This window comes from Plecotus auritus, assembly GCF_963455305.1.
Source record: "Plecotus auritus genome assembly, chromosome: 6".
Classification (NCBI taxonomy): Eukaryota; Metazoa; Chordata; class Mammalia; order Chiroptera; family Vespertilionidae; genus Plecotus; species Plecotus auritus.
In genome coordinates, this window is record NC_137773.1 from 146,479,307 (window position 1) to 146,623,485 (window position 144,179).

Sequence of the window (144,179 nt, forward strand, 5' to 3'; positions counted from 1 at the left end):
CCAGCTCTTTGAGTTCACTACTTTGACATACCAGTTGCCATAAAATATTTTTTTTGTTTTAAACGTTGTATCTAAGCCTGACCCGGGAGCAACCTCATTGTGCTGGGTTCCTGTGTTCAGCTGACTTTAGAGAGAATGTTTCGTCCTACCCCAGGACAGACGGTCCCTCCAAAGACAACACGGAGGGCTGGTTCACTCGTCTTAATTACTCTTTAAAATCCAAATTGTTGGACTGAATACAACAGAAGTAACCAAATGTGTTCAACTTGTGTTTCCGCCCAGGGCAGCAGGCTGACTCTGCTGTCGAATGGAGCTGAAACCCAGAGACGAGAAGCTGGAAAGTTTGCCACCCTGTGGGGAAGTGAAATCCTCCTTCCATTTCAGACAACAAACGCCATTCTGACCTTTCCTTGCTGATTGCCAGCCTTTTGAGTGCAGAGCATTTCCTTTCGTTCTGATTTCCTGACAACTGTTTAATCACGTTCTGTTCATAGAGGTAACAATAGAATTCTCCTGTTTCCCACAAATCAAATAAGATAATGCATCAGGAAATCAAAGTTCTTGAAACAAATAGTTGAGTGGTAAGACTCCCACCACTAGTGAAATTCGAATGTGTCAAAGGCTAGATTCGTGGCTGAGGGAGGGTATTTATCTTTCCATAAACATTTCCAAATAAATTTGCCCTCCATCCAAGGCTCAATCATCAATAAAATGAAAAATCTAATTTTAGCTGCACAATGGAAAGACTTTGAAGAGGAAAACGGACATTTATTGAGTATCTATTACATATATTATTTTATCTGATCCCTACAATAACCCTATAATGCAGGTTCCACTAACTCCGTTTCATTGACAGAGAAACTGAGGCCAGTGAGGAGAAATAATTGCCTAAGATGGTCTGGCCAATAACTTGCTGGGCTATTACTCTTCATGGCCCCATTCTGCTTTCCAAAACAATTCATCTGCCACAAGTCCAGTGTCCCGACAGCTGCCTGTCCAGCTGGTCATCCGTAGCTTTATGTCTATCAGCTGCGCTAAGACATCCCAAGGGCTTGGGCTGCAGAACTGTCAGGAGGCCCAGCAAGGTGTTTGGCCTTTCATTGCAAAGCTCCTGGGACCTGGTTTCATTCCATCTGGTCTACCTCACCCCGGAGTACTTCAGGCACTTTGCAAGTCCACTGAGCTCAACAAAAGGCAAAGGGAGATACAAGTTTTTTGGATTTTGTTTTTAATGAAATCAATACATATACGATGTGGTGGTTTTTTTTTAAAAAGTCAACTCAATACAGAAAAGTGTGGAGAAGGGTGGAAATATTAGAATTCCCATCAAAAGACATGGGAGCCATTGCTAACTTCTTGAGAAAACACCTCTTCCAGAACTTTTATGAACAAAAGCATATAATCACAGGTAAGCAGATCAAACATCAAAAGGGTTTTCCTTTACAAGTTGCTCCATAACAATTATTTTTACTCAGAAATAGAAAATGCAGATTCCAATCTTCATTCTCAACACTGCATGGTATGCCAAGGTATGAATTTCTATTATCTACTCAACCAATTTCTGACTATATAAATCGTTTTGTTTACTATTGTAAGCAATAGTAGAACCAATATCCCTGAATATATATAATTTTTTTTTTGTTTGTTTGTTTGGGGCACTTCTTTGATTTTCTCCGTAAGCAGTAATTCTCAGAAGTGGAGAATTAATCAAAGATCCAAGGCTGATTCTTTTCTTTTTCTTTTATTGCTATAACAATCTGGAGAACAGCCAACTAAACAAAAACATCCTCAAAATGACTGGAGGGAATTTTCTTTTATTCTTTGGGTTTTCTTCTAGGCAGGGTTCTTCATCCATCCTTTATCTTCTACATATTGCTTGCTTTCATACTTGTGATATATTCATCTTTATTTTGCTCACTAGAATGTAGGTAGCTCTGAAAAAACTTTTCTTATGGACTCTTTCCTACTGTAACCTAAACACACTTGTCTTCTCCAAGCTCTGGAAGTTGGAGTAATGGAAGTCTTTCCGATTTTTTATATCCTGAGGGTGCAGAAGGGAGGAGAAGTATAAGTCATGTGAAGCCTGGAGGACTTTGGCTCTCTCCACTGGAATGTCATTAAAGCCACAGGCAGCTCCCATAGGTGTTAAAACAATGCCCACATTCAGAAAGGAGCCCAAGGAATGGTGAGTCCTATTGCCAATGAGACCTTGCTAGGGTAGTTAGAAGCTTCTGCTTGAGGCATTTTTGTTTTGTGTTTAAATTTAAAAAATATATATCTGCTTATTATCTTGGTCTAGTGTTGCCAGATTTAACAAAAACAGTAATAGAGTAAACCCTTGATTTTGCAGACCTCAATTTAATGGACTTTAGATTTAACAGACAAATTTTCCGATTGTATGTCATATGTGAAAATTAACACCTGCTAATTTAAAAATGCTTTTAACCAAGATTTGCTTATGATTAAACTAAAAGTTATTTTTGTTATTAATTCACTGTTATATTTAACAAATTTTAGCGAATAGGCCATAGGTTAGAAAAAACACTGTAGTTATTTCACCAACATAAATAAATATTACATATTAACAACTATAGTCTACATACTTAAATCCAAGAGTCAGCACTCCTAAACAATGTTCAGCAAATGATTAGCACGTGATCACACCGCATCTGGCGAGGTAATTGATTCTGTTGTCATGTGGTGTGACTTTCTTCAGTTGTTTTAACAGGGGCCGGACGATGTTCAATGTGCGCTAAAGCCACGTGCATTTGTTTACCCCCTGTGACTGGCAAATGCAAGAGTTTACTAGACCTCTTCAGTATACATTTAAAATTACAGTAATATATACATATAAACATTTTCTGTGACATTAAACTTTTCATACATAATTTTAATTACACTGAAGCAAAACAGGTAAACTTAACTAATTTGTCAATTTGTTAACATACTGATTCGGAATACCTACTATCCTATATAATAAAGAGCTAATATGCTAATTAGACCCCTCGGCAGAATGACCTTCCAGAACGACCTTCCAGAATGACCAGAGGGTGGGGCCCAGGGCTGCAAGGGCCTATCCTTACACGAATTTCATGCATCGGGCCTCTAGTATTACATAACAGACTTTCAGCTTTAATGGACACTCCCTCATCTGAATTAGTCCATATATCCAGGTTTTACTGTAATAATAATAATAATAATAAAAATACCAGGACTCCCACATATGTAAAACTTTAGACAATAATTAAAAAAAAAGAATTAGTTATTACTAGAAAAAAAATACCAGGACTCCCAGCTAAATTTGAATTTCAGATAAACAACAAGTAAATTTTAGCATAGATATTTCCAAATATTGCATGGGCATACACTAAAGAGGTATTCATTGTTCCTGAGAAAATTAATAGTTCTCTGGTGTCTAATATCCTGTCCAAATTCACATCTCCTTGACTGTCCCCAAAATGACTTTTATAACTTTTTAAAAAGCAGGATTCCCATCAAGGATCAACACATTGTATTTGGTTGTTATGTCCCTTTGGACTCTTTTAATCTACAAAACCCTCATCCCCTTCTTCAATGTTTTTACGACACTGACTTTGTAAAGTGTCCAAGCCAATTTTTTAAAAATATCTTTTTATTAATTTCAGAGAGGAAGGGAGAGGGAGAGAGATAGAAATATCAATGATGAGAGAGAATCATTGATCAGCTGCCTCCTGCACGCCTCCTACTAGAGATCGAGCCCGAAACCCGGGCATGTGCCCTTGACTGGAATCGAACCTGGGACCCTTTAGTCCGCAGGCTGACGCTCTGAGCCAAACAGCTAGGGCCAGGCCAATTTTCTTGTAAAGTCTTCCACACTATGGAGATGTCTTGATGTTTCCTAGTAATAGCCTTTCACTTATTCCTGTCTCTCTGTAGAAAAAAACATTTTCTGCATAAATGTTCGGGCTCTTTAAACAAGCCTCATCTGCTTTCAAACCATTACTGCGTGAGAAAGAAATAAGTTGAACATAGACTTTAAAAATTTTTTATTTATTTTAATCTATTTTTAATTACAGTTGACATACAGTATTATATTAGTTTCAGGTGTACAACAAAGTGATTAGACATTTATATATTTCGTGAAGTGATCACCCTGATAATTCTAGAAGCCATCTGACACCATCCATAGTTATTACAACATTATTGACTCTATTCCCTATGCTGTACTTTATATCTTCATGCCTATTTTTATAACTGGCAATTTGTACTTCTTAATCCCTTTCACCTCCACTTTTAAAAAAACAAAAACGGCCCTGGCTGAATACACTAGCTGAAAAGTGAGATGCTAACTTTGACAGTAGCATAATCACATCAGTAATAATAACCTAAAGATTTACCATCCCCGACTGCTTTCAGGGGGTTAGGGGAAGAGGTAAAGGGCTCCAGCAAAGCCCAGCCCTCCATGACAGTGGCTCTAGGAGCTGTTAGGCAGAATGGGGCCAGACCCTGCCCCCTGGCCTGCCAGCCAACCAGTGGCTGGCTGAGCCCTGAGGATCAGAGAGACGGGTGGGGTTATGTGAATTTCTTGGTAAACAAAGACTCTGAAGTGTGAAGAGGCAGCATGGTGCCTTAGCAGAGAGCAGACAGACATTCAGACAATTCTTAGCCCAACCACTCCTAACCACAGTGTGCCCCCTGAGCACCTATAGAGGGGGAGATGCTCAGGTGACCTCTTTGGTTACCAAAATGACCTTATGAGGCACATGACAAGGCACACAGCCAACTTGGCCAACACTGGAACAAATTGAGAAATAAAGTAAATATTGGATTATAATCCGTACAAATAATATAAAAATCCATGATTTTATACTGATATAAATTTTTACTTGCATAAACAAATGGGGAAGAAAGGACAGCTCTTCTTTACAGAAGAATTCCAATCAATAAATGTAGACAAAATGAGAAATATATTTTAAAAAAATCACCACTAGGCCAACACCACAGTAACAATTATTACAGGCAAAATCTACCGATGGATGCTCAAATTAGTATGAGAAGGTTTGAGGAGAAAGAGAATATTTGCCTAGTCTCAAAGTGTCTCCTTCAAGATATTCATTCATTATAAAGGGAAAAGAACACGGTTACAATAAAAAATCCCAGCCAACACCACCTTGAACAAGTGACCAAGGTTAATCATCACCAATAATAAGACATATTGACATCAAGTCCCCCCGGATACAGATGCTGAGAAGGTCACATCACTCTGTGGTATTCCTGCCAAAAACCCACAACTCAATCTAATAGTGAGGAACAGCCAACAAAACCCAGCAGACAGACATTCTACAAGGTATCTAACCGGGATTCTTTAAGGGTGGCAAGGTCACCAAAGATGAGGAAAGACTGAGGGAGTGTCACTGGCCGGAGGAGACTGAGGCAATCAACTGCAGCCTGGGTTCCACAGTAGTGGAAGAACTGGTAAAATTCAAATTAGGCCTGTAGCTTAATTCATTAATAGCATCAATAGTAACATCCATAGCATCCATGTTAATTTCACTGTTTGGATCACTATGAGTATGTCAGATGTTAACATGAACATCCAGGGAAGCTGAAAAATGGGCACCTTCTTGGCAACTTTTCTGTAAGTCAACATGCATTTCAAAAGAAAAAGTCTTTAGAAATACAGGTGCATGTGTAAGGGAAGTAGAAAGTCCCCTGGCACTGTGGTCTGAGGGACACAGGCGGGACACCCTGCCTTCAACATGTTCCTCTCCGGCCAGTCAAGATGTCTGAAATCCCACCATTCAAGATGCATTACTTTCAACTAAGGCTTTGTGCTCCTACTGGTCCAAATGGCATGCCACGGCTCTTTACTGAGCCCTTTTACGCTCAGGCACCTGCTAGGTATTGGGGATAAGTCGTGAAGAAGACCAACAAGAAGACTTCTGGCCCCTGGAACGTATGTTCAGCCATTAGCATCTTCATATGAGTTTGCTGGTTTTCTCCATTTCCTGCAGCAGCCACAAATCAGGGTACGAGAAGGGCAAATTTGAATAAGTAAAAGAAGGGAGGTTAGCATGGTGCAGATGCCATTTGGAGAAGGCAGGCCTGCATAGGGGCTTCTAGAAGTTCGAAAATCTGAGCGTGGCACTGAGACAACAGGATGGGGTTTGGGGAGGCAATACAGGCCCCTCTCTGGGTGTGAAGCCAGCTAAGAGTTGAAGACACATGAGGACTGAATTAACCTGAAATAATAATAATAGCCAACACCTGTATAACAGTGCGAGGCAGGTACAGGTATTTTATTGCGCTTCTCTGTATTACACTTCACAGGTGTTGTTGTTTTTTTACAAATTGAGAGCAACACCCTCCACCGTAAAAACAATCTCGACTCGAGGCTGTCTTTATTACAGTGCTCTGGAGCGGAACCTGCCGGATCTCCAAGGATGCCTGCACTGTTCTCATGAATTTATATGATGACTCAGTTGACCCTCACAACGCCCCTGTGAGGTAAGGTACTATTATTATTATTCTCTTTTACAGATGACGAGACTGAGGCATAGAAAGTTTCAGAAACTTGTCGAAGGTCTCACAGCTGGGATGTGGTGGAGCTGGGCCAGGGACCGGGGCAGTTGGGCTCCTGAGCCTGTGCCCCTAACACCCACCTCCCAGAGCGAAGGGAGAACACCTTGGCGCGGGGAAGAAGAAGAGTGCCACAGAGCCAGGACCAATGCCATCTCTGGCTCTAAAGGAGCAAAAAAAAAAAAAAAAAAAAAAAAAAAAAAATCCTTAGGCTTGTGCCTACTATGTGTTAGGCACAATACCCAGTGCTTTCCAAGTGTTAGACATGTAAAAGCCATACTTCCCAGGGACTGTTTCTCTCACTTTACAGATGAGGAGCCTGAGGCTTAGAGAGGTTAATTATTGTGCCCAAGGTAACATGATTCTGGCAAAGGTGAAGCCAGGATTGAGCTGACTTGTGGAAAGCTTTAGACTTGGCTCCTCAGTTTCACCCTTGGCCTAGCACTAGAGAAGGTCTCTCCCTCTCTCCCTTCCACCCTCTCTCCTTCTCCCGCAGTAAAGTTAAGGATTTAATATATAATATATGTCTTGAGTATGGCATTTTGCAGCACCAAGCTTTAAACAGTGCGCATTTAAATACATTTAGTCCAATGAATATCTCAAGGAAATTAATCTCCGCGGGGAAAGGGAAGGCTCAGGTTTCCCAGCACATCATAATACACGGGAATCAGGTGGGGAAATGATTTTCACACTCGGCTGTAGGTTGAGAAAGAACGATTCACTTAAAGGCTTTTAGAGCTGACTCCTGGTGCTAACCAGCAAAAATGCTGCCACTGAGAAGAACTAAGGCGCCGCCTAGTGGTTGAAGGTATTTATGCAAGGAGGGACTATGGCTGACAGCTATAGGAGGCAACATAACTGGCTGGGTTTTTTGGAGGGAGTGCCCTGTAAACGTGTGTTGAGCGTGCACTGTACATATATTTCTACAGAACCCAGGGAATGAGCTCTCTCACCTCTCCCTTTCCCTAGGAATCCTTTCCTAATTTCAGAATCTGGAAGCTTCCAGATGGCTTCATAGAGCAAGAGCTCAATCAAATCACATGAAAACACCAGACAGGTCTGTAATAAGGAACATTCACTAAAACAACTGATCTTTGGCAATGACAAGGTCATGAAAAGACAAGGAAAGACTAAGGAACAATTGGAGCCAGTCAGAGAACAGGGAGAAATCACAGCTAAATACAGTGTGGGATCCTGGAACAACAACAACAACAACAACAACAACAACAAAAAAAGAACATTAATGGAAAAACTGGTGACGTTTGAATGGGACGTTTGAATTTGGTGAATGGTATTACAACAATGTTAATTTCATGATTATGATAATTGTACTATGTTTATACAAGATATTTACAATCAGGAGCATATAGGTGAAGGATATATGGAAACTCCTATTCTGCAGTTTTTCTGTAAGTCTGAAAGTAGTTCAAAATTTAAAAAAAGTTAAGTAAAAAACTACTTGCTTAAACTTCTAGGACAGTAGTTCACAATGAATGCAAGTTGTTTTATACATTATTTGAACAAAATACTGATAATTTTAATTAAACCTTTTCTTTTAAGGTAACTGTAAATTCACATGCAGTTGTAAGAAAGAGTACAGAGATCTCATGAACCCTTTGCCAGTTTTTCTCAATGGTAACATCTTGTAAAACGACAATACAATGTCATAACTAGGAGATTAGCATTGATACAGTCAACATACAGAACTTTACCACAATGATCCCTAAGGGTGCCCCTTTTAGTCATACCCACATCCCTCTCACCCATGATCTCCCTAATCCCTGGCAACTACTAATCTGTTCTCCACTTGTAAAATCTTGTCATTTCATCCATAAGAATTGGCTTTTTTATTCACTCAGCAGCATTCTCTGGAGATTCGTCCAGGTTGTCACCCGTATCAATAGTTCATCCATTTTTTTTTTATTGCTGAACAGCATTCCATGGTGTGGATGTGCCACAGACTGTTTAACCACTCACCTGTTGAAGGACATCTGAATGGTTCCCAGTTTTTGGTTATTATAAACAAAACTGCTATAAACATTTGTATACAAGTCTTCGTGTGAACATACTTTGATTTCTCTGGGATAGAGCCTAGAAATACAAAGGCTAAGATGCATGGTAGATGCATGTATAGTTTTTTAAGAAACTACCAAGCTGTTTCCTGAGTGGCCTTCCTATTTGCTAATGTAGGCATTTAGTGCTTTAAATTTCCCGCCAGCACTCCTTTAGCTGAGACCCACATATTTTGATATGTTTTCTTTCCATTTTCATTCCATTCCATGTATTTTTTAAATTTCCCTTGAGACTTCCTCTATGACCTTTTGATTATTTATATGTATATTATTTAGTTTTCAAGTGTTTGGAAATTTCCTTCTTATTGATTTGTGGTTTGATGCCACTGTTGTCAGAGAATACATTCAGTATTATTTCAAATTCTTTTAAATTTTTTTCTTTAAAACTTTTGTCCTATGGCCTTTGGTAAATAACATGTGTTCTGGTATTGTTTCATGGAATAGTCTATATATTGACTAGATCCTGCTTGCTGGTAGTGGTGTTGACTTCACAGAGTTCTTCTGTGTCCTTGCTGATTTTGTCTGGTTGTTTTATCAACTGTTGGGAAAGTGGGAATGAAGTCTTCAGCTACAATTGTGGATTTGTCTAATTCTCCTTTCAGTTCTACCAGTTTTTGCTTCACACGGTTTGTGGCTCTGTTGTTTGGCACATACACATTTAGGATTGCTGTGTCTTTTTGATGGATTGATCCTATTATCATTATAGAATGTCCCTCTCTGCCTCTGGAAATTTTCTTTGCTCTAAAGTCTATTTTATCTGATATAATATAGCTGTTTCTGCCTTCTTTTGACTAATGTTTATATGATATATCTTATTTTATTCTCTTACTTTTAATCTGCTTATCCTATATAACCCTATATAATAAAAGCCTAATATGCTAAGTGTCTGGTAGACTGGTAGGCCGTTCAACCAATCAAAGCGTAATATGCTAATGATATGCTAAGGCCGCTCAACTGCTCGCTATGATGTGTACTGACGACCAGGGGGCCGACACTCTGACTGGTAGGTTAGTTTGCTGCTGGGGTCCAGCTGATTGAGACTGAGTGAGATGGGCTGGACAAGCCCTAGAGCCCTCCAGCGGTCCCTCCCCCACTGGCCAACCTCCCAAGTCCCTCTCCAGCCCTGATCGTGCACTGGTGGTGTCCATCAGCCTGGCCTGCACCCTCTCGTAATCCAAGACCCCTCGGGGGATATGGGAGAGCCAGTTTCGGCCCAATACCACAGGCCAGGCCGAGGACCCCACTGATGCATGAATTCCTGCACCAGGCCTCTAGTGTCATTATATTTGACATGAGTTTCTTGTTGATAGCATATAACTGGGCCAGTTTTTAATCCACTCTGCCAATCCTTGTCTTTTAATTAGTATATTTAGACAATTTATATTTAATGAAGTTATTGATCTATCAAAACGTAAGTTTGCCATATTATTTTTTGTTTTTGTTTTCTGTTCTGTTTTCAGTTCTGTCTCATTTTCCTGCCTTCCTGTTGGTTATCTCAACTTTTTAAATAATTTTATTATGATTTATCTATAGTCTATTTTAGTATATCTCTTTGTATAGCTTTTTAGTGGTTGGGTTAGGTATTACACTATATGTACATAACATCACAGTCTATTGATATCATTATTTTACCAGTTCAAAGGAAATATAGAAACCTTATCTCCCTTTACATATTGTTATCCTCTCCCACTTACAATATAATTGTCTTAAATATTTCCTCCACATTTAGAACCATATCAGACAGTGGTATAATTTTTACCTTAATTATCAAACATAATACAGAAAACTTAAGAGGAAAAGGAAAGTCTATTGTATTTACCCATAACTTTGCTTACCACATTCTTTTTTCTTTCCTAATGCTTCAAGTTTTCTTCTCTTGTCATTTTCTTTCTGCTTAGAAATGTGGAACAGCTAGTCAGTGTTCAAAGTAGATGACAATAAGGAGAAGAAGGTTGAGAATGGCTGTTGGGTCCACCACCCAGACCCACGACTGTTAACCAGGGGCCTCTTCCCTATATAGTCTGACCCAAATCTTCAGGAAATCTTCATTTTTATGAGGCATATTCAATATGCTTCCATATTTGGAAACTTTAACAATCAATAAGTTAATCATAAAGAAAATTAAACTTAACATCTACTTAATAGTTGGGAATCTGTGAAAGATGTAATATTCAATATATGGGATGAGAGATTTTTTCTGAATCCTCACTTGAGGATTTTTTTTTATTATTTTAGGGAGAGGAAGAGAGAGAGAAACATCAATGTGAGAGAGAAGCATCAATTGGTTGCCTCCTGTATATGTCCCAACCAGGGATCGAACCCACAACCTTTTGGTGTATGGGACAATATTCCAGTCAACTGAGCCATGAGGCCAGGGCAGAATGAATTTTTATATTTAAGCAAATGAATTTAAAAAAGTGTTGTTGTTTTTAATGTGATATCATGGACACATTAAGAGATAACACCTATATTAGTCAGGGTTTTTCATGAAACAAAACCATTATAAAGAGATTTGTTATGAGGAATTGGCTCATGTAATAACGGAGGCTGAGAAGTCTCATGACCTGCTGTCTGCAGGCTGGAGACCCAGGAAAGCCAGTGGTGTCATTCAATCCAAGTTCAAAGGCCTGAGAACCAGGGGAGCCGATGGTCTAAGTCTCACTCTAAGGGCAGGAGATCGATGTCCCAGCTCAAACAGTCAGGCAGAGAGCAAATTCTCCCTTCTTTCACCTTTTTTTTTTCTTCCTATTCAGGCCTTCACTAGATTAAATGATGCCCACCCACATTGGGGAGGGAAACTTGCTTTATTCAGTCCAATTCAAGTGCTAATCTCATCTGGAAACACCACACAAGCACCCCTAGAAACAACGTGTAGATAAAAAGCTAGGGGCACCCCATGACCCCATAAAATGGACAATCATAGTATCCAATACCCTGAAAATTACAGGAACTCTAACAGTCACATGCAAAGATGAACTGACCACATTCTTTGTTAACTTCAACTAATCTGTTGACAGGCCAGTGTGTTCTCTGGCCTGTGTAGAGTCAAGTTTCAGGTAGGGAGAAAGAGAGATACATGCCGCCAACCATGGCCATGGCTATGTGCCTTGTTTGGCTGTGTTTTCCTTCAGTCACCTGGCATCCAGAGTAGTCAAGCTCAAATAATTTGAAGAAGAAAAAAAAAAAACCTTCCACTCCACGTGGTTATTAATTGCTCAGGGAGTGAGGCACAGTAGAAATAGCAGACAGATGTGAAACTCCAAATGTTGGTGAAAACTGTATTTAACCTTTCCTAAAGGAACATTAAAGATGCTTTAATACTTTGATTGGGGGAACCCCAATGGGTGAAAAAAGAAACAGCAATTGCTGACAGAGTCACTTTCCACTGAAGGAACCGAGCCAGAATCAATTTCTAATAGGAGGGAAGGGTAATGAGAGTGCATTGTGGATTACAGTCACATTCTACATCACATTCTACATCTCTAAAAGCTTCTCCAGGCAGACTGTAAATTACCCTGACCTTAAAGAGATGTGCACACTAAGGCTTTGGTTTTTATGAACATTGCACCTGGACAATCTGACCTGGCTTTAGGTAAAATAAGAAATGAGCCAAGACATTAGCTGAGCCACACAGAGCCAAGGGTCAGGCCTTGTTTTATGATTCATTTTGACTGTTTTCTTACCACCCATGTATCCAGATAGAAAATAGTATTATTTCTATAAAGGACAACCAAACCCCAGGCCAAGCCAGGAATGGTTATTTGCTCTCCAAAACTTGCTTTGGCTATGATTAACATCAAGGTATCATTTGTGGATCTCCTTCAGGTTTCAAAATGACAGTTGAGAGTACCACACCACCTTTTGTTTGTGGGCAGGTTAGTGGATACTGTACTGGGCAGGGCTCTTGACTAAAAACAACAGACAGCACCTCCAGGGATGATCAGAAGCATATTGGCTGGGGAACAAGCCAGGCCCTGATCTTACACAGCATCACGGGCACTGCAGGCACCATGGGAATCACAGCCCCGGGACCCTCTCCGTTGGCACTGCTGCTCTCTGTGCCCTGGACATGCCCTCTGTGCTACTGGACTCCACTGCCGGTAATCACCAGCTGCCCTGCCTCTCGAGTTCAGTTCAAACAGCAGCACCTCACAGGTTGTATGGAGGCCACAGGGCCATGCGTAAACACAGCGGCCAGGGGATAGGGAGTTTTTTCTCATATAGGAAGGGTATACTGATATACTAGGCAGCCAAAACAATACCACCCACTGTAGATGAGTTAGAAAAAAAATTAGTTACTCCCATGGGTAGTGATATACAAATTTATATATGTGTGTGTGTACATGTATATGCACATATGTATATTCACACACTATATTATAGATACACTAGAGGCCCGGTGCATGAAATTCGTGCATGGGGAGGGGGGTGTCCCTCAGCCCAGCCTGCACCCTCTCCAATCTGGGACCCCTCTAGGGATGTCCGACTGCCCGTTTAGGCCCGATCCCGGCACCGATCGGGCCTAAACGGGCAGTCGGACATCCCTCTCACAATACAGGACTGCTGGCTCCCAACTGCTTGCCTGCCTGCCTTCCTGATTGCCCCTAACCGCTTCTGCCTGACAGCCTGATCATCCCCTAACCACTCCCCTGCCAGCCTGATGGATGCCTAACTGCTCCCCTGCCAGCCTGTCTGCCCCTAACTACCCTTCCCTGCAGGCCTGGTCACCCCCAACTTCCCTCCTCTGCTGGCCTGGTCACCCCTAACTGCCCTCCCCTGCAGGCTTGATCGCCCCCAACTGCCCTCCCTTGCAGGCCTGGTTCCTCCCAACTACCCTCCCCTGCTGGCCATCTTGTGGCGGCCATCTTGTGTCCATCTTTGACCACATGGGGGCAGCCATCTTGTGTGTTGGAGTGATGGTCAATTTGCATATTATTATTTTATTAGATAGGATTAGATAGGATAAAGGCCTGGTGCATGGGTGGGGACCAGCTTGTTTGCCCTGAAGGGTGTTCCGGGTCAGGCTGAGGGTTCCCTTGGGGCGTGGGGCGGCCTGGGTGAGGGGCCTGTGGTGGTTTACAGGCTGGCCATGCCCCCCGGCAACCCAAGCGGAGGCCCTGGTATCTGGGATTTATTTATCTTCTATAATTGAAACTTTGTAGCCTGGAGCAGAGCCAAGCCTCCTGCTCGCTCCGTGGAGGCAGCCATTTCTGTTGGGATTTATTTATCTTCTATAATTGAAACTTTGTAGCCTTGAGTGGAGGCCTGGGCCAGCCAGGGTATGCAGAAAGCTTGGCTTCCTCCATTGCCGGGGAAACCCAAGCCTCCTGCTCTCTCCATGGCTGCAGCCATCTTGGTTGGGTTAATTTGCATACTCGCTCCTGATTGGCTGGTGGGCGTGGCTTGTGGGTGTAGCGGAGGTATGGTCCATTTGCATATTACTCTTTTATTATATAGGATTAGTATGTGTATGTATACATATATTCGTATTTTATGAAAATCAATTAACAATAGGTTTGGGTGTCCTGATGAAGATCTTATTTTCAGCTCCTCAGTAATAGGAGACCAGCGACACATCTTTTCATGGGATCTGCACTGGCTCTTCTTCCAGACAGCCAGGCCACAGTGATTTCTTCAGCTCCCTGCCCTATACCCCTCCAAGCCCACTTCTTTCTGGCCCTTTTATTAAACATTTACTGCTGAGCGAGGCGCTCTAGTGAGGTGCAATATAGAAATAAGGGAAGGGAACTAACATTTATTGGGTGCTCATTGATTATTGGATCTTCTGGGAGCCTAGTTAACATTATCCTTATAACAGGCAGTGCTGTTACTTTACAACAGCCATCTGGGTCCGAGGCCCAGCTCTACCACATATTGTGACCTTGACCAAGTGACTTAACATTGGTGACCAGCAGATTTATCTTCTGTAAAATGGAGATACTTCAGGGTTGTTGGATGAAGCACCAAACTCTGTGACCATGGCCAACTGTTGTTACTATTGGCCTCATCTGAAATCCAGCCCACTCTAAGTGTTTCCTCCTCCAAGAAGCCTTCCTCAGTCTTCTAAAGGATGATGTCCCACCCTTCTCCTTTTTGTCTTTGGTTTTCAGCTTCTTCCTAGAGCTCAACACTGGCAGTATTGCAAAGCAGGCGTCTTCATTGTATCCCCAGAAACACCTAACAATTCCTTGCACACGGTAGTTCTTCTATAAAGTCACTGAATTGAAATAGCTAAATGGGATAACGACCCATTTAGCACCTTAGAATTGCTAGTTATTTGTCTAAATTGCCCTTTCTCAACAAAGAACACACTATTTTACATTTAAAATAGAGTCACCCAAGCAAGGTTTGGGTTATACATTTAACATATTACACAGAAATCATGACAAAATAAGCCTTAAAATATTCTTAAGGAAGGAGCCATGCTGGAGACTTTTATTACCTTTCAGTAAATCCAACACAGCCCCTTTCCCTTTAATTTTTGATTCCTGGGTTGATACTAGATGACACAGATGGATTGCACTTAGAGGCATGTGATAGGAAAATCACCTGTTTTTTAAACCCCAGAATCTCATTCAGTGAGGGAGCATGTTCTCATTATTGATGGCACAAAGGAAATGAGGTGTTCTGAAGGAACAGCAGATTCACTTCTTCTACTTTGTGTTCATTCATGAAAAGGAAAAAGGTACTTTTAATATTATTTAAACAATTTCTTTATTTCTGAGCTCAAATCACTGAATTTGTGTAAATTTAAATATATGATGTGATTCCACTATGCAGTCACAGGCTCACTGGTGAATCCCACCCAGGGTTGTGTCATACACACTAGCTTTTCGGCAAATTGTAAATGCGAGTGCTAAGGGATGAGACAAGGGGAACATATTTGATCTGTGGAAAATGCTCTAAAGAGGCATTAAGAGCCCTCTTCCCTGTAATCTTGACTATTGGAAGATTTGGCTAACTTTCTGGTCTTGCTGCCTTTTCCCCTAATGCCAAATGCAAGACTGATATTCCTCCTTACTCAGGGCTCTTAAATGGCGGTGTGCAGCTCGCATATCTCTATGGTATCCTGCAAATGCTTTCTTACTGCCATTGGCCCAGCTCCCCATGGGAACATGGCCTTCCATGTCCAGGGGAAGGGGCCTCTTGTATAAGCACTGCTGACACCTGTAGGGTGACCGCTGCACTGTGTCCCTCATTCTTCACTTTTGGCCATGTGACTATAGACCACTAAAATCTGTAGCGAGTCCCTGGCTCTTTTTGCTGCACTTGGAATTTGTAGTTCATCCAAACTTCTTGGGGGTTTTGGTGGTGGTGGCTTTTTATTTTTAAACATGCAAAATAATTTCATGCCCTAGCCAGTTTGGCTCAGTGGATAGCGTGTCAGCCTGTGGACCAAAGGGACCCGCGTTTGATTCCTGTCAAGGGCATGTACCTTGGATACAGGCTCCTCCCCAGCCCAGGCCCTGGTCGGAGCTCATGCAGAAGGCAACCAATAAATGGGTCTCTCTCACATCGATGTTTCTCTCTGTCATTCCCTCTCTTCTTCTACTCTCCCTAAAAATCAGTAGAAAAATATCCTCAGGCAAGAATTAAAAAGAAACAAAATACTTTCATAAAGTCTCTTCAAAGAGTAATCACTGTGGATATGTTTGTGAGGACAATGTTTTTTTATTATTATTATATTATCCCTAGAGGCCCAGTGCACAAATTTGTGCACCAGTGGGGTCCCTCAGCCTGTGGGATCTAGCTGAAACCGGCTCTCCAACATCCCCTGAGGGGTCCTGGATTGCGAGAGGGCACAGGCCAGCCTGAGGGACCCCACCTGTGCAGAATCGGAGCCGGGGAGGGACGCAGGAGGTTGGCCAGCCAGGGAGGGACTGCAGGAGGGCTCCAGGGCATGTCTGACCTGTCTCACTCAGTCCCGATCGGCTGGACCCCAGCAAGCTAACCTACTGGTTGGAGCATGTGCTTCCTGGTGGTCAGTGCACGTCATAGTGAGTGGTTGAGTGGCCTTAGCATATCATTAGCATATTATGCTTTGATTGGTTGACCGGATGACCAGACACAGCATATTAGGCTTTTATTATTTAAGATAACAAGCTCAGCACTTTTAGGATAGAAATAGTGTCTTTTTCTAGCTCTAGAAGTCTACATGATTCATAGCACATAATAGATCATCAGGAAATGTTAATGAACTTAATTGCATTGTCTACATCATAGGCTTGGTGCTTGGGTTTTTAACATGGGTTCCATGAAGTCTGAGAATTGTATGGAAAAGTATACACATATGTACCTTTTTTACCCTGGGGAAAAGATCCTGCTCTGATCTTGGAATACTGGTGACTGCTGTGAACCTTCCATCACATTCTGTCCCAGGTGAGAGAGGCAGCAGTGGTGGAGAGAATGGAGAGAGAACTTGAGACAGATGATTGGACAGAGGCTGTTGGGGAGTCAAGGCTGAGAGATGCTGGTACAAAGTAGGCATAGGAGAAAAATAGGAGAAAAATAGGTTGGGAAAATTCTTGCCAAATATGTCAAAATGTTATCCTACTATATCACCCATGGATAGGTTCAAGTTTCAGTCTCACCTCCTGTAAAAAAAAAAAAAATGTAGCTTTGGTGTGTGCACTGTTCTGTTGTGCAGCTCCTTGCCAATTTAGCCTAGACCTCTTTTTTTCCATTCTAAATCAGAATAACTCATCACCATGATTGTCTTTCATGCTCAGAGTGCCTTTACTAAGACCCAATTATAAACTCTCTACAGGCTTCTGGTTTCTGGTAACAGTAAGCTAGGCTATTCAAATCAACACACCTGTTACAAACAACAAAAAAATACTGGTAAAATAGATTTTCTAAAATCCCACTGCCTTAAGATGATCAAAGATCTGAAAGCACAATAAAGAATTTCCTGGTCGATATCTGGATGAGAGAGCCTGCTACCAAAATGGTAAGAAGACTGTTGGATGATCAAAACCCCAGGGGCATCTGTCAATACTGTGTGGCCACTAGGGGCTAATGGGCACCAGTCAAGGGGCCCACTGAAAATGACCTCTGATAGGACGTCTTCCCCAAGTTAATGCACATGCAGATTAATGATTACCCGGATCTAAATCTGCCTCCCTCACCCTTCAACCTCAGGGGACTGCAGGGAGGCCTGCCTTGGCAGTGAGCAAGGCAGGAGAATTAAAAAGTAAAGGAACAAAAGTCGTTGAGAAGTGTGGCCACAGACCCCACCCTTGTGGGTTTGTATTGTGGGTACACTCAGCCTGAATCAAGCTATGAATTTGGTGCAACAAGATCTCAGTTGTTATTGCTCCTAAGTTCCTGGCAAAACCCAAATAAAGCCTCTTTGGAGTGGGGCACATCCAAACTAGGCTTAGGAGTACCCCCATAAATTAAGAACAGTGACTAGTTCTCCCATCAAAGATAACCAAGTATTGAGGGAACAAGAATCGGCAAAACAGCAGAAACAGACCCATACGGTCTTCAGCTATTAGTCCCAAGTTCAAAAGTAATTATGCTTATATGTTTATGAAAATAAATGACAACCTTGAAAATAACTATAAGGAGGCTATAAAAAGCTACACGCCATATCTGAAAAAGAGCTAAACTAAAAATAAAGAAAAGATAATTGAGATTAAAAACAACAATCAGCCTTAGCTGGTTTGGCTCAGTGGATAGAGCGTCAGCCCTTGGAATGAAGGGTCCTGGGTTCGATTCTAGTCAAGGCATGTACTTTGGTTGCAGGCTTGATCCCCCAGCCCTGGTCAGAATGTGTGCGGGAGGCAACCAATCGATGTTTTTCTCTGTCTCTCCCCCTCCCTCCCTCCCTTCCTCTCTCTCTCTCTCTCTGTAAAAAAAAAAAAAAAAAAAAAAAAAAAAAAATCAATGGAAAAATATCCTAGGTGAAGAATAAAAACAAACAAACAAAAAAACCCCCTCAACAATCATATTTGTAACTATTGACACTATAAGGGAGAAATAATGAATTGGAAGGTGGAGGGTAGGGCGGAAGACCCTCTATAGAATGCAGTGCTAAGAGAAGAAAATGGGTAATACACAAAAGCATGCAGGAGATGTGGAGAATATGGTACAAAGTTCTAACATTGGAATGCCAGGAAGAGCTGAAAAAGAGAATAGGATAGAGAATTTTTTAGAACTGGTGGACACCTATTCACAGATTTAAGAGACTCAGTGGATTCCAAGCAGGATAGAATGAAACCCATGTGTAGACAACTCATAATGAAATTGCAGAAAACCAATACATAGAGGAACACTTAAAGCAGCCAGAGAAAAAAAGATTATTTTCAAAAGAGCAACCGACAATGGACTTTTAACAGCAAGTCAGGAAAGGGTAGACTGAGACAGCTTTAATGTGCTCAAAGAAAATCAGTGCTAACCTAGAATTCTATACATCACCCCCCCACACACACACACACACACACTCAAAAATGAATTTGGTTCCTTTTCTTAGACTGTGGTTCCCTATAAAACTCTAGGCACTCTGTGAGAGGCTTGAAACACCCATGTTGATGGATTGCACTTTAAAGTGATGGGCTATGTGATGAGTTCATCAGACTGATGTCTGAGAAAATTACAGAACAAGGCCCCTGTAAAAGCTCCAGAGTGATGGGAAAGCGGGAGGAAGTGCCCGAGAGGTTGGAATTGGCTGCCAAAGACCAACCAGTCCTACCTTATAAGCTGCCCTACCGTGAATATAGCTTGTTGGTGGAAAACACCTGCTTTCTCCTTCCACTGGTTCCTCATCTAGTGATGATGCATCGAGGACCTGTTCCTTATCCTTACCTTACGGGTTGATAGAATATTTAACAATGCTAAGGCACCTGCACTCATCAGTCAAAAAACATTCCCACCATCAGACTAGTTGCTGGCTATTGTACAAGATCAGGACCCTGGAGGGGCTCTGTGATATAAGTTGTTACCCCTTTCGTGGCTAGAATATGGACAAGCCCGGAAGAAGGACCTGATTGGCGTGGGTGGTAGAGACATTCCAGGCAGCAGCTATCTAACAATTGGTGTTTTAATACACGTTAGCAGAATTAATACATACCAGCGAAGATGAGCCCTGTCACAGCCCTCCCACAGGCTCCTTCCCCGTTTTCATTCTTCCTCTGCTCCCTGGTCACTGGTCACCTTTCTGAGACCCTTGAAAACTTAAACGTTCCAACAAAGCTATGACTTTGTCTAGTTCTGCCAGGAGAATGCCCTAACGAAATGCCACAGGACAACGTCCTATTTCAAACCCTGCCTCTGAGTTCCCTGGGAACACGCAGGCAGAGTGCATATTCTCTTTTGCATATTCGCTCCTGGAAATGACTATATCATTTTGTTGCACCTTAAATGGGCTTTATAAAATGAAAATCCAGATTTATGCAGAAAAAAAAAAGAGGCATTTCTTTGCTTTATAGTCAGATTCAAAATATGGCTTCCTTCAAATGACAAGCTCCTTTGCTACATTTTATAGTTATAAAATAATTTATTTTCTTTATTACACAGTATAAGTTGATAATAAAAAGCTAGAAAATATAAACAAAAGCACCTGTAATCTCCTTCCACTTCCCTCAGAGATAATTGACTTTACCTCTGTGTGTGTGTGTGTGTGTGTGTGTGTGTGTGTGTGTGTGTGTGATCCAATTAACTAACATTCACTTGATAGGGAAACCTTTTCAGGATAAAGTTACATGTTCTAAGATACAGCCATATTTAGCAAAAGAAACAAGTATTCTTCCTGGAGACAATACCTTTATTGGATTCTAGTGAATGGATCAAACACTATCAATGCAAAGTTTCTTTGACATCAAACAAAAACCAATCCTGTAGTAGTGCAACTCAATATGATTTGGATTATCATCTTCAGTTACAAAAACGTATCAGAAGTTCACAGCCCAAGGACTTCATTTTTAAACCTTGGGGCTTGAGCTACATTTGAATTCAAATTCAGTAATGCCCTTAGATCAACTTGAGCTGACAAATTCTTCAGAAGGAAGTGGAATAAGGCAATTGGATGGAAATTATACTGTGCAGTGCCCTGTCACTCCAGATATTTCACTTTTACATCAATTTTTTTCAATTAATTTGAAAAAAATAGCCAGATACACAGGCTATTTGTCATTATTATTCATTTATTTATATGCAGCACTGTCATTTGCAAGGACATAATTCTCGAGGGAACATAATTGCTCTAAACCTATCAACTTGCTTATGTTAAAACTTTGGAAAACACTTTCTCTAAAGAGAAAGTTACGCTTTGGTTATCAGAGAATGTTCACGAAGGACTCCTGCATAAAATGCACACTCGGGCCTCTCCTCTGATCTCTTCACACTCACCAGGCTCTTTGTCCCGAGGTCCAGGACGGTCAGGTTTATACAGTATTGTTCCAAGCATAATGAAGCCTCAACAAAAATGTGTTGGTTTAAGGTGGCTTCCAGAGAAAGGGAGCAATGCAGGCTGTGGAATACATGGGAAGAACAACTGTCAACACATGAACGAAGTAAAAGCAAATGCCTATTCATATATCCTGCAGCCACTCCCCTTGCCCACTTCATGTAACCAGAACATAGAATCACTCAAAATTCTAAAGCTTGGAGTAGAAAGGGATTTTAAAGTTATTTTATCCAACACTATTTTGTAGATCATGAGACCGAGACCCAGAGAGGTCATTCCACTAGACAACCCTGGGACGGAGAAGTCTCCAGAGCCTGCTGGTCATGATGTACCATGGGTGGTCTTAGCACCTCATGTGTGAAGAGCCAGGTATGGAATGTCTGGGTGTGTGGAACGCTATGGAGGTCACTCAATGACAAACTCCCCAAACTGTCCTGCCTTATTTACATGCCTCATAATGCCCATCTGTGAAATCACCTCCATTTCATTCAAAACTCACTTTACAAGATACCTCCTCTGAAAATGTTTATTAAAGCAACATGAACTTAGTACAATTTTTTAAAAGGTAAAATTATGCCCACACCAAAAACATGACTAAACACCTGGATTTTTATGCTTTCAGGTAAACAAAAGTGAGCATTCCCTCCACCCCAAATCCCACATCAAACTCAACCGAAGTAAATTTGTGTGGACAAATTTTAAATTCTCTGAAGGTAATCACATGTAGTGCACAGCACATTGTAGTTGATCAGTGCTTTTGCAATAAGTCAAAGCTTTTGCCTCTGTCAGGCAACCCTGAGCTTCATTCTTCTTGGATGACAGCTTAGTAGTTCTTCAGCTCAATTTAGTCTGCTGATGGTTGGTATGTCATTATGCGATCAGAATTCTCACTTTCATTCACTGTATGCAGAAACCTGGCTGATAGCGTTAACATTTCCTTTAATGGGAAAGTAACTGACGTGCAATGATGAATCTGTAATGGAGCATAAAGATTACCCGACTTCATTCTTCAGAGGCTCCCTAGAGCCTCAGGATAGAGTCCAGACTCCTTAAACTGACAACCCTGGACCCCCAGGATCTGAGCTTCATCTATCTTCCCAGTTCCATTTCTCAATCCTCCCCTTCCTACTCTCTGGCCCAGGCACACTAGATTACCTTTAGTTCTCTGAAAATATTGAACTCTCACTCTTCTCTCTACTCAGAATGCCCTGTATATACCCTCATGACATTTGTGTGCTTAGTTCCCATTCCCACTGTAAAAGTCCATTTAGTTGTATACACCCATTTGGAATGTTTCATAAAATCGTTAACGCATACTGTACCTAAATATGGGAACAATCAATCCACTTTCAGTGAGGCACCATTTGCCTTTTTATTACACATCTTTTGGTAAAATAGTTTCCCCTCACCACCTTTACTTCTTTATTATTTCAATCATTTCTTAATCCCTTGCAAACCTGCTTTCTCTAGTGTTAGTCAATTAATGTTTTAAAAACTACTGGTGTCTTCATAACGGTTTAATTTATTGGCAACAGGTGTTTGTTTGTTTTTTTCCATATACCAAGCCCCCTGAACTTCTCTAAAGCCATCTAGAATTCTACTCACCCCACAATATCCACCCTCCCTTTTCCTTCTGTGGCATACAGTTCTCCTAGCTGTCCTACTCTAATTGTTCCTTCTCTGTGTCATTTACTGGCTTCACTTCCTCTAATCCTATATAATAAAAGCATAATATGCTAAGTGTCTGGTCACGGTTGGCCGTTCAACCAATCAAAGTGTAATATGCTAATGATATGCTAAGGTGGCTCAACTGCTTGCTATGACATGCACTGACCACCAGGGGGCAGATGCTACAACTGGTAGGTGAGCTTGCTGCAAGGGTCCAGCTGATCAAGGACTGAGCAAGACAGCGGGACATGCCCTGGAGCCCTCCCGTGGTCCCTCCACAGCTGGCCAACCTCCCATGTCCCTCCCTGGCCCTGATTGTGCACCACTGGCGTCCCTCAGCCTGGCCTGTGTCCTCTTGCAATTCGGGACCCCTCAGGGGATGTCAGAGAGCTCGTTTCGGCCTGATCCCGCAGGCCAGGCTGAGGGACCCCACTGGTGCACGAATTCGTGCACTGGGCTTCTAGTTAAATATATTCTTCTGGGTTCAATAGAGTCAAAACATTAGCATTAGGATGCCTTCCAATCCCTTAACTCACAACAAATATTTGTGTATCCTGTTGATTCTAGCTTCTCAGTGAAAACAGAAGAAATAACATTCTAGTAAAAGAGCATTCATTTTAGAGATAGAATTGGGTTCAGATCTCAAGTCTGTCACTCATTCCTAAGCAGTGTGGCATGGAATGTATTACTTAATACACTTGGACCTTAGTTTTTGTATCTGTAAGTTGGAGAAAATGCCTATTTTTTGGTATTACTATATGAAGTGCAGCATGAAAAGTTCCGTTGGGTACCAAAGCTGGGTACATAGTAGGCATTCAATATAAGTTATTATTACTGTTATTTCCACACCTACTTCCCCAAAATTTATATAAAGTATTTCATTGTCCCAATCCATTTATTCATACACATCAACAATAAATATATCTTATAGGGCACAGATATGAACAGGTTTCTTTTCTGGCCTAATACTAGTAGTTCCCAATTACTTACCGAAGCAAAGCCCAATTCCTCCCTGGGTTAAAAATCTTCAGGACCTAGCCCCATCTTTCCTCTCCAGCCCTCTCCCTCACTGCCCTTCTCAATGAATACCATTCTCTAAACAAACTGGACTTTTTCTGGTCTTCAAACATATCACATATTCTTCACCCCAAGGTCCAGCTCAAGTTCTGTCTCCTTTATGAAAATTGTTACCTTCCAACCAGGTATTTTGTCCTATATTATTGGCCTCTCTCTCTCTCTCTCTCTCTCTCTCTCTCTCTCTCTCTCTCTCACTCTCACTGTATATTCTTTCTGGTATTCAGTTATTTGTGCAAAACTGACCATTCCTGTTTATAGAGTGTAACCTCTTCAAAAAGAGAAACTAGGTTCTTATGCTCTTTACATTTTGCTAAATGATGTGGCATGTATATATGTATTTTTCTTATTTTCTTTATTGATTTATGCATTCACTGGTTGATTCTTGTATGTGCCCTGACCAGTGATCGAACCCACAACCTTGGCATATCGGGACAATGCTCCAACCAACTGAGCTACCCAGCTAGGACTGTATATATGTATTTTTAAATACCAAGTAGACTTTTCCTTAGAAATTCTTTTCACCTTCTTAACTTTTTATGAAGAGGTGGAAATAGAATGAGGAGGGAAGGGTGTATATTAGGTACTGATATAAACACTGCTGGCTGCACTTCCACTTGGAATTCTCCCAGGAGCAGCGAAAAGGCAGGGTTGAAAGAGTCATCCTAGAAATTGATCAGTTAAGACTTTAAGATCTGTTGATCAATTGCAATCAACCTCTTGGGAAACCCTTTATCAATTTGTGAAGCTTGTCCATATTTTTTTTTCCCCCAGAGCTATTTTCCTAAACTTCCAGTTTCCTCTAAACCAAAGAATAATCAAAAGAGCTTATTTTAAACCCACAATTGAACACACAGGAATATACACACATATATGTAGTGCTATTTTATGTATTAGTTCATATTTGAGAATTTTATTTCTTTAAAATGGAATTTCTGCCGAAACCGGTTTGGCTCAGTGGATAGAGCGTCGGCCTGCGGACTGAAGGGTCCCGAGTTCAATTCCGGTCAAGGGCATGTACCTTGGTTGCGGGCACATCCCCAGTGGGAGGTGTGCAGGAGGCAACTGATTGATGTTTCTCTCTCATCGATGTTTCTAGCTCTCTATCCCTCTCCCTTCATCTCTGTAAAATATCAATAAAATATATTTTTTAAAAAAAATAAATAAATAAAATAAAATGGAATTTCTTTCAACCAACATTCAAGACTAGATTTTTATAGGTATAATTTTCAGGCAGCACCTAGCATAGTGCTTTGGATATAGTACAAATTCAGTATGTAATGGTTTAAAGAAGAATGATTTACAGTGCACAAGTGCAGAACTTAATGTTGGTTAACTGCAGTGGGGAAAAAGATACAAAGTGAGTGTGACACTTGGGGGCTCAGCCCCTCATCAATACCAGTTCCTTGAGAATAGAGGTGAGGTATTTTATTTTATTTTATACTAGAGGCCTGGTGTATGAATTCGTGTACAGGGGCCCATTGGGCCAGGCCGGCCTGGGAGGGAGGGGAAGGGGAAGGGGAAGAGACCGAGGCCAGTTGGTGGGCCGGCCCCACCTCCTGATCAAACTCCTCGTTAAACTCCCTGTGGAACTCCCTGTGGAGGGGACAATTTGCATATTAGTCTTTTATTATATAGGATTACTTGGTACAGTGCCAACTCCAAAGATACTTGTTCAAGTGAGAGTATCCAGGAATCGGAAATACTGGAAGCTTCATTATTCAAGCAAATTAGATATAGTTCATACTGTAAAATTTTCAGTTCTTGTGATCCACAATTAAGCTGAAACATAAGCAAACCATTCAATTATTAGTCTCAATTTACATTTCATAACATCACACCGCTGGCCCTAAAATGCAGTTCCAGACCCACTCTTCTTTCTACTATTGAGTATCACAGAAACACAGATTGTCGGAAAGGAAAGAGTCTTTAGAAATTATCCAACTTAGTCTTTTTTATTTTTTATATTTATTTTTAAAAATATATTTCTTTATTGATTTCAGAGAGGAAGGAAGTAGGAGAGATTGAAACATCAATGATGAGAGAGAATCATTCATTGATCAGCTGCGTCCTGCACGCCCCCCACTGGGGATCGAGCCCCCAACCCAGGCATGTGCCCTTGGCCAGAATCGAACCTGGGACCCTTCAGTCCGAAGGCTGACACTCTACAAGGCGGCTAGGATGAATTTTTTTTAAAAAAAATAAGGAAAACTGAGATCTAGCAAAGTTCCTACTAAGGCCAGAGTTACTCATTTACATGTAGACAGAGGGCAAGTTTTATTTGGCCCACTGTGTTTTTTTCTTTTTCTTTTAAAAACCAGAAGTATAGGAGGGTAAAGGGTGGTAGGTAAATGTTCTCGTGCTTTATTTTGTAACCCCTTATGGCACTGGTCCTTTATTCTAGAGCTCAACTACTTTAAGGAAGAGATACTTTGCTGTTGTAGAAAGAACACAAGACATCAATCAGGGATTAAATTCTGACTCTATTATCACTTAATATGCAGCCTAGGCCAGGACACTTAACTTCTCTGAGCCTTAGTTTCCTCATTAGTAAAGAGAGAATTCAGATTTGATGTAAGGAATTGAAAGGGACGTATATCTGGCACCCAGTCGATGCTTAATAAGTAATCAGGCACAGCTGGGGAGTCCCATCTTCTGGGAGCCCCACAACTGAAGGCTCTTCGCTCCCCATCTGACCTCAGAGGCCTGAAACTAGGCCCAGAGTCCAGTCCGTACCTTCCGAGCCTCTATCAGTGTCGGGTCCAGGGCCCGCAGGGAACTCAGCCACGTTCTCTAGCCCAACAGAGTACCGTGCGCTTAGAGCCTTGCCTCGCCTTCCTCCCCGCCTCCCTCTCCTTAGCCAGAATCGGCGCAGGCCCCACGGCGCTTCTCAGCCGCTGCACACGAATTCTCGGCGTCCAGCGGGAATTAATCTTTTCGTTTTTCCCATCCTTTTTAGCTCTTGGTTTTCAAGTTCTCATCCACGCTTAGCCGCGCCAGGCCACACCCCTCGGTGGCTCAGGCCACACCCCGCCTGCTCTCGCCGCGCCGGGAAGGATAGGCTTCTTGGGGCGGACCCTGTTGCCTAGGAAACTGGGGCGGGGCTTGGGAAACGTCAGTCTTACTCCGGGTTGGCGCAGGCGCTCGCGTCCTGGTCTCCCTATCGCGAGAACTGCTTCCCGGAAGTTCCACGTCAGTCAGTCGGTCAGCGGGTCCGTGGGTCTCTTCAGGGACTGTGTCGCCAGTTGCAAGTGAGGGCGTCTGGGCTCGAACCGACAGAGCCATGGTAGGTGCAGACCCTGCTGGAGGGAGCAAGGTCCCTTGGGCCGGGAGGCATTCCTGGGACTCCTGGACGGGGGACCGCGGTAAGAAGCGGCCTGGGGTCCCGCTGTGGCCGCCGCCTCAGGCCTGTGGGGCCCTGACCCAGTGCGAGTTCGTGAGGAGGCGGTGGACCCAGGAGTCCGCAGTGGTTTAGGGAAGCAGTACCTGGAATTGAGGGGTCCCTGACTCCATGGGTACCCAGGGCTTGGTGACAGAGCTCCTGAAGTCTGCGGGGGGATCCGCGGTGCAGGGAAATACAAAAGGCCGAAAACGGACTTCGTGGAAGGCTTTGGCATAATTACCGCATTCTGCCCTTAAAACGGTTTCAGCTGGCCTTGCATTCAGATTGTACTCAATCCTGGTATAGTGTGTGCTGACCACAGACTACGAACTTAAGTAGAAAGGCAAAAGAGAAAAAGAAAATAAAGTGTAAAGGAGTCAGAAGTGGAATTTCAAATGCTTTGAGATTATGACTTAGGTTTCTAAGGGGAAAGAAGGGTGAGAGAGTTCATAAAACCGGCCTGCTTTTCTGCACTTGTAAATATGGTGGCAGTCGACAGCACTTTTTTTTTTATTCTCTCAAAAATGCCCTGAAATACTTTTTCACAAGAGTGTTTAATTATAAGAAGAACAATAGTGTGAAAATATCATTTCTGAAACAAAGTAAGAAAGTCGGTATTTTATATTTAAACATTTTCCTGTCTTTTTTTTTTTTTTTTTTTTGCTTGTTGTGAAGCACAGGTTCAAAGATTTTGAAGCTTAGGTATTAAGTCCAAGTTCCTCATCTGGCAATCCTCCTATCTAATAAAGAGGGAATATGCTAATTAACCATCTCTCTGTCACAAAGATGGCTACACCCACAGCTGAGGCCAAGTTCCCATAAGGAACCTTAACGAGCAATCAGCAGGGACCTGAGGCTATGCCCCCCCCATGGGGCTTGACAGGGGACCTCAAGGTGCACTTCCCTTCCTGGTGCTGGGCTAGGGGACCTCAGACTGCACCCCCCCCACCTGGCAGGGCTTGACAAGGGACCTCAGGCCATGCCTCCTGCGCCAGGCCAGGGGACCTGAGGCCACGCCTCCCGCCCCGCTGGGCTTGATGGGGGACCTCAAGGTGTGCTTTCCGTCCTGGTGCTGGGCTAGGGGACCTCAGGCTGCTCCCCCCACCCCAGCGCCAGGCCGGGGGACCTCAGGCCACGCTCCCCACCAGGTGGGGCTAGACAGGGGACTTCAGGCCAGGGGACTTCAGGCCGCGTGACCTCAGGCCGCACCCCCCACCCCAGCACCGGGCCAGGGGACCTGAGGCTGTGCCCTCCTGCCTGGTGGGGCTTGACAGGGGACCTCAGGCCGTGCTCCCCACCCAGCGGGGCTTGACAGGGGATCTCAGGCCGTGTCCCACACCTGGCAGGGCTTGACGGGGGACCTCAAGGCACACCCCCCGCCCTGGTCTGGGGGACCTCAGGCCATGCCCCCCGTCCTGGCACCCGGCCAGGGGACCTGAGGCTACGTCCCCTGCCCGGGGGGGGGGGGGCTTGACAAGGGTGGGAATGGCCTGGTCTGGATCTAGCCCAATGGGGGGGGGGTGGCTGGGTCTGGATCTCACGCAATTTTGAGGCGAATGTGGGTGGGCGGGGACTTGACTCTGGGTCCCATGGTGTGCCCCAGACTCTGACAGGAGGAAGGTTTTCATATACATTTTACTAATTTTCTTTCATCTCTGCCACTTCTATTATAGAGAAAGGGCAAATAGCAATATTAAATTATTTCCTCTGATTAATCCCCTTTTAATGTGCATGAATTTTGTGCACCGGGCCACTAGTTAGAAAATAAAACTTAAAATTAAGTTTGTACGAGGTAAATTGAGACAGAACTACAACAGGAATCTTGGGTAACCTGGTGAAAGTATAGGTACTCCCAGAAAAATGCATAGAGAAGCACAGTGTTGCATAAAATTTCAGTGGATTTGCCCACAGACACCCCACCCCCAATCTCATCCATGAGCTTGCTTGGGTCCCCAGATTAAGAGCCCTGAGCAAGACTTCAAGTCTCTCTAGTTATACCACCTCATATTGCCAACGACCTGCTTGGGTCTGGGGTCTACTGTGCTTTTAGTAATGGGCATTTTTGGAAAAGGCCCTTGGTTCATAATTTAGTTTTCTTTTGCATTTAAGAATATATTTTCACAGACAACAGGGGGGTGGGGGCATGCATGGGGAAGGGTTCGGGAGGGGAATGGGGGGATGAGCACAAATAAGTGATACCTTAATAAAGAAATTTAAAAAATATATATTTTTATAGTGAAATATTTCCTTCATTCTTTTTTCAAAAATATATTTTTGTTGATTTCAGAGAGGAAGGGAGAGGGAAAGAGATAGAAACATCAATGATGAGAGAATCATTGATTGGCTGCACCCTACTGGGGATTGAACCCACAATCCGGGAATGTGCCCCTGACCGGAATAGAACCCGACACCCTTTAGTCCACAGGTCGATGCTCTATCCACTGAGCCAACCTGGCCAGGGCTCCTTCATTCTTTAATACATTTTAAATCTTTTGTGTAATATCCAAAATGAATTTATTCATTCACTCTTTTACCATAAAGTGTTTACTATGTTCCATGCACTTTGCTAAACTTTTGCCTCCTAATTCTCATAACTCTAAGAAACAGATAATTGTATTGTCACTCTTTTACTTGTGTCCAGCCTGAGAGAAGCTAAGTAAACTTGCCCACTATTGCACATTTTAAATGAATGGTGGAACTGAAATTTGATTTCAACATGATTCTCTAGACCTGGATTGTACTGTCTGTCCCTAAACCCCCATACCTAAATATAGGCATACCTCATTTTACTGTTCTTTATTGCACTTCACAAAAACTGGGTATTTTAAAAATTGAAGGTAAGACCTTCCACCAGCAAAAAGATTACAACTTGCTGAAGGCTTAGGTGATGGTTAGCATTTTTTTTTTAGCAATAAAGTATTTAAATTATGGTATTGTTTTTTAGACACAATGCTATTGCACACTTAATAGACTACAGTATAGTGTAAACATAATTTTACATGCACTGGGAAACCAAAAAATTTGTGTGACTTGTCTTATTGCAGTGGTCTAAAACCAGACCGAAATATTCCCGAGGTATACTTATATGGGGTGCTGTGGAGATAAAGTCACGAATAAGCAATGACCCTACCCTTAAAGAACATTTACTCTAGAAATAGAGACTGTATATATTTTTAAAGTTTAAAATTTAGTCTACAGGATCCCATAGGAAAGGATACTTCTAGCTAGGGTAATAAGAAAGATCATATTGATGACAGAAGCATTCAGCTGAGTACTAAATGAATCCAGCTTTTGGAAGATGGAGGGAGTAATTTAGAATTGAGGGTTCAGTATGAGTGTTTTAATCATCTTTGTTTTCCAGAGTGCCTAAGTACAATGTCTCATTCCAAGTAGTCACTTGTAGTCACTTAAATGTTGGGAGAAATATAGCAAGAGATCTTGGCTGTGCTTTTGAAACTAGAATTTGTGCATTGGGTATAGATAAAGGTATACTGGGGTTGCCCGGCCAGTGTGGCTCAGTGGCTAACCTTTGACCTATGAACCAGGAGGTCACAGTTCCATTCCCTGTCAGGGCACATGCCTAGGTTGTGTGCTCTGTCCCCAGTAGTGGGTGTTCAGGCGGCAACCGATCAATGGTTCTCATCATGGATGTTTCTATCTTTCCCTCTTCTTCTCTGAAATAAAAATTGTATTTTTTATTTTATTTTCTCAAAGGTGTATTGAGGTTCCTCAGTCTCTTGTCTCACCTTCCTGGAGCATTGTTTTTTAAATAATCAGTTATTTAAAACATTTTAATGAAAAAATATACACTTGTAAGTGTCCAATTTCCTCATTTAGTAGAGGAAAAATATGAGATAATGCTGGCTTAGTGAAAGCCCTCACCATGGTTGCTGATACATAACAGACACTTCATGTTTGTTGACTCTGAAGAGATCAGAAAAAGTTAGAAATTTGTGATGATAATTAATGGGGCAAAATTCAGAAATGGATGAAGTAAAAGGTCCTGCTTCCCTGAATGAGCAAAGAATGTGGAGGTGATGTTTGAAAGTAGAAAGTTTGAGATGGAGAGGAAGGTATGACAGTGGAAACATTTTTGTGGTGATCATAGAGAAGAGCCAGGGAACTCAGATCTTTTAAAGTAAATTAAGACGTATAGGTTGGTGGTAAAAGTGGAAAGGCTTGTATAGACATAAGAACAAGGTTTGAAGTAATCAGTGACCCAAATTTGATACAGATGCCAAAATGTGAATAAAAGCCTTGTGAGGTGTTTGCTTTGTCTTGGGAAATTCTCTCTGCTGAAATTATCTAGTGATCTTCATTTTGTGTTGAAAAGTAACCTTAAATTTGTCCCATTCATGAGCATCATGGATGTTCACAAAAATAAAAATTTGATGGTAACAACTTGCCAGATAAACTTTTAGTTTGTGTTTAAGACCTGTTGAAGGGGAAATAGATTTTAAATCAGTCTTCCTCAATTTGCTTTTAAAAGAGAGAATTAAGGCTACTGTCATAAGGCATCATGTATATAATGAATTAACTTTTCTCCTGAAATGGTATCTTTGGGAGAATTAAGAAATTAGTTATTTAAATCATTTTCTGTTTTGTGGTTTAGACGAGAAATCCAGGTTGAAAAAAGCAATTTTAAACTATTAGTATTTTCTGGCTTGAGGGAGTATTTTAGTTCTTGTTTAAAATTGTTCTACTTTCCATTAGGTTCCCGTAACTTAAATTCATTAAAATAATATAACCACTCCCATTTGACTCCAAAGGCCTTCATGGACATAGATATAGCCCATATTGATCACGCATTACATTGCCTAGCATTATTGCCAAAATAAATCTACTTTTCTCCGAAGAACTCGATTTATTTTTGTTGAGGTATAATTGACATATAACATTAGTTTCAATATGTAATTGAAATATAGCAATAATCACAATTAGTGATTAGATATTTGTATATACATAATGTGAAATGATCACCACCACAGTAAGTCTAGTTAATATCCATCACAATACATAGCAACTTTCATATGTGCAACGCAGTATTATTAATTATAGTCACCATACTGTCCCCATGACTTATTTTATAAGTGGAAGTCTGTACTCTGACTTCTTCACCCATTTCACCAATCCCCTATCCCTTGCCCCTTGCAACCACCAATGGTTTCTCTATGAACAGATCTATGAGTTTGTTTTTATTAAATTCCACATATAAGTGAGATCATACAGTATTCATCTTTTTCTGTGTGACTTATTTCATTTAGCATAATGTTTAAGACCTGTTTTCCATAGTGGCTGCACCAATTAATATTCCCACCAAGCGTGCACAAGGGTTCCCTTTACCCTGCATCCTCACCCACACTTGTTATTTCTTGTGTTTTTGATACAGCCATTCTAACAAGTGTGAGGTTATATCTTATTGTGTGGTGGTGGTTGACTGGTGTTTTTTTTAAATTCGCACCCAAGAATGTTTTATGTATGTATGTATGTTTTTTTTTATTTTTAAATCCTCACACAAGGTTATGTTTTTATTGATTTGAGAAAGAGAGAAACATATCTATCAGTTGCCTCCCGTACAGGGGTCCTCAAACTTTTTAAACAGGGGGCCAGTTCACTGTCCCTCAGACCGTTGGAGGGCCGGACTATAGTTTAAAAAAAAAACTATGAACAAATTCCTATGCGCACTGCGGGCCCAGACGAATCAGCTGCTAAGCAGGACCGGCAGCGGCACCCGGCGGGCCAGATAAATGTCCTCGGCGGGCTGCATGTGGCCCGTGGGCTGTAGTTTGAGGACGCCTGCTCCAGTACATGCCCCAGTTGGGGATTGAACTCACAACCAACCTTTTGATGTACGGGATGACACTCCAACCAACTAAGCCACCCAGCCAGGGCTCTTCTTGTGGTTTTTGACTTGCATTTCCCTGGTGAGCAGTGATGTTGAGCATCTTTTCATATACCTGTTGGCCATATGTGTTCTTTAGAAATATGTCTATTCAGATCATCTGCCCCATTTTAAATTGGATTGTTTTTTTTGTGTGTTTTTTTTTTTTTTTTTGCTATTGAGTAGCATGAATTTTTAATATGTTTTGGATATTAGCCCCTAATCAGATACATGATTTGCAATTATTTTCTCCCATTCAGTAGGTTGCCTTTTCATTTTATTGATGGTTGCCTTTGCTGTGGAGAAGCTTTTTAGTTTGAGGTAGTCCCACTTATTTTTATCTTCATTGCCTTGGTTTTTGGTATCAGATTAAAAAAATAATATCTACTATAGATGTCGAGGAGCTTTGTTCCTATGTTTTCTTCTAGGAGTTTATGGTTTCTGGTCTTACATTGAAGTCTTGAGTCAATTTTTGTGGATGGTGTAAGATAGGAGTTCAGCTACATTGTTTTGCATGTGGTTATTCAGTTTTCCCAACACCACTTATTGAAGAGACAGCCTTTCCCTGTTGTGTATTCTTGGCTCCTTTATCATAAATTAGCGGCCCGGTGCATGGATTCGTGCACATTGATAGGGAATTAATTAGAAGGTGGCCAACGAGGCGGTACTGGGCGGGATGGGCCGTTCACACCCTGGAGCCAACTTCCCATGGTCCCTCCCTGGCTGGCTGCACCTGGGGCAGCCCCACAGCTCAAAGGGCATCTGCGGAGTGAGCGGGGTCCCTCCGGCAGGTGGGGTCCCTTGGTCTGGCATGTGGGGATCAGGCTGAAACCGGCTCTTTGACATCCCCCGAGGGGTCTGGGAGTGGGAGAGGGCACTCTGCAAAGTTGCTGTCTCTCAGCAGCTCCTGCATTGAGCATCTGCCCCCTGGTGGTCAGTAGCACATCATAGGTACTGGCCGATTGGCCAATCGCTTAGCCTTTTGTATATATAGATTACTTGACTACATATATGTGTAGGTTTATTTCTGGGCTCTCTATTTTATTCAATTGATCTGTCTGTTTTTATGCCAATACTATACTGTTTTGATTAATTCTATAATTTAGGGTTACTAAACAAAGACTTCATGAATAACACTTAAGAATATTTTCTTATGTGATACTAATGACATGGGCAAGAATTTGTGATTAAGTAGATATTTTATATTTATTTACTAAATAGTCTATAAACCAAGAGTCTGAAAATGTGGTCTATGATCTTGTAGGAGCCCCCCATATTTTTTCATAAGGTCCACAAATTAAAACTGTTTTCCTAATAGTAAGACACCATGGGCCTTTTTTTACTGTGTTGCTATTTGTAACATATATCTGATGCTGTAAAAGTAATGAAAGGTGAAAATGCCAGTGTCACCAAATTGTACTGATAGTGTATTTCTTCACTGTCACACAATTTTTTCTAAAGAGCTAGTTTCATTAAGAATGTCATTGATGAAGCAATAAAAATTATTAATTTTATCACATCTCAACACCGTGTATACAACTTTTAATTATTCTGTGTGATGAAATGGGAAGTATGCGTGAGGCACTTCTGTTGCATACTGTTTAAGTTGCTAGCTTTACTGTAACAATGGCTGACAGATTGTGGTTGCTCAGACTTGATTATTTGGCATACATTTTCTAAAAACTGAAACAAGTTATTTGGTCCCTGACAGTATTTGTTGCTAATAATAAAATTAGAGCTTTTCAGTGAGTTAGAATTTTAGTAAACTTTTATCACTGACCTTAACAGATTTGTAATTCTTAAAAAAATCATTTGAAGTTGGTGGTGATAATAATGAATGTGATTTTGATACCGTGTAGTGAAATAAGTCAACATGTGGGAGATCTGCATAATTCAGTGAACCAACTGTTTCCAAATGATCAGTGTGCATGATGTTACAAAATGATGCATGGATCTATTAAAAATACAAAATAGACCAATGGATTTTAAGTAACAAAGTATAAAAAGTTAATTTGTATGGTTTCCGATTTTACATTGCAAGTGACCTTTAAAAAACTACCACTTGTTAAGTGTTGGTGTTGATATCAAAGAATATCCAGTTATTTGGAAAAAAAAAAAGTTAAAATATTTCTTTCTTGCTAACTACATATCTTTGTGAGGCCAGATGTGTTTTTTCATATGCATCAACCAAAACAACATATTGAAAGCCTAAGCAGATATGAAAAAACAACTGTTCTCTATTAAATCAGAATTTAAAGTTTTGTAAAAATGTGAAACATTGCCTCTCCTCACTAATTTTTTTTGAAAATATAATTATTTTTTATAAAAGTGTGTTAAGTTAACATGAAATGGGTTTATTGTTACTTGAACATGACTTAATGCATAAATATTTTAAGTTGTCTTAGTTTTAATTTTTAACATGGTAAATATCAATAGCTATAACCCATGTAAAAAAGTTTATTAAGGTGCTGAACTTTTTGAAGAGTATAAATGTGTCCTGAGACCAAAATGCTTGACAACTTCAGCTATAAATTTAAATATTTATATTTTTTTGTGTATATAAGTGAAGAAGTAGAAGAATTTACCTTGTGAATTTCTTTGCTTTAATGCAGGTAACATGCATTCTGGGTTTTTGTTGTTTTTGGTCTACTCCATCCAAACATTTAGACTTGAAACTCTACAGTTTAGCAAAGCAAAAACTGAGTTGTTTTGTAAGCCTGTTGTTAATACACTGTTTATAGTTAAAATCTGAAACATTTTATTTGGCATAGCATTTTAATTTTTTTTAATGTTGTTTCTTCTTAGCCTCTACGACTTGATATCAAGAGAAAGCTAACTGCTCGGTCTGATCGAGTTAAGAGTGTGGATTTGCATCCTACAGAGCCATGGATGTTGGCAAGTCTTTACAATGGCAGTGTGTGTGTTTGGAATCATGAAACACAGGTAGGAATTTTTAAGGGCTTTATTAGAAATGTTGTGTTAGACTATGTTTATAATGAGAAAGGAGAAATATAACAGAGTCCAGTAGCTATGTTCAGATTGCTTTCTCAAATTGGTACAAAGTATTTTCAGTAAAGAGGAACATAGCTTGTGGGAGACACTGTTCTGGGCTTGTATTATACAGTATTTAAATGTTAAATTATTATGTATGTAGCATTAGCTTTTCTTTGAGATTAAGGAAACTGACACCAATATGAGTACTTGCTCTAGAGAAAGTAATTAGTAATACTTAATGTTCCATTTAGTGAATATTTTAACAATCTCAAGAATGGGATTTTAAACTTTCTTTCTCTTCCAGTGCTTAATATGGTATGTAGTTAACTTTCAAACAGCCACACAAATTTTAAATTACATCAGAGAAATATTTGTAGTCAGCTTTTGATTACACATATTAGAATATGCATTTTATGGAATATTTGCCTTAAATGCTTGTTTTGTTCACTCTTTCATATGAGTAAATAATGTATCCTTCAAATTAATTTATCTCATATTTTCTAATCTTTCTTGACCATCCTTAATCTTTTTCTTTCAAAGTACAGAACATATACTCAGCACTTTACCATACAGTTATGTCTGCTTATACAGTAACTAGAGGCCCAGTGCACAAAATTCGTGCACGGGTAGGGGGGGGGTCTCCCCTCAGCCCAGCCTGCACCCTCTCCAGTTCGTGATCCCTCTCACAATCCTGGACCGCTGGCTCCTAGCTGCTCACCTGCCTGCCTGGTTGCCCCTAAATGCCCCCCCCCTCCCGCCGTCCTGGTCACCCCTCACTGCCCTCCCCACCCCCCACCAGCCTGGTTGCCCCTAATTGCCCCCTGCTGCCAGCCAGGTTGCCCCTAACTGCCCCCCACTGCCAGCCTGATCGCCCCTAGATGCCCCCCCTGCCGGCCTGGTCGCCCCTCAGTGCTCCCCCTGCCGGCCTGGTTGCCCCACGCAGCCTGCTGTTTGGTCGTCTGGTTGGTTTGGTTGTTACGGCCCCTAGCTTTTTATATATTAGGATTATCCACAATGCCCAAGGTTAAGTTATTAAATACAGATAAAAATTCACATATTCACATTTGAGGAATTTAAGATAGCAAAATAGGCTTAGGGGACTAAGGTCTGGAGTAAACCGAAAAATACTGTTAAAAGCCTTATGTCACTATAATGAAACAATAATGACTGCACACTAAATCAAGACCCCATTGGTGACATTTTATGCACATTAACACTTAGTTCTCTGCTGCATCCATGTGCCTAAAATATTACCTGACCCATAGTGAGTGCTCAATAATTGTTTGTTGAACTAATGAATAATAAACATTACATTTATTACTATATTACTAGTTCATGATTTCTGTCTTCTGCAATTTCAGATCTTTACCTTGTGAATTCCTTTTGCCTTGATGCAGATAATATCTGCATTCTGTTTCGTGTGGTTTTCTTTTCGGTCTACTTTTTCTTCCAGATGTTTGAAACCTTTCTGATTTCATGCTTAATAGATATGCTCATGCTTCCCCTCACCCCCACCACACTTCCTACTTCTTTCTAGGGATCCCCTCTGTCAGCTCCATTTAACTATCTCTCAGCTCTGTCATTTCACTGTAGTATAGGCTAATACCTTGGTGTATTTCCCTTATCTTTCTCTAGGCTTTACTGTAACATAACTCTATCTAGACCAGTGGTTCTCAACCTTTCTAATACCGCGACCCTTTAATACAGTTCCTCATGTTGTGGTGACCCCCAACCATAAAATTATTTTCATTGCTACTTCATAACTGTAATTTTGCTACTGTTAATGAATCGTAATGTAAATATCTGTGTTTTCCAGTGGTCTTAGGCTCTACAGAAGCAGTTCTCAACCTGTGGGCCACGACCATCAGAAAACACAGATATTTACATTACGATTCATAACAGTATCAAAGTTACAGTTATGAAGTAGCAACGAAAATAATTTTATGGTTGGGGATCACCACAACATGAGGAACTGTATTAAAGGGTCATGGCATTAGAAAGGTTGAGAACTACTGATCTAGGCCAGTGGTCGGCAAACTCATTAGGCAACAGAGCCAAATATCAACAGTATGATTGAAATTTCTTTTGAGAGCCGAAAACCGACTTCTGGGCATGGGCCACGAAGTTTCAGTCGCACTGTACATGCGCGCCCACACGTGGTATTTTGTGGAAGAGCCACACTCAAGGGGCCAAAGAGCCGCATTGTGGCTCGCGAGCCGCAGTTTGCTGACCACTGATCTAGACCATCTACTTTGCCTTGATTTTCCCTTCTGTACCCTTCTGTGTCCTCCTGCAAGGCCATCTGCTTGTGCTTTCATAATTTATCTCATCAGTAGTAAGTTGTTTAATTTTCTTTTTTTCAAGAATGGAGGTACTGCCGAAACCGGTTTGGCTCAGTGGATAGAGCGTTGGCCTGCGGACTGAAGGGTCCCGGGTTCGATTCTGGTCAAGGGCATGTACCTTGGTTGCGGGCACATCCCCAGTGGGAGGTGTGCAAGAGGCAGCTGATCGATGTTTCTCTCTCATCGATGTTTCTAGCTCTCTATCCCTCTCCCCTCCTCTCTGTAAAATATCAATAAAATATATTTAAAAAAAAAAAAAAAAGAATGGAGGTACTATGAGGGCAGGAATGATCCTAGTCTTAGTTCCCACTATTGCTTCAAGTGCATACCTGGCAGTCAGGCTCATTGTGCATACTCAGTCTTTTTGAATGGTTGATGTATTTTTGGTTTTCCCTGATTTTTTTCTTTCCTGTTTATCACCAACAGGAGTCACTTACCACTCATGTATAATTGGAAGCAAAATTCTTAAATAAAAAGGGTTTTGGAAATAAATTCAAATGTACTTGAATTTCAAATAAGATATTATATACTTTTTAAGGTGGTGGCCACAATGGTTAAAAAATCAGTATGTTAGAATTTGAAGCCATTCTGCTAATTAAATGATATGGGCAAGCCTTTCAACCATGTTGAGGCTCAGTTTACTTATCTGTAGTGAAGATGAGATTGTTTCCCTCCCTGCATCACAAGCTTGTCAAAAGGGTTAAATCAAATTAGGTAAAATTGTGTATAAGACCTGTGTCAGTCATTTTTTCCCTAACTTACATTGGGTGTTTATATGTTGAATGTGTAGTTTTTCCCTCTCTTTAGATTGTTTAGCTTTTAGTATGGAGACTAGCTCTCATGTCATCTTTACCAATGTGGACCTGAACCATGACTATTTGTTCTACAGCTGTTTTATTTTTACTGCTCAACAGATCCCTGGATTTGTTGGCTCCTCCTGAGCTTTAGTGGCTTTGTCTGTGATCTTATAGATTGCATTTCTATCTGTTCTCAGTGTCTCTAGCACAGTTAACTGGTAGCAGCTGTATAGGTTGGAGCTAATGTCCCCAATCCTATTCCTATATAATAAAGAGCTAATATGCTAATTAGACCGAACAGCTGAACAACCTTTCGGTTGTCCTTCCTGACGACCTTTCGGATGAAGCCAGAGCTTCGAGGGCCAGCCAAGGCTGTGAGGGGCTGCGAGGGCCAAGCCCCTTGCACGAATTTCGTGCATCGGGCTTCTAGTTATTCAATATTTGTCTGAAGAAGCTTCCCACGCCAGAGTAGTAGGCTTAAAGTTCTGATGAGCTAGTCCCTATTCTTTTTGTTTAGTTCACATGGTTAATCAGTCTGTAAGATGTGCTGTTTTTATTACTCTATGGTACGAAAAAAGAGATTGAAAAACCATAGTTTGATTTTTCAGAATTTTAAAGAACAAGGAATCTCAATGGGAGAACAAAGAAATGCATTCACCCCTTCTCGTTCTAGGAGTGTCTCCTAGTTTTTTACCTTTATCCTGTGTATATTACTCCTTTTGGAGCAGCTTGAAGGAACATCTACATCACTGTTTCTCTTTAGTTATTTCACTAAAAAGAAATAACATTTGTATGGAAGCATAGGCTAAAGTGTACAAAAGAGTTGTTTCTTGTTTGTGAGTTTATCTTCTGAGTTTATGGATTTCATTTTAAAAAGAAGAAACTAGGAGCTAGTTCATTCAACAAATACTTATAACAACACTGGTTGTTTTCCGGTCAGTGTTTTAGACTCTTGGGAATATAGTGGTGAACAAGATTCCTGCTCTCAGAGAGCTTAGCAGGAAGGATTGATATTAAACACATAATTATGAAGGTGCTAAGTTATGATAGGGAAGTATAAGATCCTTTGGGCGGGTTTTCAGGCAGAGGGAACAGGAATAAAGGTAAGTTTGGGAGTAGCCAAAGATGAAACTAGAGAAGTAGGGAAATGCTGGAGCACAGAGGATCTGGAATTTCATCTTGTGAACATTCACTTTCTTTTATTTTTTATAAGTATTTTAATTTTGAACCTGTTGAAAAAAAAACGATCTATTTCTTTTTAACTTGATTGCTGAGCTTTCATATTTTAGCCTAATAATATTTTAAATTAGATGTTTAAAATAAAATAGAATAGATTTTTCAGTTATTTTCCCATAACTCAAAGTGTATATTCTTGTTAAATTTTAAAGACGCTGGTGAAAACATTTGAAGTATGTGACCTTCCTGTTCGAGCTGCAAAGTTTGTTGCAAGAAAGAATTGGGTTGTGACAGGAGCGGTAAGTAATTATATGAATTTCTAATCCCAGTTTCTGAATTGGTCAAAGATTATGTAAATGAGTTGCAGAATTCTGATTCTTGGTTTGTTTTGTAAATTAGTGCAATGTTTTGAAGCATGGGCTTTATACCCCGAGCCTGTAGTATATTTTTTTCATGCAATTTACTTCATAACCTTAATGATAGTTTTTAAATTTCCATTTCTAGGATGACATGCAGATTAGAGTGTTCAATTACAATACTCTGGAGAGAGTTCATATGTTTGAAGCGCACTCAGACTACATTCGCTGTATCGCTGTTCATCCAACCCAGCCTTTCATTCTCACTAGCAGTGGTAAGAGGTGACCCCTTTTGGTCATGTGCATCTCTTTGAGTAATTTATTTTCATTCACTGAGACATGCAATTCTTTACTGCTGCTACAAGTAGAGTTCTAATTCCAAGAAGCCTTTAAACTATTTAAATCCATTAACTTGATATCGATGCTGCGTGCTTTTTATATTTTAATGAAATATCAACTCTATTTAGGATTTGTATAGCAGAATTGCTTCAATTCCTGTCAGGGAAGATCTGAAGATGCTTAAACATCTGCTGAAAAGAAAGCTCATTTACATGCTGATGAGGGAGCTTTTGGCAGGTTGCCATATACCCTAGTCAGTTTTACCTTTATGTTCAGACTAGTTTGCTCCTTGGTATTATGTATAAAACAGTGGACCTTTTGGAGGGCAATTAAAACAAGTTGCACTGAATTGGTAATATCTCTTTGAAACATTTTTAAGTTAAAAATTGAGAAGTAATTCTAAACTTTTAAAACCAATCCTGTAGTATAAGAGAACTGCTTATTCCCTAATAGTCATTGCCATCATTGTTCAGTCATAGTTATATTCTTTTTTTTTTTAATGTTTTTATTGATTTTTTAGTGAGAGAGGAGAAGGGATAAGGATAGAGAGATAGAAACATTGATGAGAGAAACATCATGGATGGGCTGCCTCCTGTACGCCCTCCACAGGCGATATAGCCCTCAACCCAGGCATGTGCCCTGACCAGGAATCGAACCAGTGATCTCTTGGTTCCTAGATCTACACTCAACCGCTATACTACACCACCTGGGCCATACTTATATTCTAATTGAACTTGCATTACTCTTTTGTCATCCTGTAAAGCTCAGAGTCTCTCTTAAATTTTTCCATGAAATTTTTATATTTGTTATTAGTAATTTCTCTATTTTATCTCTACTTTTCTGTAGAGAATTAAGTTTATTCTTAGAATAAATAAGGATTTTGAATTATCTACTTAAATCTGACACTATTTCTGTAAGTCATAAAATGATTGGTGTTCTGCTGTCTTAAAAGGCACAGAGATTTCTTATTTCTGAATGAAAGAAACAGAAATTGCAACTAACTTGAGACTTTCTTTTGGCCTAGATGACATGCTTATTAAGCTCTGGGACTGGGATAAAAAGTGGTCTTGCTCACAAGTGTTTGAAGGACACACCCATTATGTTATGCAGATTGTGATCAACCCCAAAGATAACAATCAGTTTGCCAGCGCATCTTTGGACAGAACTATCAAGGTAGGGTGTTTACTATTGTGTCAGTTATGATTATTGGTGAAATACAGTGATTTTAGGTGTTTTACTCCCTACTGTCCAGAAAGTTGTTCCCATCTTTGAAGTTTCTCTCAAAAGCTCATTTTGAAGTCAAAATAGGACTTCATTTTGATCAGAAAGGTATATTCTGTTTAGAAAAAATATTGTGGCAGCTCAGTGTTCTTAATGAAGAGGTGTTTTTCCATGTGGAAGCAGTATTTTGTAAGACTTTTAAACCTCTACAAACCCAGAATTTTAAAAATGCCCACATCTTCTCTTGGTTACTATTTCCTCTCCTTTCAGTGTATTTGTTGTTGACATCTGCTGATTATGAATCTGTTTATTATTTGAATTTTATCTGCCTCCATTCTCTTTTTCTTACTCTTTCTCCATACTGCTGCCAGTTAATTTCTAAAACATGGATTCTATCTAATCAGTTGCCAACCTAAGGATAAAATTCCAATGCCTAATGTAGAATACAAGGACTTCTCAGCTAATACTATGAGATGTCTCTTACAACCCTGGTCTAGCCACCATCCTCTATAGTTACCATGAATGTTCACAGAACCTTACCTTATTTAGCTATTCCCTGTGTCTGCAATACGCTTTACTCTCCCTTTCTGATTTATTTTCCTCTGGCGAATTACTTATCCTTCAAGGCTTAGCACAATGATTTACACTGAGAAGCCCTCCAGACATCCATGCTCATCCCATTCATTCCATTGCCTTTTGCCTCTCTTAATGGCCTTCACGTTGAATATAAATAATGTGCGTTGGAAATTTTTATTCCCTGAAATGTTGATATTTGGGGCAGGAACTGTGTGTCACCCTCCTTCCCCAAAAAGATGCTGAAAATGTGTTGCAGTCAGTGCACTCATGTTCCTTTTTCCATTACAATATTTAAAATATCTCTATGTGCATAGATTTAAAATGATATATTGCATTAACTTTTGCTTACACGTGTATGCTTATATAACATTTTTTTCTTTTATATGTAATGTATGTTAATTGCTTGACAATTTAATTATTATTAAATGTTATATGTTTGAACATCTTAGTGTTTTGTTTTGTTTAATATATTTTTATTGATTTCAGAGAGGGAAGTGGAGGGAGAGAGAGATAGAAACATCAATGATGAGAGAGAATCATTGATCAGCTGGCTCCTGCACGTCCTCTACTGGGGATCAAGCCTGCAACTGGGGCATGTGCCCTTGACCGGAATCGAATCCGGGACCCTTGAGTTTGCAGGCCAACTCTCTATCCACTGAGCCACACCAGCCAGGGCGATCTTGGGGTTTTGATCTTACTCTTTTTTCCTTTCATTGCATTGTCCTTGCTTTTGACATAGATTGGAAACTTTGAATTAAACTTAGTGATTAATTTTTTTTCACTAAATTTGGTATATCTTGAGAATTGTCTTATCTTTAGCTGTAGTAATTTGTTGTATACAGTACTTGGTAAACATTTGTTTAAACATCTTTATATTTCTCACAGGGTCTCCCAATATATTTGGCACTTATTAAATATTTATAAAGATAGTCAATACCAATGCTGTAGTAATGTTTGATTACTTTTCCATACTTTCACTTAAGCAGTAATTTTCTCCTTTTAATAGATCTTATTAAATTTCATTAGCTTTATATTAAATCTCTCATAAAATCATTTCCTACCCTTAAAGTTTCTCAAAGTGGATCACCTGGTGTGTCTGTTAAAAATCTAGTTTCCTAGGTTCATTGTAGAGCCACTAAATCATAATTGCTAGGGATTAAAGCCTGGAAATTGGCATTTTCAGATTACACCATAATGATTCTGCCTCCTGGAAATTCAGGGTAAGTGAGAAAGAACAAAAACAAATGGGTGGAAAAAATGAACATTCGTTAGCTTCTCTCTCCTGGGCTTTCACATTTTACATACTTTGTCAGAGGTATGGTAGAGCTGTCTCCTGAAAAGCAAGACCCCATACTGACTGGCAGATGCTGTTGCTCTCTGAAGGTGTGGCAACTGGGCTCTTCATCACCAAACTTCACTTTGGAGGGACATGAGAAAGGCGTGAATTGCATTGATTACTACAGTGGTGGCGACAAACCATACCTTATTTCAGGTGCAGATGACCGTCTGGTTAAAATATGGGACTATCAGGTACATTTCTTTTATAACTTTACTTGCCATATGTTAGATGTGCTTCTTACTGTTTCTTATAGGACAGTTAAAACTTGGATTGTTGAACTCTGTTCATCCTATATAATAAAAGTCTAACATGCTAAGTGTCTGGTCGTCTGTTCAACCAATCTAAGCATAATATGCTAATGATATGCTAAGGCCACTTGACTGCTTGCTATGATGTGCACTGACCACCAGGGGGTAGACGCTCTGACCGGTAGGTTATCTTGCTGCTGGGGTCCAGCTGATCAGGACTGAGCGAGAGGGGCCTGACACACCCTGGAGCCCTCCCGCGGTCTCTCCCCGGCTGGCCAACCTGCCGCATCCCTCCCCTGCCCCAGTTGTGCACCGGTGGGGTCCCTCGGCCTGGTCTACACCCTCTCTCAATTTGGGACCCTTCAGGGGATGTCAGAGAGCCTGTTATGGCTCAATCTTACAGGCCAAGCCGAGGGACCCCACTGGTGAATGAATTCGTGCATCAGGCCTCTAGTAGTGTAATAATTTAAGGCCTTAATATTTTACCTAAACTGTGGTCCCAGAATCTCCCATAAAAATGAAAACAAATGTCTAACACAATTTAAAAATAAAATGCTGTCATGTTTATTTAATAGTAGAAATTAGAAGTTTTAGGCTCCTGGCTGCCAGAGTGCACACATAGGCACTCAGAAGTCATCACACGGGGCACTGAGGATCGCAGTGCGTGTGGCCCCAGCAGCTGGTGTGGGATTGAGTCAGTTGTGAGATCCAGAGCTGCTGACCCAGCCGGTAGCCCACCAACCCAGGACATAATGGTGGGCACAGATATGTGGGAGTTGTGAACTGGCCACATCATAAGAGCTCAGCCAAGCCATAGCCTCCATAGTGTCCCATCCCCAGCCAGCACACTGCCACCACAGCCACACCCCTGACCCTGTCCTGCTCTGCACTGTGATGGCGTCTGCCTCTGGTGCCATGGCACAGCACGAATAGATCCTGGTCCTCCACCTTCCCACAGAGCTCAGCCTTTACAGATGTAGGCACTACAAATCTTAAGTTGCAAAATCCATCCAACAGGATACTGTGTGAGGCCCACCAGTGGAATTATTGATCCGGGTTGACTGTGATAATTTTATTAATGCTACATACAGCCTTTTGACTATGATCCCAATGAAGAGTAAACACAAGTTTATGGTACAATTTTTGCTCCACCAAACATTTCAGATACAGGCACTGTGAAAAGAGGCAAAACCTAATGAATTAATGGATTCTAAGTTGAGATGTGTTTTTGAAATGCCAAGGAAGATGATAAATTGAATGATATGGAACCTAGCAAAGCTGTTCCACTGAATGCATCTAAACAAGATGGACCCATGCCAAAACCACACAGTGTTCACTCAATGATACTGAAACAAGGAAATTCATGGAAGTAAAAAAGTCTTCAGAGAGAAATGACAAAGCTGTTAGAAGAAAATCGACACCTGAGAGATGAAAGCTTAAGGCTCAGAAAAGTAGCACACTCTGATAAACCTGGATCAACCTCACTGCATCCTTCAGAGATAATGCCACCAGTCCTTTTCCTTCACTTCTTGTAATTGTAGCCATTTTCATTGTGTTCTTTCTAGGGAAATGCATCTTGTAGAGTGAAGCATGCAGAGTGCTATTTCTTTTATCTTGACCAGATAAAGATTGGTTTACCTACCATTTCATTGGTAGTGTGGCCCCTGATGACCATTTTTTATGTGTATAGCATCATATAGGTTTTGCATTTAACCTCTTACAGTTAGAAAACACAATAAAAACAAATGTTTGGCTACTGGACAAATAGTGTATTACCAGTTCACCACTAGCAGATGCCAGTTGCACATTTAGTCATTTTATGAAATTCATAAAAGAATTGTTTGTTCTTAGTGGTTTTAATAAGAGTTCAAGAATTGTTCAGTCTTGTAAATATTATTTTAATAATCCCTTTAAGTTTTATTTGTTGCTCTTCTCAACATACGATTTATTTAGATTACTAATTCCACGTATTCAGGAAATGCCAAGAGGTATTCTGTGGGGAAATGGTACCTCTTACAATGTAAATTTTCTCCTTTATCTTTGCTAATATCATGGCAGAATTTTTCTTTTATTTAACACTAGTGGCCCTGCGCACGAGTAGCTCTCTGCTGCTTGCCTCAGCTGGCCGCCCCACCTACCACTGCTCGTAGCTCTCTGCCACTTGTAGCTTGCTGCCCCGCCCTCCTGCTGATTGGTCGTTACGTGACGGCATCTTGACCAATTTGCATATTACCCTATTATAACTATAGATATTTTTATTGATTTCAGAGAGAGAAACATCAATGATGAGAATCCTGCACACCCCTACTGGGGGTGGAGCCTGCAACCCAGGCATGTGCCCAGACTGGGAATCCAACCGTGACCTCTTGGTCCATAGGTCAACATTCAACCATTGACACACACGGGCTTGGCTGGCAGAATTTTTTTTATCCCTTGTGAGGCAGTTATTGACTAAGTTTTCCATCCTTATAATCCTGTCCCATGGCATTTCACATTAAAAGAAATAAAACTATTAACAGATTTAAAAAAAAAGAAATGTTAGCATTATAATGTGAATTCTTAAATCCTTTAGTATCATCATTGGCAGGCTTCTGTTTATATTTGAACACTAGCAGATGAATGAATGATATCATGAAATAGCCATGGAACAACCATTTTGCCACATAGACTTCTATAAACCTCGTTATGAACTCTTGTTACTATAGTTTTTATCTTCAAGATTCTGTTAATTTTTTTTTTTTTTGCTTCTCACATAACAATTTCCCCGAGCAGTTGAATAAAATGAGACCTAGAAAACCATTTTTTGTATTTAAATACAGGATAAAAGCATTAAAGATACTTAAGAATTTAGGGAAAAATACTCAGATGCAAACCAGAGATCGTGTGTGTGTGTGTGTGTGTGTGTGTGTGTGTGTGTGTGTATTTGTTCATTTTTAAATGTGATATTTACATTTACATTTGCCTGTACTGTGAAATAAGAGGAAATATGTATACACAAGATAATTCTATTTCAAGAATGTCTATACTGAAAACTAGATTGTCATAACCACTATAATTTATAATATGTCTGTGCACTGGCAAAATTAAGGATGAGGTAGTTACTTGTTTTTCACTAATAAAAATGTTTTCTGTGTCTTGATTACAGAATAAAACATGTGTGCAGACACTGGAGGGACATGCCCAAAATGTGTCTTGTGCCAGTTTTCATCCTGAGTTGCCAATCATCATCACAGGTTCAGAAGATGGTAAGTTAGAAATGTATGCTTATAATTACTAAGTGGATATGTAGGTCAGGTAGACCCCCGCATTGTAATTGGAGTTTTCCAAGAAATTTTAATATTTTTATTTGAGTAGAATACTTAAACTATAAGAGTAAAGGAATGTCATCATCATCCTAACGTGTTTTGACTCTATTACTTAAATAAGAGGACATCTAGAAGTCCTAGAGAAAAACTGAAAAAAACCTGTGCTTTGGTGCATAAAACCTGGGGTCAGATTCAGGTTCTGCCACTTCATGGATATGGCTTGGGCGGATTATGAATTGGGAATAGACATACGCACCTCACAGGATTATAGTGAGAGGATGAGGAGAAATCACATGTATAAAGCACACAGTAAGCACTGTAGCCAGCAGGATATTAACTCACATTAAAATGACATTTCTTAGTTGATTATTAATTTTCTATTACTAATTTATTTATGTCACTTTATAAAAAGTTAAGCTACTATGTCAGGAAGTGTTTTCTGGTTCACCTGACACAGTTCATAGTTGGATATTCAAATTAAAAGGGAGTATTCACGTTCTTCTTTTTAGGAACTGTGCGTATATGGCATTCAAGCACGTATCGCCTTGAGAGCACATTGAATTATGGAATGGAGAGGGTGTGGTGTGTGGCCAGTCTGAGAGGGTCCAATAATGTCGCTTTGGGCTATGACGAAGGGAGTATCATTGTTAAGGTAATCACTAATCATACTGTCTCTGAATAGGTGAACATCGGGGAAGCAATCATTGTTTTAGTACAGTCATTTTCCAAGTCACCAGTTTTGTTAAACTGCTCCTGCTTTTATTAAGCACAAAAGAGTAAGCACTGGAGATTTGAAGCGGAAAAAAGGAAATGTTTATTTTGTTGTGGTTTTGCTTTTCCTTTTCACTGCTAAGAGTCATTTGTCATTCTTCCAGCTTGGTCGGGAGGAACCTGCCATGTCCATGGATGCCAATGGAAAGATAATTTGGGCCAAGCATTCAGAAGTCCAGCAGGCCAACCTAAAAGCAATGGGAGATGCTGAAATTAAAGATGGGGAAAGATTGCCACTGGCAGTAAAGGATATGGGCAGTTGTGAAATATACCCTCAGACTATTCAGCACAATCCTAATGGGCGGTAAGCTATCACCAAAATCTCCTTTTGAGCAGGATTTGAGTAGAATGTACACTCCTGCCCTGTGGTGGGCATCCCGCACTGAGCTTTTGCCCTGGCTGCACAATCCTCAGCACAGCTGCAGGCAGCCATACCAGTAGATCGAGTTGGCATGCAAGGTAACACTTATTTGCCTTCCTGGCGTCGTCCCACCACACAATTTTGAACAGTTACTCTTATTTCAAATGTGTTGGGTTTGTGTCCTTGTGGTCCTTTGAGAGCAAGGATCATGTCTTACCCTGAGGCTCAGTAGGTGCCCTCTCAATATTTGCTGACTCAGTGCTCTTAAGAAGAAAAGCTGGCTCTGATATATATATATGTCTTTTGAAAAGTTTTGGGATTGGCAATAACTTTTTCTTTTTTTGTAATTTGACCCATCAGTTCTATTCCTCCCGTAAGATTTATAAATCACCAAACATCTTATGAGAGAAGAGTTGCTAGCACAATGAATTTAAGCCTGTGGAGCTTTAAAATTTATTTTAGCCCGGCAAGTGTGTCCGAGAGGGAGAAAGAGAAACATCAGTGATGAGAGAGAATCATTGATCAGCTGCCTCCTGCACTCCCCGCCACTGGGGATCGAGCCCGCAATCCAGGCATGTGCCCTTGACTGGAATCGAACCCGAGACCCTTCAGTCCATAGGCCGATACTCTATCTACTGAGCCAAACCAGCTAGGGCTGGAGTGAGATATTTTTATTCATTTGAAAGATCAGGGTTTTTTTGTTTTAAATATATTTTTATTGATTTCAGAGAGGAAGGGAGAGGGAAAGAGAGAGAAAAACATCAATGATGAGAGAGAATTATTAATCGGCTGCCTCCAGCACGCCCCTTACTGGGGATCGAACCACAACCCAGCATGTGCCCTGGCCTGGAATCGAACCTGGGACCCTTCAATCTGCAGGCCGATGCTCTATCCACTGAGCAAAACCGGCTGGAGCTGAATGATCAGTTTTAAAATGAAGATAGTCTTGCACAAGATAGTGCCTTTTTTTTTTTTTAATGTTTTCTTACTGATTCTTATAGAGGAAGGAAGAGGGATGGAGGAACAGAAACATCAATGAGAGAAATATTGATCGGCTGCCTCCTGCACACCCCCATCGGGGATCAAGCCCGCAACCCAGGCATGTGCCCTGACTGGGAAATGAACCAGTGACCTCTTGGTTCATGGATCGATGCTCAACCACTGAGCCACAATGGCAGGGCAAGATAGTGCCTTCTTATGGTGTAAATGTAATGAGCAAAGCACTAGGCATCTTGGTGTTCAACAAATACTGGTTTAATATTGGAATCCTCCCTGTGCATCTCCAGCTATTCTCATCCTCCTGTTTATAAGAGAAAGCCACGACAGCAGTAACCCATCTTCATAATTTGTTTTGGGATTTGTTGGGTAGAATATTAATATCTAGCTCTGTTTTCAAAGAAGTGTATATAACTTTAAAAGATACTAGGTTCAGTTGTAACAGTCAACCGACATAACATTTGTTGTTAGAAATATTTTACCATAAATATGAATCATTATTTCTTTACATGTCATTGGCCCTCTAATTCCCTTCCTGGCTTCCATACTTTCTAGGTTTGTTGTGGTTTGTGGTGATGGCGAGTATATCATCTACACAGCAATGGCTTTGAGAAACAAGAGCTTTGGGTCTGCCCAGGAGTTTGCATGGGCCCATGATTCTTCAGAGTAAGTAGGCTATGTGATATCCCGCTTACCCTGATTGCAAATGGTGTTCTGTGTGTGGTTGGGTCAGAGAGGTTCTTGAGGCCCAGTGTGTGCTTTGCTTCTCCGTGTTAAAGAACAGCTCTCACCAGAGCTGCCTGTTGGAAGGGTAGAGTCAGAGGCAGCTGTGTCAGTACTGAGCTGGCTCCCTCAAACTGACCTAATCATCCCCTCAACTGGGAACCCAGCACCCATTTCCTTGATGGGAGCCCATGGCAAGGCCTGGTGCTTATGGGTGCAAAGCACAGTAGGCCCTCAAATCAGGTCTTTGGCAAGTGACCTGGGGTGACCCTGTGACCTGGCATCCCAAGGTGCTGCTGCCCCTTTATCAGCTGCCTGAGGGAGATGCTATAATCTGATGTCATCTTGGCGAGAACGTCATTGAATCGTTTTAAAAATTCGTTTTCTGTTATTTCCCATTCTTAATAAAACAAATTCTCTTATTTCGTAATGTTCATAAAATGTTCTTATTAAAAACAGGAAAAAAAAAACCCTTAACTCTGAATTATTATACTAGAAAGTCTCCGACTGGTTCCTTTTTTATTCCAGTTTGGTGCATGTGATAAACGTTAGGGCTTTGTCATTTTTAGACCACACACGGAATTACATCTTCAGTTTTCTTAGTTTTGTTTCCTCATATTTTGTGTTGCCTCAGTATTGTGTAATAAGATGCATTTAAAATTTTTTTAACAAAAAAGATTCACTGAGAGATAAGGAATTGTTTTGATCTTTTCATAAATTTTCTAAATACACTCATTCATGAACAATTCCATATACTAAAAGGTACTTTGTTATCATCTTAAGCAAAATTATAGTTCCTGAATTGCCTTACCTCTCTCAGCATACCGCTGCCTCTGGTTTGGTAGTTTGCCTTTTTCAGCTTTGTCCAGCCAAGACACTACACTGTTGAGCATCTTTTCTCTCTTGAGCACAGCACTTAATGAATATTCTTGGATATCCAGCAACGGCCACAGCCCCTCTTTTCAAGAGGCCTGAATATATGCAATTTTCTTAAGTTTTTGCCAAACATGGCAAAATCACTTATAAGTGGAATCACTTATGAAAGTTTTTTTTTATTTTTTAAGTCACTTTTACTGAAGGATAGTTTATACAAAATACTTATTTTAAGTGTACATTTCAGTGAAATTAAACTGATGTATGCAGACTTTAACCATCAGCACAATCAAGATACCGAACATTTCTATCACCTCAAAAAGTCCCCATGTTTCCCTTAGCAGTCAGTACTCATCCCTACTCCCAAACCCCAGGCAAATACTGATCTACTTTTTTGTTACCATATAGATTTGTCTTCTTCAGAGTTTTGTATAAATGGAGTCACATGATATACACTCTTTTGTCTGGCTTCTTTTACTCAGCACAGTGTTTTTGAGATTCATCCATGGTTGCATGAATCAGTAATTGGTTATTTTTTTGCAGAGTAGTATTCCATTGTACAAATATACCACAGTTGGTTCAATAATTCACCTAATGATGGACATTTAGGCCTTTTTCAGTTTCTAAAGTAATTTGTAAGCCCTAGTAATTTGTGTAATAGTGTGAAACCCATTCGTAATTTGTCCAACTATTCACTGAACTCTTAAGGAAAAATTATATTAGCGAATCTTTAAATATTTTAAACTTATGCATAAGTATATTTGAAGATAATGGTAACATTTGATGGAATTATGATTTAGTATATAATATGCTATGTTTGCCTTCCGTTTTCCCCTCCAGATATGCAATAAGAGAGAGCAACAGTGTTGTAAAGATATTTAAGAACTTTAAGGAAAAAAAATCATTTAAACCAGATTTTGGAGCTGAAAGTGAGTGTTATTTATATATGATACATTTTTAGAAGCTTTGTAATGGCTCGATTACCATCTAAGTAAAAACCTTTTTGTTCTTTTTAGGTATCTATGGAGGCTTCTTATTGGGGGTCAGATCTGTAAATGGCTTAGCTTTCTATGACTGGGACAATACAGAACTCATACGCAGAATTGAAATTCAGCCCAAACATGTGAGTTCCCTCCATTGTTTTGGGAATTTGTGTCTCTGGGTCCCTGTACGCTGCAGTCCCTGTCCCATTGTGCTGGACATAGCACCCTTTACCCCAGGATTGCTTAGCAACTCGGAGTTGTGGTATTAAAATAAGGCAATAGATGTTGGATATTTTGAAAAATATAAAGTTATATAAATGCCAAGCACTTTCCATGCTTTAAATGGCTTCTGCCTGAGTGAGAAAAGCATGCTTTGAAGACAAAAGGTCAGGGAGTCCTTCACTTGGAAAGTGGTGAGTCCCACTCATTTCAGAATGTCTTTTCACCCTTTCCCTGATAGTGGCTGCTTAAACTTTAGGTAACCGTCTCCAGTGACAAAGTTTTCTACTTTAGAACTGCCTGCTTCTTTGATAGCTTTCATTGTCAGGAAATTTTCCTTGGCAGCAAGTCCACCTACCTAGGTCATATTTCTGTCTTCTAGAGCTTGCACTCTCAGTGGGCAAAGGGGCAAAAATCAGTTTGTGAGGGGTGAAAAAGCTTAACTTTTTATCTATAAAGTGTAAGTACGCATATTTATATATATATGTATTGTAACCTATATACCATATGTGTATGTATTATATATTAATAAACGTACAGACAGTAGTAGTATTTGTGGTATTGAAACTTCATAGGGAAGGTGATTATGAAAAAAGTGTCTAAAAACGTTCAGGGGGGAATTGAAATTGATAATGGGGTGGGGGGGTGAGAAACACTATTCTAGAACAGTAGGGAATGGACTTCTCTAAATTACAGCACATCTAGTGAACACGGACAGCTCTCCTACCTGTCTCCCTACGTTGTCCATTTCTAGGCTAAATGAACAGCACTGCCCTGCCCACCTCAAATGTATGTATATACACACTGTATTAAATTGCTAAGTATATACTTACTATAAGATAAATCTTGTAAGAAAGAAAGTGTATGCAGTTTATCATATCTACTCAGAAATCCAAAATCATTTGTCTGTGTTTTTGTCATGTTGCAGATTTTCTGGTCTGACTCTGGAGAGCTGGTCTGTATTGCCACTGAGGAGTCATTTTTTATCCTTAAGTATCTGTCGGAAAAAGTCTTGGCTGCACAGGAAACACATGAGGGAGTTACTGAAGATGGCATTGAAGATGCCTTTGAGGTAATTGCATCAGCACAACTTTAGCTTTGCTTCTAAGTGATTTATATTCTTAGAACTTCACTCATTTTTTTTTAATAAATCTTTATTGTTCAGATTATTACAGGTGTTCCTCTTTATTTCCCCCCCATAGCTCCCCTCCACCTGATTCCCCACCCCACCCCATGCCCTTAACCCCCGCCAACTGTCTTCATCCATAGGTGTAAGATTTTTGTCCAATCTCTTCCCGCACCCCTCACACCCCCTTCCCTCTGAGAATTGTCAGTCCACTCCCTTTCTATGTCCCTGATTCTATTATATTCACCAGTCCATTCTGTTCTTCAGATTTTTTATTCATTTGATTTTTAGATTCACTTGTTGGTAGATATGTATTTGAAGTCATTTTGTTGTTCATAATTTTTATCTTTACCTTTTTATTCTTCTTCCTCTTCTTAAAGACTACCCTTCAGCATTTCATGTAATCCTGGTTTGGTGGTGATGAACTCCTTTAGCTTTTTCTTGTCTGTGAAGCTCTTTATCTGACCTTCAATTCTGAATGATAGCTTTGCTGGGTAGAGTAATCTTGGTTGTAGGTTCTTGCTATTCATCACTTTGAATATTTCTTGCCACTCCCTTCTGGCCTGCATAGTTTCTGCCGAGAAATCAGCTGACAGTCGTATGGATACTCCCTTGTAGGTAACTAACTGTTTTTCTTTTGCTGCTTTCAAGATTCTCTCTTTGTCTTTTGCCCTTAGCATTTTAATTATGATGTGTCTTGGTGTGGTCCTCTTTGGATTCCTTTTGTATGGGGTTCTGTGCACTTCCTGAACTTGTAAGTCTATTTCTTTCACCAGGTAGGGAAAGTTTTCTGTCATTATTTCTTCTAATAGGTTTTCAATATTTTGCTCTCTGTCTCCTCTGGCACCCCAAAAATTTGGATGTTGGTATGCTTAAAGTTGTCCCAGAGGCTCCTTACACTATCTTCATATTTTTGGATTATTTTTTCTTTTTGTTTTTCTGGTTGGGTGTTTTTTGTTTCCTCATATTTCAGATCTTTGGTTTGATTCTTGGGGTACGTTGATCTACAGTTGAGTTTCTGTATATTCTTTATTTTAGACAGTGTATGCTTAATTTCTGACTGGTCCTTTTCCATTTTTTTGGCATTCTCATTAAGATCCTTAAAGGTCTCACTAAGTTCCTCAGAGGTTTTCAGAAGATTCTTGAGTAACCTTATAAATGTGGTTCTGAACTCTATGTCGTCCAGTAGTTTGCTTTCCTCCATTTCTTTCTTTCGTGACACTTTGTCTCCACATTTTGGCTGCTTCCCTGTGTTGATGGAGTGGCTTTGTGTGGTAGGTGACCTATAGGGGCCAGTAGCTCAGCCTCCCCAATCACCTGAGGTGGACGCTCTTGGTACACCCCTTTGTGGGCTGAGTGCAAAGTCTTGGTGTAGTTAAGCCTTGATTGCTATTGGTACACTGGGAGGAGTTGACCTCCAGGCCAATTGGCTGTGAGGACCCGCTGTGTCTATAATGGAAGAACTGCTGTGCTGGAGACACGCTTATGGTGCAGGACTTGTTTCAGTGGGGCTTTGGTGCTCACTGAGTCTGCCTTTTGAATGTGTCACTTATGGGTGTGAGGAGTTGAAATCTGGTGTCTCACACTGACGACTAGGTACACTGGCTTCTGGATCTCCAATGGGGTGCAGGTCAGCTACTGTCTGAGGCCACCCAGCAGGAGCTGCAGCGAGAACTACAGTTTTCTCCTCTTTGCTTGGGGTTTGGAGGTTTTGGAGCTGCCTGACCCAGTCTGCAAGTTTGCTAGGTTAAGCTGCGATAGGGCAGGCCATTCATATGCTAAAGCCACTGCTTGGAGCTTGGGTGGGTTTGTAGGTTGTGCAGGGCGGGGTCTCAGGGCGTTACTAGGCTAGGGCGTGGCAAACAGCGATGGCTGCCAGTTAGTGGGCTCAGCATCTCCGACCGCATCCCCGCACCCCGCGCCCCAGCACAGTAAACAATTATTCCTGCGCGCAGCCCTGCAAGCAAGCCACCCTCACTTTCCGACCCGATGGCAGACAGTCCAGCTTCTCCCCGTAGGAGTTTGGGTCCCCCATGTCTCCCCAGAAACTGGATTTCAGAGTAATCGGGGGCTTGTCTCCTTTCGGGTTGAAAAAAGCAACGCCTGCCGCCAGCCCGGATCGCAGGCCTCCGTACCTCAGCTTTTCAGCGCTTGTGCACCTCTCAATGCTCTTTTCTCTTTCCTTCTAGTTGTAGAACTTCCTCTCGGCCAGCTTTCCCGTGGTTCTGGGTGATAGACGTTTTGTCTTTTAGTTGTAATTTTGAAATTGTTGTGCGAAGCAGCAGTTTAGGTGTTTACCTACGCCGCCATCTTGGATGCTCCTCAGAACTTCACTCATTTTAACATTATAGTGTAAATTAGGTTTGGGGGAACTAAGCATTTAAGGAGTTACAGTAAAATGTGAAAATTAAAATATTGGCTTAGAGATCAGAGTCTAAAAGTATTTATATTTAAAAGAAATTTGTGCTTTGATTTTAGGAAATCCTTAGACTAACTTCTATTATCTTTCAGTAAAGAAATTTAGGTGTTTTGGTTTTAAGACAATTTGGTCACAGTGATTTAAATGAGCTCTCAAATGGTAAAGATAAATCATCCATTGTGGAGATGCCCTGGAAGATTTTATGAAATACTTCGCTGGTTTCATGTGTGTAAGGAGTTTAGATAAACACTTTTTTAATCACAGCTTTGACACAACAATGAGATTTTACATTACAAATACTCATCCAGGATTCTGTTCTTAAATGGAGAAAGAAGATAGAAATTCCAAAGATAGATTTTCTTTTTTTAAAAAAATACGTTTTGTTGTGTGTTATTGATTTCTTAGAGAGGGAGAGGGAGAGAGAGATAGAGATAGAAACATCAATAATGACAGAAAGTCATTGATCAGCTGCCTCCTGCATGTCCCGTACTGGGGATCAAGCCCACAACCTGGGCATGTGCCCTGACCGGAATCGAACTGTGACTTCCTGGTTCATAGGTTGATCCTCAACCACTGAGCCACGCCAGCCAGACTAGATTTTCTGTCTTGAAATAGGATTTTGTTTTGCATCCCTTACTCTGCCTTATCTTAATTATATTGAGTTTCTTGTTACAGGAATTCTAATGCTGAGTAAGGTAATAACAGACTTTCTTTTCTTTTTTGTAGGTTCTTGGTGAGATTCAGGAAATTGTGAAAACAGGGCTGTGGGTAGGCGACTGCTTCATTTACACAAGTTCTGTGAACAGATTAAATTACTATGTTGGAGGAGAAATAGTCACCATTGCCCACTTGGACAGGTAGCTGAGTATTGTTTTGCTTTTGCCTTAAGCATCCTAAATTTAAAAATATACTTTTTAAACAAAACCTATTGCTGGCTTATAGGAATGATAGGCCTGACTTTTCAGTGTTATAGTTTTAGTAGGTTGGCAATTGCTAACCAAAATTACATCAATCAAATGGAAAGATTTTGAGCTAGAGGCAAAATGTGGGGTGTGTATTTGTGTGTACTGATTTGGGCTAAATTAGTTTCTGTTTCTAATACAGAACGATGTATCTCCTGGGCTATATTCCTAAAGACAACAGGCTTTATCTGGGGGATAAAGAACTGAACATCGTCAGCTACTCCCTCCTGGTCTCAGTGCTGGAATACCAGACGGCTGTCATGCGAAGAGACTTCAGCATGGCTGATAAGGTCCTTCCCACCATTCCAAAGGAACAAAGGACCAGAGTTGCACATTTTTTGGAAAAGCAGGTAAGAGGTTTTATTTGCTTATTTTAGTTTTGTATGTTTTTTAAAACCAGCATTTAAAAAGAATGTCAGAAGAACTTTCTTAATTGCCACTGATTTCCTTACGGCAATGGAGTTTTCCTGTAAATGTAAGTCATTTGTTACACTCTTCCTTCTCCTTCCCCTATATCCTTGGTACCCCATTTAAATGTTGGGGGTGATTATCAATCTTTCCTTTCTGTAGACTTCTTTTCCATCCTGTTACTATTTTCATTACTATAGCTTTCTTTCCTAACTGGCATTATTTTTTTATGGTAAAATACACATAACATGAAATTTAAAAAGAGTGATTCATCTTTTTTTTTAATGTGGTTTTTTTTTTTTAACCAAAATTATATGGGCATAAAGTTTTACAAGGCTTATGAAAAAACAGCCCTCCCTTCCCTCTCTCATTTCTACTTTCTGGAAGTAATCAATTCCTTTAGCTGACTTGGTATTTATTTCCATGTTCTAAATAACATGCTTATATTGCTGTTTCTCAGCTTTAGACATTTCTTATGACTTCCCACTCTAGATGAGGATTTATCTTTCTTTCACCCCCTCTGCTTCTCCCACATACATGTCACTTTCCTATTCCTTATCCTTCCAATATAATTATATCATGAGTTTGAATAGATCAGTATCGATGTTTACATTATTATGGCTATGTAAACACTGTTCACAGCTGAGCCATGTGGTATATTGTAGATTTCCCTTCCTGAGTTTGTTTTCCCTGAAGTTAATAATTCTCTTTTTTAAACTTTGCTTTTTTTTTTTTTAATGTACTTATGGTGTTTCTCCCTACTCTGCTGATTCTCCAGATTTCCCTAACACCTCCTTTCAGTATATTTAGTCATCTTCAGTCTGAACTGGTTTTTCTGCTCTCATCCTGGATATCCCCCTTCACCATCATGTTGGGGCTCCCCTTTGCCTCTCTCTTGAGTTGGATCTATTGTTTCCTGTATCCCCTAATTTCTTACCTGGTTTATGTCCTCATTTTGCTGGAGCATGTCCTTCAGTAGTTTCCTGAGAAAGGGTCTATTGGGAAGTAAATTTTTTGTGACCTTGACTGCCTGAAAGTGCCATTGTTCTACCTTATACCATAGTTGACCACTTAACTGAATATAGAATTCAAGGTTTCTCTCAGAATCAAAGACATTGTTCTATTGCTTTCTAACTTCTAGCTATTATTAAAGTCTAAAGCCACTTATATTTCTGATTCTTGATACCTGATCTGTTTTCTCCCTGGAAGCTTTTTTGGATCTTGTCCCTATTGTTCTGGATATCATGATGGTGAGCCTTAAAAGGGGTCAATTATTATTCATTATGCTGGATATTAGATGAACTTTTTTAACTGGAGTTTTAAGACATTTCTTACGACTTCCCACTCTAGATGAGGAATCATCCTTCATTTTTGAGTTTTAAAAATCTTTCCTCCGATGATTTCCTTCGTTTTATAGTTTTCTCTCTGTGGAATTGTTATTCAAATGTTGGATTTCCTGAACTGGTTTTCTCATTTGGTTATTCATGGACTTTTAAAATCTTGTTTATGGGTAAAGTTTCTCTTCTTGGAGGATATGGTAGTTTCTCTTTTGCTGTAGTTTTGAAGTTTTCTTTTGTCCCTACCTGGTAGGTGCCCTACATGGTAAGTTACCACTGTTGGTTCATTTTGATCTCGTTAGGGATTTTCCTCAGGTGTCTGGTGATCCTTGGGCACTAATTTCAGAGTAGAAGTTTAAGAAGCAGATCAAAAGGTCTGAGTTTGTGGGTGGGCTTATTGGGTATGAACTCACATGTGATGTGGCTGGGCCATTTGATTGGGGAACCTCAATGTCAGTATCTTCATCTAATGAATTTAATGACTCTTCATTTAATGAGCACTTAGTATTGTACCAGCCACTCTGACATGTAGCCCTCATTGACATTTTAGTGATTTAAATATTTTTAAGTTATACCCCTTGAGCTGGTTAGAGTTTACAGAAAAGCTCCCCAATCACCACCGTGCTGGGGGTTAAGTAGAAAATAGTTTAGTGTCTCAGTGTTCAGTATTTCATTTAGTCTCCACATCCATTTTTATAATCTGTTCCCTTTTGATACTCAAGACTCTTTCCTCCAGGTGTGCAGGGTATTTCTCAGACGAGATCCTTTCAAAAAACAAACCTCGTGTTTTGTGTGTATGTCAAGGGGTGTGAGGGAGAGGAATGGGGACCTGGGGTATCTAACTGCTTCTTATATGACCTTTCAGGCAGTTTGTTTAGCACTACCCTTCACGAGACACCTTTGGGGATTTGGGGGTGTAAATTGGGTGGTCTTCTATGCTATGTTCACTCCTGATTTAGGATTTCCTCTAGTGTTTCACCTGAATCTTTATACCCCTCCACCAGCTTTCCAGCTTCCAACATTTTGCAACTAATGTCTCCTCTGCCTTTCCGTTTGTTGTTGGGAGCTTATGCCTTTAAAAAAGAACCCCTTAATGTCATTTCAGTGGGCATTTGGAGGAAAACAGAGGGTATTTAATCCACCTGATTTCACCTGCTTTGTCCTTGCCTTTACCTGACTAGTTCCATAGATCTTCCATCCTCCACTCTTAGATTTTATAAAAAGCTCTCCAGTTTTCTCCGTGCTGACCACCCTGTAACTGAGCATTCTCCCTCAATCGGATGAAGTCGGAGCTTTTTGCTAATACACCACTTCTCTAGAGCTGAAGAACTTGCCCATAGGACAGACCTCACCAGTACTGTTTGTCTTGGGAGAGAAACTAATTTAGAAATTACAGTAGTTGATTTAAACAACCATTTCTGATGACTGAGGAGTGGAGCAGGGGAAGGGATACTTGCTGATGAATACACTGGACATGGGACCGACACCAAAAGCATAGGTAATGACAATCCATGTCAGAAGCTGACAGCAAATGTTTGCTAAGTGACCTGCAGGTGTTAGAAAATACTAGTAGGAAGGTTTGCCTTTTACTTTTTTGAGGGACTGGTCTAGATGATCTTTAAGACCCAGTTTAGTGAGATTATAAACACCTAGGTCTACCCCACTGTCTGCCTTTTTAAAAAATGACTCTTGTTCATTCAACTTCCTGAAATCCTTTTCTTTTTGACACTTCTATTTACTTTTGCATTTCTGATTTTACTAGTTGTTTTACTCAAGTTTATCTAGCATTGGTCAGCTTCCACTGCTGAGAGAACAGTAGGCATTGTGTGACTGAATTTTCTCTGCTGTGTTTCTTACCAGTTAATTTAATGATTTCTTAATTTTTTTTCCTGTCTTCTCATTGGAGTATTTTGTTACCTGTTACTTGTGATTCAAGTGGGCTTTCTGTGTCAGCAGGGATATCTATTTTAGTCTGAAAAGTGGATGATTTACTGAATGCATGTGTGTTTACATACAGATTACACACACGTTTTTAAATCTGTTTAGGGCTTCAAGCAGCAAGCTCTTACAGTATCCACAGATCCTGAGCATCGCTTTGAACTTGCTCTTCAGCTTGGAGAACTAAAAATTGCGTACCAGTTAGCAGTGGAAGCAGAGGTATGTTCTAATAACTGATAGGTCAGTATTTCTATGTGTTTAGTATAAATTGCAAATTAGACTCATTTTGCTGAGGTAATTGTCTCTTTGGTCTTGCTTTAAAATGTATTACGTTAATCTTTGCATAAGTTACATGAATTATATTGGCGATATTCTTAGCATTCTAATTTGTTTAAAAAAATTAAAGTGTTTTCATATCTTCCAGATCTGTTTTGGAAAAGAAGGAAAGATGTAAGATAGTAGGTAAACTAGTCTGAGAACTTTAAGAGTGCAGGTGTAGCAGTAATTTGCCAGTATCCCAAACTAGTGAGAAAGATGTTGGTTTTAAAGAAGGGTTCTGATATTTTGATAGTTTAGTGACATTTTATGAATCTTTGCAAATTGAGGGCTTCCTGTTGTGGTTTAACTCTAGCATTTACTGGTAAATTTTCAGATGTACAAAATAGCTGCATTAATATCACCCAAATGTGTATTTTGTTGTTTTTTGAGAAGCTACAAATGACAAATATTTATTAAATATTTAAGGACATAAACAATTTTGTAATCTTTAAAAAATTGGTATTAAATTACTCATAAAAATTGTAATCTAATTACCTTAAAACATCTATTCGGTGGTTTATTTTCACTGTGCAGTTACAAAATAAAAATATAATGGGTTAATTATTCATGTATCATTAAAATTGATTTGTTTTAATTAATTTTGTATATGTGAATAATTTCCATTTCCTCATTATACATTTTGTCATTTCATTTTGATTGATAGAACCAGTTTAACAAGCACAGCTCAATATAGTGAGGCAAAAGGTTTACAGTTGAGTACATGAAAGTTTATTCTTATATTACTTTTTACTGTATTTTCCATATGAATTCCTATAAAGCTACTTTTGCCCCACCCTGTGATCTCCCATTGTCAGCACAGAATTGTTCAGGTTAATAGAATAATGTTGACGTTGGAAATTCAAATGTTTATTTCCAAAGATATTTTAACATAGAAACTTTCTTACAGTCGGAACAGAAGTGGAAACAACTTGCTGAGCTTGCCATCAGTAAATGTCAGTTTGGCCTCGCCCAGGAGTGCCTGCACCACGCACAGGATTATGGGGGTCTGTTGCTGTTGGCCACTGCCTCTGGAAATGCTAGTATGGTGAACAAGCTAGCAGAGGGTGCAGAGAGAGATGGCAAAAATAACGTGGCATTCATGAGTTACTTCTTACAGGGCAAGTAAGTATTAATCCAAGGCTTAAAAGTCGTGGGCATAGTAAATAAAAGCACTTTGGAGAGGTTTGTGAAGAACGAACCCTACAGAGCGCCGATGCCCGGCCAAATGGTGTTGCTAGTGGTGGCAGTCAGGACCGTGCTACCTTGGTGGCACTCACCTTCAGTGAAGGATGCTCTTAGCACACTTGGTCTAAATGTTTGAGGAAAATGAGCTATTCAGGGAGGCTCAATTAGGAGAAATTCCTCAATAGCCCTACCACTTACTGGCTGAAGCATTTTATGACGGCAGGAGGTTACTTGTGTTGTTCCAGTTAGTACCTGAATGGCAGATGATTTTACCCAAATTGAGTAATTGTGATCTGTTCATGGCAAGAATAAAAGGAGATGAAGATACCAGTTACTTTTAGATTTGAGTCCAACTGTAAAGCATAAAAATATCACATTAAGTCTTGCAGTTAGTGTAGATCAAGTCATTTCAACATTAGTTGACCATGTTATGAAATAAAACACAAAAGTATTCATTAACCTTGTCTTATGTGCTTTTTTTTGTTGTTAATCATCACCCGAGGGTATTTTTTCCATTGATTTTTTTTTTTTTTTGAGAGTAGAAGGGAGAGGGAGAGACAGAGAAGAGTATCATCCATGTGAGAGACACATCAATTGGTTGCCTCCCACATGTGCCCCGCCCAGGGTCAGCGATTGAGCCTGCAACTGAGGTATGTGTCCTTGACCAGAACCGAACTCAGGACCCTTCAGTCTGCAGGCCAACACTCTATCCACTGAGCCAAACTGGCTATGGCCTACATGCTAACTTTTTAAACCCCACACTAACATAAAACCTTTCAGTGTGCACCCCACACCCGTTATATAAATATTTGTTTATAAACATTATTTATAAATGTATATACATGTAATAGGTCCATTCTTCCTTACCCATGATTCAGAAATCCAAAAATAAGTTATAAAAATTTTAAAACATGACCTTAACTCTGAAATGCTCTTACTTTTTTTTTTTTTTAAATATATTTTATTGATATTCCACAGAGAGGAAGGGAGAGGGATAGAGAGCTAGAAACATCGATGAGAGAGAAACATTGATCAGCTGCCTCCTGCACACCTCCCGCTGGAGATGTGCCCGCAACCAAGGTATATGCCCCTGACCGGAATCGAACCCGGACCCTTCAGTCCGCAGGCCGACGCTCTTTCCACTGAGCCAAACCGGTTTCGGCTGAAATGCTCTTACTTTTATAGAATTTAGTATTTGTTATTGCAGAATATTGTGATTTTCATTTGATACTGATATGAGGTAATGTATATGTACTGTATTACCTTTCTAAAACCCAAAGAATTTTAATTCTAGAACATTTAAAATAAGACACTGTGTGTTTCCCACTGGACTGTCCAGCACAGGCCATAATGGAGACATTGCCCACAACCCTATCTCCTGAAGACTTTAAAAGGTGCTCATCTCAACTGCCTTAAGGTGTCTTGAAAAAGCCCCTTTCAATTCTCCTTAGGAGTTGTTAAAAGTTAAGGAGATGGAAAATGGCCACAAAAGCTTTCTCACCCATCACAACTCCTGGAGTCCACTGATTGTGGAACACACAGGTGATGACAGGTTAAATGGCTCTCAGTGACCAAATGAGTATGTGGGAGTTGGGGAGGGAATGCTGACTGTCATACACTAGGTCCATGCTGCTTTAATTGTGAAATGCCAGTGTTACCGTGTTTATTCCTGGTGACAGTGCCCCTCCTTTTCCATCTTCAGGCTCGATGCTTGCCTAGAGCTCTTGATCAGGACTGGACGACTTCCAGAAGCTGCTTTCCTGGCCCGGACTTACTTACCCAGTCAGGTTTCAAGGTACAGACTTTTAATTTTAGGAAGAAATGTTTCAAATAAAAGCAGCACACTTATTTAGTCTCCCTTTGGTCCCATGATATCTATATTAGGGTGGTTAAACTGTGGAGAGAAAATCTCTCAAAAGTCAATCAGAAAGCAGCGGAATCCCTTGCTGATCCAACAGAGTATGAGAACCTTTTTCCTGGACTAAAAGAAGCCTTTGTTGTGGAAGAATGGGTGAAGGAAACACACGCTGACCTGTTGCCAGCTAAGCAATACCCACTTGTCACGGTGAGTGCGCACTCACGACTCAAGGTTTTGAACTGTATTGCATGTTATTGTTGGAATAAGAGCTAATGTCTGAGATTTAAGCCAACTTCATAGATGAATTATAACTTCAAAATATTTCATTTTATTATTGCTTTATTCTCTGATAGCCAAATGAAGAAAGAAATGTCATGGAAGAGGCAAAAGGCTTTCAGCCCTCAAGATCTGCAACTCAACAGGTCAGTAGAATGCTACATGAAATAATCTGGTTGCGATTTGTTGATTAAGTACTGTCTTCCACTTCCTAATCCTGTTAGATTTCCCTTGGGGGAAATCTTTGAATTCCTGAACAAATTACTATTTTTATATGTATCTCCACTTGGGCTTTCAGGAACTTGAAGGGAAACCTGCTTCTCCTACTCCAGTTATCATAGAATCCCACACAGCCAACAAAGAAGAAAAGGTATGATCACCATCCCCAAACTTCCCATTTTAAGTGATGGAATCAGTTTCAGAGCAGGGACTTGGAAATGGGAAGGGACCCTTTTTGACTTTGACAGACTACAGGCATGCCTCATTTTATTGCACTTCACAATTACTGCATTTTTTAAAAATTGAAGGTAAGCCCCCTAGCAAAAAGATTACGACTCACTGAAGGCTCAGATGATGGTTAGCATTTTTTAGTAGTAAATTCTTTAAGGTATGTACATTTTTAGACATGATACTATTGCGAACTTGACACACTGTGGACCACTAGTTTTATTGCTAGCTTTACCCAGTGGTCAGATAAAACGTTTTACGTAAATGTTAAAGGCACGCTTTAAAATTAAATACCCGTTGAATTTTGAAGTTATTTATTACATGTTCTTACAAGCTAATATCTTTTTAAAGAATTCTCGTGATCCGTCCGCAATGTGTTAATAGACTACAGCATATCATAAACATAAACATTTATATGCACTGGGAGACAAAATTGATGTGACTTGTTTCATTGTGGTGGTCTGGAACTGAACCTGCAGTAGCACCGAGATATGCCTGTATTATTTTAGTTCTCTTTGGATCATAAATCAAAGCTAACTTTTCTTTAACACAGTACTATAACTCTTTTCCTTTTCTTTGTAGAGTTTACTCGAACTAGAAGATTTGGATAATTTGGATTTAGAAGATATTGACACAACAGATATCAACCTGGATGAAGAGATTTTGGATGACTGAATGTAATGTTTCCCATTTATAGGACTAAACTGATTAGGGACAGGTATTAATTGTTGCCCTGACCACAGTGCTCTGGGACTCCGAGAAGAAACTCCTTAAATTGTATGTAAGCACTGTGCTGTGCCCTCCTTGTTTACTTAAATAGACATGGACTTTGGCTTTTTTCATAGTCGTTAGACCATATCTCTCAAAATCTTTTGAATTAATGAAAACTCTTCAAGTTTCCTTTCTAATTAAGAAAACAGCATCTACTTTAGAAGGCTGGGCCAAAACTACACCTCACCGTACAGATCAGCCCACATTCTCTTTGCATCACTAAGTCATATTTTCACATTCCATCAACCACATTTTTCTTAATCTCATTACATCACTCCCTTCAGTCTTGGGCTCTTCTGCCTTGCCCTGAGTTTGTCTCGTAGCTGCTGGTTTCTGGAAATCCAGGTCTGAAACCAGAAGGCATGGTACTTTTTCTTCTTACACTGCACTTACCTTATGTGATTAGGGAAACTAATACCCAGGCACTCAATACACTTCTCCAATATCCCTGTGGGGTAACAAGTTTTGTTTTTTTGTGGTAGGGCCACTATTTGGAACTTAAGAAAAAAACAAATTTATAGGGAACTCCAAATCCTAAGTACCTTTTGATTTGACAATTTTAAACACTCAGCTCAATCAATATTAACAGAGAGCTAGTTAGTATTTAGCAAAATGAAATTTATTTGAAAAATATTTTCAGGAAGCTACAGATTGGCTAATGGAAGCTTCTTGATAAGCTTGTAGTGTTAATTCTATATATGCTCCCTTCTGTGCTTCTGTTTTTGCAAAAACCTGTTTAAATGAAAAAAAAAAGTTTTAAAGCAGAACATTACTATTTTTATCACTTTATATAGTTTTTAGACATTAACGAGCACCAGTTTAAAAAGCCTTCCAAGTTTCACAATTGTTTTCCTCATTATAAAGCAGTAAGCATACTACGGAGACCCTGCTAGCGGTTCTCAACCTGTGGGTCACGACCCACAGGTTGAGAACCGCTGCTGTAGAGCCTAAGACCATCGGAAAACACAGATATTTACATTACGATTCATTAACAGTAGCAACGAAAATAATTTTATGGTTGGGGGTCACCACAACATGAGGAACTGTATTAAAGGGTCACGGCATTAGAAAGGTTGAGAACCACTGTGCTAGATAAAATGAAAACCATTATGTTCAAGTTTCCCTTGGGCTAGAAAAATTTTTTTCAAGAGAAAACTGGAAGGTTAGTATCAGCTTTATCTGGCTTATCACAGAAAACCAGTGTTTGTACTGCAGTTTCTCTTTGCTCCTCTTAGACTGTTCACATCACTGATTGCTTTAGTCTTAGTAAGCTGTATAACTACTTTGCAAATGCATAGATAATGTTGGGATAGAAGCCAGGTCCACAAAACCATGTCTATTCTGAGCATAAGAAGAGATGAAAATTACACAATGATTGCCCCTTCCTAAAAAATCTTATCAATATCTATCAATATCAACTCTAAACATTTTACAGAGGAACATGTGTAAGCCCATGGTTTGAGACATCAGCAGTTCAAAACAATAATGCAGCTAAGGCTGGTATATACAAGCACCACCATCTCCCCTTCTGGACACCTGAGTAAGAAGGTGGCCCATGTACTGGGGATACAGACCACCATGCCCTGCTGGTGATTTCATCAGATGACAGGACTCCAAAGAACAAGGGGCAGCTGTCCCACCATCTGAACTGCTGCAACTTCCCCAGCCTACCTGTTTCTAGTGTCCAGAATGAAGAAACACGGGGGCTCTAATCACTATTTCAAGACCACAGACCTGGTTAGTTACCATTAAATATGACGTATTTCAGAATTTTCAGAATTATCACAACGGCCGACGTGGATAAGTCCCTTTACCTTAATTAGATGTAATCCCTCAGCAGCCTGCTCCTTGGCCTCTTGAGCTGACTGGCCATCTGGATGGAGGAGGTGGTACAGCCGGACCAAGCTGGTGGCATCATCGACTCTAGAGGGAAAGGGTTTACTGTTTTTCTCCGTTTGCTCAGTCCTATAAAAGGGTGTGCCTACTTAAAACTAAATTACATTTCAAGTTTCCCTTGGGCCAGAAGAAAATTTTTTAATCCTTCAGTTTTATATTTTCAAAGGCATTTTCAGGGAAATTAGCTAATTGAGGCTTCATACCAACTCTGCAGGCAGTTCCCCATTTATAAAGTGAATATATTCTGAAAGTGACTGTATTCTTGGAAGCAGCATCATTTTTCATAGAAACAACATTGCTAATGGTAGGTGATTTCTAGGCCAGCCCTCTTCACCTGCAGGTAATGTAATCCATCCAACTCAGAGGGCAGGAATAGACCATGAGCCAGAGGCTGGTGGTAAGGGATGCTCAAAGCCACTGCCTGTAAGTATTAGCGGTGACATCTTCTACTAACAAAATTTTCATTGAGACTCAACTAATAGATAAATGCCTCTACTAGAAGCCTCCTAGGAGTCCAAGGAAAGACTCACAGGAACCCATTAGTTAAAAATTAGCATCCTAGTGAAGCAAATTTGAAATTATGCACATCAGATGAAGGAAAGCCAGAACAAGAATATAATTCAGGATTGTACTTAAATTTTTATCAACCCTATCCTTCCCCAGTCACTAACTTCTAGCATAGTCAACAACTTCCTCCTGTTTGCCACCTCAAAGCCAAGCGGATATTTAAAAATAACTCTTCTAATATGCTTGTGCTTTGAGGCTCTGCTCTGTACTGGCTTCTGGTTGTGGTGGAGTGAGGACACCCTAATGCAGTGATCCTATTTTCCTGTTACCTGAGCTGGGGGATAGAGGGTGGGGTGACCTAGGAGTAGGTAAAGAATTTAAGCCTTAGAGAAATGCTCAGGGCTTATCCCAAGGTCCATCCACCCTAAAAGCCATCCCTTGGGGGGACTGAGAAACCAGACCTGCTCATATAGTAAAACTTTCCAGGGGAAAAATATTCAAAAATGTTCATTATAAATCTGCTTGTTATAGTCTAACAAAGTCCAATAAATATAACAAAATATTTCCTCAAAATACAAACATAATTCCCTTTAGAGCTTTGTATATGTTAGAATCATGTTTAACTGATTTTTGTATAGCAGAATCATGTTCAGGGCTTCATTACATTCATGCTAAAGTATAATGCCTATGTCCCACAGAATAATTTAGCTTCACACACAGCCCATATTTGAAATTTAAAAAAATAATGTACATGTTCAAAAAGATTTTAAAAGACTCTCTCAATTCAAAACTAACAATGGGCCCTGGCCAGGTGGCTCAGCTCATTCATTGGACACACCAAAAGGTTATGAGCTCATTTCCCAGTCAGAACATACACCTAGGTTACAGGGTTGGTCCCGGCCTGCACCGGAGGCAAGTGATTAATGTTTCTCTTTCTCTAAAAATCAACATGTCTTCAGGTTAGGATATAAAAACCAACCAAAAAACCAACAGTGGAACTTAGGTCTGAAATGTTTGCTGATTCCAAATTCTGGCCTGGGCTCCATTCAGCGAGGGCATGCACCCTCTACTGGCTAACCTGGGATTTGCAGCAAGCTGTTCAGAATCCCACAGAAGTTTTACTTACGCAGAGAAGGAAAGGTTAACTCGGTACACAAAACTCCTTCCCCATATGTAACTGTTCCAGATGTCATAATGATATTACTGTATCACATATTAGTACACCTCGATAAAAATTTTAATTTTCAAAGGCATTTCTGTGTTGCTCTAAACACTAGTAATGTCTTATAAAAAAGTTACAGTTTTTATAGTAACATACTTTTGGAATGCTTACATTTCAGAAACTTTAAGAAAATCTATTCACAGGTGATGTCAAAGCTAATGCACCTAAAGGCAATTCACCTTAAGCATCCTCATGACCCCCAGCCAGCCCTCTGCTTATGTGGGATGAAGGTGTGTATATTCCTGCCCACTACACATGCTGAAGTGGGCTGGCTGGACATCACCTATGGTTAGGAATGCTGTTTCTATGAGAAATGATGCTGTTTTCAAATATGGACTGTATTTCTTAGACAATGCCTATGGCACCTTCTAATTAAAAATGCCTTACCTTTGTAGGAATGGTTCAGATTACATGGTGGATACTCTCTGAGTCAAAACGCCTTAGTCTGAAGGTAGCAATAAACCGCCTTCTGAGTCCAGCAAGGGCTTTTTGTGGAAAGGTGACTTTCTTAGTACAGCCATGCTGGTTTCTTTTCCTTGTTATTTTGGCCTTTCTAACCCAATCAACAGAAACATACCCAAAAAAAGTTTCTCTTCAATTCTACCACAAGTTGTAAAGCACACTATTATCTCAGCTAAGAAGGCTGAGCGCATACCAGTCTACATGCTAAAATACAACATTCATTGCATGCAACTTTGAAAGCTGTAACCTTTCCAATGCCTTAATCTTACAAAAGCAAGGTATACAAAAACAGGAGTATTTTCATAAATTAAATGATGACTTTTACTGAAACGCCCTAAGAGTAGTCCTACCAGAAAACAAGCACACCGGCCCTCTGCCCCCATCCCCCCCAGCATCGGCATGCCAGGTACCAGTCAATATGCAGGGCATACAGAACAGATCGAAGCCACTTACTCTTTCAAAGAATCTAGCTCTGTTTACACAACACAGAAAACTGGGTTGTGCTGAAAGAACAAACCCATAAGTTAACTGAGTTAAGTGAAAGCTATTTGTCACTGGACAGTACATTTATCACTGGAAAAATAACATAGCTTAAATACAGATTTACTTAGGAATTAAGATCATACTTACAAATCTCTCTGAATCTGGTCAATCAGTAAACCATCAATCTTTTTCTTATTTACAAAATACCAAGCCATTCCACCAAAATGTCTTGTTGAACGTAAAAGGTCATATTTTCCATGATTATCTATATCTTCATAGGTCTGATGATGAACCTATCCACATAAGATGCAATTTTTTTTAGAAACATAGAAGTGAGTGGCATTACTGGATATACATTTACTAGCATGAGTACTGCCCAAGAATATCAGTAAAATCAGGTTTACTTATATCTGTCTCCACTATCATTAACCAAAAGACCAGGCGTCCTCAAACTACGGCCTGCGGGCCACATGCAGCCCTCCGAGGACATTTATCCGGCCCGCCGGGTGCCGCTGCCTGTCCTGCTTAGCAGCCAACTCGTCCTGGGCCCGCAGTGTGCATAGGAATTTGTTCATAGTTTTTTTTTTTTAAACTGTAGTCCGGCCCTCCAACAGTCTGAGGGACAGTGAACTGGCCCCCTGTTTAAAAAGTTTGAGGACCCCTGCAAAAGACGATTTAGACCAACTCTCCACTGTAGACACAAATGGCAGCCTGGAACAAGTTTGCCAAACATTTATAACCAGATCAATTACTTTTCAGCAGCCAAGCACTGTTTATGAAGCACACATATAGAGAAACCACTGGAAATAATGGACCGTTATTTCTTGGTCACTAGCGGGAAAAAAGAAATCAAGAATATTCTTTCACTCCTCCTCTCCCCCCCCCGCCCCGCCCCCAAATCTCATCAACTACTACTTTCCATCTTATTAACTAACATTACTTGGGTCCTTAATCTTCCGAAATGAAGACTTTGATGAGGGCATTCCTAAGATCAAAGGCTTTCTGCTGATTGAAGTCCAGGTTCCTCAGCCTAGCATCTAAATAAAGTCACCTGTGATTAGGGCCCCTCCTGATCCTGGCCACACCAGATGATTGGTCATTTCTCAGGCATACACTGTTGTTTCCTGCCTGCTCATACTGTCCCCTCTACCTGAAACACCTCTCCTCACCCAACTCCACCCACCATGTTCCCTGCCCTTTTAGAACCCCCTTTAAGAAACCTATAAAGCCTTTCCCGAGGGCACTTTGTAACCTCTGAGCACTTAACATCTTAGACTAAGGTGATAATTATCTGTATGCTTATGTAGCACCCTTCCCCACAATCACTTCTGGACTGCAAGCTCTGACACAGCACACCCTATCCTAGCTGCTGTCATCATCTACACTATCTACAGTACTACCTTACACATAAAAGGTACTTCGGTGATTAAACACAATGCATTTTGAAAAATTTTAGTAAGTAACTTTGTTCCTTTATGATAAATTGAAAAAGAACAGACTTTGGTCATCACTCACTAGCTGTACAACTTTTAGCAAGCTACTTTTAAAAATATATATATTTTTATTGATTTCAGAGAAGTAGGGAGAGGGAGATAGAAACATCAATGATGAGAGAGAATCATTAATCGGCTGCCTCCTGCATGCCCCCTCCTGGGGATCGAGCCCACAACCCGCCACGTGCCCTTACCGGAATTGAACCCTGGACCGCTCTGTCCACTGAGCCAAACCGACTAGAGCAAGCTACTAAACTCCTCAAACTTAAATTCTTTCATCCTTAACTCAGAGGTATTGTTAGGATAAAATATCTGTTAAACATCAGGTCCTTCCTTAACAGGTGTTCAGGTGTTTCCCTTCTCTTCCCCCTGTATCAAAGCTTATAACTTAACTCATTTGCTATATTAAAAACCTTACTCATAACCATGCTTAAGCTCATACTTTAGAAACTAGAAAATATACTCACTTTGATATAGTCAGCAGAATCTGGCTCAAACTGGGCAACGCAGAGATTAAGGACATCAGCATGCCGGTCTTGACTGTACATGGTCTAAATCCACAGAGCAGAGTTGGAATTAGATGAGAAGAACATGAAAGTTCAACACTTACCCTGATGCCATGACAGGCTCGCCCATCCACATACAGGCACATCTGTGCCCATCAAGAGGTATCCAGAAATAACACAGGCTTTGTGACTGTTACATCTGCACTCGAATCCCAGCCACAAGATCAATAACCCTAGCTGAGTTATCATTGGAAATGTTTATGCGTTTATCAAAGCAAAATGCCCAGCAGCACCAGAGCCAACTATTTCAGCAAAGAAACCGTCACCACTGACTCTGAAACCAAGTCATCTTACCTTAAGATTTTCTTCCTTGAAAATTATTGGTGTTAAAGCTTTCCGACCTTCCTTGGGGAAATAAATTTGTATCATCCGGTCCCGTTCTTCCCAAGAGGCTTTGCGTAGTGTGCCACTTGGTTCTCTGACGACAATAAAACGCTCCTGAAATGGAAAATATAATCAAGGATGAGTTTATGAGGATTTATTTTCAGTTCTAGGGTCCCACTAAACACCATTATGAGAATAATTTGCAAACAGCAATATAAGGTACAACTGGGAAACATGAAATGCAATCATGTGCATATTTCAATGATAATTTCAAACCTCAAAGACTTGGATAAGATTTGATACTTCCTCCACTAATTACTGCTGGGCCTCTGACCATCAGAAATCTAAAATGAAAGTATTACTAAGTGCCAACCATGGTCCTAAAGTGAGGCCAATACATAAAATGCTTCAACTAAAAATTTCTGATTTGAGATTCATCTAAATGCATTTCAGATGAAAAAAGTGCTATGAAACCTTTTCAAATTGTTTCATTTCCCCATGCCAAAGTCTCACTTAAACAGACTTTCCTACTTTAGGATCTACGTTGAAAGTCCCTGAAAATAAAAAGAAACCCAAAGATGGGTCAAACTGACTGGTTCACCTGCCTCTGGGCTTTCCACTCTTCCAACTGCCAAGTCCCAGACCATGGGATCACTTCGTTCTCTGAATCCCACTAAGCTCTGCACCACTCAACTGACAGTGCATCCTGTGCAAGATTCCTAACACCTCTCAGACATTGTTAATATTGTTAGAGAGCTAGAAAAGGGCAAGAATTGTGATTATAATTCTTTGCAACACCCAGAGTGACTTACACAGAGCTTTGCATATAGCAGAAAATTGATACATATCTAATCAAATTAACCAGATGGTACTGACTCATCTTTTCAAAGTCAGTAAAGAGTATCTGAACATGTTTTGAGGATAATATAATTAAAACTTTCATCAAGCACTAGAAATAGAACAAAATAGATGTCAAAATAATTATTCCTCAAAATTATTTTGGTAATTTGAATTCCAAGTTCCTTTTTCCCTTTCAAGTTATAGAATGCTCCCACAAACCAGTCTTCGTAGCACTGCAAAAATTTTTAAAGCACCCCAAAGCAAAAACTGTAATTAAAATGAAACTCTGTGATGTGTATAGATCGGGTATATGGTGGGTCACATACAAACATCGACATTGCTCAAATCATGTCTTCTAACCATGACCGTGTCTGATAGAGGCTAATATGGGGTGGCCCTTTCCCAACCCTCACATTATGTAATATTCTACTGCATTTTGTGGGCTGAATTGTAAATTACTCTTTTTACTCTTTACTTGAAAAGGCTCAAAGACAAAACTGATATAAGTATCAGAGTCTCCTTTTGGAATTGACAGTTGAGGGAAGAGGAGGAAGAATAAAATCCATAAGAAGTGGTGCTGTCTGGGGATTCTCTGGGGAGATAAGCCATTCTTACTTCGAATTCTGAAAGATGAAAATCCTTTGGGCAGTCTGGGTTTTTGGCATCATCAAGTACTTAAGAAACACTCTATCTTTTCAAACAGCGTCAGCTAAGGAAGCCAGTCTAACCTGGACAGAAAGAATCTCCCTTCTCCCATTGCCTTGAAGATTTTTGCCCCTGGTTCTGTCTCAGCACACCTGTCTCCTTCCTGGCAGTCAACCTGGAATACACTGTGTTTGTAATTTGTAGGGGAATGGTAACATGATGTGGGGCTGGTCTGCATTCCTCTTCTTCCTTAAGCTGTATCTTCCGGAAGGTTCTCCCCAGTCACAGAAATTCTGGTTTGGAAGATTCAAACAGCTGGGTCACATGATGTTGACCCTTGTCCCTCAGTCCCATCTCCACATAGTATTTCAAACAAAAATTTCTTTATGACACATATACTCACCCGGTGTGGTATGCTGTATGTTATATCGGTAAACACATATTTGGCTGTTTCTGTTCCTTCCAAAATCTTATCTTCAGCTAACACGTCATTTATTGGCGTACGCTCTTCCAGAACCGGTGGCATTTTTAATCGTACTTTAGCTGCCTCAACCGCCTGTCTTGTAGCCTGATGAAGTAAAATATTTCTTAAGGAAGCCACTTGACTACAGACAAAAGGGTCATCTGACAAAAGCGGACACTAATCAAAAACGCTAAGGACTGAAAAGAGAAGAAGCCAGTGCCGTGAATCAGTGAGTGGGCTCCGGGGCCCTGGCTTGGCTTCTGTGGAATGGCTGAGAGAACCAGCTACAGGCTCAACCATTCACTAAACCAGCGGTCGCCAACCTTTCGGACCTCACGGACCACTGGCTGGCAACCGCTGCTGTAAACAGCAAAGGAAGCTGAGGCAGAGCCAGACCAAAAGCTGCTTGAAATAGCATCTCATTTATTGGGTGCTTGCTATGTGCCAGACATTGTTCAAATACTCTGAATGTATTTGGCCCACAACTACATTATGGTGCTATTGTTACCTCATTTTATGAGCAAGAAAACAGAGGCACACAAATGTTAAGTAAATTGCTAGGAAGTTGCAGCACTGGGATTTGAACCTAGGCAACTCAACCCCAGAGTCCACACTCTTAACCACGGACCGCACAGCTCCACTGTTAACAATGGTTGCCTCTCAGAGGTGAAGGGGAACTTTCCCTCTTCGTGTGATAAGCCATTTGAATTTTTGCTATGATTATAAATTACTTCTGAATTAGAAAGAAGAGTGATTATGCTTCACGTATTCATACATCAAAGCCTTTTCCACAAAGTACTCAATACCCAGGACTCCAGGAGGACCTGCTGCCTGAGTAGGATGCTGTTCAGAAGGATCGCATAATCACACCAAAGTTTCAGCCTCAAAGCACTTCACAACGATTATTTCTCCAGGAAGGAAGCTGGAGCAGGCAGGACAAAGGAAGAACGCTCAGGCTGGTTTTGGAGCAGAGGCGGCTCTGCTTGAACACCCAGACGCCTGACCCACATGCCCCAGTCTGCCTAATTTTGGCCATGTTTCCTGATCCTCCAGCTGCTGGCTCATATTTCTTTTCTCAGTTCTGTGCCTGGAATTCCCCACTCATTAGTGCCTGTGGAAGAGCAAGTATCAACATCTGGAGGGGTCTTTAAATATCTTTTAGCCCTTTAAAGAAAGGTATTCTACCAATATTCCTGCATTCATGTACCTCTTCCAACTGCTCCTGAGTCATTAGCTTGTAGGTTGGTGGCTTCAGTGCTTGTACAGCTGGCTTAAAAGTCTTCTGCAAATTCAAGCCTGTCATCTTGGTGAGTATGCTTTGGACTTCTTCATCCATAAATGTAGGTTTCTTGATCTCAGAGCTACCAGTTTCTGTTAAAATGATTTTAGTAAATAAGAAATGGAAAAAAATGACAAGCCAACAAAACCTCTAAATAGAAAAGTTAAAAATAAAAAATGATTAACACAATGTCTACCTCAACACATGATGCTAATACTTATATCCATTTATTGATTCATTCCTTCATTTAAAATTTACTGAATATTCACGATGAAGAAGATACAGTTTCTGCCAAAAAGGTACTCAAAGTCTAGTGGAGGAAGCAACAGGAAAAAAGTAATGAATGTAATAATATTAATAATAATAATAATAATAGTTGCTTTCATTTATAGCGTTGTCTCCTATATGCCAGAATTACATACATTTTCAGGAATGCTTATAGCAACCCACAAAATAGGCACTGATATCCCACTTTTATAAATGAGGATATTGGAGCCTGCCCTAAAGACCTTGCTATTAAGTGATAGAGCCAGAACTTAAACCAAGCCTCTATCAATTCCAATCGATTGTGGTGCTCCTCAGTGTAAGTGTACAGGCTAGAGAGGCATGGAAAGTTGTGTGACCACTGAGAAAGGAATTAAACATAGCCTGGGAGCATGTAGGATGTGATGGGATCAAATGATGGCTTCCGAAGGGCTTCAATAGAGCCAAGAAAGAAGGGAAGAAAATTCTAGGCTGAGGGGTTACAGCTAGGAAAGAGAGGCCTGGATTGGACATGATACTGAAGAGGCCATCTGGTGTCATGGAAGAGCCGCGGACAAGAGAGGAGACCCAGATCTCAGTTCTGCTCCAGGCAGCTTTCCTATCCCTTCCAGCCGTGGGCAAACTACGGCCCGTTCAGCTGTTCTATCCGGCCCGCGGAGCCGAAAGAGCTGAGGGTTCTCTTGCTCTCCCCTCCGCTCCTTCACCAGCAGCAGTGTTAACATGGCAATGTCAGGAAAACGGCCGCAGCTCCTTCTTCTGAGTGGGCGGATTTATATCCGCCCATTCAGTAGAAGGAACAACCTCTCAATCTTCCAGAGGCTCCTTGTAATGCCCCCGGACGCGTCCCCCGACATCACCCTGGGAATGTGTAGACACGTTATCGTGGTGATGTAGGGAGACACGCCCCTGGAGAGCACAGTATCAGAGCATTAGCTAAAAAGGAGACCAACAACACTGTTCCCACTGAAGTTGATGTTTTAAAGACCAAAAACCTTTCAACCCAGTCTACATTGCCATCTACATCTACGTCCCGGGCATAATTTGGAAGTTGCACTAAAGAAAATGTTTCATTTACTGTTTACACATTTTGTTCTTTTCTATTTGTTTTAGTTTTAAATTATTTTATTATATTTAAGTTTAACTTGAAAGGCTTTTGTACCTTTCCTTTGTTAGGCAATTTTATTTTGCCTTTGCCATCTTCAATATAAGATATGTTATTGTGCTATGATTCCTCCATTTTTTGAAGTTTCAAATTATAATAATTAGTGTTTACATTCTTCTTGTTAAAATGTTTGAAATGAATAAAACTATTGAAATAAAAAAAAAAAAAGACCGTACCCTTTTATGTAATGATGTTTACTTTGAATTTATATTAGTTCACACAAACACTCCATCCATGCTTTTGTTTCGGCCCTCCGGTCCAGTTTAAGAACCCATTGTGGCCCTCGAGTCAAAAAGTTTGCCCACCCCTGCCTTAGCCTAACCTCCATTTCCACTTCCATTTAAAAAAAAGTCATTCCTTCCCGGCCACCTCTTCCTCTGCCCGTCTTGTAAATGCTGGTGTCCCTGAGGATTCTAAACTACATCCTTCTTTTCTCCCTTCTCACATTCTCAGTGATGATCTCCTAGCCTCCTATAACTTAAATTACGTCTATATGCAGGAGACTCTCAAATCTGAATCTCCAGCCAAGATCATCTTGCATCCAAACACTAATGAACCTTGCACATGCACTTCAATATTATTAAAACTCCTGTCTTAAACCTGCCTTTCCTACCATTCCCTGTCTTACCACCATCCAATAGGTCCTGTGAGCCAGATACCTTATGGTCATTCCTGACTCATGCCTAGCCTAAAGCAGCGGCAGTAAGAGTAATAACAGATAACGTGTTAGATATTTACTATGGGCCAGGGCTTACTGAGCTAAGTACTTAGCACATTTAATCCTCACAACAACCTTGTAAATACTATGATTATCCCCATTTTACAAAAAAGGACACTGACACAGAACATACTGCCTATCTACCTCATAAATTTTATTTAATCCTCCATTTCCACTGCCACTACCTTCATCAAAGCTATCCTCATCTCTTGCCTTAGCCTCCTTACCAGTCTCCCTGTCTCCATTCTGACTCCACTATAAACCATTCTCCAAAGAATACATAGTAAACTCTTTAAACTGTAATATAAACAATAGAAAAGATTAACAAAACAACTGATTTTTTGGAAAGATAAACAAAATTGACAAACCTTTAGCTAGACTAACAAAGGAAAAAAAGAACCCAAATCAACAAAATTATAAACTAAAAAGGCATTACAACTGATACCACAGAAATACAAAGGATCATAAGGCTACTATGAACAACTATATGCCACCAAACTGACAACCTAAAAGAAATGGAAAAATTCTTAGAAATATACATCCTAGATTAAATGAGGAAGATAATCACTTTACAGACTGTTCCCCCCGATATTTCCAGTACCAACCTAGTACCATACATAATTATTGACTATATTTCCTATGCTGCATTTTGCATCCCCATGACTATTTTGTAACTACCAATCTGCACTATGGTGTACATCTGAAACCAATATAAAATAATATTGAATGTAAACCACAATTACATTTTTTTTATTTTAAAAATTAAAAAAAAATCAGAAAAGATCAATTACTAGTAAGGAAATTGAACCAGTAATCAAAATTCTCCCAATGATGAAAAGTCTAGGACCAGATGTCTTCACAGGTGAATCTTACTAGATATTTAAAGAATTAACGCCAATCCTTTTCAAATTCTTCCCAAAATTGTAGAGGAGGGAACATTTCCAAATTCATTATATGAAGCCAGCATTATCCTGATAACTAAGCCAGAAAAGGACACTAACAGAAAACTATAGGGCAATATTCTCTGCAAAAATTCTCAATAAAATACCAGTAAACTGATTTTAGCTGCACATTAAAAAGATCATTCACCATGATCATGTGGGTTTTATTCTTGGGGTGCAAGGATGGTTCAGCATACTCAACTCCATCAATGTGATACATCACATTAATAGAATAAAAGAAAAATCACATGATCCCTTCAATAGATGCAGAAAATGCATGTGACAAAATTCAACATCTATTCATGATAAAAACTCTTAACAAATTAGGTATAAAAGGAACATACATTAATATAATAAAGGCCATATATGACAAACCTACAGCTAACATACTCAATGGTGGAAGGTTAAAGGCCTTTCCTCTAGGATCAGGAACAAGAAAGGGGTACCCTACCCTCATCACTGCTACTTGTTAGTACTGGAAGTCCTAGCCAGAACAACTAGGCAAGGGGGAAAAAAAGAAACAGAACTGGAAAGGAAAAAGTAAAATTGTCTCTATTTGCAGATGGCATGATTTTATATATAAAAAATCCTATATACATAGAAAATACACCAAAAAAATGGTACATCTAATCAACAAATTCAGTAAGTTGCAGAATACAAAATTAATATTGAAAATCAACATTTCTATATACTAACAAATTTTCTGAAAAAGAAACTTAAAAATTACTCATTTATAACAGCATCAAAAAGCAATAAAATAGTGAGGTGAAAACTACAGGGCAAATAATCCTCAGCAAAAATTCTGTAGTCTTCTATACTGAAAACTATAAAACTGAGGAAAGAAATCGAGGAAAACACAAATTAATGAAAAGGTTATCTGTGTTCATGGATTGAAAGAATATTGTTAAAATGTCCATACTACCCAAAGCCATCTAATCCCCATTAAGATTCCAATTTCGGGGGGAGAAGGGGGCGTGGGCGAGTTGGGGAGAGGGTCAATGGGGGTAAAAGACTTTCAACAATAAAGAATTATTTTTTTAAAAGATTCCAATTGCATTTTTTTTTACAGAAACAGAAAAAACAATCCTAAAATTTATACAGAACCACAAAAGACTGAACAGCCAGAGCAATCTTGAGAAAACAAAGTGGGAGGCATCACACTTCCTAATTTCAAGCTGAGTATGTTAGCTGTAGATTTGTCATATGTGGCCATTATAGTAATCAAGACAGTATGTTAACTAGCATATGAACAGATACATGGACCAATGGAACAGAATCGAGAGCCCAGAAATAAGCCCAGCATATATGGTCAGCTAATATTTGACAAGGGAGCTAAGAATACACAATAGAGAAAAAACATAGTCTCTTCAATAAATGGTGCTGAGAAAATGCATAATCACATGTAAAAGAGTGAAACTAGACCATCTTATACCACTCACAAAAATTAACTCAAAATGGATTGAAGACTTAAATAAAAGGCCAGAAACCATAAAAGAAGAAGGAAATGTTGGAGAAAAGCTCCTTGACACTGGTCTTGGCAATGATTTTTTTTAATATGACACCTAAAGCACAAGCAGCAAAATAAAAAATAAACAAATGAAACAGAATCAAACTAAATAGCTCTGCACAGCAAAAGAATAAATTAACAAGATAAAAGGACAACCTCCGAAATGAGAAAAAACATTAGCAAGCCATATATTTGTTATGGGGTTAACATCCACTCAATAGCAAAATACAAATATCCAATAAAAAAAAATGGGCAAAGGACCTAAATAGGTATTTTTCCAAAGAGGATATATAAATGACCAACAGTACATGAAAAGATGCTCAACATCACTAATCATCAGGGAAATGCAAATCAAAACCACAATGAGCTATCTATCACCTCACACCTGTTAGAATGGCTAGCATCAAAAAGACAAGAGATTAACAAATGCTGGCAAGGATGTGGAGAAAAGGGAACCCTTGTGCACTGTTAGTGAGATTGTAAACTGGTACAGCCACTATGTGGAAAACAGTGCGGAGGTTCCTCAAAAAATTAAATATGGAACTGCCATTTGACCAAGTGATCCCGAAAGAAAGAAGGCACCCTATGTTCATAGCAGCACAATTTACAATAGCTAAGATCTGGAAACAGCCCAAGTGCCCATCAGTAGACAAGTGGATAAAAAACTGGTACATTTACACCCTGGAATACTATGCAGCAGTAAAAGAGAATTCTGCCTCTTTCCCCATCTCTTCACCTCATCTACCGCCCTATCTCCCTCCCTTGCCTCCTTTACCTCCCCCTTTAAAAGCTGCTCCTACAATTATCCTTGTCTTGGTATAAATAGGATCACTCTCCGCTCAATTGCTAGAAACTTGAGCGACAATGCTGATTTCTCTTGTTAAACCAGTGGTTCCCAACATGGGGCACACACCCCACATGGGGGCAATTTGATTTTTAAGGGGGGCAATTCGAGAATGTTATTAACAGTGAATTTTTTGCATTTCTTATGGTTCTATGGGCCTCATATACAGTTTATAAACATGTAGTGACATATTTATGCATTTTAGTTCTCTATTATACGTTTTAAAACTTTATTTGCTATTTTTTCATATCGCTTCATATTACTTTTTAAAAACAATTTCTTAGTGATTTCTTCCTCAACACTTCAACTGCCCTTTCGTTCTCTTAGTTTTCTCTTTCATGCTCTTGGCACAGGCACCAAGCTTGTTTAGACCAAGTTAATGGCCTTTTAAGCTTCCTCCATGTGAATAGGAGTTCACTTTTTGAATAATAAGAATGGTATGTCACGGGGGAGGGAAGGAGGCATCAGAATTTTAGAGATGCTTAGGTGGGGCATGGCCAAAAGAAGGTTGGGAACCACTGTTTTAAACCTAGATCCAAAGTCATAACTAACCCTTCTCATCAATCCTACCTCCAAAATTGGTTCCCAAACTACCTGTGTTGTCTTATTTCTGGACTTTTGCTAAGGCTGTTTCCGCTACTTGCGATTCTTCTTTTTTATTTGTTTTTCCATCCCTCGTATGGTTAACCAGGTCTCAGCTTTGGTCATAACCATTCCAGGAACTAAAAATTTTCCGGGAACCCCTCCCAGCCCTTCCACCCTAGTTTGAGTTCCAGTCTTATGTGCGTTCCCCTATCACGACCCGGTCACAATGCCCTGCCACTTTCCCAATGGGCCATAAGTTCCTTCGGGGAAAACCCGTGCAAAGAGCTGCTGGTTAAGTGGATAAACGAATGAGCTAAAGCTGGAAACGACAAACCCTGCCGTTAGAGAGAGCGAGCCGACAGGTGTAAGCGTGCCCTGCGGGAGGAGCGGGGCGGGGTGGAGGTGGGGCTCCGCGTGGGGCTCCAGGACGCGCCAGCCGACCTCGGACAGGTCACTTACCGGCCTCGGAGCCGAGCCAACGGCATGGCATTCCCGCCCCGCAGGGCCCTGGCAGCGGCTGGAGCAGGGCGCCAGGCTGAGGCCGAGCCCGGACCCGGAAACAGACCCTTTCCGCGCCTTGAGAACCTTTCAGGAGGCTCCAAGACAACACGGAGGCTCTCAGGGCCGCCATAATTATCCGGGGCCGCTAGCGCCGGAGGATGCTGGGAGCACCCTCGGTCTCGCGCGGTTCCTACGGCATTCTGGGAAATGTAGTCGGGAGGAGGAAGCCGAAAGCCATGCAGCTTCTGGGCCCTTTTTTCTGTAAACTGCTTGTTCACACGTGAAAGTGTTCGTGTCCTTCTCTATGCACAGAGCCCTCTGCGCTCTTTTTCCTGGGCCTCCCTTCGTTTCCACGGCTCTAAATAACCATTTCCTACCCAAACTTTTCCCCAGACCCAGGTTTAAATCCAAGCACCTATTCAACTTCTCCATTCAAACTTCTCACAATCCCCATACCCCCAAATATAAATCCTGAGTCCAAGCCCTGATTGCCACCAGCACCAACCATCATCTCCCAACAACTCATACACTTTATTTTCTCTCTCAGAACATTACTCCTTTCCTTCACAACCCTTTCTCAATTTGTGATTATTTTCCTCGTTTATCTATACTTATTTTTCTCACCCATGAAGTTAGTGACTTTCTATATTTGGTTGTAACATCACCTAGCCTGGTACACCTATGTCCACAGCAAACATTTGCCAAATAAATGACTCGATGAATGATTAAATGATCCTGTTATTTTCGTTCCTGTCCAAGATGTGCAGGTTTATTATCCCCTGGACATAGGTTGGTGCCTGTGCTAAGAACTTATCCCACAGCCTGGCTAAAGAAGCGTGTGAAGTAAACACTTGTTTGAATTAGCGGAACAGATAGACTCATCTTCCAATCTTACCTCCTTTCTCTGTTTATGAATTCATTCCCTGTGGGTGGTGAAGGAGAGAGCCCCAGGCTTGGTGCTGCATTCAGGCATGGCTGCTGCGCTGTGCTTCCAACACTTCCTCTCACACCTCAGTGAAAACAGGTGTCAGGGGAGTGGGATGCATGCCCGGTGTCTCCCAGCCTGGCCCTTTCTCTGAGGAGCAATCACCTCCTTTCCCAAAGCCACTGATGAGAGGACAGGCCTCAGTGGCTGTTTTCCTACTAACATCCCCAGGACAGAACTGAGTAGATAATGAGGGGCACCTAATGCAGGAGGAATGGGTCTATCGCTGTATTAGTTCCCTACAGCCACGGTAACAAATGTGGTGGCTTAAAACGACAGGAATTTATTCTCACAGTTTTTGATGCCAGTGATCTGAAATCAGCATCACTGATTCAAAGCATAGCAGAGGCTCGCTTCAGAGGCTCCAGGGGAGAATCTGTTCCTTATCTCTTCCAGCGCCTGGTGCTGCAAGCATTCCCTGGCTTATGGCTGCATCACCCCAATCTCTGCCTCCATCTTCATATCACCTTCTCGTCTGTCTGTGCCCAATCTCCCTTTGCCTCACTCTGATACGAATACATATGATTGCTATTAGGGCCCATCTGGGTAATTCAGGATAATCTCCCCACCGCAGAATCCTTAGCTTAATCACTTCTGCAAAGACCCTCTTTCCATAGAAGGTAACATTCACAGGTTCCAGGGATTAGGAGATAAGTATCCTTTGAGGAGGAAGAACATTTTTCAATCTACCCCAGCTTTCCAGGCACCAAGCAGATTTTCTCTCAATATTTCAAACTAAGAGACACAGAAGCTACTAATATAGTTGATGGTAAAAGCTTGAAGTGAATAACTTAATACTTAGCGTTTGTAGCAGCCTTTTTCAGCAACATGCTCTCTGCACAGAACGACAGGCAAATGGAGCAGAAGCAGGGAGGGCCAACTATGAGGTCTGACAAAAAGAGAGAGATGGAGGAAGTGCTATCTTGGCCAGAGCCCCTCCCACTTTCCTTTCATTAACCTCCTTTACGCGGGCAACACAAAGTTTCACTGACATGGAGTAACCAAGATTCCTGGTTCCAGCTGTGACCTTGGGCAGATGCCCACGTATTTCAACGCCTCAGTCCCTCTCCTGCAAAATGGGTATAATGGTAGTCCTTACCTTGCAGACTTTGAAGATAAAGGACTTTCAGGACCTGATGCCTGGAGCAAGAAGAGGGTGCAAGGAGGTCGGGTGGCAGCAAGTTGGCAACTTGTGAAGATCTGCAGAGGGAGAGCTGTAGAGAGTTACATGTTGATCAGTTAACATGCTCTTGTAAGCATCAGACATCTTCCCTGCCTAAAACAGAGATGGAGCTTATTGGAGAGATGTTGAGTATCTCACAGAGTTAAAGGGAAAGCTGAGCAGCCAAGCCTCAGGAAGTACTCGAAGACTAGACGCTCCAGGGTCCCCAGAGGCAAGAATTCAAGAGAAATCTCTCCAGGAGGCTGCTTTCAGAGTGACTGGGTTCCAACTACAAGCTTTCCATCAAATTCAAGTTCCTGGTGAGAGAAGCTGATTGGCCTGGGTGGGGTCCTATTTACCCAGGGGGAATAGGGAGAGCTGGCCCTCTGATTGATACCTTGCTGCCTCTACTGCTAGGATTCCTCAGGCCAAATCTGGGAGAGGGGTCTGTGGAGCAAGACTGGGCCCTATTATTTGTAGAACAAGAGTATAGTGACCTTTTCATTACCCAACTGTCAGTGATTTGGCAGGGTCTGAACATTTCATTGCTTCCCTAAAGGGACTAGGATTTTGCCCTGGGCTTTTAGAATTCTTCAAGATGAGGGTGTGGGGATAGAAGTCCAGGAGAGGGATGGAGAGAGAAAAGACAGGACCTGTGGGAGAAGGGTGACAGTATGAACCAGCGGTCGCCAACCGGTGGCCCGCGGACCACTGGTGATCCGTGAGGTCTGAAAGGTTGGCGACCGCTGGTCTGGACTATCAAAGAACCCTTGCAACCTTGAGCAACACCTTGCAACTTCTATCCCGTCTTCAAAAACCTGTCTTTGAAGCCTTTACCAACAGCCACATCTGCCCCCTTTTTACCCGCCCCCAGAGGTAAAATTCCTCCTGCACCTGTTCGGAATGCAAATGCCCAGCATGTTCCTACAGAAACAAATTCCGAGGCCAGAGCCCCTCTGTGGCTGAGAAGGGGCAGGCAGCAAGGGAAAGAGTAAAGTGAGAAGGGACAAGAGATGATGGGAGGTTCCCAGGGAAGCTGCAGGGAATGGGATCCTGAGTGGGGACACTGGCCTGCCGGAAACCGATCATTGGGAGAAGCGGGAGAGCGGCAGCAGAGCAGGAGAGGAGGAGCCTGGAGCCAGGGAACTGTCGGCCCGTTCCGGGAGGAACATGGGAAGGTGTGCCTAGAGGCCCGTGAGGGCTGCCTCTGAGCAGAACAGCCTGAGCAGTGGCGAGGGCGCTGAAAGGTGTGCGAGTGCAGCCACCATCCTCCCCTCGCAGAGCACACCCTCTTCTCCTCCGACCTGCTGCTCTTCCTGGCACGGCACGTCGGTGGGATCCCATCTTCCGTGTGCACAGAGGGAGGCTCTGAGGTGAAAGGTCTCGCCCCAAACCGCCCAGTTCATCCAGTTAGAGACGAGGCTGACAGGGGCTGTGCTGGAGAAGCTCTGTTCACATGGTTCACGGGGTGAGGAAGAACACGGAGACGCCCAGAAAGGATGCACAGTCTCTGAGCCCAGAAGGTGGCCCCCAAAGAGAGCATCGGGGAGACTGTCCCCCGCCACGAGGCGGTGGGAGCGGATGAGTCACCCCCCCCCCACCCCGCCGGGAGTTCTCAGTGTATCTCCCAGGTCCCAATGGCACTCTGTCTCTTCTCTCTGACAGCACCTACTCAACCACAGTTCTGCCCCACGCTGGCCACTCGGCACAGAAAACGACTGCCAGAGGCCACGGCCGCATCTGTGGGTGACGACAGGCAGACTGTCCTGAAGAGGGACATGAAAGTCAAAGGCCCTCTGCCAGCTCCTGCCAATCCCAGATGCCCCCCCAGTGACACAGGCCCAGGGCCACCCCCGGGTCACAGCCAGCGTGGATGTGATCTGGAACAGCCGACCCTTGGCTCCCCGCTCCCACGAGCCGGCGCTGTCAGGATGGTATGTGAACATTTTGTCTGAGGGACATGCTGGCCTGGGTTGAAAGCAATTCCCATCGGCTCGGAACCGGGTGGTCTGTCACGAGGTTATTTTTCAGTTCGATCTGGACTCAGGAAGTCCTTCGGAGGGAGAGCTGGTATTTTCAAAGGTTAACAAGCCTGCCAGATACTCTTTCGTGAGAAAATGTGTTGCATCTGATCGCCCTGACTTGCGTGCAGTTCCCAGATCGGGGCCCAGGCACAATTTCGCTTTAGACTCAGGACTGCAGTGTCCTGGGGACGCCTGGGGCCTGGCTGGGGGAGGCGGCAGCAGAATGCTCTGGTCACTCCTAATGGGGAGCCAGACCAAAAGGGCAGAATGTATGTTCTTAGGGTGTCCTAAGTGTGTGTGCCTGTGTGTGCACATGCAATGTGTGTGTGTGGGGGGGACTGTATGTGTCATGCAAATGGGGGGGACTGTGTGTGTGGCCACGTGTTTCTCTTTGTCTGGGGGGCGTGTGCATAGGTTTAGGTGACCATTTGCATGCATATAAATGTGCATGTGTGTTCAAATATGTGTGTACACATGTAAGGTATGGTGAGCATGTGTTTGTGTGGTCTTGTGTGTACAGGTGAACATGCATTTGCTCACACATGTATATTGGCCTGGGAATGGGGGCAGTTTAATAGTAAGACCTTTGGAATTAGACAGACATGGGTTCAAATTCTAACTCCACAGTTTACTCCACAGTTAACTCCCTGGCTACTTACCACCTTGGTGTTCTCCTCTCCGAGATGGGATGACAAGCTTCCATGTAGGACGGGGAGGGTTAACAGACTTGAAGCAGGGAGTGCTTTGGCCCACGGTCAGTGCCCACCAACGGCTGACCCCGTCGTCGTCAGCATCGTCATCGTCACTGTCCTCCGTGTGTAGTCGTTGCCGTCAGCATCCTGGTCTCATCTTGTTCCCTGGAGCTGCAGCAGCCTTCATCCTGTCCTCTGTAAAACCCACCCAGAGCTGAGACAGTTCAGAGGGAAACGAGTTCGACGAGCAGTCCAGGGAAATGAGGGACCAGGCCCACCCCTCTCACCCCCTGTGAACCTGGCTACAGCAGGAAGTCACAGTTTCCCCATCAGTCAAGTGGCACCGGCAAGCATCCTTGCTCAGTGAGTCTTCTTTCTGCACTGGTATATGCTGCAGAGAGGAAAGCAATCAAATGGTTGCTGGCCACCTTCTGCATACCCAGCCCTGGCAGAGGCTTGTGGAAAATAGAAGACAATACACATATCTCTGACCTCAGGACCTCCCAGTGAAGTTGACTTATCTATAATTATAACAGCATAATATGCTAATTAGACCAGACAGCCGAACGACCTTCCGGACGTCCTTCTGGATGACCTTCTGGACGAAGCCGGGGCTGCGAGGGCCGAGCACCTTGCACGAATTTCATGCACTGGGCCTCTATTTTTTATAAATAAACAAGAGAGCAAACCATCTTAATCAAGTATAACTGGATTACAATAAACAGCACATATTTAAAGCATATAACTCCATGTTTTAACCTATGCACACACCATAGAACCGTCACCACCATCAAGATAATGAACATGTCTCTCACCCCAAACACTTCCTCATGCCCTGGTGATCCCTTCGTCCCATTCTTCCTGCACAACTCCCTCCAGCAGCAACCACTGCTTTCTTTCCCTACAGGTTAGTTTGAATTTTCTAGAGTTTTCATTAAAAAGACATCAGAAGTATGTTGGAATCATAAAGTATGTAGCCTTTTAAAACTGGCTTCTTTCATATAATATTCCCTTTTCCACATCTTTTTGTGACGTGATAGCTCATTTCTTATTATCATTGAAAAATATTCCATCGCATGGATGTACCACTGTTTGTTCATCCATCCAGCTATTGAAAGACATTCTGGTTGCTTCCAATCGTTGGAGATTATGATAAAGCTGCTATAGACATGCAAATCCAGATTTGTGTGTAGACATACGTTTCAACTGATTTAAGTAAATACTTAGAAATACAATTGCTGGATCACATAGAGTATGTATGTTTTGTAAGAAACTGCCGAACTGTCTTCCAAAGAGGCTGTACTATTCTGCATTCCCAAAAATTATCTTTAACATATTTTCAAATGTATGCTTTTTCCCGGTGCTCTTCATTGATTTGGGGTAAGCCGAGTGCACTTCACCCCGTTCTTAACTGTGACTTTGGAAGCACGGGTTCCTCCTCTGCCTTTTCCTGGCCGTTGCAATGGGCTTGAGCGGCAGCACTTGGCCGATGATGACCCGGGCTGTTCACACACGCGTTCCTGTCTGCACTGATGCCATGAGTGGCGTGCCCAAGGCCTCCCCTCCCGCCCCCAGCAAGGCAGGCAGCCCAGCTGAGGCACACACTGTCTCAAGGACTAGATTTTCAGCTGGTCCTTAGAAGGTACTTTGGGTTCCTGTCCAACACCCAACTCTGTGGGGTAATGGGAATGCATTCTCCCTGGCCGACACTAGGTGGCACTGTGGGACCGCTGCTGGGACCCAGACCTCAGAGTCAGGTCCTCTAGGCACCTCAGCCCTAGAGGAGCCCCCCTGCCTGCTCCTCCTGCAGATGGGGCAGCAGCCTCTGCTTCTAGCTTTTCTCTGAATGACACAGTGTGTCCTCCCTCTTATGCAGCCTCTTGGTTCCTCGTTCACCAGCCTGTGTGGATGGGAAGGATCTCCACCCTCCCTCCTTCCTGCCAGAGGCATGGAGTCTCCCGAGATACAGGAGGCAGTGGGAGCAGACAGGAGCCCGGGCAGGGAGCGGGCCACCACGCTGCAGACCCTGTCTACCTCCTAAATGCCAAAGCCCACATCCAGGCACCCAAACCCCTTTCTCATTCTGGAAGCTTGGAGAGAAATCTCTGCAGCCCTGTCTCTGGGAAGTCTTGCTTCTCTACAAGGGTCTGTTTCATAGAGCCAGAGGGCCAACTCTCCTCCCAGCACCCAGAAGCCCCTGCGTGTGCTAGGAGGCTTTGCTGTGAGCCTCTGTGTGGGTGGAGGAGAGTGTGAGTCAGGACACTCAGGCCTGCAAAGCAAGCTCAACCTCCACAGACGGGGTGCTTCAGAATCAGAGTCTGCAGGTGACTTCTCTACGCTCATCTGCAATGTGGGGAGCACAGTCCCACGGACAGGGCTGCAGTGAGGACTACGGGCGTGCGCCTTGTGAAAGGGCTTTGTTGGCTGGAGAGCCCTGGGCACCTGTGAGATGTGGTTATCACAGAACGATAACAAACCTGGACAGCAACATGGCCGGCGTGGGCAGCGTGGCCAGAAAGGCTAGGAGAGTGGAAGGGAGAGCCGGGCCTTGAGCCAGTGGCGAGGATTAAGGGGCCTGGGTTCACAGGAGGACAAGGATTGGAGAGTGGGGGTGAGTGGGGCTGGGCCACAGGCTTCAAGGTAAGGACAGAGTCAGGTGGGGGCATTGAGTGCCTGGCCGCTGCCCAGACTAACATTCCGGCCACTAGGGAACTTCTACCCACAGAGGGCAGCCCTTGGAAAGACCCTGGCAGAGTGAAATGAGAGCTGGGAAGCCGGCTGGAGGCCGGGGTAAGCCGTGTGCACTTCACCCCGTTCTGAACTGTGATTTTGGAAGCACGGGTTCCTCCTCTCCCTTTTCCTGGCCGTTGCAATGGGCTTGAGCGTGGAGGCTCACGCATCTGTTCCACCTCTGGAGGACAGACTGGCCAGGCCACAGCAGGCAGCACTTGGCTGATGACCCGGGGCTGTTCACACAGGCGTTCCTGTCTGCACTGATGCCATGAGTGGTGTCCCCAAGGCTTCCCCTCCTGCCCCCCAGCAAGGCAGGCAGGCAGCCCAGCTGAGGCCCACACTGTCTCAAGGAGAGAGGCTGGTTGCAGAATCCATGGCAGCGCCACCCCAACACACACACACACACACACACACACACACACACACACACACACACCCTTGGGGAACGAAATGGACGAGGGACAGGGTCAGCTTCCCTCTGGGGGAAAGCCATGCAGACCACAGGGCCATGTGGAATGCCAAGGCACCACCGGGCTTTATCCCCTGCCACCCACCGGAGCAGAGGGTGCTGCAGGGGCCAGCCCCTCCCACAGTGTGGTGCGACCTGCTTCCCCAGCCTCTCCCTCCACAGCAGCCTTATCACCAAGCCTGGGAACTGGCGGCCAGGAGGCCTTGACTGGCCAGAGGCCTGGGGCAGAGGCTCCTCTGCTGGGCAGTGAAGGGGCACCCGCAGTAGCTTCCCTTTCCTTGCCTGTGGCTGGTCATCTTTCTGAAATACCCGCGTTCGCAGTCCCTAGCATTGCTGGTGGCTTTTGGACGGAATGTCCCTTGAACGTTAACTCTGAACCGGGCAACAGAACAACCACCGGAGGAGCAGAAGGCAAGCCGTCAGGAAGCCGCTGGCCTGAAGACGGACGTGGGGCTACCTTCTTGGGCGAAAGTTCGAATCTGTTCAGTCCCCTGCGTCCTGAGCCTGCGTCCTTCGTGAAGAAGGCAGAGAAGGCGGCAGGATCTGGACGATGGGAGCCCTGGTTGCTGGGGTCTGGCTTAGTGAGATTTATGTTCTGAGGTCCAGGAACAACCCCCCATGTCGCATGGTTGTCCCCTCCCCATGGTAGCCTGGCAAGACCTTTGAGCCAGAAAAGAGGCTGAGAAGCCAGCCCCCTGTGTGTGCCCTGACCAGCCTCCAAAGTGCCTCGTGCTCTATTTTTCCATCTGTAATATGGGAGCAACAGCACACGAAGGCAATGCCCCCACCTGCTCTGTCCTCGCCTTGCAGCCAGGGGGTGCCAAGAGAACTAACGAATAGATGTAAAAGCATCTGGAAAAGGGCCGGACTCCACTCAGTGAAGGTGCTGTTTCCCCGCAGTGGCAAAGAGAGGCAATGTCTTCTCTCTACATGCAAGTAAAACCTCAGTCCCCAGAGCCAAGGGAGTCCAAGAAACGAAGCCAAAAGCAAACCTGGAAGGCTGTGGCTGGGATTCTCAGGACGAGGCCTTTGAAGTGAGACTCTCCCTCCCTCCTAGGGCTCCGGCAGCTCCCCCCGGCCACGCTTGATGAAAGGAAAGACGGGCTCTGTTGTGGTTTGACACATGCCCCAGATGTCAGGTTGCAACTCCATTTGGCAATTAGCTCTCCAAGGGGGCAGCTGTGGGGAGTGGAGAGGGCCGGGCTTGGGGTCAGGTACACCGTGCCAGTGCCAGCCATGCCCCATACAAGCCACCTGTGCTTCCACCCCTTTGTGGGTAGAATGGGGATGATACCAGCACAGGCCTCTCTCTTAAGGTTGCCAAATTTAGCAAGTGAAAATATAGATACCCAGATCAATTTGAATTTCAGATAAAAGCAATACTTAGGACATACTTAAATTACAAAAGACTTTTTTGATATTTATCTGAAATTCAAACTAATTATATGCCTTGTATCTTATCTGGCAACCCTACTCCCTCCAGAGACTTTACAAGGGGTCATCCGGGTGGAAGACTTGGACTGTAAATGCTTTGAAAGAACAGGCTGGGAGGAATTTGGGGAAGATGGTGGACAGTAACTTTAGCAACCAGCATGGTCTTTCATTTTGAAACTCCTAAGGTCCCCTACCCACTCCCATCTCTGCCCCCGCTCCAGCGGGGGGGTCTCTGTGTCTCCCAGGGGCCCCTTGCTCTTCCAGGCCCTGCTCCCTCTGCCTGTCACACCTGCCCCGCCCCGCCCACCCCAGGGTCCTAGAGAAGCTCGCTTGGGTTCTAGGAGTTCGAAGTCACTCTCTGCTCTGGGTCCTGCCCACCGTGGTCAGTGTTGTATGTTGAGGCTTTGGCCTTCAAGGAGTGTGTGGTGCAGTGGGAGGCTTCAAACCCATTCAACCCCTGGCTGGAGTGTGAGCTCTGGTGAGAAGCAGAGGCCTTGGACAAGCTGCTTCTCCTCTCTGAGCCTCAGAGTCCCCATCTGTACAATGGGAATGATGCTACCTTAGCCCATCCTTAAGATGAGAACATGAGATAATGCCAGTAAAGCACCTAATATGGTGCCAGGCACACAGTGGGACTGAGTCAGTGTACCTGCTAGTTACCTCTACCACCTGTTCACCGCCCTCCGCCATGCCAGCCGGGCCCACTGGCAGTCACTGGTGTGTTCTGTCTGAGGGAAGACTGTCCCTCACCGCTGCCTCCCGTCTTATAGGTCCATACTCTTGGGATTCCAGGCTCCTGACCTTACTAGCTGCTGTCTCCTATGCTCATCTGTCTGCCCCTCCCCAGACCTCACTGGAGATGCTCTCTTATGATGGGAATTTGGTCACTGTCCCTGTTCCCCAAACGCAGCGGAGAATCAGACCAACTCAGCTTACACTGCAGTGTGCCTCAGTCCCACCACCAGCCCATCCCCTTCCCTCCCCTAACAAGACCTTCCCGAAGTCCAGCCACCTCAAGGAAGCAGGCAGGTACCTGAGTGGAGCTCTCTGCTCTGGGTCCTGGGGGATGTACCTGGGGCTGGGGGACAGGGAACAAGGAGGAGCAGTGGAGGCTGAGTGTCCACTGGAAGGGCAGGGTTAACAGGAGCCCGGGCCCATCCCCTTCCCCCACTGGGCTGCAGGAGAGAGGAACTCCCATGAATTATTTACTCATTCATCCAACACAGTCCTCTGGTGGGATTCGGGGGACACAGAGGTAAAGGACACATCCCTGCTCTTGTGGGACCCCTATGCCTGAGAGAAGGGGGCAGAAGTGAGGCAGATGCAATGCAGGCAGGGAGATGCAATGCCAGGATGGAGGGAGGCTCGGGGCTCTCAGGATAGCATAGGGGACAGGCTCCCAGTGGTGTGTGGACAAATGGGGTCTGGAGAATACGAAATGTAACGTGTAGCAATTGACAAGATGTTAAAGTTGGCCATCTCCAAAGTTGGCAAAGATGTGGAACAACAGGAATGTGCGCACCCTGCTGGTGGGAGGCTAATGTAGTACAACTACTCCAGACACAGGGGAAATGCCCACCCCGATGTTCCCCAGGGGAATCTACTCCCAGAGAAACACGTGCACGGGCACACCAGGGCGTGCACTGCCCACCACGGCCCCAGACGGGAGCGGCCCAGGGCCCTCGGTGCTGGAATGCGTCCTGCTCACAGACAACACTACACAGCGATGAAATGCACATGCGCTAACTACACGCAGTAGCAGGGACGAATCCCACACACAGGCACAGAGTACATGCGTGATTCCATTTTTAACGAGTTTTAGAATAAACAAAACAACACTGTTGCTTTAGGGATACCCACATGGGTGTTACAACGCTAAAAATAAAACCACTGACTGTCACCAAGTCAGAGTGGTGGCTTCCCCCGTGACAGAGCTTCTTCGCTGGGGTGATTTTGCACACGCATCTGCCCCCAGCGGTATCTGGCAATGTCCGAGAAGTACCCGATTGTCATGACTGGAGAGGATGGGGAGAGTGCTACTGGCCACGAACACTGCGGAACATCCTACAGTGAACAGTACATCCCCCCGCCCCATTCCACAGCCCCCCAAAGAATTATCCTGCCAAATGTCATAGTGCCACTGCTGATACACCCTGATCCACGAAACAAGGGGGCTGCTCACATGGGGTTTCTAAGACCCTGGCAACAAACAAGGGTGGTCATTTTATATATATCCTGTAAACTCTACATAGTGTCTTATATACTCCAGAACATTTACAGAGCGCACAATTTGGTGTTTGGGGGGATTGTCAAGGAGGCCCATGAGACGATATGAGCCTTGATCTCCAGCTGCATGGGGAGCCCAGGGACCAGGCTGTTGCTGGGACACCCCCAGATGGCATTTCTAAGACCTGAGCAGCCCAACACATGCGCTCAATACCCCTCTAAGAAACTGGAACATGGAGGGGCTCCACATGCCAAGGACACACGCCCTAACCAGTGACGAGTTCTCTGGGCTCCATCCCACTGCAGGTGCAACAGAGAAAGTGAGGGGCCAGGTGGAGAGATGGCCTGGCCAGCTACCACCCCTTCTCTCTGCTCAGGAGGGCCTAGGAGTCCGGGGCTTCATTGAGGCATCTAGAGGGTCCTTAGGTTCCACCGGTGGAGGTACCGCCCAGACAAGTTCTGAACTTTTACACCCCAAGGTTAGTAAGGAAGGGCGGCAGCAAGGTGTACTGGAATTCAGACAAGTACCCAGATTCGAATCTGGAACTGCCAGTTTTAAGAGGTATGACCTTGGACAAGTTACTTAATTTTGCTGAACTCAGCTTCATCATGTATAAAACATGAAAATCATGTCTCAGTCATGGCATTGGCATGAGGAAAAGGTGAACTAATGTAGATAAAATGGCCAGACCAGCATGAGGGCACAGCAGCAGCTGTTAAGTGGTAGTCATGACTGTGGCCACTGGAAACCACCATCACCAGCCATCCTATATAATAAAAGCCTAATATGCAAATCTACTGAACGGCAAAAAGACCAGTCGCTAGGATGCGCAATGACCACCAGGGGGCAGATGCTCAGTGCAGGAGCTGACCCCAGCCCACAGGCCCCAGGCCAGCCAAGGCGGGTGCCAGTGGGGGCCCTCCTGATCGCCCCGCCGGTCACCCCGCAGATCAGCCCTGATTGCTGGCCAGGCCTAGGGACCCTACCCATGCACGAATTTCATGCCTGGGGCCTCTAGTATTGAATAGTGTGGCAGGCAGCGGCTACCATGGGGCCTCCAACCTGATCTGTGTCACCTGCAGTGGTTCATGCCTCTTGTGTCCTCTATGTTTCCCTTCTAATGTCCCTTGGTATTAACTAATTTTAAAACTATTAGCCCCTTTATGGAACCAAGAGAAGGAATTTGGGTCCCAGGCTAAGCCAAGGCTTTGGAGAACTAGTGCTTTCTTGAATATAGATGTAAAAATTCTCAACAAAATATTAGCAAACCAGATTCAACATTCAGTAACATGATTATATATCTTGACCAAGTGGGATTCACCCCAGGGATGCAAAAATGGTTTAACTCCCATAAATCAATCAACATGCTATATTACATTAACAAAATAAAGAATAAAAGCCATACAATCATCTCAATAGATAAAGAAAAAGCATTTAACAAAATTCAACATCCTTTTATTTAAAAACTCTCAATAAAGTGGGTACATAGAAAAAACATATCTTAACATAATTAAACAGTATATATGATGAACCCCCAGTTAACACCATACTTACCGGTAAAAGGCTGATCTTATTCCTCTAAGATCAGGAATAAGACAAGGATGGCCACTATTACCATTTCTATTCAACAAATTTTTGGAAATCCTAGCCAGAGCAATCAGATCAGACAAAAATAAATAAAAGGCATCCAAATCAGAAAGAAAGAAATAAAACTCTCATTATTTGCAGATGGCATGATCCTATACATGGAAAACCCTAAAATCCCACCAAAAACTATTAGAATAAATGAATCCAGTCAAGTTGAAGGATATAGAACCAATATACAAAAACCTGTTGCATTTTTATACACCAATAATGAATGATCAAAAATAGAAACTAAGGTGGGCTAGAAGGAGTCAATAGGAAATAAAGAGGGACATACATAAAATTTTCAAATAAAAAAAATCTCATTTACAATTACATCAAAAAGCATGAAATACCCAGGAATAAATTTAGCCAAAGAGGTGAAAGACCTGTACTCTGAAAACTATAAGACATTGAAGAAAGAAAAGTGAAGAAGATACAAATAAATGAAAAGCTATACCTTATTCGTGGATTGAAAGGGTTAATATTGTTAAAATGTCCTTATTATCTAAAACAATATACCGATTCAATGCAATCCCTATTAAAATCCCAATGGCATTCTTCTCAGAAAACCAAATCCTAAAATTATATGGAATCACAATAGACCTCAAATGGCCAAAGAAATTTTGAGAAAGAACGAAGTGGGAAGTATCATGCTCCCTGATATCAAACTGTACTATAAAGCTTCAATAATCAAAACAGTATGGTACTGGCATAAAAACAGATATAGAGAATGATGGTATAAAATAGAGAGACCAGAAATAAATACGCACTTATATAGTCAATTCATCTATGACAAAGGAGGGAAGAATATACAATGGGGTTAAGACAGTCTCTTCAGTAAGTGGTTTTGTGGAAACTAGACAGATACATGAAAAAAAAATTAAATCAGACCACTTTCTTATATCATATACAAAAATAAACTCAAAGACTTAAATGTAAGACCTGAAACCATAAAACTCCTAAAAGAAAACATTGGCAGTAAACTCTTTTTTTAAAAATATATATATTTTATTGATTTTTTTACAGAGAGGAAGAGAGAGGGATAGAGAGTCAGAAACATTGATGAGAGAGAAACATCGATCAGCTGCCTTCTGCACACTCCCCACTGGGGATGTGCCCGCAACCAAGGTACATGCCCTTGACCAGAATCGAACCTGGGACCTTTCAGTCTGCAGGCCAACACTCTATCCACTGAGCCAAACCAGTTAGGGCGGCAGTAAACTCTTTGACATCACTCTTAGCAATATCTTTTTGGCTATATCACCTTGGGCAAGAGAATCAAAAGAAAACAATAAATAAATGGGACTACATCAAATTACAAAGGTTTTTCACAGTGAAGAAAACCATCAACAAAATGAAAAGACAACCTACTGTTATCTTTTGACAACTTAATGAAAGAAGATATTCGACAATGACATCTGATAATGAGTTGATACCCAAAATATATAAGAAACTCATACAACTTAACACCAAAAATATCCAAACAATCCAATGTAAAAATGGGCAGAGGACCTGAATAGACAAAGAGGACATACAGATGGTCAATATCACTAGTGATCAGGGGAATGCAAATTAAAACCACAATGAGACATCACCTCACACCTCTCAGAATGTCCATCATCAATAAATCAACAAACAACAAGTGTCTGGCGAGGATGTTGAGAAAAGGGAACCCTTGTACACTGTTGGTGGGATTGTAAATTAGTGCAGCCACTATGAAAATAGTATGGAGATTCCTCCAAAAATTAAAAATAGAGCGTGCCATACGATCCACCAATTCCACTTCTGGGTATTTATCCAAAGAAAACAAAAACACTAATTCAAATAAATATGCACATACCTATGTTCATTGCAGCATTACTAGAAACAGCCAAGATAAGGAAGCAACCTGGATGTCCATCAACAGATGAATGGATAAAGAAGATGTGCTACAGGCTTCTGGTCAAGACGGTACAGGTATAAATGCTGTACCTGCATCCTCCCACAACCACATCAAAATTACAAATAAGTACAGAACAGTCGTCATTGAGAGCCGCCTGAAGTATAGCTGATCAGCAGTCCTATAACTAAGAATATACAGAAGAAGCCACTGGTAGGAGGGAGGGAGGTGAAGACAGAGCTAGTCCCACACCCATGTGTGGTGGATAAAATCAGGAGGATATCTCGGTTGCAGAGGAGCGAGGAGTCCCAGCCCCACACCAGGCTCCCAGCCCAGAGTTCCAGTGCCAGGAAGAAAAATCCACAGAACTCTGGTTGTGAAAACCAGCAGAGGTTGTGGCTGAAACAAAGGGCCTCACGAGTCCCAAGAGATCTTCTTAAAGTGCCCACACATGGACGTACTAGCGGACAGACTCACTCACTCTGAGCTCCAGCGCTGAGCAGCAGATCAAAAGGCTCCAGGGATCAATGGAAAGGAACTGATTGTCTAGCTTCAGGTTGAGGGCTGGAGGGGCAGTTTTCTCCAAGACAGAAGTGTTGGCAGAGACCATTGTTTCTCTGTTGAGCCTTCTGCCTGCAGGTGCAGGCACAGGTAGGCATCATATCTTAGTCTCCATCAACCTTTCTAACACTGTTTGCCCTGCCCTAGTGATTCCCTGAGACATCACCCCACCCAACATGCAGGCTCACCCAAGCTTTTCCATATAAACAGCCTATCTTGGCTCAGGCTGCAGACTTTCCTAAATAAGCAGCATCTGGCCTCAGTGTGCCCTGTACCTCTTCCTAAGCCCCAAACCCAGCACTAGTGACCGCAAGTCTAGGTCTGCAGCTTAGCCCTTCCAGGCACCTCCAAGACCAGAACAAGTGGCGCTCATCTGCAGATCACTTTGTAGCTCATACCAAGTGGCCCCAGGGGAGGCACAGGCATCAGCTAACCACGCCTGCACTTCCCAAGAGGCCTCAGAACAAATACACCCAGTGGCCAGCTTTAGACCACACCGGAGCACCCCCAAACACCTCCACAAACAACACACTCAAAAGGCAGACTCAGCAGGCACCGGAACCCTACTAAAGCAATCCTGCTCCAGAGGGTCAGCCCCTGCACAACAGCTCCTCCACTGTAGTCACTGCCAGTCCTCACAACCACTCAGCCTGAGGGTCAGTCCCTCCCACTGATGTGCCACCAGCAATCAAGGCTCAACTACAACATGAGGGTACACACAACCCACACAAGGGGCACACCTGGAACACCTGGTTCAGGTGACCAGGGAGACTGTGCCTCGGGGCCCCACAGAACACCTACTACATAAGGCCACTCTACCAAGACCAGGAGACACCGTAGCTCTACATAATACATAGAAACAGAGGGAAGCAGCCAAAATGAGAAGATAAACATGTCCCAAATGAAAGAACAGAACAAAACTCTAAAAAAAGAACTAAAAATCTACCTGATGCAGAGTTCCAAACATTGATTATATGGATTTTCAATGATCTCAGTGAGAATTTAACAAAGAGATAGAAAACATAAAAATGGAGATAGAAAATATAAAAAAGAACCAGTCGGAAATGAAGAATACAATAACTGAAATGAAGAATCCATTAGAGAGAATCAACAGTAGATTAGATGAAATAGAGGATCACATCAGCAATTTGGAAGATAAGGAAGCAGAAAACACCCAATCAGAACAACAAAAAGAAAAAAGAATCCCCCCACCGCAAAAATGAGCAAAGTTTAAGGGACCTTTGAGACCACATCAAGCATACCAACATTTGCATCGTAGGGGTACCAGAAGAAAAAGAGAGAGAGAGCAAGAAATTAAAAACCTACTTGAAGAAATAAAGACTGAAAACTTTCCCAACTTGGTGAAGGACATAGATATACAAGCCCAGGAAGTGCAGAGTCCGCCCCCCCGCACCCCGCCTTCACACACACACAATAAACCTAAAGACCTAGAGTAACTTTTGGAGGAGGGGCCCACAAGGCTGGGACGCGGACCTCTAAGAGGACCCGATGGGGTGGGAGTGTGGAAGGAATGGTCAACCAGAACTGGCAGCTGCTGCTCGAGTGCAGGGTCACACTGATGGGATCAGGGAGCAGATGTGCAGGCTCCCTCTGGTGCCGCTTCTTGTCAGGGCCTAACAGGGTGCCACTGGCAAGGCATCCGCCTGATTTGTAGAGTCCCCAGCACCACCGAACAGGATGGAAGGGCGGGCTTGGAGCTGAGGCAACAGCTTCAAAAGCAGCACCACAGATCATGTCACTTGCCCAAGTGATACAGCTGGTTCGTGATGGAGTTTTCATCCATCTGGCTCTGAAGCCAGAGCCTGGCTGGTGATTGAGAGAAAATACTTGACAAATGCCAGTCCTGGAGGCCATATCAGAACCCAGAAAGTTTGATGTGTTGGGCACTGGGACCAGAGCAGAGAGCTGGGGACAGGTCCAGCCCGCGTCGTCACCAGCGAGACCCCTCCCAATGACTTCTCCTGTCTGTCAGTCTTCCCCTGCACGTGCAGCTGCTGAGCCTGGGTTCCCACCTGTGGACTTCCTCTGAGCCAGCCTCCCACGGCGGAGCCCCGTGCCCCGAGCTCCCAGGCCCCATCACCGCCTCTCCTCTCTGAGGACACACCCGGTCTCATCTCTGAACAGTGGTGCAGCCAGGGATTAGGGGTCCAAGCTTGGGCTCACACAGCCGTGGGTTCAGGTCCTAACTGTGCCACAAATTGGGCAGAGCACTCAGTCTCTCTCCACTTTATTGTGGTCTTTGCCAAACGGGGAAGCACTCGTGTGCCCACCCCCGAGGCCTGTGAGGAGGACCCGCCAAGGCCAGGTGTGACAGCTCTGGCATGGTGCCAGGTCCGTGGCTGGTGCTCAAGGAAGGTAGCTGTTGTAATGAGAGTTAGCTTCAGATTTGGGCTTCTGGGGTCTCCTTTGGTCCTCCTCCCACCTCCCAGGCATAAGCCCCATCCATGCTTCCCAATTTCCCACCGAGCCTAGCAGGCTGCCCCTCCAGCCTATGGCCTTCCCCCACCAGCTCCGCCAGTTAGGGCACCAGACTCCGATTCCCTGGCCCGGCCAGAGCTGCTGTGACCTGGCTTCAGACAAGAGGAGTCACTGACCCAGCTCGGACACCTTGGCCCAGCGCTATCCAGGCGCCTATCTGGATAGCTGCTCAGGGACAGCACCCCCAAACCACTGCAGCAGGGCTGCCGGCCTGCACCCCAGCTGGCTCTCCCACGTTCTGCTCCCGCGTCCGCAGCCAGGGGTATGCCTGCCTCCTCCGCTTTGATCAGGACAGGGGGGTGCTCGGCAGTTGGTCTGGGACCATCTCTATGATGCATTTTGACAGCCTTGGCCGAGCATATGCTTTAAATCCTCAGGAGAAAGGGTCTCTCTGAGTGGAGCAGGAGCCCACGGCCGCCTTCAAAGGGCTCTCTGGACCCAGGGGCTGGATGAAGAAGCGCCTGGCTCTGCATCTCCCTGCTGCCCGGGGCAAGTTCAACGTGGCTCGAGTGAGGAGACTCCCAGCCTGTCCTTCAACCCAAACGGTGACAGTGGAGCCCCTCGCAGCCTAGCTCAGTCTCCCCTCCACAGGGTTCGACCTCCTGAACACTCTTCTCCCAGGCTGCCTGCCCCACGCTCCCAACAATCCCTCTGCACGGGCCCCCTGGGCTCTCCATCGTGAACCGCCTGAAGCAGAACCTGCACCTCCTAATGGCTCCAGAAGGAATTGGATAATCTGTAACTGACACACCTGGAAAAACTTAATGAGATTTTAAACTCGGTTCTTCTGAAAAAGCAATGACATCCAGCCACGAGGACTTGGAGAGCAGACAGACCATCCCAAACAAAAACAGGCCCCCTTTTAGTCTTCTTTTGTTGTTCTCCCGTTCCAGGCGACATGATCATCTGGATGCAACCGCCACCTTGGGGTCACAGCTCCGTGGCTGACAGCAGGTCAGCCTTTCTCCCCGAGGGTGCTCAGAGCCGGACTGGGCCTCCGGGAAGGCAGGGAAGGAACCGTCCCTGGAGCTGGTGTGTCCTTCTGTGTTTAATTTTCCCCTAAGTCAGCTCTGATTAAGGGGATGGCCTCATGTTTCGTGCATTCAGAGCCAAGTTCTGAGAGCACCTTGAGTGGGCGGGGGAGCCCCCTGGCTGGCGGGCGGGGGCAGAGGGGTAGCTGCTCACCAGGTCACCCCAGCACACACGTCTGCTACCTATCAGACCTCATTGGAGGAATGATCCGCCGAAAGCTGAGGTCATCTGACAGCCTCCTCCTAATGAGACCCAGGGCTGCTCTCAAGCTCGTGCGGGAGGCTGGGCGGAGAGGGACCCCCACCAAACTGGAGAAACACCTCCAAGGGCAGAAATATTTCTCCTGCAGAGATTTCTCTGTGGACCAGTGGAGCCTAGAACTTCAGAAGTAGCTGCTTTCACGCTCCAGTTTTCACCTGGGACAGTTGTTTCCCAGGCCCCTTCAGGTAAAGACAGGAACTTTCAGTATTTCTCCATGACAACTGACATCTCTGCTCAGGCAGGTGCAAGAGGGGGGTGAGTTCAGTTCTCACCTCCAAGAACTTGCAGTCCTCCAGGGGAGACATGATGGAGGCCCACAGAACAGGGGTGTCAGTGTGCACCTTGGAAAGGGGGATCCTGTGCACAGAGGTACCCGTCTAAAAGCATAAATCAGATCATGCATTCCCCCGCTGACGATGCTCTACGGCATCTCCTGTCACTTGGAGAAACATCCAGACTCTTCTCCCGACACTCCAGCCCCTGCCCAGCCAGGCCCCAGCAAGGGGGGTTTTCTTTTGATTTTCAAGCGCTACCTACATGCCCCCGCCCCCCCCCCTCCCCGAGCCCGCATCCTTGCTGTTCCTTTGCCTGGAATTCTCTTCCACCAGATAGTCACACAGCTGTGCCATCTCACCACTGAAGTTTCAGCCCAAGTGCCATCTCCTGGGACCTCTTCCCAGCCCAGCCCATGAAAACAAGGCTCTCTACCCACGCCCTCCTGGTGGCACCAACGTGTCACAACGTCCTACTTAACCCTCGCCACGGTATCTTCCTATCGATGGACTGCTTTCTGTATGATCCCATACTTCCCACTAGAATGTAGCTGCAGATGAGCAGAGACCTTGTCTCTTCTGTTCCCCACTATATCCTAGAATGCGAGGCTGTTTGATGAGTCTAACAGAGGAGACTTTGTTAAATGTTGTTGACTATGGGACGGAAGAGGGAAGAAGGAATCCACACATAGCACCTTTTTTGAAATGCTCCCAGCAACCCACATCAGCAGCCAGGGTGGTGAAATAATGACCTCAGTGCCACCACCTGCCAGCACGTGGGACTGCGTCTCAATTCCCTTGTAAGTAAAGTAACAGCATTGCTGTGAGGATTAGTGTAGGCTGCTTAGTAAGGATCAAGCGTGGCGCACAGTAAGTGCCCCATCACTTGTAGCCTCATGGCCACCACCATCATCACCATCACCACCACCACCATCTACACTGCAGTTCAGCATCTACCCCTTTTAACTTCTTGTTGTTGTCTCCTCTTAGCTTTTGCCACGTGAAACTTCCTACCCTGGCCTGGTCTCACTCGAACCATTGACAAACACTGTTGGTTTGTTGACCCAAAGTCATCCCAACCTTCCCGCTGCTCACAGAACCCTGAGCACTGGATAATGGATATCTTGATCTTAGGAAAGGTGGGTGTAGAACCTGGTCTGGAGAGGAGACACACGAGCCATCCCTGGTCAAGTTTCTGGGAGAAGTTTTCCTACCAGGAAAGAGAGGCACATGAGCTAGACGTGGATACAGTTGTGTGAGGATGTGATGTCTGGAGCGGTGGCAGCTACATTGGGACTGTGAGGCAACACGCATGAGCACAAAAATGCTGACCCGCTGAGGATAGAGAAATAGAGAACGGGAAATGGCCGTGCTCCTTGATGACATCCTTGAGCCACTGAGCTGACTTTGGATACACCTTTCTTCAGTCTTCCTGTTAAGTATCTATATTTTCTAAGTCACCCTTAGTTGTTACTTGTAGCCAAAAGCTAAGATGGCAAATACCATTGCAGGCTAGCTACAAAGCTCTACCTGGCACCCTCGCAGCGATCTGTACTCCAGTGGCCACGTACTCTCCCTCTGGGACACCAACTACGCTGGGCCTGCTGGAGAAGCCATCCCTGGCCTCTCCCTTCTCCCCCACAGAAGGAAGCACACAGGAGGGTATCCGGGAACTGGAGTGGAAGAATAAGAGAACACAGCAAGCATTTCCCACTGGAAGGGAGGAAGGAATGGGGTACAACTGTCTTCAAAGGTCTCTGTTTCTGGGTATTTAAAAGGATAAATGAGAAAATGACTTTAAATGATAAATGGTAAATTCTCTGAGAGAGAACAGAACAACTTCACAGGTGAACACCATGCTCTCAGCATAAATTTATGGCCAAGCCTCAGATTAATCTCGTTTCATGGTCAAGAACTTAACATGTTGCACACTGGACTACACCCACAGGGACAGGGTATAGGTCTGCTCTAGCAGGATAGCGTGGGAAGCAGGGGCCATTGCATTTCACAACGAAAGGAATCCCCGTCTCTCTCAGATAAATACTCAGTCTTTCTCCCTTTCTCCTCTTCTTCCCAAACAGCTTCTAAGGGGAAGGGGAAGCTTGCGTGCCCTCTTTTGGTGGAGAAAGGAGTCTCGGGAACATGAGAGAGAAGCCCTGGGGTTGTTCTCTCAACCCACCCCTGATGCCCTCTGACAGAGGTCAGGGCTGAGAACTCCTGGTCTGCCCTTCAGGATGGTCCGTGCCCACTGGGCTCCCCCACCTCGGCCCCTGGTCCCATCCCCAGCGACGCTGCGAGTGTCTCAGCCAGATGCACCACCTGGCCCTGCTCAGCCTCCCCCTGCCAGGCCTCTCCTCTGGGGTCACCTCCACCCTCACAGTGGCAGCCCCTGGCAGCTCCACCCTCTGCTTCCCACATCTTCAGCGATGGGGAGCTTGTGGACACACCAGGTTCCTCTAGGCCCACGATGTGTGTGGCTCCCTGCCCGGTCCCTGCTGACTCTCCTCTGGTCAGTGGCGCCAAGTAGCCCTTCGCTAAGAGGGATCACACGCTTCTCAGTCCACCTCCCTGGGAATGACATGGCAGCCCTGAAGTCAGAAACACTCTCTGTATCTTCTCAAACCACAGCTCTTTTTGGTTTCTTCAGGGGAAGACTTGTGGGGGAAACGGGATGACGCAGTCTGACCACTGCCCCTGCCTTCCTCCCTCCTCCCTCCTCCCAAAGTCTGATGGAGTCCTCTAGGCCAGGGGTGGGGAACGGCCGGCCCACGGGCCATGAAATCACTTGGTCTGGCCCTGCCAAGGCATTAGGGGTGAGTTTATTAAATGTTTGACCAAATATAGCCGGCTAATTTTTAAGGGGATGATGTTGTATGGCCCGTGAATGATGTTATAGGTATCCAAATGGCCCTGGGCAGAAAAATAAGGTTCCCACCCCTGCTCTTGGCGGTTCCTCACTCCCTGCCCCAGGGACATCCATCTCCTGGCTGCAGGTGCTCACTCCTCCCCTGGAGCACAGACCTCAGGCCTCAGAGGGTAGGTGGGCTTTCCGAGGAAAAATCCAGCTGACTCGTTTTAGAATATATGCTAAGAGGCATTTAAAACAGTCTTCTGGTTACAGTCACCATCTGCACACGCTTCCAGGAACTGCTCAGTTGCAGCTCTTTAGCTAGAATTTATCTCAGTGAGAAGCCATCCACAGCCCCTCCCGCCGGCTCATTCAGGAGGTGACAGTGGCTCTTTCTCCCTTCCCTCTCCATGTTAGCAGCCAGCCCGTTTCTGCAGGGCCTCCAGGCTGTGCTGTTCCACCCCGTGGAGCGCCCAGGGCGGGTCAGAGTCACCCTGCACACAGGCCGGGCAGGGCCACCCTGAGGGTGTGATCGGCGAGGCTGGACTAGACCAGAAACGCTTCCTAGGGGAGGTGGGCCTAAAACTCAGCCCGGATGGGCCGGTAAGGATCAGCCTGGGAAGTGGATGGAGACAGCTTGCTCGGTGACACAGAGGCAGGATGCACTTGGTGAGATCAGGCACCTGCCTTGGGGTCTCCTTGGTGCACCCCTACTTGACCTCCAAGACTCAGAGCCAAAGGTCTCCAACGTTCTGTCAACATTGCGACAGGTGCTCTGGGCCAACACGGGCAAACACAGGCCCTCCCTGACCAGACGCCCTGCTTACACCTGGCAGCCCCCAGGTCCACGTTGCAGTTACACTGACGCCTCAGGTGGAGGCCTGGTCCTGGGTCCTAGTCAGGAAGGCCTCTCTGCAGCCTCTAAAACGGATCCCCTGGGTTCAGATGGGTTGACCTTGCACTGCCCAGCTGAGGGCTCTCAGCTCCAGCCACTGGGAGGCAGACCTATCCTTGCCCCGGCTCAGGTTTCCATAGTCGTCAGTCTGCTGTGTGGCCTTGGGAAGTTTCCTCACTCATAATGCAGCCCTTGCAAGGGTCTGAGGAGTACATATGTTCATGCGTGTAACATACTTAGCATGTAGCAAGTGACCAGCTAACGGCAGTTAATACCGCATTTCTTCACACCTCATCGTTAAGGCAGGCCCTTAAGAAATACTTGTTTTTCTTTTCTATGGGTCCACACACATCAGTGCCAGGCTGCGGCAGCCATGACCAAGCAAGTCACAGAGGAGTGTGTCTGCCTCTCAGAGGCCTCACCCGTCCCGGGGCCTCCCGTCTCTCTGTACCCCTGCTGGGGCCCCTCATGCTCGCTCCATGTTTGTCCCTTGTGCGGTGCAGCTCAGAGCCCTGTTCTCTCATCACCTTACGTTCCTTCCAACTCACCTCGTGCTCTTGTCTCCCATCGCTGCCCTCCCACACACTCACACATATGCATGTGTGCACACACATGCACACAATCACAGTCACACATGCTCTCATACACATACACAGATGCACATAACCACAGGCTCACTGATGCATGCACTGACCTTCCAAACCCAGGCTGATTTCTGGCCACACTCAGATGCCTTAAACCAGGGGTGGGCAAACTTTTTGACTCGAGAGCCACAATGGGTTCTTAAACTGGACCGGAGGGCCGGAACAAAAGCATGGATGGAGTGTTTGTGTGAACTAATATAAATTCAAAGTAAAGGAGCGGAGGGGAGAGCAAGAGAACCGGATAGAACAGCCGGATCTGGCCCGCGGGCCGTAGTTTGCCCACGGCTGCCTTAAATACACAGTGAAAAACGAGCTCAAATGGCACTCGGAGATAGAGAGGCCCAGGCCCTCACCTGGGAAGTCAGGGTTAATCAGAAACAGTGGCAAGACAGGAGGACGGAAGCTGACCTGGGGAGGCAGCCTAGAGACAGAAGAGCAGGTCTTAAGGACACTGGTGCCCCCGTCATGCAGATACAGGGTACAAATCACTGCTCTGTCATTTTCCAGTTGTTGGCCCTGGGTTCTCATCTGAGAAATGAAGACAACAGGACGCGCCTCTGAGCAGGGATGGGAGAATTCATCCAGATAATGTATATAAAACTCTGCACACAGAGCAGGCACACGCAGGAACTCGATATGCGGAACAGCTTTTTCTCAGCATCGGTTTGGAGACCAGGACGTAAATGAAGGCCAGAGGAGCCAAGGAGGGCTGCGTGGAGGGGTGGCCGCCTGGAGGTCTCAGGGAGGTGGTGAACACAATGTGGGCACAGGACATGCACTTCCTGGTTAGCAGAGGGTTTGTCCTGTGGGTTGGGGCATTCGGAGGACATTCTAAGCCTGGAGTAAGCCCTACTTTAAATCCTCTCATCCTAACTTCTGTGGAACTAGTTTGGGGGTCTTGGAATCAATGAGCGTCTTTGGATATGAGACAATGAGCAGCAATCTGCATGGTGTGGTGGCTCAGGCCCAGGCCCCAGCCCCTCTGAAAGACACCTCCCCCACCCCTGCACCCCCCCCTCACCCCCACACACACACTGTCCAATCCCAGTGGAATCCAGAACAGCAGACTTGCTGGAAACCCAGCTTTGATCCCAGTTCCTCCCTTACTGGCCACATGACCCTACACAAGGCAACTCGCCGCCGTTGGCAATGGGCAAACAGCAGGTACTCAGTGATGGTTGCTGGCAACCACCGTTGCAGGACCAGCCCGCCTCCCAGTTCTGTTTCCTGCCCCAGCTTTTAACCCCCTCTCTGAGGCCCTCTGTCCGCGGTGTCCCTCCCCTCCATGTGAATGCTGACGTTCCTCTCCTCTCCGGAAGAATTCAAAGGGCCTGGAAACTTGTTTATTAGGAAAAGCTGTGGGAGTCTGTCCTGCTTGGTGGAGGCGCTGACCTCTCCCATCCTTCCTTGCATATTTCTCCCCAGTGACATCTTTTCATGTTCCCTGGCTCACTTGGGTGAGTCACAGGTCTGTAAATCCCGACCACAGAATGCTTGGCAAAGTGTGCTAGGTGTTTATTGGAAAGGGAAGGAGGCAAAGGATCAAAACATTGGCTGTGGCTCTCATCTCTGAAATTTGCAAGAGCAAGTTTTAAAAATCTATGTTTGAAGCATCTCAACGGATTCATGGAGCACACTTAAAAAACAACTGCACAAAACCACAATGAGAATAAGATTGTAAGTAGTCCTTGTACTCCTCCGATGCAATCAGATCTTGAGGCTGCCTTTGTAGGGTGCCAGATATTCAAGAGAAAACCCAGGAATGCAATGTAGGTTTGGGTTTCCCTATTGATACAGACATTGTTTAGACACAGCTTCACTGATACAAACACAGGCTGTAGTTCTCTGCACCTCCCCATGCTGATCCATGCCTGCCTCCGTAGCTTTGCACATGCTGTTCCCACTGTTTGCAACTCTTTTCCACTCACTTCAGGGAGCACTGGTTGTTACTTCATGTCAGGCCCTGGGCTGGGCACTGGGACGTACAGATGAATGAGACCAGTTTCTGACCTCAAGAATTAGTGAAGAAGAGGGGCTAACAGAGGAGGAGGCCCAAGTTGGGTGTTGAAGGATGAGTAGAAGTTCTCCAAACTGACAAATAAGGGAAGGCCCTTCTCATATGACCCTTCTCACGTGAGACACAAGGCCCAGCTTATGTCGCCTCCTCTGGGAAGTGGGTCCTCTTGTTGAGTTGGTGACTTCCTCTCTGTGACCACATGGTACGCTCTCTCCCTTGCCCGCCCACCTCCGGGGTTATTTATCTGCCTGGTGGTCTTGGCTGGGGTTCTGAAGAGTAGACATTATTTCCTCTCTGCATCTCTGGTGCCCGTTCTGGACCGCTGCATGGCGGATCCATTCAGTGTTTGGTGTGGTTTTTAAGCTGAGCTTCACCATGACGTGCAGGTGAGAATGAAGCAGCCCCACGGCACGGAGACCGCTGACGGCTGCTGTCAGAGAATCCATACATGAACCCCTGTTGCTCAAGCATCTGAGCCCTGAAGGGGTCTGGGTGGGATTAACCCCAGGATCCCAGCATCATTCCAGCATCCATGGTTGGGTGGTGGTAGTGGGGGGGCCCTATTCAATCAAGGGAGAAATATGCTTTGAAATGAAAACACTTCTCTTTCTGATCTGCCTGGCTCTGGGTTCCTCGGCCTTCTTAGTATGCATGAATTCAGCCCCATCTCAAGACTCACCCTCAGCATCTTCCCCATGCGGATGGGGCTGGAGCGGGCTCTCTCCCCTCCACCCCCCTCCAGTCCTCTCCAAAGACAAATTGCTTACATCTGTCAAGGCTTTTCTGATTAATAGAGGAATACGCCATGGATGTCATCAGGGGTTCAGAGGCTTTTGATCAAAGGGGGAGGGGGACCAGGCCACACATCCCTGTTGGTTCGTTTATCAGGTCAGTTCAGCACCTTTCCTCCCTAGTGCCCCCGCTAGGGCGCACCCACCAGCCCACCCCCGGCTCCCACACCCCGAGGAAGGGGGCAGAGAGGAAATGTGCTCCAATGAGGGGGCAGTGGGGAGCCAGAGGCAGGGAGAGAGGAAGAGACGCAAGTTCGGGAGCCCAGCCTGGACACTGATCCTCAGGGCAGCAGGCCCCCAAGATTTTTTCATTTCTGGGCAGCCACTGAGATAAGCATCTACCAGGCAATTCCCCAAAGCATGGAAATGGAGGGAGGGAGGGAGGGAGGGAGGGAAGGAGGAAAAGACCAGTGAATGAATAAATCAGAAAGAGGATGAGGAAGTGAGGGACTCTAAGAACAGAATGAATAGAGGAGGGGAGGAATGGGTGAACTAATGAGTCACTAAATGTCTGAATGGGTGAAAGAATTAATGATGCACGACAATCCAAAAAAGTTGGACTTATGGCACAGATTTATCTCTTATTTCTTCCAGTCACCCATTGGCTGGTGTCTACAAGACACAGCTTGGAGGAGCGTCTGTAAGGCAACCCTGGAGGAATGGCGACCTCATTTCCACCCCAGCTCCTCCCCGTCATGCCCCTAACAGGCCCTGTGAGCCAGGCCCGAGCCGATGAGGCTTGGGGCTGCAGGGTGACCTTCCCAGGGGCAGGGCAGCACAAGAGCCAGGCCTGCCTCTCAGCTCAGAGCCAGGTCCCTGAGGCGTGGCTGCTGTCCATCACAGGCTCTGCCTGTCCTTAGGCTGCGAGGTCACTGCCCACCGCGCTGCCCAAAGCTCACCTCTGCGGGGACTTCGCCATGGGCGCTCGGGAGAGCCATGTAGGGTAAGGCCTCCGCCGGCCTTGGAAGCTGCTAAATTAGGCACTGAGAACTTAGATTAGCCTTATTTAATGACACGGGTGGATGGCTGGATGGAAGTTCCAAGTTTTTGTCTTTCAACTCGCTCAACAATTATTTCCCTCAAGTTGGTTACAGATGCAGCCTGCCCAAGAATTATAATCCATTCCTTACCGAGCACAGGGAGAGCAGGGAGATGCTGGCCACATCCCGACGCATGCCACCCAGGCAGGGGAACCAGAGGGCAGGCAGGGCCATGGGCTGTGTCTGCGCCACCAGTCGGGACTTGGAGGAGAGACACAGAGGGTCTCCCTGGGCTGGGCTGGCTGTCCAGGAGGCTGGCAGGCAAGCCACTCCATGGAGATGTAGCCGGCTGGCTCCCTTTGGGGTGGTGACGGCTCTACCCCCTGTTCTCGGCCCGGGGGAGCATCCCCACACAGACATAAAGCACACACGCACGCATGCAGTCAGAAAAGACACATCTGGACACATCCAGGAGACGACCCACATGGACCCTCAGTCACGGACACATGTGAGCATGCATACCTATACAGCACACACCCAAGCCACCAGAGACAGACACGCACACACACAGACATGCCAAGCCCACCTACCCTAACATCCCTTATCCTAAGCCCAGCCAGGGAGACACACAGGATAAGGGATGTTAGGGTAGGTGGGCTTGGTCTTCCTGCCCCTGCCAACCAGCCTCGCCTAAACCCGTTGGTGCTGCTGTGACTTGTATCATTTCCCAGGCGTGAGTGGGCGAGCAAGAAATACAAGACAGGTAGTTTCACTCTCTACATGGAACCAGAGATGGGTTTTCCTTCTGAGCAAGAACATCTTACATCAGTTACACCTTTCAAAGAATGCACACCCCAAAGAATCCAATTTTTAAATGGGTAAGGGGCCTAAACAGACATTTTTCTAAAGATACACAAACAGCCAACAGGTACATGAAAAGGTGCTCAACATCACCAATCACCAGGGAAATGCAAATCAAAACCACAATAAGGTACCACCTGACATCTGTCAGAATGGCTAGCATCAGACGAGAGATAACAAATGCTGGCAAGAATGTGGAGAAAAGGGAACCCTGTGCACTGTTGGTGGGAATGCAGGTTGGTGCAACCACTCTAGAAAACAGTATGGAGGGTCCTCCAAAAGTTACAGATAGAACTACCATGTGATCCAGCAATTCCACTGTGGGAATCATCTGAAGGAAATGAAAACACGCTGTCAAAGAGCTTTTTGCACTCCCACGTTCATAGTAGCGTTATCTACAATTGCCAAGACACAGAAGCCACCCAAGTGTCCATCAACAGATGACTGGATAAAGAAGATGTACACACACACACACACACACACACACACACACAGCACATATGCAGCATGCACACACAGAGGAATATTATTCAGCTACAAAAAAAGAAGGAAATCCTGCTATTTGTGATAACATGAGTGGAACTTGAGGGCATTATGCCGAGTGAAATAAGTCAGACAGAGAAAAGCAAATACTATAGGATCTCATTTGTATGTAGAATCTTTTTTAAAAGAGGGAAAAAATACTCAAGAGAAAAAAGAGATCAGCTTCATGGTTAGCAGAGAAAAGGGGTGGGGGAAGGGGAAATTGGATGAAAATGGCCCAAAGGCACAAACTTCAGTTATAACTAAGTACCAGGGATGCAAGGCACAACAGGATGACTACAGTTGACATTGCTGTGATATATCTGAAAGTTGTTAAGAGAGTAAATCTTAACAGTTCTCATCATAAGGAAAATAACATTTTCTCTCTTTTTGTATCTATATGAGATGACGGATGTTAACTAAACTTACTGTGGGAATCACCTCACAGTATATGTAAGTCAAGATATTATACCATATACCTTAAATGTATACACTGTTGCACATCAATTGTCTATAATAATAAAAGGGTAATATGCTAATTAGGCCAGACGTCATTCCGGACGTCATTCTGGACAAAACCGGAGCGGAGGGAAGCCTGTGTCCTGGGTGCCTGCCAGCAGCCAGAGCAAAGCCTGAGTCCCGGGTGCTGGCCGACGGCCAAAGGAAAGCTGGTGCCGGCAGCCGGGGGAAGGAAGGCCTACTCTTGCACGAATTTCATGCATCAGGCCTCTAGTATCTCAATAAAACTGGGGGACGGGAGAACCCCCACCCTCTTCCACTGCAGCCCAGGCAGGCCATAGCCTGTAACAACCATGCTCACCACTGTCCCTCCATCCATCATGCTGAGCCGCCCACGTGGCACAAGTGCGGTGCCCGCCCTAGACCTGCACCCACTTCCACTAGCCAGTCCTCCCTCACCTCCCGTCACTCTTTGCCTCAAGTCCTTAGGCAAGTTACTGCAACTTAAAACAGGAGTGACAATGTGTGGGGTATAGTAACAACTCGTTCAAGAGTTGAGGAATGAATGAATGATTCAAAAATATCTACTTCATAGGGTCATTTTGAGGATTAGTGGGAATATGAGGAGGGGCAGAGTACCCAGGAAGGACTCAGTAAACAGTAACTACTGTGTGAAGTAGGGGGAGGTCTGGAATATCGTAGCGACTTGCCTTGCCATCACAGCCAACATTTCTTACCTTTTTTTTGCTTAGCCACATCTCTGTCTGATCTAGGCATTAAGAAACAGTAACAAACAAAACACAAAACCAAAACAACCAGCCCCAAGGGACCCCATAACTGCCCCTGTGATCACGCACATGCCAAGCACAGCTTAGCAGGCCGGCCCAGCACCACAGAGAGGACGAGGTCCTGATGAGGACCAGCAAGAGAACCTGAGACCGCGCCGGGGTGTGAGTCAGGCCCCAGCACGGAGCCCAGGGCAGCCCATGAGCAGGGCCCGTGTGAGGCCGTGTGCACGCCTGCAGCTCTGGCGCTGGACACACCACCTTGGCCCAGGAGTCTGCGGGTGGATGGAGAGGAGGCTCCGGGTGAGCGGAACACAGGAATCACAGGACGAGAGGAGGGCCCTGGAGAGCTCAGGTTCCCCCACAGGGGAGCCTCGCTGTCCACCTCACCACATGAGGCGTGGCTCTCTGACTCCTCGGGGTCTTGCTCAGCACATGTGGCTCTCCTGGGGGCCACTGCTCCTCCCCACACCGGCCACTGTTTGTGGTCGATTCCCCCAGGTGGCAGGCTGCGGGCTGGTCGGGTCCCAGGCTGCTCCGACTGTTCATCCTACTGACATCTGTGTGGCCATCTGGGTAGTTCCTGGGGCGCGGCCCACGGCAGGACAAGCACTGCAGGATGGGAGTTACCGTCGCTGCTAACTCAGCCAGGGTTTGTGAGCCCATCTGGCTGGGGGCCGCAATCTGCTGTGTGCACGCTTGGTCCACTCACTCCCTGAGCCAGTGGCTTGCCTGAAATGCCAGCCACTTGCAGCCTTAGCTCCACAGGAGGTGGCCTGCAGGGGGCGCTGTGGCCTGGATTTGGTGGACCCACCGAAGCCGGGTGCTCTGAACCCTGCAAGGCATCCTGGACCCTGGAGGAGGTTTCCCCGACCCCCCAGCCATCCTGAGGGACATCAAAACAAACTTGAACGGAGACAGCTTCCAGCCCAGAGGCGCTGCTGTTGCCTACCACTCAAAGCACAGCACTTTCCAGGCGACACAGACTTGTTTGGCTTTGCAAAGGACATGAAGGGAACTATCATCTCTTGGCCAGCTGAGTCACCCTCTCAGTGAGTCTGCGCCTCCTCCAGGGGTCAACTGTGAGGCCTGGAGGGGCTGCGCCCTCCCTGAGCCACAGGCAAAGTCAGCTCAGCTGGCTGCATGGAGAAGAAGTGACCTAGACAGCAAAGTATCACCCCATCCGCACCCCACAGCCCTCCCTCCAGTGAGGGCGAGCGCAGTGCTGCCGGCACTCCAGAGTGGTGAGCTGTCCAGGCCAGTTCAGAGCATCAGTGCCCAGGACAGTCCCTGAGCCCTCCCTCCCCTCCCCTTCTCTCCCTTCCCCTCCTCTTCCCTCCCCGAGCCCTGGGAGCAGAGAAGGTGGGTGCTACCCCTGCCCTCCAGTCTGGAGAGGCACCATTTATTGTTGTGGCTGGGTGGTTGGTTGTGTTTTCCAGCTATACACATTACCCTAAATCTGTAGAAAATTGTGCAATCAGAAAATTGCAGGGAGGCAATCAAATTTATGAAATTTTTCCTCCCCTCCTCCTCCCGCACACACACTAATTGTTGTTCACATAATGGAGTAATGGAGATCCTAAAGTATTTATCGTTCTCCATTCCATGCCCAGTTCCCCCACCCCACTGCACCCTTTGGCTTAACTTTATATCGGCAGGATTTTTCTCATTACATCACACACTCTTTGTAAGCACTATATATATATATATATACACTATATTATTGATTTCAGAGAGGAAGGGAGAAACATCAATGATGAGAATCATTGATCAGCTGCCTCCTGCATGCCCCCTACTGGGGATCAAGTCTGCAACCCAGGCATGTGCCCTGACCGGGAATCTAATCTAACCACAGCCTTCTGGCTCATGGGTCGATGCTCAACCACTGAGCCACACTGGCCGGGCTAAACACCCTTTTAGAGGCTGCAGGGTCTTCCTGCACTGGCCTGAACCGGGGTTTATGTGGGCGTTCCCCCAGTGCAAGCTTCGTTTATTCATTGTGTGGTGTTGCGAAAGTCATGGCGTGAAAAGCTTGGCCTGCATTCCAAATTATTTCCTTGGAATTTCTAGAAGCGGCACTGTTGGGCAAAGCACAGGCACAGTTTTAGGGTTCTTGGTCTCTATTACCCAATCAAGACTTTGACACACTGTGCTCAGAGCCAGAGATAGAGGACCCTCAACCACAGACCTTGCTGCTTAGCATCCAATGATCTTGCCACCGCTATCAATTCTGGGATTTCCAAGTACCAAATAGTCTCCCTGTTTCCCTACCCTCAAAGGCCACCTTCCCCACAAAATAAAAGAACGTTAACCATCTTTGGAAAGAGTGCTGGGCCCAGGAGATAAGAGAGCAGGCTCCACAGCCCCTTTGCCACCAGTGAGCTGGGTGAACTCAGGCCTTGGGGCCTTCACTGCTTGAACCGAATGGTCCCCAAGGTCCCCTAGCCTGTGGCACAGGCTGGCAGTGCAGGAGTTAGTGGGCCAGCCTGGGTGTCCAGTTGTCTTGGCTTGTATCCCAGCTTTGCAAGTTGCCAGTGGCAGCACTCTCTAGGGCAAGTTCTTTAACAGCCTGAGCCTTAATCCTATCATCTGTGAAATGGGAATGGGAGAAATTCAATTACCTATCAAGTTATCATAAGAACTGAATGTAACTGCACACTCAGAAAGTATATATTCAAAAACAAAACAAAAAAACACCTCGGCTAGAGTGGCTCCGTTGGTTGAGTGTCGGCCTGTGCACCAAAAGGTTGCAGGTTCAATTCCTGATCAGGGCACATGCCTGGGTTTCGGGTTCAACCCCTGGTCAGGGCATGTAAGGAAGGCATCGGATCAGTGATGTTTCTCTCTCACATTGATGTTTCTCTTTCTCCCCCTCTCTAAGCATGTCCTTGGGGAAGGATTAAAAAAGAACAAAACAGTGACCGGCACAAAGTAAATACATAAAGGGTTTGATGCTATCGAATTTGCTTGCTGTGGACTGAAACCATGAACACAACGGAAGGGGGTCCTCTAAGGTGGAGAAAGTGCTTCCAGCCCACAGTGGCGAGAGTTACCCAGCAGCTGCCCTACCCACCTCTGTCCAACAGAGACCCTCAGGCTGGCTGCTGATCTGCAGTGGGACCCTCCGGGGGAGGAGGGGGAGGCCTCTACACCAGGTGGTTATCAAAGCCCAGCTGCCTTGAAGGCTTGGGAACATAATCTCCAGAAAGAGATTGTCTGCACTCACTGGGCAACAAGGACACTGGACTCTGATAAGCCTGTGGAGTAGCCGTGAGGGATTGTACCTGGGGCCGAGGGAGGCCCCACGGACTCAGCCTCAGATGTTTCCTCGGAGCTTTGGTGAGACCGAAGCCAGGTCCGTGGCTCTAGGTGGTGGAGAGTGGCAGAGAGACCAGGTGAGGACAGAACCCTCTCTCTGGGCTGAGGATGGAGAGCCACAATCAGAAACAGGCCTTGTTGTCAGGGGCCAGCCCGAGCCTGGCATCCAGCCACCAGGCCGGGACCTCCCAGGATAAGCAGTGGTTGGCTCTGGGGCTCTCGCAAGGAAGGGGTCGCAGCTCTAGTCAGTGGGTGTCCTTAGCATCCCGGTCAGTTTGCTCAGCAGCAGTAGGAACCCCTCATTCCAGGACAGGATGTTCTCACAGGGGAGCCTGGGTGGGAGTGACGATCGGCATTTCACAGATCTCAACCACACGCCGGGGTTGAAAGCGGTCAGAGTATGTGCCTACAATGACAAAGTGGACCAGGGGCCAGCAGCATGTGAACGCAAGTCTCCCACATGTCATTGTTCTGAGGAGGGCTCACCGTTTCCCCAGCCTGTCCAACAGGGGTTAGGAGCCCCTGAACTAGTTACTGATGTTTTAAACAGTCACTGACAGAAGCAAGGGAAATGATCCTGTCATGGGAATTCCAGTGCTGCAGACAGCACACTCTCTGTGCCTCTTAGTAGCATGAGCAAGCAGCAACTAGAAGGTCTTTATTTCTCCTTTCTTAATGGCCTTGAAAGGCAACATCCAGGCAATAATCATTAATGTCCGTTTCCATGGCTCCTATTACTGATCTGGCATCCACTCCTACTCTTTCTCTTTCTGAACAGAACCCTTATTTTGTCCAGGTATTTATCTCCCTCTGGCCTGGCTCCATGGAGGCACAATAATTACTCTAAGAACACAGTTCCGAAACCACGCACCACGGCACCCCAAGGTGTTGCAGTGAATTCAATGGAGCACCAGGTGATATTTAAAAATTTCAAGGAAAATACAGTGGCATCTGTCAGAATCCTGAGGACTGCGAGCTCAAGGTGCCTCACAGTTTTAACATTAATGATATCATAACCGTGTAAAGCCAGGTTTTCAGTGGTCACTGGCATGAAAATCTAGGACCATGCAAAAATCAACGTAATTAGGAAGAAAGGCCGCGGCATCAGTCTAATTGCCAGGTTTGAGAAGTTGTGCAGTGCCCAAGAGGCACACATATCCCATTAGAAATAACTGCGGTTAATTAGGAATGATCGGAAGAGAAATTTTTTCCATTTATGAGTGGTTTTTACAAATGGCTACTAAATTGTTAGGATATCAATATTACTAAATTGTTTGTGCATGACTAACTAATAAGGAGAACTGTTAAATATTTCTTTTGGTCTAGAATGTCATGGAAGGTTCCTGAGGCGCTAAGGGTGCCAGAACCGAGGAAGTTCGGAAACCTCCACCTTAAGCTAATGAGAACAAGCGTATGCCAGGCACCTGTCCGCGGTCCAGAGTGGGCCGCTGTCCCCATCAGACTCAGGATAAGGGCACATGTGGCATGGCTGGGAGCGGGTCCTCTCACTCTCCCATGGGGTGAGAACAGAGTGGCACACAGACCCAGGGCCACTCTGGCCACCTTGTGATCTCAGGGAACTGTCCTTAGCATGGCACCCGTGCTGAGGACAACAGAGCGGACAGACAGAGAGACCTGGGTCCCTGGAACCATCACTAAACTTCTGGATCTGTCCACCTGCCTCTGGGCTTCCTATGTGTGAAACACGACATTCCTTACTGACTGAAAAGTGTGAGTCATGGATTGTGTTACTTGCAGCCCAAAGCATTCCATATATACACTTATATCCTGAGAACAAATACACTTGCTGTGACTCAGGCTGTGATAGGAGGAGCTGGGGAAGTGGAGAGGAGCAAGCAGGGCCTCTGACCTTGAGAAGTCTTGGGGAAGAGGAGGCACCAGGACTCCCTGTGGCCAAGTCTGTACACCGCTCTCCTGGGACAGGACTAGGAGCTCTGGCTCTTCCTGGGTGAGGTGAGAGCTGTGACACAGGCATCTTCTAGGAGGGCACCCTCCCCCCACATCACCCACACCACCACCCACACACTTACACACTGCACGGAGCTCACCGTTCCATCTCCTTTACTCACATGAGCTCCTCGAGGGCAAGATCTGAGCTCCTGGGAACCCACCTAGCCCAGCCCGGACACACCTAGGATCCTCCACAGCAATGAACCAGCCAAATGGAAAGGACTGTAAGGACAGGGGGCTAGGGGACATCGAGGGCTCCCAGGAGGAGGACCAGCATGCGTAGAGGCAGGAATATTTACTGACATAAGTAACATGGGCCCGGCAGCTGCTGGCTCTGGGCATTAGTCCCTTCCCTGGGGGAGCTCCGAGCCCGGGAGCAAGGCAGCCTTAATGGAGGGTATACATTTAATTCCAAATCATGGGAAAGAAGAGGATGCTCTGAGGGAGAATAACAGGGAGCCTGCTTTAGACTGGAGGTCAGAGAAGGTGCCACTCAAGCCGAAACTGAAGGACGAGGAGCAGCCGGCCAGGCAGCGCCAGGGGAAGAACATTACAGGCAGGGGGCACAGAGCAGCCAAGGCCTGGGGTGGCATCCATTCAGCAGCCAGGGGACAGAAAGAGTGCAAGCTGCCAGGTTTAGTCACGCTTGTGCATATAGGCACACACACACACACACACACACACACACACACACACACACACTACATTTGAATTTCAGATAAACAACAAATACTTCTTTGGTATAAGTATGTCCCAGACATTGCATGGGATATACTTAGACCCGCAAAGCATTCACGGCTTGTCTAAAGTCCAAATTTAACTGAGCATCCTTATTTTATCCAGCCACCCCAGCCCAGGCTGACCAGAGCAGAGCAAGAGGGAAATGGCCTGAGAGAGATCAGAGGTGGGGCCCCGGGCACATCCTGCAGGGCCTGGATGTTATTCTAAGCGCAGTGGAAAGCCAGAGTTGTGGCATCAAGAGAAGCCAGCATGGCCTGGTGGCTAACTGCATGGTGGCTAACTGCATGGACTCCGGGCCAGGAAATGCTGGTTTCCAGTCCTGGCTCTGCCACTGGTACCTATTAAGCTATTAAGTGAGCCATCAAGCATTCTGTGTCTCGGTTTCCTTCTTTGTAAAATGGGCATGATGGAAGCGACAGTGCCTCCCCCACCAGGCTGCTGTGTGCACAGGACCTGGAAGAGCATCTGAGTCAGTCTCCGCTACTCTTTAACTCGCTCACCCTGGCTGCTGCATGGAATAGTGCAGGGGAGGTGGGGGAGGGCGGGGGACAGAGCGGAGGCAGGGAGAGCACTGAGGAGGCTGTGCCAGTCCTCCAGCAGAGATGACGGTGACCTGAGGTGGAGGGAGTGACTGGAGCATGGTCGGAGGTGCCTATTAGGGAGGAGTGAAACCAGGCATCCACACTCCCCAGACTTCTTGAAGCTTCTCCAAGGAGGCAGGATGAGGCTGCCCTGCCCTTCGGAAGGAGCCAGGTGGGATGGAGGTGGGCTCTCCCAGAGGCCGGGGCCCGGGCCAGCTGAAGGGTGGGCCCTGCTCTCAGAGGCCTCCATCCCTCTCCCGTTCCTCCAGAGTCAGGACTCGGCTCTGGGCGCTGCCATCTCCATGGACCAAAATTGACTCCAAATGCAAACTTAAGAAGGAAATTACAGCAATGTGAAGCCGACTTGCCTTCTATTTCTGGCACCTCAGTAACTTTAGAAAGTCCTGAAAGATTTAAATGGTTTGTCATTTCAGGAAAATTCCACCCCCTTTCCAGAGTGAGGCCAAGCCTTCCAAGCTCCTGCCCGAACAGTCAGACATCGCTGATGTGCACTGTTGCCAAGAGGGTGCAGATGGGAAACCGCAAGGCACCGCTTACAGCTGAAACCCGGCTGGGGGTCCTGGGCAGGCCTGTCGGCAGCCCAGCCCCTCTCCCTGTGCCAGGGCTGGGGCTGGACTCCAGGTGCACCTGCAGCTGTCGGGCTCGGATTCGGAAACCAACAGGGGGCGCCAGAGACTGCATGGGACAGTGAACAGAGTGGCCCAGAAGCTGGGGAGAAGGCTCCAAACCCAGAATCTGGTCCGAGGAGCAGCAAAGATGAAAATCATTGTAGACACACAGTGAGCCCTTTCTCCCCATTGGTCTTAAAATAAAAAGTAGAGACACATGCTCTCAAGTACGTGAAACATACACAGGGTGCATCTTCATCCCCACATACAGAGCATGTTTTGACAGCTTCCAATCCTCTCCTGGCCACCAGGCTGAGATTGATTAGCAATGTCTGCCATGGGCACAGGATAGGAGGGGTGGGGGGCAGGTATTTTCCATTCATGGACTGGACTGATCTTCTTGAAATACGAATGTTATTAACATTCACTAGTTCAAAGAGCAACCACGATCCCTACTGCCTCCAGAGAGAGCTAAGCTTGGTATTCAAGGCCTCTCACAATCTGTACCCCACATCCCTGGCAACCTCAATTCCCACCAGTAACGTACTGGACCCTGTGCTTCAGCCAGGCTTGCCGCCTCCCTGAGGGCCCCCGGCATGCCTTCAGGACTCCCAGCATGCCTTACTCACGGGGTTCGCTTGACTGGAACGAGCTTCTTCCCCTTTCCAAAGTCTCCTAGCCTCAATTCGAGGACGACGTAGCCATGACCACCCAGTCCATGTGGCCAGCTTCCGCTCAGGCTCTACAGCATCTAAGCATGGCCTTCGTTAGCCACTACTTTTTTAAGGCCCGGAAGAATCACTTGTCTTTTGTGCACATGGAGTTTGTCTCCCTACCTACACCATACACTCCCTGAAACAGGGTGCTGCCTGGTTCTTCCTTGAGAAGGGAAGTGAAATGCCTATTCCAAGAACCAGACTTGGAATTTTCATCCATTCTTCCCCCCAAAGTCGATCATCCTGTGGTATGAGCATGACCAACCTCATGTTATAAAATGAGAGAGAGAGATAAAGGCTCAGAGAGGTGAAGTGACCTGTCCAGGGTCATACACCTAATGCGTGCCAGGCTAGGATTCAGACTCCGATCTGAATGCAAATCCAGTCGTTTCCAGGATCCCTCCCAGGGGAATCACATTTCCATAGAAGACCCTGAAGAGGGTAACGCTCAACCCCAGTGGATGTGCCTGATGCTTAGCAGACACTCAAAAAATATTTGTGGTATGATAAAGCTCTAATGGTGAGGCATGACATGCGAAGGCAGATGGTGGAGGGATCCAGCTCCCCACCAATCTCACCTCCCAGGTGACTGCTGATCCCACCTGTGGAAGGCTAGTGTGGCCAGCAGCCACACAGACCATGCATTTCCTGCCTTTTTACTTTATACCCGGCCCTCCCCTCTACCCCAAGCTGCGGTTTTCTGACCATCCTGGATGATTCAGCTGTAGCTGCTGAGGCCGACACACTGACTGCTTTAACCGCAGGAGAAGCCAGAAACGTCTGTCACTTGTGCCCTCCGTTTATCTTTAGAAGAATGACTGAAAGGACCTCCACGGCCCAGGATGATTGTTTTGACAGGTTTTTATTGTGCATAAAATTGCGTCATTGTTTTGTTTAACATTGAAAGGAGTTAAACTGCTATGAACTTAATGCGCCACCCCCAGTAAACCATTAGGTCCCTTTATGTTCCTGACTTTATAAGTCTGTTTCCCTCAGAGGAACATCTGTTGTATACTTAAATGACCTTAGTTCAAAGGCACGATCAACAAAAAATTCTTAACTCCGCTAGGAAGCATTTGAGGGTATCCGTTACTCTGCGCTGGTCGCAGTCTTAGGGGCTTCTCCATTAACAGCTGTGCACATCTGCCCGTGTGGGCAGAGGCCCCTCTCTTTCTGCACATCATTAAAGATGCTCCGGCCTGCATTTCAGCCGCCTTCCCGCTCTGCCCCATGCAAGGGACTCTCGCCAAAGTCTCCATTTTATGGGCATCAATAGCCAGGGTTCTGCCCAAGCACAGTTTTTACCCCCGCATGCGGAGGGTGTGTGATGAAAGACGAGCAAGGGGTGTGCTGCTAATCCTTGGAAAGAACATGAATGAGCATTAGGAATTCCGAGCAACTTGACCAATGCAGGGAACACAGATTGTTCTTAGCCAAACACGAAGGAATCTGCGGAGAAACACGAGCCTGTTGCAGAGAAAGCTTACAAGGAGGCACCATCTTGGAGGCCATAAAAATCATATTGGAAACAGAGATAGCAAGGCAGCCGGCTTTCTGGCTTTCACACTGATGAGCTCATCCTGACGTTATTCCCATTTTCCAGATGAGTCAACAGGCACTGAGAGCCCCTGGCTCCGGCAGAGGAGGGCTCAGCGTCTGCCTCCAGCCGCTCTGTTCATAGGTGGTCCCTGCGCAGGTAACGTGACCCAGGCCAGTCTGTCCAGACGAAGACAATGCCAGTGTGGACAATCGTGGTGAGGTACTCCAAATGCCTTCCTCCAGCTCCTGTGCTCCAGGCGTGGCTCTCAGTGGGTCTCCACCAAGTTAGCTGGCAGGCTTCCTGTTTCTTAGCGTTTGGTCAGATTTTCCAGGGAATGTGACTTTCCCAGGATGCTTTGCTGTCAAGTCCACCAAACATCAGGGGGATGCAAAACGGAACCTCTCCAGGGGGCTGCGGAGAGGTGGGCTGTCTCAGTGCAGCGAAGCTGGGCCCGCTGACGGGGCCTCAGTGTCCAGCCTGGCTGGGGGTTGTCCTGGGATGGGACAACTGGGCCCCAACTCAGGTTTCAGGCACTCTGTGGGCCCCTTCCCTCAAAGGGGTCCCTGGGATGTCATGCACATGTGAATCTTTATGAGTTGTTGAAACTTTTCTGGAAGTTGGTGGGTTGCTGCAAAGCTAGCTCATGGAGTTGGGCCTCTTTGCAGTTGGAGAAATCATTAGCAGTGATTAGCTCAAAATAAAGGAAAGCTGGATTTTGCCTTATTTTGAGAGGCCTGGCCTGCACTGGCTCCCTCTTCCTATGTTATCTTTTAGAGACAGCTGAAGAGTTTTGTTCATGAAAAAAAAAAAAAAAAAAGTGTTTTTAAAAAGTATAGATCAAATTCCAGTGCCTAGACTGCCAGGGTCTCTTTGTTGGACCAAAATGTGGCAGCATTTCCTCCATGGCGCTGGGAGCATGTGGACCCATCTGGGCCTGAGGAACCTCAAGGGCTTTGTTTGGTTTTGGTCATTAAAGTCTTAGTTGAAATGGGATGTGACCCACAACCCTGTTATTCTTTCGTTTTCCATTCAGTCAGTCAGTCAGCCCAAGATGATCAAAGCCCGGTCTGTGTCCAGTCCCGTGACGGCCTTTAAGGACGTGGAGATGAGCAGAGTCAACAATCTGCCCTAAATGAGCGAAGATACGTGACTGGCGGGGGGAGGAGGGCTGGGAGGCGAGAGGGATTTCCAGTCAGAGGGGACAGCGCTGCAAGGGCCTCGGGTACTGGGGGCCTCTGTTACTTGGCCCAAAGGGGTGCTGGAGAAGGAGGTGGTCGCATCCAGACGCAGGGCGGGTGAGGGACGCCGGAATAAAGACAGATCTGACCATGCACTGCATGACTCACCTGGCCTTAATCCTGGCCCTACCAGTCCATGTCTTCATTCAAGATTTTGATATTTTGGTTATCATAGATTTTTTGCATTAATTTTGAATCCGCAAAAGACTGCATTAAAACATGATTTATCTTGGTTGCTGAGTTTTGGGGCATCCCCTTAAATTTTGCACCGGAGTTGAATACCTCACTCTCCCAACATAGTCCTGGCTCTTTCAAGAGAGGAGGCTTGGGAAGTGGGCTGGACAGGAAGCCAGGGCCGCCCTCTCAGCTCAGAACCCTGCCTCTTACACTGAAGGGGCAGTGGGCCAGGGGCCTGCGGGGCAGGGCACAGGTCCCAAGGGCAAGGCTCTCAGCTCAGCGCATAGACATGCAGACACACAGGCAGGCAGGTGGGAGGGTGGGAGGAGGTCTGGTCCCCATTAGGGCTATTTGCTTGTGGTATCAGGCCAGTGGGGCTGCGGGCTGGTTAACAGGCGTGGCCTGGGCTGCTGGGAAGGAGTTGCTGCCTTGAAATCGCATTGATTGCCTCTAATTTCCTTCTGCCTGAGGCAGGAGGCCCGAGGGCAGCCTAATGCAGGGTGGCAGCCGTGGCAGCCCAAGATGGGCCATCACACCTGACGGAGAAAACACAAGAGGTTTCTCTTCTCAACTGGTTCTCATGGATAATGCAATTTACTACCACTGAAGTCCCGGCCGATCAAATGCCACCTCCTCCAAGAAGCCTTCCTGCCCTGTCCTGAGCCCTGGGCTCTGGCATCAGGCACAGCTGAGCCCCTTCCTTCCCCGTCCATGATGCCCCTCTGAGAAAAATTCCCAGCCTCTCTCAGACTCAGTTTCTTTAGTTGCCGAATGGACAGACAGGACCGCTGGGGCAGACATGGGGTGACGATGATGGGATGCCGTGAGGATGGGGCACCTTGCTCAGTATAGCACTTCCCTTCTAAGAGCAAGCATGGCTTTCCCATCCGATGGCCACTGTCCTCCACACCCAGGTCCACCCTCACCCCACTTCTCTGAAGCTACAGAGGCACCAGCATCTCCTCTCCCCCCAAAAGAATCCAGACCCCAAATCAGCCTCCTACTTCTCACCATCCATTCTCAGGCGACCTACTGCCGAGGGAAAGCAGAGATAAGCCCGCGGGCCCCGGGTGGCCTTGTTGGTGCTGGCATTGGCTGCGAGTGAGAGTGGGCAAATCTCTCCCCTCCCTTGCTCACTGCTGGCTTTCCTGTATCTCTCCCCTCTTCTCTCTCTCTCTCTGCCTTCCAGCCTGACCTCCTGGGGAGCAAGCACCTCCGAGCCAGCGAGCACCTCACTTCTCTCTCTGGCATTTCTCTGGCTGCTTCATCTTTTTCTCTCCAGCCCTTAGTCCCAAGCTTCCACTTCCTTCCCTCTTCGTTCAGTAACACCTACTACACAGTCATAAGTATTTTCTAACAGTCAACGGCTATGCTAGGCCCTGGGCGTGGAAGGGGGCTGACACGGGGATGTTCCAGAGCAGCGGTCGCCGACCTTTTGGACCTCACGGACCGCCGGTTGGCGACTGCTGTTCTAATGGCTGTCCTCTCTCTCTGTCTTCCGTTAGCACTATTTTTTGAGCTAAGAGGGAGATGAGGACTGCCCTGCAACCACAGAGGAAAGCAGACGGAGCCCATTCTCCCCCCTCCCACACCTGCCCTGAGATGCAGAGGCCTCCTTGGCACTCTCCTCCTCCCCCTCCATCCTCCAGGGCTAGTCCTGCCTCCACAGCGTAGGGAGTGAATGGGGAGGACAGGACCTCCTCTCGCAGGCAACCGCATGTCAGCCTGGGATGGTGAATGGCCAGAGAGGAGCAAGAAGCCAGGTCACCACCAAGTCAGGCCCAGAAAGCACTGCTTCCCCCAGTGGCCTGGCGGCAGCCCCCCACCATTTCAAAGGGTTTGATAAACAGCTTGGCGGCCTTGTCTCCCCCACACACTGCGCAGCAGCACAGGCTGGGAGAGCAGCCTCCGGGCCAGCAGCGCCAGGGTGAGGTGCTCCCCTGCTGGGTCAAGGTGTTCCAGGCTCCTCTTGGGCCCCCTGAACTGGCGCTTCCTGGCAGCCAAACAGCTGTGATCGCTGCGGGGCCCTGCAAGGCACATCTGCTCACAGTTAGAGGTCAGTGTCCATCGGGAAGTATAGCGAGGCAACATGCACTCAGGCCCCACAGGTGTGCCTGGGCCTGCGTGCATCCAGGCACAGGCGACACCACACACGCCGCAGAAACACAGCCACCCCGCGTGTCCCCGGGTCCCTGTGCACACCCAGAAACGCACAGGCACGTCCTGTCATTGAGAACAAGCTCAGTCCAGGAACTATAGTCAAACAGATTGGATGAGGCAGGAGGAGCACTTTCAACTGAAAAATAAAATATAGGCTAAGGAGGTTCAGAAACAGCTTTAAAAGGAAAAAATGGAAGGAGCTAAGCCAACATCTTAGCGCTGCTGATGCTATCAGACGGGACTGAGCTAGCACAGGGGGCTCGGCCCAGTTCTCTAGAGAGGTGCTCCCCCCGGGGCACCAGCCCTCTCTCCTGGCAGCGCCAACAATGCGGGATGCAGGGGGCATTCTGTAAGCATCAGGGCCTGGCCTCGGGCCCACTGTGTTCACAGGCGGAGTGGACCCAGCTTCAGGAGAAGGCCCTCGGGGACCATGAACCTGCCAGGCCCCAGGGGGCTGCACTCTGTGTGGCCCAGTTAGGTATTAGGCCAGGATGGGCCCATTCTAGCCCCTCATTCACAAATGCAGAGGCTGGCCTGAGCCCAGCAGGCCAGCAGCAGTCAGGACGGTACCCCCGGCTTCCTCCCTGCTCACCTTCATCCTCGTTGTCTACCCCACAATTCAGGCCAGTTTGGCTGACCTTAGGGAGGCCCCGGCCTGGGCCAGCAGCCCCAGTGGGCAGAGGTAGGCCTGTGTGCCAGTCCTTCCCTGACCCTTTCAAGAAAAGGGTTTCTCTGGGCTCTGAACTAATCTCATGGTTGGTGGCTATTGGCCTGCCTGTCCTAAGAAGCCAGGGAGGATTGTGCCCAGCAGATGGCTTGGTTCAAATCCTTGTTCTGCCACTGGGCAGTGGGTGACTTGGGGTGACTCTTCTTTGTGAGTCTCAGTTCATCCTTCTCTAACATGGGAGTGATAGCCCCATTCGGCAAGATCCTTGTAAGGATTCAGTAGATAATGTAAAGTGACTGGGACCCAACAAAAGCTCAACATATATGACTACTTCCAAAGCTAACCCTGCTAAAGTGAATTACCAGGCCCCCTAGCTCCCTTTAGTGTACTAGCTGCCCCTTCCCGCGCCCCAGAGAGTACGGAGGCAAAGGACTTCAGGCCGTCATTCTACAATGTGGCCCTAGACCACCACCAGCGGCCTCCCCTGGGAACTGGTTAAAAAGTCAGATGCTGGGCCCCACCCGGGAACTACTGATTCAGATACTCAGGGGCGGCCCAGTGCTGTGGACTTTACCAAGCCCTCCAGGTCACTGTGATGCAAGCTCAAGTCTGCCGCTACACTGTGTTAGCCTTCCATGGCTGCTGCCGAAATACTCACCACCAGGCTCTGGGGTTAGGCCTTGAGTCCGAGCCTGGCTTCCATACCCTGTGGCTGTCTGACCCCTCCTGGTCACTGCACCTGCCCCATCCTGCCTGCCATCCCTGCTCACCTCCACCATCCCTGCCCTTTCCTACCCACCTCCATAGCCCACATAATGGGCCTTCCCTGCTCCTGCCTCCAGCCACGTGCACCCCAACCTCTGCCCTGCACTCAGCCGTGTCCAGCTGGGCTGGGCCCAGCCCCAGAGGGGGAGACTCAGGGACTTGACTTCAAAGCCTTGTCAGAGTGAGCCTGGTTTGCAGTGGAGGTCAAAGATAAACCAAGGAACAATTCGGCCAGAAAATGTGTGTGGGGGGAGGCTACCCAGAGCGCCGGGGGAGGGAGGAGGATGGGGCTGGGCTTGTTTCTGCAGCTGTTTCTGGAGGAATCCTTCCAGTAGCCCACGCTAGGCCCCTTCGGTTAGGCAACCTGAGGGGAATCTTGTCCAGCTGACCCCACCTCCACTCCACCCCCACGAGCGTTTGAATTGCTTTTGTTCTGTCCCGATCCCTTGCATTTCCTCTCACTTGTAATATGGTCACAGTTAAGACAACACTGGACCCATGAGCAGCTGGGTGGAGGTACCATACCAGGTGGGAGCGGAACAGAGTGCAGGTGGGACCCAGGTGTCCCACAGGTGCTGCTTCTCTACTGCACGGAGCTGCCTGTACCACTGCTGCCTCCTGGCTCAGCAAGGTCTGCATGTACCCTTCCTGAGTGCTCCAGAATTGCCACGCCTGGACTCCAAGCACCCCTCCCATGATGCTACAGGGGTGCCCCTCAGGGCATGTGAGTGAAGTGAAGGTCTGGGAGCTCCACTCTATGCCAGGAAAGGCATGGTGGGCAGCATGGGGGACATGAACCCCACAAAACCAGCACCCATGGCACTTGGTCCTGAGCCTCATGACCTGTGAGAACTTTGTCATTTCTCACCCCTCAGAACTGACCGGTGGGCAGAGCAGGGAGCTCAGAGGCTGAGGAAGGCAGAAGACCTGCCCAAAGCCCCAGACCAGCCGGGTCCAGGTACCCAGCTGAGTGCCTGTCCCAGATCTGCCTGCAGTGGGCACCGCCCTTAGATGCCCGTAACCCGGGGGAGAGATGGCTTCACAGGCTCGTCTCCTGTCCTGGCCGCCGGAGGTGCTGGTGGGACAGCCATCGAGAGTGGATGCCGTGCACTAAGAGCGGCAGCATCTGCCAGTGCTGTGACCTGGCCCACATTTCCCCTGGAGGTAAGCACAGAGAAAGCGGCTCCGTCCTCATCGAGAGAGGGAAACTGCCACCTTCCGCCAGAATCTTGCCCCCTGGAGGCTCCCAGTATAGGACCCTCCTCCAGGGGGATGACTTTCTCTGGCGGAGCCTGCAGGGCAGGGTGTGCCGTGCACATCGGAGAGGCAGAGCTGGTGCTGGCAAGGGAGGGGGATGAGCAGACAGCTGCCGCCCCTCTGTTGTGGGGCAGGCGTTGAAGAATTGAAGAGCCGTCGCACAGATAATTGGGGCGACGTCCTGGTACACTGACGAGACCCACTTCCAGATGGCACTGAGGGACCACTTAGAACAATTAGCCAGGGGAGATGACTCCACCTGCTATTTTTAGAGGGAACCACATCTGGACATGGTATCTTTGGGCTGGAGACAGCGGCACGAAAAGCCAGGAGATTTGCATCATCTTCCATGATCGACTCATCAAGATTTCTCCACCATGTTTCCAGGCCTTCAGATGAAAAATCACTCTGGTGTTTTTGTGCATGAGGCCTGGCCCTTGAACAGCCTCCAGAAATATCCTCCAATCAGTGCTCAGAGCTGCCCTGGAAGGGGAGGGAAGGGTCTGGGCAGTCTTGCTTCTTGCAGCCAGCTCTGTCCGCAGGCTGTGGTGCTGAGCAGCTGGGGAACCAGGCCCCAGCGTGGCCAGGGGCACTTCTCTGGGTTCATGGATCTGTTTGCTGGGGTTACTGCTGATACACTGTCCCAGGATCCCCAAGAAGCAGGCCACAGACAGTGAGACCAAAGGAACAGAGAGAGACTTTGATGTCATAAAGATGTGAGCTCAAGTCCCAGTCTGGCTACTTGGTGTGGCCTGGGGTGAGCAACTTCACCCCCTGCACCTTAGCTCCCCACCTGTAACAGGAGAAGAGACCTTCGTCGGAGGAGGAGAGCTAAACACCGTGCAGGGGAGGGTGTGTACCCAGATCCCAGGGGACAAAGCTATGCCTTTATTTCTCAGCCCAGCTTAGGTCTTGAACTCTGTGTCCACTGCTGGCAGGCAACCATCCAGCCATTCCACAGGAGGCCCAGTCTCTACCAAACTTTCTCAATCAACTCCCAGTCAATACAGAACTCCCTCTCTGTCCCTTCTTTGTCCCCAGAGGAGATGGAAGTTGCAAGTATTAGAGGGAGGGACCACTGCCTCTCCCTCCAGCTGCCTCTGCCCAGGCCTGGTCCTGGTCCTGGTCCTGGTCCTGGTCCTGGTCCTAGATGTCCTTGTCTGATCCTGCCTATTAGCCTGTGGCCACACTGTGACTGCTACTGCCCGGTCTGCATACTTCCTGTTCACCAAGTGCACGTCATCACCCAGGGTCCTAGCTGTTCTTTTGTAGGGCATCTCCAGATCTTCTTGCTGGCTCTCAGCCACTCCCTCACCCCTGTGGGGCCCAGCAAATTCATAAACGTTCCCCTCCATCACCCCAAGTGGTTTCTGGTGTTCCTTGCCAGACATTTCTTCCCTTTCCCCTCACCACGCTGCCAACCCTCACCTCTCAGAGCCTCTCTCCTGGAAGCCTTCCCTGCCTACCAGTTTACTACAACCAATGTCCCTTCCCTGCAGCACCGCCCGCAAGAGACCCCACTGGGGCAGCCCATCCCAGGACTCCGGGCCGCCTGTGTGTGTCTTCTTATGTCTCACATGGTCCATCCCAGTCCCTACTGGGAAGTCCCCAAGGGTGACCACAGTCCTCTCCTCCAACCTGCTAGAGCTAGGCCCCCAGCTTGGCCTCCCCTATGCCAGCCGGTGCTCCCCTGTGATGAGGTGGGGATCATTTCTATGACCTTCTTCATACCTTCCGGTGTTCTCTAAGGTTTGTACAACCAACACAATAACTCTTTGTTTCTCAATTTTTAAAAATAACTTTCTAGTTTTCTTAAAGATAAGAAAGCAGTCTTTGGTGAATAGCTGTTCCCCCAGCCCCTGGCCAGAAAGGAGGGATTAAAGAGTGATTAAAAGTGAAGGTTTTTACCAAAGTTAGTCAAAGGAAGGAAATAAAGATCACAGCAGAAATAAGTAAAATAGAGAATAAAAAGATAATATAAATGATCAATAAAATTAAGAACTGTTGTTTCTTGAAAAGATAAATAAAATAGACAAACCTTTAAACTTACCAAGAAAAAGAGAGAGGACTCAAATACATAAAGTTAGAAATGAAAGAGAAGGCATTACAGCCAATGCCACAGAAATAGAGGATCATAAGAGATTTTTGTGAACAATTATATGCCAACAAATTAGACAACCTAGAAAAAAATTAATAAATTCCTAGATACACAGAACTTACCAAGACTGACTCATGAATAGAAAATCTGAACAGACCAATTACTAGTAAGGAGATTGAATGAGTAATAATAAAACAAGATCAGATGGTTTCACTGGTAAATTCTACCAAACATTTAAAGAGGAATTAATACCAATCCTCCTCAAACTCTTCCAAAAATAAAAGAGGAGGGGCACTTCCAAATTCATTTTTTGAGGTCAGCATCACTCTGATACCAACACCATGCAAGGACACTACAAGAAAAGAAAATTATGGGCCAATATCCCTCATGAACAAAAAGACAAAAATCCTCAACAAAATATTGGCAAAACAAATTCAGCAGCACATTAGAAGGATCATATACCATGATCAACTGGGATTTATTCTAGGGATACAAGGATGGTTCAACATTTGCAAATCAATCAATGTGATACACCACATTAACAAATGAAGGATAGAAATCATATGATCATCTTGGTAGATGCAGAAAAAGCTTTTGACAAAATTCGACATTTATTCATAATAAAAACTCAACAAAGTGAATATCGAGGAAATGTACCTCAACATAATAAAGGCCATATATGACAAACCCACAGCCAACACTATACTCAGCAATAAAAAACGGAAAGCTTAAAATAAGATCAAGAATAAAACTAGCCCATTCTCACCACTTTTATTCAACCTAATATTGGAAATCCTAGCCAGAGTAATTAGGTAAGAAAAAGAAATGAAAGGCATCCAAACTGGAAAGGAAGAAGTAAAACTGTCTCAATTTTATATGACCTATGATATGTAGAAAATTCTAAAGACTTCACCAAAAAATTATTAGAATAAACAAATTCAGTAAATTTGCAGGATAGAAAACCAATATACAAAAGTCAGTGGCATTTCTATGCACTAACAACAAACTATAAGAAAGAGAAATTAAAAATACAATCCCATTGATTGCATCAAAAATAATAAAATCCCTAGGAATACATTCAACTTAGGAGGTAAAAGATTTGTACACTGAAAATTATAAGATATTGATCAAAGAAACTGAAGAAGACACAAATAAATGGAAAGATATTCCATGTTCATGGACTGGAAGAATTAATATTGCTAAAATGTCCCTACTACCCAAAGCAATCTATAGATTCAATGTAATCCATATCCAAATTCCCATGGCATTTTTTCATAGAAATAAAACAAACAATCCTAAAATTTGTATGAAACCACAAAAGACCCCAAACTGCCAAATCTTGAGAAAGAACAAAGCTGGAGGTATCACACATCCTGGTTTCAAGTTATATTACAAAGTTATACTAATCAAAATACTATGGTACTGGTATAAAAAAGACATAGATCAATGAAATAGAAGAGGGAGTCCAAAAATAAACCCACTTGCAATTATGGTCAATTAATTTATGATAAAGGCACCAATAATATCCTATATAATAAAAGCCTAATATGCAAATTGACCAGTGGAATGACCGGTCGCTATGATGTGCACTGACCACCAGGGGGCAGACGCTCAACGCAGGAGTTGCCCCCAGCCCACAGGCCCCAGGCCAACGAAGGCGGGTGCCAGTGGGGTATCCCTGATCGCCCTGCCGGTTGCCCCACACTGCCAGCCAGGCCTAGGGACCCTACCCATGCATGAATTTTGTGCACTGGGCCTCTAGTATAATTGGGAAAGGGTAGTCTCTTTAAGAAATGGTTTTGGGAAAACTGGAAAGCCACATGCCAAAGAATACAACTGGACCCCTATCTTATACCACATACAAAGTCAACTAAAAATGGATTAGAGATTTGAACTTAAGGACTGAAACCATAATGTTCCTAGAAGAAAAAAGTTATGGGTAAGACCCTTGACATTGGAGTTTGACAACAAAAGCAAAAATAAACAACTGGGACTACATCAAATTAAAAAGCTTCTGCCCAGCAAAGGAAATCAACAACAAAATGAAAAGGTAACCTACAGAATGAGAGAGAATATTTGCAAAGCATTTAAGAAGTTAATATCTAAAATATATAAAAAACTCATACAACCCATTAGCAAAAAACAATCTGATTTAAAAATGGGCAGAGGAACCAAATAGCCATTTTTCCAAAGAAACATATAAATGGCCAACAGGTATATGAAAAGGTGCTCAACATCACTTAAATCATCAGGAAAATGGAAATCAAAACCACAAAATATCACCTCAAATCTGTTAGGTTGGTTGTCATCAAAAAGACAAGAGATAAGTGTTGGCAAGGATGTGGATGGGCACTGTTGGTAGGAATGTAAATTAGTGCAGCCACAATGGAAAATGGTATGAAGCTTCGCCAAAAATTAAAAATATAACTACCATATGATCCAGCAATTCCACTTCTGGGCATAACCACTATCTCAAAGAGATATTTGTACCCAAAATTCATTATAGCATTACTTACAATAATCAAGACACTGAACCAACCTAAGTGTCCACTAATGGATGGATGGATGGATGGATGAATGGATGGATGGATAAAGAAAGTGTGGCGTGCGTGTGTGTGTGTGTGTGTGTGTGTGTGTGTGTGTGTGTGTGTGTGTTTAAGTATACAATGGAATATTACCAGCCAAAATCTGCCATTTGCAACAACATGGATAGACCTTGAGGGCATTATGCTAACTAAAATAAGTCAGACAGAGAAGGACAAATACTGTATGATCTCACTTATATGTGGAATATAAAAAAACGCCCATGATCACAGAAAAGAGAACAGAGGCAGTTGGTTGCCAGAGGCAGAACGGGGGAAATGGGTGAAAGTGATCAAAAGGTACAAACTTCTAGTTTGAATATTAACCAGAGGCCCACTGCACAAATTCATGCATGGGTGGGGTCTGGCTGGCCCACCCCAATGGGGGCCAATCAGGCTGGGCCTGCTGGGGGGAGGGGACGCAGGAGGTTGGAGGGGGGCCGATCAGGGCCCCAATCAGGCCAATCGTTCCAGTCACTTGGTTTTTATATATATAGACAGGTTCTGGGGATATAATGTACAGCATTATATCCTATCTAATAAAAGAGTAATATGCAAATTGACTGTACCTCCACCACACCCACAAGCCACGCCCACCAGCCCATCAGGAGCAAGTATGCAAATTAACCCAACCAAGATGGCTTCAGCCACAGAGAGAGCAGGAGGCTTGGGTTTCCCTGGCAATGGAGGAAGCCAAGCTTTCTGCCTGCCCTGGCCTGCCTTGGCCTCTGCTTAAGGCTACAAAGTTTCAATTATAGAAGATTAAATAAATCCCAACAAAAATTGTGGCAGCCACGGAGCTGGAGAGAGCAGGAGGCTTGAGTTGCCCCCAGCGATGGAGGAAGCCAAGTTTCTGCAGCCCTTGCCTGCCTTGGCCTCCGCTTAAGGCTACAAAGTTTCAATTATAGAAGATATATAAATCACAACAAAAATGGCTGTGGCCACGGAACGAGCAGGAGTCTTGGTTCCGCTCAAGGCTACAAAGTTTCAATTATAAAAGATAAATAAATCCCAGATACCAGGGCCTCCTCTTGGGTCGCCGGGGTGTGTGGCCAGCCTGCAAACCACCACAGGCCCTTCGCCCAGGCTGCCCCATGCCCCAAGGGAACCCCCAGCCTGATCTGGGACACCCCTCAGGGCAAAGCAGCCGGCCCCCACCCGTGCATCAGGCCTCTATCCTATCTAATCCTCCTATCTAATAAAAGAATAATAGGCAAATTGACCATCACTCCAACACACAAGATGGCTGCCCCCATGTGGTCAAAGATGGCTGCCCCCATGTGGGCACAAGATGGCCACCACAAAATGGCCAGCAGGGGAGGGCAGTTGGGAGGAACCAGGTCTGCAAGGGAGGGCAGTTGGGGGCAATCAAGTCTGCAGGGGAGGGCAGTTAGGGGTGACCAGGCCGGCAGAGGAGGGAAGTTGGGGGCAACCAGGCCTGCAGGGAAGGGCAGTTGGGGGGGACCATGCCTGAAGGGGAAGGCAGTTAGGGGTGACCATGCCTGAAGGGGAAGGCAGTTAGAGGTGACCAGGCCTACAGGGGAGGGCAGTTAGGGACAAGCAGGCTGGCAGGGGAGCAGTTAGGCATCAGTCAGGCTGTCAGGGGAGTGGTTAGAGGGTGATCAGGCTGGCAGGAAGAAGTGGATAGGGGCAATCAGGAAGGCAGGCAGACTTCCTGAGCAGTTGGGAGCCAGGAGTCCTGGATTGTGAGAGGGATGTCCGACTGCCCATTTAGGCCCAATCCTACTGGGATCAGGCCTAAATGGGCAGTCGGACATCCCTTGAGGGGTCCCAGATTGGAGAGGGTGCAGGCTGAGCTGAGGGACACACACCCCTGTGCACGAATTTCATGCACCGGGCCTCTACTCCTATATAATAAAAGGTTAATATGCAAATTGTCCCTATGGGCAGGAGTTCGACCAACCGGGAGTTAGATGTGCGCTGACCACCAGGGGGCGGTGTGGAACATGGCGGGTGCTGGCAATGTGGCGCTGGCAGCGGGTGGCAATGGAGATGCTGCCGGCCCCAATGGGCCCCGACGAGTCTGACCGTGGCAGGATGGTGGAGCAGGTGAGCGGGCAGTGTCAGGCCAAGGTAGGTGTGAAGGGAGGTCCTGGCTGGCAGTCGGGGGAAGGGAGGCCTGGACCGGCAGCCACTAGGGACCCTACCAGTGCACAAATTTTGTGCACTGGGCCTCTAGTCCTATCTAATAAAAGAGTAATATGCAAATCAACTGCACCTCCACCACACCCAAAAGCCACGCCCACCAGCCAATCAGGAGCAAGTATGCAAATTAACCCAACCAAGATGGCTGCGGCCACGGAGTGAGCAGGAGGCTTGGGTTTCCCTGGCAATGGAGGAAGCCAAGCTTCCCGCACACCCTGGCCAGCCCTGGACTCCACTCAAGGCTACAAAGTTTCAATTACAGAAGATAAATAAATCCCAACAAAAATGGCGGCAGCCTCAGAGCTGGAGAGAGCAGGAGGCTTGGGTTGCTCCCGGCGATGGAGGAAGCCAAGCTTCCTGGCTTGCCTTGGCCTCTGCTCAAGGCTACAAAGTTTCAATTATAGAATATAAGTAAATCCCAACAAAAATGGCTGTGGCCACGGAGCAAGCAGGAGGCTTGAGTTTCCCCAGCGATGGAGGAAGCCAAGCTTTCCGCCTGCCCTGGCCTCCGCTCAAGGCTACAAAGTTTCAATTATAGAAGATAAATAAATCCCAGATATCAGGGCATCCGCTTGGGTCACTAGGGGGCGTGGCCAGCCTGCAAACCACCACAGGCCCCTCGCCCAGGCCGCCCCATGCCCCAAGGGAACCCCCAGCCTGATCCGGGACACCCTTCAGGGCAAACCAGCCAGCCCCCACCCGTGCACCAGGCCTCTATCCTATCTAATAAAAGAGTAATATGCAAATTGACCATCATTCCAACACACAAGATGACTGACCCCATGTGGACACAGATGGCCGCCACAAGATGGCCAGCAGAGGAGGGCAGTTGGGAGGGACCAGGTCTGCAAGGGAGGGCAGTTATGGGCGATCAGGCCAGAAGGGGAGGGCAGTTGGGAGGGACCAGGCCTGCAAGGGAGGGCAGTTGGGGGCAATCAAGCCTGCAAGGGAGGGCAGTTGTGGATGATCAGGCCGGCAGAGGAGGGAAGTTGGGGGCGACCAGGGCTGCAGGGAAGGGCAGTTGGAGGGGACCCAGGCCTGCAGGGGAAGGCAGTTAGGGGTGACCAGGCCTGCAGGGGAGGACAGTTAGGGGCAATCAGGCTGGCAGGGGAGCAGTTAGGCATCAATCAGGCTGTCAGGGGAGTGGTTAGGGGGTGATCAGGCTGGCAGGCAGAAGTGGTTAGGGGCAATCAGGAAGGCAGGCAGACTTCCTGAGCAGTTGGGAGCCAGCAGTCCTGAATTGTGAGAGGGATGTCTGACTGCCTAAACGGGCAGTCAGACATTCCTGAGGGTTCCCAGATTGGAGAGGGTGCAGGCTGAGCTGAGGGACACCCCCCCATGCACGAATTTCGTGCACCAGGCCTCTAGTAGTTAATAATACTGTATTGTAAATTTGAAAGTTGCTAACAGAGCAGATCTTACAAGTTCTCATCACACACAAAAAAGTTTGTAATTATGTGTGGTAATGGATGTTAACTAAACTTACTGCAGTGATCATTCAACAACATATACATATATCAAACCATTATGTTGTACACTTTAAACTAGTATAATGATATATGCCAGTTACATCTCAATAAAACTGAGAAAAAAAACAGAAAATATTACCACTTTTATAAAAGAAAAAAATGTACACATTACCTTGACTCTAAGATACTGTCAATGATTAAGTGCACCATTTTATTTACCATTAATTTAAAAAAGGCCTCCTATTGAACCATTCATGAGCCATAGATTGTAGGATACATCACAAGTTCAGAGATGTTAAAATGAAATATGTATACTAGAATTGATAAAGTACTGTGCTATAGTCCTTTCATGGTAAAATATACTACCCCAACCAAAAAAAGTGTGGGCTTTTATTTCAAATCCTGACTCAGGATTGACCTGGGTGGGATATTACCCCCTCAGTGTCCCCCACTCTAAATGGGAACAATAGCCATGCCTCCCACCCGGGACTGGCAGGAGGGCTAACTGCTGTCCATTTTGCAACCGGTCAGGAGCAAGTGCTCAGTGACAGAGGAGCACCCGTCACTGTTACTGTTGTTGTCTTTGTCCCTCTGACAGCCAAGTTGGATGAACTCATTCCCAGGAGATTGCGACCGCTCACAATGACCCTGGCTGAGCCATCAGCAAGGCCACCCCATAGCAGGGTGGGCACCACTGTGGGAAAGAGGCACCCACATTTCCTTAAATGCTCGAGGGGCTCCTGGGTCAAGTCAGATCCCTCCAGAGCACTAGAACTCACCACTGCTGAGCTCTCTGCTGCCCCACACTCCCTTCCATCTTCCAACTTCCCTTCCATCCCCAAACTTCCTTCTACCCCCAAGTTCCCTCCCACACCCCTACCTTCCTCTACCCACCCAGTTTCCATCTACCGCCAACTCCCTCTCACCTCCCAAACTCCCTTCTGTCTCTTGCAAAGACAAACCCACAGGCCTAAAGTAGTCCAGCCTAGAAAACAGCTGCAAACAAGAGAAAAGGCCATAAGAAAAGCCACAGGCTGGCTAGGGCTGTGAGCGGCACAGCTCTCTGCGTGGGAGGACAGGGCCCAGAACAGCAGCCAGGGCTCCTGAGATTGGGGCCAGCCGTCTGCAGGTGTGACTCCAGGAGAGCCTGCTTCCCAGGCTCGAGGAGCGAGCTGTTCTGGGGGCACATTTCCAGTTGGTCAGAAGCAGTTTTGTGGGCCTCAAGCCCAGAGGCTGTGGGCCTCCAGGGTGGTAAGAGGGGGTGCCAGGCAGACAGTAGGGATGTGCACCCCACAAGGCTGATACCCATGGCGGGCACACAGCTGAGCTGTCTCTGGGAGCCAGTCCTTGCCCAACCCAGAGCCTGGCAGAACAAAAGGGAAGAAAAAACTGGATCTCACCCAAACCAAGTGGAGCTATCTACCTTGAAAAAGAAACCCAGAGGTGGGCAGCACAGAGCGAAGGCTCAGACATCAGTCAGCAGCAGGAATTGCCACACCAGCTCACACTTGCCAATCACACTCGATCTTACACACACTCTGGGAGTGGGTAGGGGCTCGTGAGCCCTGTAATCAGATGGGGGAAAAATCGGAAGCTCAGAGACACTTAGTGATTTGTCCAATATAACGCCACAAGCAGTGAGTTGGTGGGGACACTGGAACCCATGGGCACACTAGCCTTCAGGTCCAGAATTCACACTGAAAAGCCAGTTGGTAATTTGCTAAGTTGAACCATATGAGACTGCTATTTTTGCCACTCAGCAAGTTCTTATGTTTCAGCCAATATTTAAAGTGATGTGCCTATTCTGGGGCCTCCCCCAGACCTCTCCCTCCTGACATTCTACCATGAGCAGTTCGTTGCTTTGGCATCTCTTCTTTTAGAAAGTACAGGCGCCTACGAGGCTAAACAGAAGGACAAGTGGGGTCCTTTACACCCTAGTATAAATTAGTTCATCAGACAATTCAGGAGGAACAGACCGAGGGAATGGAAGTTGCTAAGGGAAGAGCCAAAGTGGTGAATTGGAAGGGAAGCAGAAGGCAGGAGTGGCCATGAAGAGAGGGCCCAAGAGGGCTGCTGAGTTGGGTTATCTCACTATGATCCTCACAGCAATAAATATCTGACAAGCTACCTAGTCTCTTAGCCTCTGCATTCCTCTTCCGCTGGTGGGGACTAACTACCCTGCCCACTTAGCCCACACAGGACAGTGTACAAGGGGTCAAAAAGCCTGAACCCCAAGGGTCCTTCCTGTTGAACCCTGTCCTGTGACAGTTGGGATCTTTGCTCCCAGGGAAGGTGGCGGGCAGTCCAGGCCTCCGAGGTTTTCACGAGGGTCTCTCTGCTCACCACCAGGCGCCTTCCTAACCTTCAATAATCTAACTTTCACTGACTGTGCACCTTCAATGTGCGAGATCATTCTCCCCAGTTTACAGATGAGGATCCAGGGTGTGGAGAGGGAAAGCGGCCCACATGGGGTCACAGCCTGGGAAGAGTCAGAGCCAGATTCTAAGCCTCATGTAGCCAATTCCAAAGCTCCTGCTTCTACTGCAGGGGACTGTGGCTGGGGGTGAGAAGAAGGGGACTGGGGAGTCCTTCAGGCCTCAGAGTAAGCCAGGCTCTGACCCCCCTGGGTGAGACTCACCCGGCACCCGTACAGTGGAGAAGAGACTGTGATTTCTCACAGACCACACTCTCACAGAGCGCTGGGAATGTGGCCCAGCTGGGCCCCATGAGGAGGGCCCAGGGCCCTGGCACACTCCTTCAGGCCTACCGTTCTGGGAGAGGGCTTCCACGAAGGGGCAGGATGGAGTCCAGATGTTGGATTATCACAGACCTGGGCACAAATTCTGACTCTGTAGCTGCATGATTTGGAGGAAGTGGCTTCACCTCTCCGGCCTCCAGCTTCTCCTTTCAAAGCTCTCCTCTGCAAGGCTCTCGTGAGGAAATAGTGAGGACATGGACAGCGATGAGGATAGTGCCTGGCTCCTAGCAGGCAGCAAGTAGGTGGTAATACTTTTTGTCAGAATTCAGAGAAGATACTATTGGGTTTGGCCAAGAAGAGAAACACAGGCATGGAGCCTCCTAAAGGGGAGGGGAAAGAGGGGGGACTCACAATCCCCTTTCCACAAAAGGACTTAGACTACGTGTCGTGAAGGTCTCCCCTGCCCGTGAATTCTTTGAAATCTATGCCATCTCCAAAACACATCAAAAAGTGAACAATATGAGGAAATATATTAAGAGAGGTGAACTAACTTGCTAAGTATCACATAGTTATGAAGCAATAGCACTGGGCTTTAACACAAGGTCTGCCTAACTTCAAATCTCAGTCTTTTCCCAGACACCACGCTGCCCTCAGTATCCAAAACTGACTCAGAGAGACCTTCTAGTGCCCTCAATTTAGCCACATCTCTTCTGTGCAGGAGCCAAAGCCAATGAAAAAACTTTTTAGTGTGAAATACACATACAAAAGAGTACATTAATATAAGTCTATGACAAAAGGAATTTTATATATATAATCTACACATATCCTTGCCCTATCTGGTTTGGCTCAGTGGATAGAGCATCCTGTGGACTGAAGGGTTCTGGGTTCCATTCTAGTCAAGGGCATGTACCTGGGATATAGGCTCAATCCCTGACCCTGGTCAGAATACATGTGGGAGACAACCAATTAATGTTTCTCTCTCACATCAAAGTTTCTCACACCCCCCCCCCCCCGCACTTCCACTCTCTCTAAAAAATCAATGAAAAAATATCCTTGGTTGAGGATTAATGATATATATATATATATATATATATATTTCTATATCTATCTATCTATATATCTATCTCTATATATAGACATAGAGTCCAGATCTCTATACAGAGTGCAGATCTCTAGACATAGAGTCCTATCTCTATATATAGACATATATATATATATATATATATATATATATATAGATAGATAGATAGATATAGATATAGATATAGATATAGATATATAGATATATAGATATATAAATATACTAGAGGCCCGGTGCACGAAATTCGTGCATGGGGGGGTGTGTCCCTCAGCCCAGCCTGCACCCTCTCCTATCTGGGACCCCTCAAGGGATGTCTGACTGCCTGTTTAGGCCCGATCCCGGTAGGATCGGGCCTAAATGGGCAGCCGGACATCTCTCTCACAATCCAGGACTGCTGGCTCTCAACTGCTCACCTGCTTGCCTTCCTGATTGCCCCTAACCCCTTCTGCCTGCCAGCCTGATCACCCCCTAACCACTCCCCTGACAGCCTGATTGATGCCTAACTGCTCCCCTGCCAGCCTGATTGCCCCTAATTGCCCTCCCCTGCAGGCCTGGTCACACCTAACTGCCCTCCCCTGCAGGCCTGGTCCCTCCCAACTGTCCTTCCCTGCAGGCCTGGTCGCCCCCAACTTCCCTCCTCTGCCAGCCTGTCACCCCTAACTGCCCTCCCCTGCAGGCTTGATTGCCCCCAACTGCCCTCCCTTGCAGGCCTAGTCCCTCCCAACTGCCCTCCCCTGCTGGCCATCTTGTGGTGGCCATCTTGTGCCCACATGGGGGCAGCCATCTTTGACCACATGGGGGCAGCCATCTTGTGTGTTGGAGTGATGGCCAATTTGCATATTATTCTTTTATTAGATAGGATAGAGGCCTGGTGCATGGGTGGGGGCCAGTTGGTTTGCCCTGAAGGGTGTCCCGGATCAGGGTGGGGGCTCCCTTGGGGCATGGGGCAGCCTGGGCGAGGGGCCTGTGGTGGTTTGCAGGCTGGCCACGCACCCTGGCAACCCAAGCGGAGGCTCTGGTATCTGGGATTTATTTATCTTTTATAATTGAAACTTTGTAGCCTTGAATGGAGCCAAGCCTCCTGCTCACTCTGTGGCTGCAGCCATTTTTGTTGGGATTTATTTATCTTCTGTAATTAAAACTTTGTAGCCTTGAGTGTAGGCCTGGACCGGCCAGGGCGGCAGGGAAGTTTGGCTTCCTCCATTGCCGGGGAAACCCAAGCCTCCTGCTTGCTGCAGCTCCATGGCTGCAGCCATCTTGGTTGGGTTAATTTGCATACTCACTCCTGATTGGCTGGTGGGCGTGGCTTGTGCATGTAGTAGAGGTGTGGTCAATTTGCATATTACTCTTTTATTAGATAGGATATCCTCAAAGGTAATCTATCTTTTATGTTCTGCAGTTTCACCAACATTTATGGAGTTATGAATTTCAATTTACCTTGTCTGAAATTTGTTGTGCTTCTTAGATCTCAGTGTTGCTGACTTTTAACAACTCTTGGGAAATTTCTGTCATTATTTCTTTGAAGATGGCCTCTTCCCCATTAGTTCTACAATCATCTTCTGGAACTACAAGTAAAATATATGTTAGACCTTCACACCCTATCTTCCATGTCTCTTAACCTTGCTTCTTGTCCATATCTTCGTCTCAACTGCATACTGGATAGTTTCTTAAGAATTATCAGTTAATTTATTTTCTCTTCAGTTGTGTCTAATCTATTTTAAATTCACCCACTGAATTTTCCATTTCAATTATTGCAATTTTTTTTTCTTTTTGCCTAGATGTTCTTTCTGGCTCTTTTCTAAATCTGCATTTTAAAAAAATAGTGTCTGTGCTCATATTTTTCAACCTTTCTCTTATTTCTTAAAACACACTGAGGCATAGTTGTTTTCCATGTCTGATTTCTTTTAATATCTGAAACCTTTGTAGGTTTGCTTCTGCAGTCTGTTGCTTCTGCTGGTTCTCACTCATGGTGCCTGCTTCCTGGTGTGGGTTTATGATTTCTGACTTGGACTGAAGTGTTCCTTGGAACTTGCATCTCTGAGAAGCCTTTGATCTTGAGCTGAACTTGGCTTCCTGCAGAGATAATTTGTTTTTGCCTTCACCTGTGGGAAGCACCCACTCAGGACTATTTTATTGTGCTTCACAGACTTTTTTTTTTCTTTTTTTTAACAAATTGAAGGTTTGTGGCATCTGCCAAATTGGCACCATTTTGGTAATTCTCACAATATTTCAAAATTTTTCATTATTATTATATTTGTTATGATAATCTGTGATCAGAGATCTTTGAAGTTACTACTGTAATTGTTTTGGGGCAAAACAAACTATACCCATGTAAAAGTGTGAACTTAATCGATAAATGTTGGATGTGTTCTGACTGCTCCACTGACTAGGCATTCCCCCATCTCTCTCCCTGTCCTTGGGCCTCCCTATTTCCTGAAACACAACAATATTGAAATCGGGCCAATTAATAACCCTACAATGGCCTCTGAGTGTTCAAATGAAAGGAAGAGTTGCACGTCTCTCACTTAAATCAAAAGCTAGAAATGATAACGCTTAGTGAGGAAGGCATGTTGAAAGCCGAGACAGACTACAAGTTAGGCCTCTTGCCCCAAACAGTTAGCCAAGTTGTGAATGCAAAGGAAAGTGCTTGAAGGACATTGAAAGTGCTCCTCCAGTAAACATACAAATGATAAGAAATGAAGCAGCCTTATTACTGTCACAGAAAAAGTTCTAATGGTCTGGAAAGAAGATCAAACCAGCCACAACATTCCTTTAAGTGAAAGCCTAATCTGGCACAAGGCCCTAACTCTTTTCAATTCTACAAAGGCTGAGAGGTGAGGAAGCTGCAGAAGAAACGTATGCAGCCAGCAGAGGTTGGCTCATGAGGTTTAAGGAAGGAAGCCGTCTCCATAACATCAAAGTGCAACGCGAAGAAGCAGCAAGTGCTGATGTAGAAGCTGCAGCGAGTCAGCCCGGAGATCTGGCTGAGACAATGAGTGAAGATGGCTGCACTAAATAACAGATTTTTAAGGGGGATGAAACAGCCTCCCATTGGAAGAAGATGCCATCCAGGACTTTCATATGTAGAGAGAAGCCGGTACCTGGCTCCAAAGCCTCAAAGACAAACTGACTCTCTTGTCAGGGTTAATGCAGCTGGTGGGTTTAAGGGGAAGACAATTCTCATTGACCAGTCTGAAAATCCTAGGGTCCTTAAGAATGATGCTAAGTTTACTCTGCCTGTTCTCTAAAAATGGAAC

General features: G+C 44.9%; 2 protein-coding genes and 1 pseudogene across 4 annotated transcripts; 2 read left to right on the forward strand and 1 right to left on the reverse strand.

Moving 5' to 3' along the window:
- The first annotated feature begins 26,977 nt into the window (after positions 1 to 26,977).
- Positions 26,978 to 65,781, forward strand: COPB2 (COPI coat complex subunit beta 2). Its single transcript, XM_080675202.1, has 22 exons — positions 26,978 to 27,067; positions 35,850 to 35,987; positions 40,566 to 40,652; positions 40,858 to 40,984; positions 42,073 to 42,221; positions 44,229 to 44,375; positions 47,578 to 47,677; positions 48,247 to 48,389; positions 48,613 to 48,812; positions 50,421 to 50,531; positions 52,302 to 52,390; positions 52,478 to 52,584; positions 53,592 to 53,735; positions 56,935 to 57,065; positions 57,313 to 57,520; positions 60,962 to 61,072; positions 62,079 to 62,293; positions 64,059 to 64,151; positions 64,241 to 64,421; positions 64,568 to 64,636; positions 64,789 to 64,860; positions 65,520 to 65,781. Exons 1-22 carry the CDS (start codon positions 27,065 to 27,067, stop codon positions 65,610 to 65,612), a joined length of 2,718 nt encoding a protein of 905 aa, XP_080531328.1. The 5' UTR covers positions 26,978 to 27,064; the 3' UTR covers positions 65,613 to 65,781.
- LOC308250543 (vesicle-associated membrane protein-associated protein A-like) lies at positions 45,327 to 46,014 on the forward strand (annotated as a pseudogene). Its single transcript has one exon. The product of its transcript is annotated as a vesicle-associated membrane protein-associated protein A-like (transcript).
- On the reverse strand, positions 48,530 to 82,591 carry MRPS22 (mitochondrial ribosomal protein S22). Of its 2 annotated transcripts, none has more exons than XM_080675204.1 (8): positions 82,369 to 82,591; positions 75,817 to 75,980; positions 74,550 to 74,714; positions 72,632 to 72,775; positions 72,239 to 72,322; positions 70,426 to 70,571; positions 67,523 to 67,631; positions 48,530 to 48,696 (listed from the first exon to the last, which is right to left on the reverse strand). In XM_080675204.1, exons 1-8 carry the CDS (start codon positions 82,538 to 82,540, stop codon positions 48,676 to 48,678), a joined length of 1,005 nt encoding a protein of 334 aa, XP_080531330.1. In that variant the 5' UTR covers positions 82,541 to 82,591; the 3' UTR covers positions 48,530 to 48,675. The 2 variants fall into 2 exon arrangements, with proteins under 2 accessions (XP_080531330.1, XP_080531329.1); XM_080675203.1 differs by lacking the exon at positions 48,530 to 48,696 and adding an exon at positions 65,918 to 66,440.
- Between the last annotated feature and the right edge of the window lie 61,588 nt (positions 82,592 to 144,179).

What these genes read in the sequence shown, in the direction of transcription:
- MRPS22 (XM_080675203.1), bottom strand. Translation starts at nt 82,540, where the DNA reads ATGGCGGCCCTGAGAGCCTCCGTGTTGTCTTGGAGCCTCCTGAAAGGT. An exon ending in CATACAGCATACCACACCGG is followed by an intron (nt 72,776 to 74,549) that starts GTGAGTATATGT and finishes TTTCCATTTCAG; the next exon opens with GAGCGTTTTATTGTCGTCAG. An exon ending in GACCAGATTCAGAGAGATTT is followed by an intron (nt 67,632 to 70,425) that starts GTAAGTATGATC and finishes CTTTCCCTCTAG; the next exon opens with AGTCGATGATGCCACCAGCT.
- COPB2 (XM_080675202.1), top strand. An exon ending in CTTTGGACAGAACTATCAAG is followed by an intron (nt 42,222 to 44,228) that starts GTAGGGTGTTTA and finishes TGCTCTCTGAAG; the next exon opens with GTGTGGCAACTGGGCTCTTC. An exon ending in CACATTTTTTGGAAAAGCAG is followed by an intron (nt 57,521 to 60,961) that starts GTAAGAGGTTTT and finishes AAATCTGTTTAG; the next exon opens with GGCTTCAAGCAGCAAGCTCT.